The sequence below is a fragment of the Musa acuminata genome, chromosome BXJ2-8 (assembly GCF_036884655.1).
Source record: "Musa acuminata AAA Group cultivar baxijiao chromosome BXJ2-8, Cavendish_Baxijiao_AAA, whole genome shotgun sequence".
NCBI lineage: Eukaryota > Viridiplantae > Streptophyta > Magnoliopsida > Zingiberales > Musaceae > Musa > Musa acuminata.
In genome coordinates, this window is record NC_088345.1 from 33,692,608 (window position 1) to 33,836,786 (window position 144,179).

The 144,179-nt window shown below is 37.6% G+C and overlaps 5 protein-coding genes across 15 annotated transcripts; 3 read left to right on the forward strand and 2 right to left on the reverse strand.

The window, feature by feature from the left end:
• Nucleotides 1–19,905: 19,905 nt before the first annotated feature.
• LOC135584635 (probable small nuclear ribonucleoprotein G) lies at nt 19,906–43,429 on the reverse strand. Of its 3 annotated transcripts, none has more exons than XM_065121357.1 (5): nt 43,301–43,423; nt 43,149–43,171; nt 40,055–40,109; nt 20,196–20,317; nt 19,906–20,102 (listed from the first exon to the last, which is right to left on the reverse strand). In XM_065121357.1, the coding sequence occupies exons 3-5, from the start codon at nt 40,083–40,085 to the stop codon at nt 20,043–20,045; spliced, it is 213 nt and encodes a 70-aa protein (XP_064977429.1). In that variant the 5' UTR covers nt 40,086–40,109; nt 43,149–43,171; nt 43,301–43,423; the 3' UTR covers nt 19,906–20,042. The 3 variants fall into 3 exon arrangements, with proteins under 3 accessions (XP_064977429.1, XP_064977428.1, XP_064977427.1); XM_065121356.1 differs by having other exon boundaries at nt 40,055–40,125; XM_065121355.1 differs by lacking the exon at nt 40,055–40,109 and having other exon boundaries at nt 43,301–43,429.
• Nucleotides 43,430–66,878: 23,449 nt separating this feature from the next.
• On the forward strand, nt 66,879–68,346 carry LOC103972887 (uncharacterized). Its single transcript, XM_009387270.2, has 3 exons — nt 66,879–67,766; nt 67,863–68,142; nt 68,210–68,346. Exons 1-3 carry the CDS (start codon nt 66,879–66,881, stop codon nt 68,344–68,346), a joined length of 1,305 nt encoding a protein of 434 aa, XP_009385545.2.
• Nucleotides 68,347–68,988: 642 nt separating this feature from the next.
• LOC135582566 (E3 ubiquitin-protein ligase COP1-like) lies at nt 68,989–85,236 on the forward strand. Of its 9 annotated transcripts, XM_065121360.1 has the most exons (14): nt 68,997–69,468; nt 71,986–72,063; nt 74,564–74,719; nt 74,910–74,992; nt 75,107–75,275; nt 79,959–80,113; nt 80,267–80,332; nt 80,981–81,059; nt 81,151–81,306; nt 81,424–81,522; nt 83,259–83,363; nt 83,436–83,615; nt 84,585–84,695; nt 84,837–85,236. In XM_065121360.1, exons 1-14 carry the CDS (start codon nt 69,100–69,102, stop codon nt 85,005–85,007), a joined length of 1,977 nt encoding a protein of 658 aa, XP_064977432.1. In that variant the 5' UTR covers nt 68,997–69,099; the 3' UTR covers nt 85,008–85,236. The 9 variants fall into 9 exon arrangements, 8 of the variants coding, with proteins under 8 accessions (XP_064977433.1, XP_064977431.1, XP_064977432.1 ...); XR_010489385.1 differs by having other exon boundaries at nt 74,910–75,275; nt 84,601–84,695; nt 84,837–84,975; XM_065121363.1 differs by lacking the exon at nt 74,564–74,719.
• Nucleotides 85,237–112,328: 27,092 nt separating this feature from the next.
• Nucleotides 112,329–117,971, forward strand: LOC135582122 (uncharacterized). The gene is made up of 8 exons (XM_018821172.2): nt 112,329–112,439; nt 112,714–113,134; nt 114,695–114,766; nt 115,632–115,696; nt 115,816–115,966; nt 116,591–116,683; nt 116,764–116,853; nt 117,636–117,971. Exons 2-8 carry the CDS (start codon nt 112,721–112,723, stop codon nt 117,690–117,692), a joined length of 942 nt encoding a protein of 313 aa, XP_018676717.2. The 5' UTR covers nt 112,329–112,439; nt 112,714–112,720; the 3' UTR covers nt 117,693–117,971.
• Nucleotides 117,972–118,111: 140 nt separating this feature from the next.
• On the reverse strand, nt 118,112–121,261 carry LOC135619394 (large ribosomal subunit protein eL34-like). The gene is made up of 4 exons (XM_065121366.1): nt 121,104–121,261; nt 120,899–120,978; nt 118,613–118,722; nt 118,112–118,511 (listed from the first exon to the last, which is right to left on the reverse strand). Exons 1-4 carry the CDS (start codon nt 121,180–121,182, stop codon nt 118,418–118,420), a joined length of 363 nt encoding a protein of 120 aa, XP_064977438.1. The 5' UTR covers nt 121,183–121,261; the 3' UTR covers nt 118,112–118,417.
• Between the last annotated feature and the right edge of the window lie 22,918 nt (nt 121,262–144,179).

The window sequence follows — 144,179 nt, forward strand, 5'->3', positions numbered from 1 at the left end:
AACCAAAAGAACATGAAAGATTCATCATTATGGGAAATCGTCTTAAAGCGAAAGTGATATCAATGGGAACTTATCGTCTACGCTTAGAGACGGGTCACTTGATGGATCTTGTTGACACATGTTATGTCCCTACAATTTCTAGAAATTTGATTTCTCTTTCTAGAATTGATGAGTTAGGATATTGTATTTCTTTTGGTAGTGGCAAACTCAGCATATTTTACGATTCAATAAAAGTTGGTTCTGGAATTCTGTGTGATGGTTTGTACAGAATTAATTTGGATCTTGATTTTGCAAAGACACTAATGACCCTGCAATCAAGTGTTGGATTGAAACTTAGTTTCAATAATGAAAGATCTTCTATATTGTGGCATAGACGATTGGGGCATATCTCCAAGGAAAGAATTGAAAGATTAGTGAAGGATAATATTTTGGAACATTTAGACTTCACTGATTTTGATATTTGTATAGATTGCATTAAGGGAAAGCAAACTAAACAAATAAAGAAAAATGCCACAAGAAGTAAAGAACTCCTTGAGATTATTCATACTGATATCTGCGGACCACTCCATATTCCTTGTTTTAGTGGAGAAAAATATTTCATCACATTTATATATGATCTGTCCAGATATGGCAAAGTTTATCTAATACATGAAAAGTCTCAAGCCGTTGATACTCTTGAAGTATACATAAATGAGGTTGAGAGACAATTAGATAGAAAAGTTAAAATTGTCAGATCTGACAGAGGTGGTGAATTTTATGGCAGATATGATGGATCTAGTCAGAATTTTGGTCCTTTTGCTAGATTCCTAGAACAACGGGGTATTTGTGCTCAATATGCATTATCAGGTGTGCCATATCATAACGGTGTTGTTGAAAGGCGAAATCGTACTCTGATGGATATGGTTAGGAGCATGATGAGTTCCTAGTAAGTACATCTTAGGACAGATATTATTCCTCTGTACCTGAGTCGATGTGGGGTGAAGCTCTTAGGACAGCTATGTACATCTTGAACAGGGTTCCTAGTAAGTCAGTTTCATCGACTCCATTTGAGTTATGGACTGTTAGGAAGCCTAGTCTGAGATATTTACATATTTGGGGATGTCCTGCAGAGATAAGAGTATTCAATCCACATGAAAAGAAATTGGATCCAAGAACTATTTTAGGATATTTTATTGGTTATCCAGAAAAATCCAAGGGATACAGATTTTATTGTCGTAATCATAGTATGAGAATAGTAGAATCTAGTAATGCAAAATTCCTAGAAAATGGCGAAATCAGTGGGAGTGAAAAATCTCGAAGGGTTAATTTTGATATTGAGGAGATTCAGGTTAATTCTCCTCTATCATCTCCTGTCCGAGAGATTGTTGTTCCTCAAATCAATGAGAGTATTGATGAGGGTGAACAACAAAATAACATCCAAGAACTCTCACATGATGTTGATGTCGCCGCTGATGATCTTGTAGAACAATCACAATTGGCATATTTGAAAAGATCTCAAAGGAAAAGGAAACATGTCATTTCTAATGATTATGTTATATATCTACAAGAATCAGATTATGATATAGGAATAAAAAAAGACCCCTTATCGTTTTCACAAGCCATAGAAAGTAACGATTCTGAAAAATGGTATGATGCAATGAAAGAAGAGTTAAAATCAATGGTACAGAATGATGTCTGGGATCTCGTTGAATTGCCCAATGATTGTAAAAGAGTCGATTGTAAATGGGTCTTTAAGACAAAACGCGACTCAACGGGCAATATCGAACGATATAAAGCCAGACTTGTGGCCAAAGGTTTTTCTCAGAAGGAAGGCATCGACTATAATGAGACTTTTTCTCTTGTTTCTAAAAAGGACTCATTGAGAATCATTATAGCATTAGTAGCTCATTATGATCTTGAGTTGCATCAGATGGACGTGAAAACAGCATTTCTGAATGGGGATCTGGATGAGGAAATCTATATGGAACAACCCGAAGGATTCATAGAAAAGGGAAAAGAAAGTTGGGCTTGTAAACTTAAGAAATCCATTTATGGCCTTAAACAAGCTTCTAGACAATGGTATATAAAGTTTCATAATACCATTACTTCCTTCGGATTTAAGGAAAATACTGTTGATCAGTGTATATACCTGAAGGTAAGTGGGAGCAAGTTTATTATATTGGTCTTATATGTGGATGATATTTTACTTGCTAGTAGTGATCTTGGTTTATTACACGAAACTAAGATATTTCTCAACAAGAACTTTAATATGGTTGATATGAATGAGGCATCCTATGTTATAGGCATTGAGATATTCAGAGATAGATCTCAAGGATTATTAGGATTGTCTCAGAAAGGATATATTGATCGTATCTTGGAGAGATTTAATATACAGTTTTGCTCAACCAATGATGTACCTATTACTAAAGGTGAAAAATTCAGTCAAACCCAGTGCCCAAGAAATGACTTAGAAAAGAATCAAATGAAGAATATTCCTTATGGATGCGCAGTTGGAAGTCTATTATATGCTCAAACCTATACAAGACCTGATATCAGTTTTGCAGTTGCAATGCTGGGAAGATATCAAAGCAACCCAGGAATGGAACATTGGAAAGCTGCAAAAAAAGTAATGAGATATCTATAAGGGACAAAAGATTATATGCTCACATACAGGAAATCTGATCAGCTTGGAGTAATTGGATATTCAGATGATGATTTTGCAAATTTCCTCGATAGTAGGAAGTCCACTTCAGGATTTGTATTTATGTTAGCTGTGTTAGGATCAAGAGCACTAAGAGGGGGGGATGAATTAGTGCAGCGGAAAACTTTCTGCGATTAAAACGAAACCGCGTTCGAACGATAAAAATGATTTCTGTGTGAAAGCCGATTCTAAGCAAGATGATGTTAAAGTCAATCTATGAAGGCAGTTTGCAGCTATGATGAAAACCAGAATATAGGCGCAAACTGAAATACGACGTTCGTACGAAGAAACTGATTTATGTCTAAATATTGATTCATAAATCACTTGATTAGGCAAGATGTAGTTTAAGCAAGAGTATAAAGGCAGTTTGCAGTTATGGTAGAGCTAAAAACGCAAACGCAATCTGAAATATGATGATCGTACGAAAAAGCAGATTTATGTCTAAACGCTGATTTGGAAAGTGAAAGGCTTGAAACTCGATCGTATATGCGTAGAAAGCAGTAAGCTTCAGAGGAGGTTTGCAGTAAAGATAATATGCTCAAAGTAAATGCAAACCGAGATTTAGAGTGGTTCGGTCAATCTTGACCTACTCCACTTTTGGCTTCCTCCACCGACGAGGTCACCGATGTCAACTAGAGGCCTTCCTTCAATAGGCGAAGGCCAACCACCCTTTTACAGTTTCACTCCTTTTGACGGGCTTAGGAGACAACCCTTACAGAAATTTTCTCTCCTCTCTTTATACCTTAGAACTTAGAAGAACAGAGGGAGAAGATCTTTTGGACTTTACAACAATTTTGAGCTCTAAGAATCACAGAAAAGAATCAAGATTTCGGTGTTAAGTTGCTCTTTTAGTGCTGAATGGGTGGGGTATTTATAGGCCCCAACCCAGTTCAAATTTGGGGCTCAAAATTGTCAATTCCCGGAATTCCGAGATCAGGCGGTTGCACCTCCTGACTGGGGCGGTTGCATCGCTTCGCAGAGCTCGAAGATTGAGCCTCTGGGTGGTGCCACCTCTGTCAGGGGCGGTTGCACCTCTCTGCCAGAGCTCGAAGACTGAGCTCAGGCGGTTGCACCTCCTGACTGAGGCGGTTGCACCGCCTGCCAGAGCTCGAAGACTGAGCTCAAGCGGTGCTACCTCCTGTCAGGGGAGGTTGCACCGCCCAATCTCGCTCAGAGACTGAGCCCAAGCGGTGCTACCTCCTGGCTGGGGTGGTTGTACTGCCCAATCTCACTTGGAGACTTAGCCTAGGCGGTGCTACCTCCTGGCCTGGGCAGTTGCACCTCCCTGAGCAATCAGGGTCCGAATGGGTTGATCCATTCGGCCCAATTTGGGTTTTTTAGGGGCCCAATTGCCCCAAGTTTAAGTTAATGGGATCACCTCCCATTTCCAACTTAATCATTGTGCTAACTACGATATTTTCTAAGACGTTTACTGCAACTTGCTCCGGTGCGTCAATCGCTTCTTCCGGCGAACTTCCGTCGATCATCCGATGAACCCTCGGTGATGGTCCTGCGGACTTCCGGCAAACTCCTGGACTTGCGACGATCCACTTGGCAAGTTCCGACGAGCTTCTTTGGCAAGCTTATGGACTTCTCGGATTTGTTCCTGCAGAACCTCCGACGACTGTCCGAACTTCCGTCGAACTCTCGAACTCCCAACGTGATCATTGTCTTGAATCCGGCGTAACTCCTACTGCATGTCTTACTTTCATTGTAGTTAATCCTACACATGTAAACAAAACTTCGATCGAGACAATTAATCCTATGCAATTAACCAAGTTGTCCAGCATGTCATTGGTCCCTCAACGCTTCGTCCGATTCTTCGGCGCATCGTCCTCTCCTGCAGCCTATTGCCCAATCGGCCAATTGACTCCGCAACTCCGATATTCTTGGCACAATACCCGCTCTTCTTGGCCCGATGCCCGAGTCCATGGCCCGAAGCTTTCTGTCGATACGTCGACCGATCCACCGGTCCGACGTCCAATCTTCTGACATGTTCCTCTGGCACAACATGATTTTCCTGCTTTAATTGTCTCATCCTAATCGAAGCATCCTGCGTCACTCAAAATGCAGATTAAATCATAAATATATATCAAGTAGTTTCATCATCAAAATACGAGATTCAACAATCTCCCCCTTTTTGATGATGACAACCACTTGATAACGGAGTTAAACTTAACTCCCGGAGTTTAAACAAACTCCCCCTATCAATATGCCATATTGATAGAACCTTGAATTCAAACTGAATTCAAGTCATTGCAATATTCATCATGAATATTTGCAACACGTCATCATGAACTTATGCATAAACTTATGCATAACATGTCATGTCATCAACATACTTCTCCCCCTTTGTCATCATCAAAAAGGAGAAGTACCACAATCAAGTGTTTGTGATATTGGTTCAACTCATTGCATGAAAAACATAATATCAAGTTTTATCATCATGCAAGTTTGCTATTATCAAATATCAATATGTAAAATTGCGATGTAAGCTTTTGATATCATAACGCAAACATTTCAAGTGTTTATCAATTGTAGCATTTCATCACATGGTAAGATATCAATGCATAAAATTACGATACAAGTTCTTGATATCTTAACGCATGATGCAAACATGGCATAATGCAAGTTTGGCAATCATAGCATCAATTCATATATCTCTTGATGATGCAAGCATTACAAATATGACAATCATATCAATTCATATATCTCTTGATGATCCAAGCATAGCATCAGTGTTCATAACATCAATTCATATATTTCTCCCCCTTTGTTATCAACAAAACGGAGAACGATATAAGCAAATTTTAAGCATAAGTGCTTGTAATTATTTATGTCATAACTAGGTTCATGTCATTTTTCAACAGTGAGTGATAGGATATCAATTATACAAATATCTCAAGGAAAACATGACATGGAGATAGTTTTGAAAAACTTCTTCCTTTTTTTTTTTATCTGTTATTATCTTTTTGCATAAAGGAGGAAAACTATTTGTGATACATGCTATTTGTGAGTTTACTTCGAGTGAAGTTAGAATCGATGAGAGATTAAATCATGCTTCATTTTTACAAGGATCAAGATATGTATGTGAAACAAATCCTTGCAAGTAAAAACACTTTCATCCATATTCATCAAATCCATTTCTCAAAAAAATATTTTTCACATGATATGTGTATGAGAGATGTATTTGCTAGTTGATTACATATGTCAAAAATCAATGATATGAATTAAACTTGATATGACATATGCTTGTTAAGTTCGGAAGAGAGTAAACTTGATATGTTAGGATCATGAGAATCCGAAAATGAAATTTGACTCTTTCTTGCATTCGGACAAGGTTTTGCTATAGATATTCAATTACAATCATGAAGGTAAAGCATGCTTGTTATCATGGAAGTTTTGTATTCAAGCACATAATTTCCAACATGTAATTGTGTAAAATCATTATGCCAATCAAGTGATTTGATCATTCAATCAAAAAATAATTTTAACACGTTCAATCATTAGGACGTATTTTTGCCATAGTTTTTCAAATACAATCATGAAGATAAGGCATGCTCATCAACATGGTAGTATGATGGCAAGTTTACAATTTTAAGACACGCAAGCTAGTAATTTTGAGATGTTCAAGAAAGCAACTCTTGCTTCTTGAAATATAAGTTTTGCTACATGTGCAAGTTAACTTTTTGCTTCTGCAAGATATCATTCCTTGGTGATGTTCAATATAGCAAGTTCTACATCATGCAAGCTAGTGAATCTTATAACATTTTAGAACATGCATAATCACCAAAGCATCATAAATTTTAATGATGTGCAAAATTACAAATTTTGCATGTTTGCATTTGTGCATCTTGAGATTTGTAAGATAGCACTTCTTGGTGATGTTCAAGATAGCAATTCCTTTTCTTTTGAGAAGTGTAATTATTTTCTTTCTCCCTTTTTTTTGAATTATATGAGCTAGCAAATTAGCTTTCAAGCATATTTTGCTCCCCCTTTGTCATTGTCAAAAAGAAGGGAAGACCCTTTACGTTAATTTTTAAATTCTGACAAAGGTAAATAGCATTGATGAAAATTCAAGTCTTGAATGTCAAAACAATTATTTTATCATGAATATTTCATCATTGCATGCATCATTATCATCATATATATTTTTAAAACATATAAACTCATTATTATATGATTCCAAATCATCATTCCTATTATTTCAATCATTGTTTCAATCATCTTTATAGCTTATCATGCACAATATGTCAAACCATCTAACATGATACAAACATTTATTTTCAAAGTATTTATCACTTCATTTTGATCATGATACCAAACATTCATCATTTAGAGTATTCATGACATTAAATCAACATTTATTACTTCATTTTAGCAACAACTCATAGCATTTTAAATCATGATTCACATCATATGCAATACATCACATCATAATTAAAAAGCTCAAGTATTGCGTGCATCATTGTAAATCATAAATGTTTCATGATGGTATCAATTTTGTTAAATTGTATCCTACCATGCATGATCATAACTTTTCATTTGTATACATCAAAATAAATTAATGAATATTTCACGTATTCATATCATCACATAAGGAACATCAAGAAGAAAATAATTGGGTGATGAGATAAACCTTTCATGAATACAAAGAATTGCATAAAAATCATATCATGAATACAAGGAATACAGGTCACAATTATTCAAGAGAAAAATCATCATTTATTTTCAATTCATTCAATTTGACAAATCATGATCATGATTTTAATAAAACTCATTTCAAATTTAAATCATCAAAATCATTTTTATGGCTCACAAAATTTATAACATAAATAGATTCATGATTTCATTGATAATATATTTTTCCCCCTTTTTTAAGTGTTTCATCTTAAGTGATCGATTTCATGTTAGCATGCCTTTTCATTTATATCAAATCAAAACATGCATCAATTTTTAAAGCCACTGTTATTATCATGAAAATTGATAATCCACAATTATCAAGAATCATCATACATAATTTCAAAAATATTAATCATAACTTCAAATTAAACATGATTTAATATACTCAAAATCGAGAAATAACAATGGACATCAACATGATACACATTATTACTTCTTAATCATGATTTCATATTTTCAATCAAAATCATTTTGTTTGTTTATCATAAAATATGCAATATTATCATTTTCGAAATTACTAGAATGATCATAATATTTTTTTTTAAACATTAATTCTAAACTAAAAAAGAAAATACATCATGAAAGCATCAAGTAATTTCAAAATAAATTAGGGGGGTTTCGATTACCTCATCATTGAAAGTGGTTAAGGCGTAGTTTGCCACCTCGCCACCTCGCCTTTCTTGATTTTCTCCTCGTCTTCGGAGGAGCTCGATTCATCCCACTTTGTGTTCTTCTTCTTTGGCCTCTTCCTTCGTTCAAGTTTATTGTTTATTTTAGATTTTTGTTTAATAAACTTATTAAGATTTAGTGTTCGAAGTTCAAGTTCATCATTGTCCTCATCACTTGAGTCATCGCTCAAGTGGTATTTATTTGTCCGGAGTTCCAAATCCTTCCTGTTCTTTGGAAGGTAATTTTGTTCATCATGTTCATCATGTGCATGGTGTACCATTTCATATGTCATCAATGAACCAATTAGTTCTTCAAGTGGTAAGTTGTTTAGGTTTTTAGCTTCTTGTATTGCAGTTACTTTTGAATCCCACTTCTTAGAAAGAGAACGCAAAATCTTGTTTACGATTTCAAAATCCGAAAAACATTTTCCAAGAGCTCTTAAACTATTGACGACATCTGTGAAACGGGTGTACATGTCGCCTATAGTCTCGCTTGGTTGCATTCGAAAAAGCTCAAAATTGTGCAATAAAATGTTAACTTTTGAGTCTTTGACTCTACTAGTTCCCTCGTGCGTGATTTCAAGTGTTCGCCAAATGTCAAAAGCCGTTTCGCACGTAGAAATCCGATTGAACTCATTTTTGTCCAAAGCGCAAAATAAGGCATTCATAGCCTTTGCGTTTAAAGAAAAATACTTCTTCTCCAAATCCGACCATTTGTTCATCGGTTTAGAGGGAAGTTGAAAACCGTTTTCAATGATATTCCATAAATCCATATTCATAGAAATCAAGAAAACTCTCATTTGAGTTTTCCAATAAGTGTAGTCCAATCCGTTAAACAACTGTGAACGAATAACCGAAAAGCCCTCTTGAAGAACCATTTCTCTCGGGTGTAAATCCGAAATGAGAAATACCGGGCTCTGATACCAATTGTTAGCACTAAGAGGGGGGGGGGTGAATTAGTGCAACGGAAAACTTTCTGTGATTAAAACGAAACTGCGTTCGAATGATAAAAATGATTTCTGTGTGAAAGCCGATTCTAAGCAAGATGATGTTAAAGTCAATCTATGAAGGCAGTTAGCAGCTATGATGAAAACTAGAATATAGGCGCAAACTGAAATACGACGTTCGTAGGAATAAACTGATTTACGTCTAAATGCTGATTCATAAATCACTTGATTAGGCAAAATGTAGTTTAAGCAAGAGTATAAAGGCAGTTTGCAGTTATGGTAGAGCTAAAAACGCAAACGCAATCTGAAATATGATGATCGTACGAAAAAGCAGATTTACGTCTAAACGCTGATTTGGAAAGTGAAAGGCTTGAAACTCGATCGTATATGCGTAGAAAGCAGTAAGCTTCAGAGGAGGTTTGCAGTAAAGATAATATGCTCAAAGTAAATGCAAACCGAGATTTAGAGTGGTTCGGTCAATCTTGACCTACTCCACTTTTGGCTTCCTCCACCGACGAGGTCACCGACGTCAACTAGAGGCCTTCCTTCAATAGGTGAAGGCCAACCACCCTTTTACAGTTTCACTCCTTTTGACGGGCTTAGGAGACAACCCTTATAGAAATTTTCTCTCCTCTCTTTATAACTTAGAACTTGGAAGAACAGAGGGAGAAGAACTTTTGGCCTTTACAACAATTTTGAGCTCTAAGAATCACATAAAAGAATCAAGATTTCGGTGTTAAGTTGCTCTTTCAGTACTGAATGGGTGGGGTATTTATAGGCCCCAACCCAGTTCAAATTTGGGGCTCAAAACTGTCAATTCCCAGAATTTCGGGATCAGGCGGTTGCACCTCCTGACTGGGGCGGTTGCACCGCTTGGCAGAGCTCGAAGACTGAGCCTTTGGGCGATGCCACCTCTGTCAGGGGTGGTTGCACCTCTCTGCCAGAGCTCGAAGACTGAGCTCAGGTGGTTGCACCTCCTGACTGAGGCGGTTGCACCGCCTGCCAGAGCTCGAAGACTGAGCTCAGGCGGTGCTACCTCCTGTCAGGGGAGGTTGCACCGCCCAGTCTCGCTTGGAGACTGAGCCCAGGAAGTGCTACCTCTTGGCTGGGGCGGTTGCCCCACCCAGTCTTACTCGGAGACTTAGCCTAGGCGGTGCTACCTCCTGGCCTGGGCGGTTGCACCTCCCACAACAATCAGGGTCCGAATGGGTTGATCCATTCGGCCCAATTTGGGTTTTTTAGGGGCCCAATTGCCCCAAGATTAAGTTCATGGGATCACCTCCCATTTCCAACTTAATCATTGTGCTAACTACGATATTTTCTAAGACGTTTACTGCAACTTGCTCCGGTGCGTCAATCGCTTCTTCCGGCGAGCTTCCGGCGAACTTCCGTCGATCATCCGATGAACCCTCGGTGATGCTCCTACGGACTTCCGGCAAACTCCTGGACTTGCGACGATCCACTTGGCGAGTTCTGACGAGCTTCTTTGGCAAGCTTATGGACTTCTCGGATTTGTTCCAACAGAACCTCCGATGATTGTTCGAACTTCCGTAGAACTCTCGAACTCCCAACGTGATCATTGTCTTGACTCCAGCGCAACTCCTACTACATGTCTTACTTTCATCGTAGTTAATCCTGCACATGTAAACAAAACTTCGATCGAGACAATTAATCCTAAGCAATTAACCAAGTTGTCCAGCATGTCAATGGTCCCTCTGCTAGTCATAAGTGCCCAGCAAGCCAATCACGTGAGTGATGGCACGTGTGACTTGATACAGAATCTTTTTTCTTATTATATTTTGGCGTATATCACTTTATAACTATTGCATAAATGCATATATATTGTGATGTCCTTGGATTTGTGCAATGGGAATCGGATCGTGATGAGATCACGATAATGAGATCGATTCACCTTTAAACACATATCCTAAATAATCCCGGTCATAGGTTACTCGAGAGGGACATCGTGATAACCGGATAGACTGGTGTGCTGTATACCCGTCCATATGATGGATGCAGCTGGTCTCATAGCTGCTCGTGTAGGGACACTAGGGATACAGTACAGGTGCTCATTGGAGAATGAGTTCACTGATTGATCCGCTTACGGAATGCTGGATGGTTGATGATGCCTTATTGTCAGACAACGATTCCGTAGTCCTAGTGGTGTATCTGGTTCTTAGACTTGAGACACCAAGGATGTCCTGTATGAGTGCTCCACTCTTTGATACCAGACTTATAGGTTTGGCTGTTCCCAGATCTAGTACAGCTGGTCATTGGGAGTGGTAGTCGACCTTACGAGGGCTATTGAGTGTCGATAGAGGATCATCCACTCTCGGTATCATGAGAGGAATATCCCATGTGTTCTTGCTCAGACAAATCCCTGGCCAGGGTCATTCGGGTTGAGAGAGAAAGAGTTCTCCGGGAGAATCCGATTAGAGCGAGACTCGAGTAGAAACCGTATGGGTCTGACAGCACCATGCTCGATATACGGTCTCTGGGATATTAGATGGATGAGGGACTATAGGTACATGGTAACTGAGGACAAACAGGTCCAATGGATTGGATTCCCCTGTATCGTCTGGGGACTACGGCGTAGTGGCCTAGTACTTCCGTAGTCGATGAGTCGAGTGAATTATTACAGAGATAATAATTCACTGAGTTAGAAGGAGTTCTGACAGGTATGACTCACGGCCAGCTCGATATTGGGCCTAGAGGGTCACACACATATGGTAGGCATTGCGATGAGTAGAGGTTCGGATATGAGATATCCGACGGAGCCCTTGTCTTATTGGATGCAGATCCAATACCCACTAGGGAAAGGACCCATTAGGGTTTTGACACGGGATCTCTATAAATAGGAGGGATTCACAGCCTCATAGGCTAGAGTCTTTGCTTGCCCTTCCTATTCTCCTCTCCCTCTCCACCTCAGAGTAGGCCTGGAGTTTTGAGGAGCGTCGTCGCAACCCTGCTGTGTGGATCACCGCTAGAGAGGAGGACGCTTGACCTCCTTCACCCTCTCCTAAGGATCTGCAAGGAAACAGGGATATACGATCTCCCTAGGTAACACAATCTCTATACGCAGTTTTGTGTTTTTTGCGGATTTTGCGCACCAATCTTCGCACGACGATGAACATCTTTTTGGGAATCGGGGATTTTTGTTTTCTTGTTCTTCCGCTGCGCATATGATGTCGCCCCCCTATGATTTCCCAACACCCTCGACGCTTCGTCCGATTCTTCGGTGCATCGTCCTCTCCTGCAGCCTATTGCCCAATCGGCCAGTTGACTCCGCAACTTCGATATTCTTGGCACAACACCCGCTCTTCTTGGCTCGATGCCCGAGTCCACAGCCCGAAGCTTTCTGTCGATACGTCGACCGATCCACCGGCCCGACGTCCAATCTTCTGACATGTTCCTCCGGCACAACATGATTTTCCTGCTTTAATTGTCTCATCCTGATCGAAGCATCCTGCATCACTCAAAACGCAGATTAAATCATAAACATATATCAAGTTGTTTCATCATCAAAATACGAGATTCAACAAGCTGGTGGGGCAATTTCTTGGAAAAGTGCAAAGCAATCGCTTATTGCATCATCAACAATGGAAGCTGAATTTATGGCATGCTTTGAGGCCACAAATCAAGCTTTATGGCTGCGAAATTTTATCTCAGGACTTGATGTGGTCGACTCAATTGCCAAGCTGCTGAAGATATTTTGTGATAACACCGCAGCAGTTTTCTTCTCTAAGAATGGCAAGTACTCTAGTGGTTCCAAGCACATTGAGATAAAGTACTTGGTGGTTAGAGAAAGAGTCCATAAACAGCAAGTGTCAATTGAGAACTTGAGCACCACTATGATGATTGCTGATCCATTGACCATAGCCTTACAATGCAAAATATTCAAAGAACATGTTCTTAGAATGGGGCTTGTGAGCAAGTCATAAAGGATATGGTGATGCATGTTTATGTGGATGCTATTATTGACATTTTACTTAATTAAAGTTATCTGTTTCTGCTATCCTGTTTACATTTATATTTATGCATATTATAGTTGAATGTAATAACAGGATTGTCTTGATAAGACAAATTACAGGGGTTATTATGGACTATGTTAGGAAAGACTAACAATGTTGTGGTACATAGAAGGGAGTATAACATTGATGAAATACAACCGCTATGACTCGTATTGATAGTTGGACTTAATATAGTATTATTGTGTTTATTGGACTTATTAGCTTATTTTTAAAACATGGCCATGTATAAAATGCTTTTCAAAATTTTTGGAATCCAATTAGGTAAAATTGTTTTCAAACAAATTTTTTTTTTTTTGTTTTGATTTTGTATCTCTTTTATATCTTATCAATTAAAGGGCCAAGTGGGAGAATGTTAGTGTTAGGGTGTTAGAGCGTCATAACGTTGACACGTATAGACGCGCACCTCTCCATTGAGGGATTCAGTAATTCTCCTCGACTCTCTCCCCAAAACCCTCTCCCCAAATCCATCAATCTGTGTGGATCCTGTGAAAGGATAGGAAGAGAGGAGAAAGGGTCTACTCTCCGCACTCCCTGCAGATTTCGCAGCGCGATCGGATTAAAGACGAAGCCTGCAGCAATCTTGGATCACGGTGCTTAGCAGATCAAACAAGATCTCTGAACGGATGGCATCAAAAGGTATGCATCGTATAATTAGATCTATGCATTGATTTCAATCCTGGCATTTAGGTTATTTCCGCATTATTGACATAGCATAATTACAGATCTTTATGCTTACAATAATATCTTGGTTCATGCATAAGAAATCTCAAGTTATAAATTTTAAAAAATTAAGATAAAGCTCATTCAAATTCAAATCATCAAATCAAAATCATTTTTAAAATATTCATAAAAAAGGACATAGATTGATTCATTAATCTCTTTTTTAGATAAATGGTAAGAAAAAACATAAGAGTTCAAAAACAAGATCTTGATTCATAGAAAAATCTCATGTATCAAATATCAAGAAATCAAGATGATGATTCATATGAAAAAAATCACAAGTTATAATCAATTCATGAATATCGAAAGAACCTTCATGATTTATTTGGATAATTTTTCTCTTTAGTAAATGACAAAAAGAAGCCTAGGAGATATAAGATTTTGATTCATAAATCTCAAGAATATGTGAAAGATTTGGATATATCATCTCATTATTAAAACGAATCATACAAAAAGAAATCTAAAATCATCATTAAAATCACTTTTCGGACAACTAAATGAAAGCAACTTAAATAGGTTCCTATAAGATGAAAAGATATCTCATTTTCTTTTAGTTTCAAATTTTTGATTGATTTCATGCAAGTATGCCTTTGTATTTTTATGTCAAATAAAAATATACATCAACATTTAGGATCAAAAAATAAATTTCATCATAAAAACCATCCATCTTGTTTATAACCGAAAAAGCAACTTTCATTGCGACAAAGATCAATAAGCCATGAATCACAAAAATCATCATGCATAATTTTGAAATATAAACTTATTAAGCATGATCATTAGGCATCACTACTTTGGGCATGACATTAAAACATGGTTTCAAGTTTTCAAGGTATAGCATGCACAATTTCAAATTATAAACTCATTAAGCATGATATCATCAAACATGATTTCATAAAGCATTTTCAATTAAAGTTGGAAATCATCAAATTAGCTACACATTATTTTTTCTTAAAAATATACATAGGATTAATTATTAGATTTAAATCTAACATTTTGTTGTATTTTCATAAAACATGCAATTATCATTATCATTTTCAAAATTAACTAAAAAAAGAAAAGCATGATCCCATTTTATTTATTTATTTATATTTTACATTTTATATACTAATTTAAAAACAACATGTAAAATGCATCAAGTAATTTCAAAATAAACTAAGGGGATTTCGTTTGATTATTTTACCTCATTGTCGAGAGTCATCAAAGCGAAGTTTGTCATTTCGTCTTCATCAGTTTGCTCTTCTTCGAACGCACTCATTTTATCTCACTTTAAGTGCTCTTTTCTTCTTTAGTAACTTTTTTTAAGTTTATTTTTATTTTTTAATTCTTGTTTAGTGAACTTTTTTAAGTTTTATAGTGAGAAGTTCGAGTTCATCATCACTTGAGCATTCACTCGAGTGGTCTTCATTTGTTCTAAGTATCAAATCCTTCATGTTCTTTGGAAGATTGTTCTCAAGTTCTTCATAAGTCATACAACTCATTTCGTAGGTCATCAATGACCCAATCAGTTCTTCAATGGGAAAATGGTTCAAGTCCTTTGATTCTTGTATTACCATGATTTTAGGATCCCAACTTTTTATAAGGGATCATAATATCTTGTTAACAAGTTCAAAATTCAAAAAATATTTTTCAAGAGCTTTTAAACTATTAACGACATCCATAAAACGGGTGTACATGTCAACAATAGTTTTGCTTAGCTTCATATAAAACAACTCAAAATCATGCAATAAAAGATTAACTTTAGAATCTTTTACCCTGCTTATGCCTTCGTGTGTGATTTCGAGTGTATGTCAAATGTCAAAAGCTATTTCATAAATAGAAACTCGATTGAATTTAGTTTTATCTAAAGCGCAAAACAAGACATTCATAGCCTTGGCATTTAAAGAGAAAGTTTTCTTCTCCAACTCATTTCAATCATTCATTAGAAGAGACCTTTCAAATATGTTTTCAATAATATTTCATAAATCAAGATTCAAGGAAAGCGAGAAAACTCTCATCCAAGTTTTCTAATAAATGTAATTCGTCCCATTGAACATAGGAGAACGAATAATAAAAAAGCCCTATTGAAAGTAGAAAAGAGTTATTTTTCTTGAGTGTTAAACCAAATGAGAAAGACGTGGTAGGAATGAGTCGGTACTAAGAGGAGGGGGGGAGGGGGGGGGGGGGGGGGGGGGGGGGGTTGAATTAGTATAGCAGATAAAAACATCGATTTGAAATTTCTTCATACAATAAAAATCGATCTTCAATGAGAAAATGGTTCAAGTCCTTTGATTCTTGTATTGCCATGATTTTAGGATCTCAATTTTTTGGAAGGGATCTTAATATCTTGTTAATAACTTCAAAATTCGAAAAACATTTGCCAAGAGCTTTTTCACTTGGCTTCATACGAAACAACTTAAAATCATGTATTAAAAGATTTGTCTTAGAATCCTTTACTCTACTAGTGTCTTTGTGTGTGATTTCAAGAGTGTGCCAAATATCGAAAGTCGTTTCGTAAATAGAAACTCGATTGAATTCGGTTTTGTCGAAAAAGTTTTCTTCTCCAAATCATTTCATTCTTTCATTGGAGTAGAAGACTTTTTAAAACTGTTTTCAATAATATTCCATAAATTTAAATCCATAGAAAGCAAGAAAACTCTCATATAAGTTTTGCAATAAGTGTTGTCCGTCCCATTGAACATGGGAGGACGAACGAAAGAAAAACCCTCTTGAAATCCGAAAAGAGCCATTTCTCTTATGTGTTAAATCAAATAAGAAATTCTGATATCAACTGTTAGGAATGAGTCGACACTAGGAGGGGGGGGGTTGAATTAGTGTAGCGGATAAAATCACTGGTTTGAAATTTTTTCGTACGATAAAAATCGATTTCGACGAAAACCATTTCGTAAATATATTAACTTGAAAGAGTATAGAAGCATAGTGAAAGTAATAAGGATGTAAGATAGTTTGTAGTAAAGATAAATTGCAAGAATGGAAATGCAAACCGAGTTTTATAGTGGTTCAGTCGTCGTGACTTACATCCACTCTACCGATTCCTCTTCTGTCGAGGCCACCGGCATCCACTAACGATCTTACTTCAATGGGCGAAGATCAACTATCCATACAAATCGATTCTCCTTTTGACAGGTTCCGGAGAGAACCTTTACTACCCCTTTTTACAAAGCTTCCCTCACTTTCTCCCTTAGAATGGTCTCTAAATTTTAGGATGAGGGACTCTATATTTTACAAGGGTTTTGAACTCTAGAAACACAGAGTTTTTATTCACTTTTCTTACTAATCCATGTAGGAATAGCTGAGGTATTTATAGACCCCAAATGGCTTCAAACATTGAGTCAAAATTCAAATCCTTAAAATTACAGGGTACGGGCGGTAACACCGCCTGCACTGAGTGGTACCACCGCTTGCACTGAGTGGTACCACCGCTTGATAGTCTCGGAGACTGAGTCTGGGCGGTACCAATGCCTGACACAGTCTTGGAGACTGTGCCACGTCGGTTCCACCTATTAGGTTACTGTTTGGGCCTTTTCACTTGGCCCAACACAGCCCAAATGTGGCTCAATTAGCCCCTAATTAAGTTAACTCAATTCCAACCCAATTATGTTTTAACTACGAATTTTAAGACATTTACTAAGCTAAATAAGTCTGTAAGTCTAGGTTTCTTCCAGCGAGCTTCCGGCGATCTTCCGGCAAACTTCCGATGATCTCTCAATAATGTTCCAACGGACTCCCGGCAAGCTCTTGGACTTCACGACGATCTTCTTAGCGAGTTCCGACGAGCTTCTCTGGCAAGCTTTTGGACTTCTCAATCAATTCCGACAGAACTTTCGACGAACGTCCGGACTTTCGACGAACTCTCAAACTCCCAACGAAGTCTCATTCTCGACCCTAGGACTTCATTTTGCTTTATGCCTTGCTATCATAGTTAATCGTGCATACTTAAAACCTACTTTGATCTAGACAATCATTACAAAACTTGAATTATGTTGTCCGACATGTCATCGGTTCATCGACGCTTCATTCGATTCTTCGGCGCATCATCCTCTCTTGTAGTCTATTGCCCAATCGACCAATTGATCTCCGCAACTCCGATTTTCTTAGTGCAATTTTCGCTCTTCTTGGCCCGATGCCCGAACCTATAGCTCGAAGCCTTCTGTCGATATGTCAACCGATCCTTCGACTCAACGTCTAATCTTCTGACAAGTTTTTTTCCAACCTAGCATGATTCTTTCTGCTTTAATTGTATCTCCCTGATCGAAGCTTCCTACGTCACTCAAAAACGTAGATCAAATCATAAACACTATCAATTGGTTTCATCATCAAAATCCGAGAACAAACATGACACATATTAATTTTGAATTGATGTTTTATCACAAGATATACTTTTTGTCATGGTAAAGTAACATTTTTTCAAAGAAAATCATAATTTTATTTCATTTATATTTTAAAAAAAATTAAATTTCTTTGAAAAGATAATGTAGCGTTGAAATCATAAAAATTAATCATTTTAAAAATTAAAAAATAGAAAATGATCTTTTTTAAATTTTATTTATTAAAAAATAAAAGGTAAGTTACACTATTTTTTTAATGAGGTCGTTACACTATTCAAATGAGTTATAATCTTATTCAAAAATAGCAAAACTCAGATCTATAATTTTTATATAAAAATTTGAAAAACCTTCTCTAATAATATTAGAGTAATATTTTGGTCCAAAGTGATTGCAAATTAACAAAATGATAAATATTCATCTTTAAAGACCTCAAATTAGCAAAAATATACTCGTCCTAATGCTAAAATAGGGGGGAAGAAATGATCATTTATGTATAAATAAGTTATTTGCAAAGTTTCTTTAAAATTTGAGAATATTTGAAAAAAGTGAGATGTGAATAACCTCATTGAAAAATAGTATAACCCAAGTCTCCAAACTATTATTTTTTTATTTCATAAAAATATTCAATTTTTGACCCAAAATGGTTATAAATTCACCATAAATTGCATAAAATTAAAAAAATGATATAAATTCAAAATTTTAAAGACTAAAATTAATAAAAAAAAATATTAAAAATAAAAAATAAAATACGGTTGTTTAGATCTTTGTCAACCATTTGTATGGTTTCCAAAATTTTAATTATTTTTCAAAAAATCAATAATTTTTAACCTAAAATTATTATAAGTTAACCTTTTATTTTTGTTGTAAGTTCAACTTAAATTAGACATAATAAGAAAGACATAAATCCAACTTATAAGAACTAAAATAAGTGAAAAAAATACTTATTTCTATTCACATCCCAATTTTACTATTTGGAATCCTACTTCAAAAATTTTAATATTTTCAAAATACTCCTTTACAAATGAACCTAAACATTATCTTCTTCGTTCTCCTTTTCTAGTTCTTCTTATCCTTTCTCGTAAGGCCTACCCACAATAGAGAAAATACGGAATATACAAATAAAGAGATCAAAGAGATGGTTTGCCCATATCGCTCTCTTCTAGAGATCTCGTCCGACCTCATGACCTCATCATGTCTCTCTCCAAGCGTTGAGCGAAGCAAGAAGCGACTAACGTTAGAGATCGTAGAAACAAAATTAGTAAGATTGATAATTGAGAGATTGTAAATAACATAATTATATATATATATATTTGTCTTCAGAGATTCCCAATAGTTAAAAAAAGGATTCTAAATACTAAACTTCATTTTAAAAGCGTAAATAATCATTTAAAACTTTAGAAACCATTTTTATTTTAAATTAAAATATAAAAAAAAACATATTATTCTTAATAATTTATTCAATAATATGATTTTTATTTAGAATATACAAAAATAATGTTGTTGCCTTACATGCTACTTTAATTCAATATTTTACTACTATCATAATTTTATAGTTTTTATAGTAATTTATTTCAATATTAAATTTAGTTTATATATTTATCATTATAAATAAATGTATTAATATTATTTGAACTTATAAATTATTATTTATTTAGGATCCATCTGATGTTGATTTAAAATGATCCAACGAAATAGTTCACTTGAACTGGACTCGAAACGGAGTAAAACGAAGAAAGAAAACAAATGAAAACTAAAAAGGACAATTTTGTCTAAAAACACTTTAAAAAACAAATTTTTTCTGAGAAACTTGGTTTTTTTTATTGGTCTCGTCTCTTTCTTTTCAGTTGTCCATAGAATTAACTACGAAGGATGATGATGATAAGGGTCAAGGAAATACAACACATGAATACTAACAGATCATTGCCAATCTCATAGGCATTAATAAAAGCACACGAAGCACGAGTTGACTAACAGAAGAAAAGACAGTATTATGTTCTGGCAACCGGCTCGAGAGCTTCAATCATGACCACACTGTTTCCTCGAATAACCTACAAAAGAACATATTAAATATCTTTCGTAAAGAAATGAAAAATAAATAAATAAAAGGAACATCATACAGGATAAATGATGCAAGAACTCACCACCATGCCAATATCATTCTTCTCATTGCCGTTCACCTCCACGGTGTTGTCAACAACGAGGTTCATAAATTGATCAAACCCACGAAGAGTGCCAACCACAACTCGGTTTGCATTCAACTTTACTGTAAATAATGGATTTAACTCGAATTATATCAGCCTATGCTTCAAAGGCAAAGCAAAAGAGTGGGAATACAGGGAAATAATAATCATACATCACGAGAGTTCACGAGTTCCCTAAGCAGTTTCGGGAACAAATCATTATTTCATGTATGGGACCATGGACACGATGAGTTCAAAAAAGAAATCATTAATGAAGTGTATAAATTAGAGAACATGAGACTTCACCAGTTGGCAACTTTGGTCATGTTACACAATGACATAGGTAGACTTAGAATCTGAACCCGGCGATTGCAAAAACTACTGTATCCACTGTTCCCTAAGCAGTTTCGGGAACAAATCATTCTTTCATGTTTGGGACCATGGACACGATGAGTTCAAAAAAGAAATCATTAATGAAGTGTATAAATTAGAGAACATGAGACTTCACCAGTTGGCAACTTTGGTCATGTTACACAATGACATAGGTAGACTTAAATCTGGACCCGGCGATTGCAAAAACTACTGTATCCACTGTTCCCTAAGCAGTTTCGGGAACAAATCATTATTTCATGTTTGGGACCATGGACACGATGAGTTCAAAAAAGAAATCACTAATGAAGTGTATAAATTAGAGAACATGAGACTTCACCAGTTGGCAACTTTGGTCATGTTACACAATGACATAGGTAGACTTAGAATCTGAACCCGGCGATTGCAAAAACTACTGTATCCACTGTTCCCTAAGCAGTTTCGGGAACAAATCATTATTTCATGTTTGGGACCATGGACACGATGAGTTCAAAAAAGAAATCATTAATGAAGTGTATAAATTAGAGAACATGAGACTTCACCAGTTGGCAACTTTGGTCATGTTACACAATGACATAGGTAGACTTAGAATCTGAACCCGGCGATTGCAAAAACTACTGTATCCACTGTTCCCTAAGCAGTTTCGGGAACAAATCATTATTTCATGTTTGGGACCATGGACACGATGAGTTCAAAAAAGAAATCATTAATGAAGTGTATAAATTAGAGAACATGAGACTTCACCAGTTGGCAACTTTGGTCATGTTACACAATGACATAGGTAGACTTAGAATCTGGACCCGGCGATTGCAAAAACTACTGTATCCACTGTTCCCTAAGCAGTTTCGGGAACAAATCATTATTTCATGTTTGGGACCATGGACACGATGAGTTCAAAAAAGAAATCATTAATGAAGTGTATAAATTAGAGAACATGAGACTTCACCAGTTGGCAACTTTGGTCATGTTACACAATGACATAGGTAGACTTAGAATCTGAACCCGGCGATTGCAAAAACTACTGTATCCACTGTTCCCTAAGCAGTTTTGGGAACAAATCATTCTTTCATGTTTGGGACCATGGACACGATGAGTTCAAAAAAGAAATCATTAATGAGGTGTATAAATTAGAGAACATGAGACTTCACCAGTTGGCAACTTTGGTCATGTTACACAATGACATAGGTAGACTTAGAATCTGAACCCGGCGATTGCAAAAACTACTGTATCCACTGTTCCCTAAGCAGTTTCGGGAACAAATCATTCTTTCATGTTTGGGACCATGGACACGATGAGTTCAAAAAAGAAATCATTAATGAAGTGTATAAATTAGAGAACATGAGACTTCACCAGTTGGCAACTTTGGTCATGTTACACAAAGACATAGGTAGACTTAGAATCTGAACCCGGCGATTGCAAAAACTACTGTATCCACGGTTCCCTAAGCAGTTTCGGGAACAAATCATTCTTTCATGTTTGGGACCATAGACACGATGAGTTCAAAAAAGAAATCATTAATGAAGTGTATAAATTAGAGAACATGAGACTTCACCAGTCGGCAACTTTGGTCATGTTACACAATGACATAGGTAGACTTAGAATCTGAACCCGGCGATTGCAAAAACTACTGTATCCACTGTTCCCTAAGCAGTTTCGGGAACAAATCATTCTTTCATGTTTGGGACCATGGATACGATGAGTTCAAAAAAGAAATCATTAATGAAGTGTATAAATTAGAGAACATGAGACTTCACCAGTTGGCAACTTTGGTCATGTTACACAATGACATAGGTAGACTTAGAATCTGAACCCGGCGATTGCAAAAACTACTGTATCCACTGTTCCCTAAGCAGTTTCGGGAACAAATCATTATTTCATGTTTGGGACCATGGACACGATGAGTTCAAAAAAGAAATCATTAATGAAGTGTATAAATTAGAGAACATGAGACTTCACCAGTTGGCAACTTTGGTCATGTTACACAATGACATAGGTAGACTTAGAATCTGAACCCGGCGATTGCAAAAACTACTGTATCCACTGTTCCCTAAGCAGTTTTGGGAACAAATCATTCTTTCATGTTTGGGACCATGGACACGATGAGTTCAAAAAAAAATCATTAATGAGGTGTATAAATTAGAGAACATGAGACTTCACCAGTTGGCAACTTTGGTCATGTTACACAATGACATAGGTAGACTTAGAATCAGAACCCGGCGATTGCAAAAACTACTGTATCCACTGTTCCCTAAGCAGTTTCGGGAACAAATCATTCTTTCATGTTTGGGACCATGGACACGATGAGTTCAAAAAAGAAATCATTAATGAAGTGTATAAATTAGAGAACATGAGACTTCACCAGTTGGCAACTTTGGTCATGTTACACAATGACATAGGTAGACTTAGAATCTGAACCCGGCGATTGCAAAAACTACTGTATCCACTGTTCCCTAAGCAGTTTCGGGAACAAATCATTCTTTCATGTTTGGGACCATAGACACGATGAGTTCAAAAAAGAAATCATTAATGAAGTGTATAAATTAGAGAACATGAGACTTCACCAGTTGGCAACTTTGGTCATGTTACACAAAGACATAGGTAGACTTAGAATCTGAACCCGGCGATTGCAAAAACTACTGTATCCACTGTTCCCTAAGCAGTTTCGGGAACAAATCATTCTTTCATGTTTGGGACCATGGACACGATGAGTTCAAAAAAGAAATCATTAATGAAGTGTATAAATTAGAGAACATGAGACTTCACCAGTTGGCAACTTTGGTCATGTTACACAATGACATAGGTAGACTTAGAATCTGAACCCGGCGATTGCAAAAACTACTGTATCCACTGTTCCCTAAGCAGTTTCGGGAACAAATCATTCTTTCATGTTTGGGACCATGGACACGATGAGTTCAAAAAAGAAATCATTAATGAAGTGTATAAATTAGAGAACATGAGACTTCACCGGTTGGCAACTTTGGTCATGTTACACAATGACATAGGTAGACTTAGAATCTGAACCCGGCGATTGCAAAAACTACTGTATCCACTGTTCCCTAAGCAGTTTCGGGAACAAATCATTCTTTCATGTTTGGGACCATGGACACGATGAGTTCAAAAAAGAAATCATTAATGAAGTGTATAAATTAGAGAACATGAGACTTCACCGGTTGGCAACTTTGGTCATGTTACACAATGACATAGGTAGACTTAGAATCTGAACCCGGCGATTGCAAAAACTACTGTATCCACTGTTCCCTAAGCAGTTTCGGGAACAAATCATTCTTTCATGTTTGGGACCATAGACACGATGAGTTCAAAAAAGAAATCATTAATGAAGTGTATAAATTAGAGAACATGAGACTTCACCAGTTGGCAACTTTGGTCATGTTACACAATGACATAGGTAGACTTAGAATCTGAACCCGGCGATTGCAAAAACTACAGTATCCACTGTTCCCTAAGCAGTTTCGGGAACAAATCATTATTTCATGTTTGGGACCATGGACACGATGAGTTCAAAAAAGAAATCATTAATGAAGTGTATAAATTAGAGAACATGAGACTTCACCAGTTGGCAACTTTGGTCATGTTACACAATGACATAGGTAGACTTAGAATCTGAACCCGGCGATTGCAAAAACTACTGTATCCACTGTTCCCTAAGCAGTTTCGGGAACAAATCATTCTTTCATGTTTGGGACCATGGACACGATGAGTTCAAAAAAGAAATCATTAATGAAGTGTATAAATTAGAGAACATGAGACTTCACCGGTTGGCAACTTTGGTCATGTTACACAATGACATAGGTAGACTTAGAATCTGAACCCGGCGATTGCAAAAACTACTGTATCCACTGTTCCCTAAGCAGTTTCGGGAACAAATCATTCTTTCATGTTTGGGACCATGGACACGATGAGTTCAAAAAAGAAATCATTAACAAAGTGTATAAATTAGAGAACATGAGACTTCACCAGTTGGCAACTTTGGTCATGTTACACAATGACATAGGTAGACTTAGAATCTGAACCCGGCGATTGCAAAAACTACTGTATGTATCCACTGTTCCCTAAGCAGTTTCGGGAACAAATCATTCTTTCATGTTTGGGACCATGGACACGATGAGTTCAAAAAAGAAATCATTAATGAAGTGTATAAATTAGAGAACATGAGACTTCACCAGTTGGCAACTTTGGTCATGTTACACAATGACATAGGTAGACTTAGAATCTGAACCCGGCGATTGCAAAAACTACTGTATCCACTGTTCCCTAAGCAGTTTCGGGAACAAATCATTCTTTCATGTTTGGGACCATGGACACGATGAGTTCAAAAAAGAAATCATTAATGAAGTGTATAAATTAGAGAACATGAGACTTCACCGGTTGGCAACTTTGGTCATGTTACACAATGACATAGGTAGACTTAGAATCTGAACCCGGCGATTGCAAAAACTACTGTATCCACTGTTCCCTAAGCAGTTTCGGGAACAAATCATTCTTTCATGTTTGGGACCATGGACACGATGAGTTCAAAAAAGAAATCATTAATGAAGTGTATAAATTAGAGAACATGAGACTTCACCAGTTGGCAACTTTGGTCATGTTACACAATGACATAGGTAGACTTAGAATCTGAACCCGGCGATTGCAAAAACTACTGTATGTATCCACTGTTCCCTAAGCAGTTTCGGGAACAAATCATTCTTTCATGTTTGGGACCATGGACACGATGAGTTCAAAAAAGAAATCATTAATGAAGTGTATAAATTAGAGAACATGAGACTTCACCAGTTGGCAACTTTGGTCATGTTACACAATGACATAGGTAGACTTAGAATCTGAACCCGGCGATTGCAAAAACTACTGTATCCACTGTTCCCTAAGCAGTTTCGGGAACAAATCATTCTTTCATGTTTGGGACCATGGACACGATGAGTTCAAAAAAGAAATCATTAATGATGTGTATAAATTAGAGAACATGAGACTTCACCGGTTGGCAACTTTGGTCATGTTACACAATGACATAAGTAGACTTAGAATCTGAACCCGGCGATTGCAAAAACTACTGTATCCACTGTTCCCTAAGCAGTTTCGGGAACAAATCATTCTTTCATGTTTGGGACCATGGACACGATGAGTTCAAAAAAGAAATCATTAATGAAATGTATAAATTAGAGAACATGAGACTTCACCAGTTGGCAACTTTGGTCATGTTACACAATGACATAGGTAGACTTAGAATCTGAACCCGGCGATTGCAAAAACTACTGTATGTATCCACTGTTCCCTAAGCAGTTTCGGGATCAAATCATTCTTTCATGTTTGGGACCATGGACACGATGAGTTCAAAAAAGAAATCATTAATGAAGTGTATAAATTAGAGAACATGAGACTTCACCAGTTGGCAACTTTGGTCATGTTACACAATGACATAGGTAGACTTAGAATCTGAACCCGGCGATTGCAAAAACTACTGTATCCACTGTTCCCTAAGCAGTTTCGGGATCAAATCATTCTTTCATGTTTGGGACCATGGACACGATGAGTTCAAAAAAGAAATCATTAATGAAGTGTATAAATTAGAGAACATGAGACTTCACCAGTTGGCAACTTTGGTCATGTTACACAATGACATAGGTAGACTTAGAATATGAACCCGGCGATTGCAAAAACTACTGTATCCACTATTCCCTAAGCAGTTTCGGGAACAAATCATTATTTCAATGTTGGGACCATGGACACGATGAGTTCAAAAAAGAAATCATTAATGAAGTGTATAAATTAGAGAACATGAGACTTCACCAGTTGGCAACTTTGGTCATGTTACACAATGACATAGGTAGACTTAGAATCTGAACCCGGCGATTGCAAAAACTACTGTATCCACTGTTCCCTAAGCAGTTTCGGGAACAAATCATTCTTTCATGTTTGGGACCATGGACACGATGAGTTCAAAAAAGAAATCATTAATGAAGTGTATAAATTAGAGAACATGAGACTTCACCAGTTGGCAACTTTGGTCATGTTACACAATGACATAGGTAGACTTAGAATCTGAACCCGGCGATTGCAAAAACTACTGTATCCACTGTTCCCTAAGCAGTTTCGGAAACAAATCATTCTTTCATGTTTGGGACCATGGACACGATGAGTTCAAAAAAGAAATCATTAATGAAGTGTATAAATTAGAGAACATGAGACTTCACCAGTTGGCAACTTTGGTCATGTTACACAATGACATAGGTAGACTTAGAATCTGAACCCGACGATTGCGGAAACTACTGTATCCACTGGACCAACACTAAAAGTACATCATTAATTACTAATTTGCCTATGGAATTCAGTTATATTACTAAACAAATAATGATATGCTGTTCTCTGAACTCATCCAACGATAACGATATCTAATTAAAAGATTCATCTCCCTAGTAACTGTGTACAGGAATATTGGAAGAGGAGTCTAAACTGGTATTCTCTCTAACCCTTAAAAGATTGACCATCATCTACATTTAGATCCATCAAAAAAAGTTGTTTGGCACTTTCCATCATCTACATGATTATGTAAACCACTAACTTTGAATTCTTAAAATATTGCTATACGAGTCCATATGATTGTTAGAACCCTTGCAGATTCTAAACTTGGGGTTGATCTCTTTAGGGGATCGGTCTCCTTGGAACTCTATAGGGGTTCCTCCCTCCAAGTTGCTGCTCAAAGACTGCAGAAAAGATTTATCTATTGCTTATCAAAAGAGGAGAAATATATGGCTATTTATAGGGCTTCTAAACCCTAACTCCTAATATGACTCCTACTCAAGACTCCTACTTCTAACCAACTCCTAATATGACTCCTACTCAAGACTCCTATTCCTTTACAACTCCTAATTTTTCTCTAAGAAACAACCTCCTAACCCTAGTCGGCCTCTTCACCTCTTTAATAGGGGTCGGCTTAGGTAGGTTTTACATGAATGTCCCTCTCAATTAAGACTCTCCTAGCTAGAGTCCTAGCAGACCCGCCCTCTTCAAATCAACCTTGTCCTCGAGGCTGACGATTCATGAATTTTGGGAATTTGATCTTCAAGTCGTCATAGTTCTCCCAAGTGGCATCTTCTGTTGGTAGGTTCATCCACTGTATTAGCACTTTAGTAGTGGGTCGTCGTCGTCGAGTCACGATCCGTCGATCAATAATGACACTTGGCTGGGTCTGGAGTTCTCCTTGGATAGTCATATTTGGTGGGTGAATTTGGGCTGTCTCCAAGCACTTATTTACAACTTTTGTCTGGCCATTGATTTGTGGGTGATATGTCGTATTCTTTTTCAATTTAGTACCCTGCATATGGAATAACTTTGTCCAAAATCTGCTCGTAAAGATGCAAGTAGAATTTATCATAAGCACAATGAGTCCCTTATAGTGTAATTCTTTTGAGTCCCAATTGTAATGAGCCACGGAGCTTGGTGCTTCCTCCAATTTTTTTATAATCTTACTAGTTTCTAAATCTTCCTGCCATTCCATCTTAATATCCTCAAGGAAGTCGTTGGTCGGAAGTGAAATGGCCGAAACTTCAGCTTGCTCGGGTAGCTGCGAAAGCGCATCTGCTAGAACATTCTCTTTCCCCTTTTAGTAAGTTATTTCATAATCAAATCCAAGAAGTTTTGTTACCCATTTTTGCTGCTCAGGGGATGATATCTTTCGCTCTAAAAAGTACTTGAGGCTTTTATGGTCGGTTTTAATTTGAAATCGTCGACCAATCAAATAGCGTCTCCACCTTATTGCTGTGCGTACAATGGCGAGCATCTCCTTATCATATGTTGACTTATTTTGATGAGAGGGAGATAATGTCTTGCTAGTGTATGCGAGTGGTCGACCATTTTGCATGAGAACGTCTCTCATTCTGTCTCCAGATGCATCGGCCTCAATGATGAAGGGTCGGTTGAAATCTGGTAGCGCTAGCACCCGCATCGTCGTCATGGCTGCCTTAAGTTTGTCGAAGGCAGCGGAGGCTTTGTCCGACCATTGGAAGGTATCATTTTTCAGTAGAGAAGTGAGTGGTGCACTAATCTTTCCATAGTTTTTCACGAACTTACGGTAGTAGCCTATTAAACCCAGAAAGCCATGTAGTAATTTTATATTCCTCGGGGTAGGCCAGTTTTGCATTGCTCCAATTTTGAAGGGGTCCACCGTCACACCTTTCTCTGATATGATATGCCCAAGATATTCCACCTTTTGTTGAAGAAAGCAAAAATTCGTAGTGGCTGTTGTGTGTTCGAAAGGCAGTTTTCGATATGACTTCTTCGTACACTCGTATTTGATGATACCCGAATCAAAGGTCCAACTTTGTGAAGATTTGTGCTCCCTTTCATCTAGCAATTCATCTACTACTGGAATAGGGTATTTATCCTTGATGGTTATGCCATTGAGAGCCCGGTAATCAACGTATATTTGCCATGTTCCGTCCTTCTTGCGTACAAGTAGCACCGGTGAAGAGTAGATGTTGCAACTTAGCCAAATAACTCGTGTTTCAAGCATCTCTTTTATAATCCTTTCCATTTCATCCTTCTAGAGATGTAGATACTGATATGGCCAAGTATTTACTGGAGGTTTGCCTAAAAGAATCGTTATATAATGATCATACCGACGGGTAAGAGGTAGATTGTGCGGTTCGTCAAATATATCTGAAAATTCAGCAAGCAAAGGAAGTAGGTTTGGATCTTCAAATTCTATTGGCTCTCCCTTAGTTTGTTGCTCAAGTTGTGCCAAAAAGCCGCTGCATGCTTTATACAAAACCTTCTCCATTTGTTGTGTGCAAATCGTCGTTATGTCGCCCCCATGTTTCCCGTTCAGTATCACCTGTTTCTCCTTACTGTAAAATTTCATAATTAGTTGCATAAAATTCCAAGAAATATCAGCTAATGTCATCAACCATTTAATTTTGAGCATGGCCTCATTATCATCAAGAGGGAGAAGGAAGAAATATGTAATTATCTCTTGGTAAGGCCTCATGATCAGCAACAGTTTCACTTGCAGGTGCCTACGATCATACTTCAAAATCCATCCGTCGGCGACCTTAACGTCAAACCTGCTGCAATTCTCGATAGGTAAGGCCATCTGGACAGCAACCTTACTGTTTATAATGTTATTAGTATTGTCCGTGTCGATGAGAACAGTGATCGGTTGTTGTTTGAGAAGGCCTCCAGCTTTCATCGTTTGCGGGTTTGAGTAGCCGGCTAGTGCATGTACCGTAACTTCGGTCGGTTGTGGCTCTTCTTCTACATCTCCTTCTTCATGTTCAAGGCTCTCTTCTGGATGTCCAATGACCTCTTCTTCTATTGGTTCAATCATAAGAAGTCTACCTTTACTATAACGACGCTCACGGCTCCACGGCTCATCGCAATGCCAACATAACCCCTTCGCATATTGCTCCCGAAGCTCTTCTCTTGTTAACCACTTTGGTGTAGGGACTTGGTCGACAGTAGGGGGGGCTGACGGCTTCAATATTGCTGGTTGAGGAGCGACTCTAGTCCTCCGAGCTTCATGGTTCAATTGCTCCTCTTAATATCGTGCGAAAGAGATGGCTGCCATAAGCGTGTACGGTTATCGTGCTTTAACTTCTCCTCGGATTTCCGGCTTTAAGCCCTCAATGAAGGTCCTCAATAGCTGTTTTTGAGACCAATCACGAGTTTGATTAGATAACCTTTCAAACCTGGTTTGGTACTCCTGAATGGTAGAGGTTTGTCGGATCTTTGCTAGTTGTCCGTCAATATTCTCGTAATCGGTTGGTCTGAAGCGGATCAGCAGTCCTTCTTTGAATTGTCGCCATGAAAGGACTCCATAAGTATGTTCAAACCAGTCAAACCACTGTATAGCATCCCCTTCAAGATGTATCGCCACAATTTTCACCATAGATGCATCCGCGGTTTTATAGTACCGAAAATATCGCTCCGCGCGCGAGATCCAACCAATCGGGTCTCCTTCTTCCCATCTAGGGAAGTCCACTCTCATGCATGGATAGTTGGGGTTGGTCATAGAGATTCCCCTCTCTTGGAAGTCATATCTTCAGGCTTGGTGCGATTGGGCAAAGCTCTCTCATTGATGTGATTTCTTTGGGCTTAGTGGTCGACCCAATCTGAGTTCGGTAAAGAGCGTTCGAATCTTATCCTCCATTCGCGCCTCGAAGGCTTCGAATTTAGCATTGATTACCTCCTCAGATGTCATAGTATATGTCGCCAAATCTGTGATGTTAAGATCTCTCTTTTGTTGTCGGGTTAAAGGCATGTATTGGTTGAGAGAGGTGATGGTCGAAAGGGATGGTAGATTGGTGGATGTAGGCTACGGTTTAGGCTTATTTTGTGGCTATTTTGGGTGCAGTTTGAGGGTGTGGTTTGGTGGAGTTTTAGGACTGTGGATGAAAGTTTTGGATCTGTGGTAGATGGTAACAAAGGTTTGATAGAAATCAGTGGAAGTTGCAGCAAGTATGTGCTGCCTTGTAAGAGTAGAATTGTCGTCGAAGAAACAACGATTTCTCGACGTAATTTCCACCAAAAACTTGAAAGAATTGAGGAGGGAATTGATAGCAAAATCACAGTTTATATGACAGCAAGGATATCTAATTTAATCAAGAAAATTTCGATAGTATAACAAAAAGGAAATTGGTGCAAGTTGCGATTGCAGAATTCTTGTCGAAAAATTTCAGCGGGTTACGACGAAAATTTGCAGCAACACAAAATCGTTTTTAGAGATGAATTTCTTAATAGATCAATCTTAGATGGAAGCCAAGATGATCTATGAAGTGTATAAGAAATTTCATTCAAAAAAGATTGCAAATAGATGGGTTAAAGCAACAATATGCGGCTGAAATTTTCTATAGCACAGATTTTTAAGTATAGCAGATTGGACGTAAAAGATCAGTGATTTATATTGAGAATTTTTTGATGAAACCAAAGGGAAATCCACTGTTATGAAGTGTCAAAGCTATCATAAAAATTTCATAGAGATTTGGATAGAAACAACGTAGTATCAAGATGAAACAAACAGTGCTATGCGGCTGAAATTTTACGGTGCAGATTTTCAAGTATAGCAGATTAGACATAAAATATCAATAGTTTATATTGAGAATTTTTTGACAAAACCAAAGGAAATCTACTGTTAGGAAATGTCAAAGATGTCATAAAAATTTTGTAGAGATTTGGATAGAAAAGACACAGTAGCAAGATGAAACAGACGGTGCTATACGATTGGAATTCTGCAATGTATCTTTCGTCGTAGAGATGAAAACTTTATGACGAAAAGTTTATGCAACAATATAGGAATAATTTTTTTGGGATTTTCAAATAAGGATAACTAAATTGCAGCAGCAGTAAGGTAGAAACCCAGAACCTGTTGCAATTCACGGGGAGATCAAAGGATGATCCGTGGTGGTGGAGATGACGGAGGAATTTGGCGACGATCTTTTAAGCAATTGTGGGAATTGCTTTGGGCGGTTGTGGAGGGTTGAAGGATGGCTGTGAAAGGGCAGCGAGACGCCAAGAACGCTGCTCTGATACCAGGTGTTAGAACCCTTGCAGATTCTAAACTTGGGGTTGATCTCTTTAGAGGATCGGCCTCCTTGGAACTCTATAGGGGTTCCTCCCTCCAAGTTGCTGCTCAAAGGCTGCAGAAAAGATTCATCTATTGCTTATCAAAAAAGGAGAAATACATGGCTATTTATAGGGCTTCTAAACCCTAACTCCTAATAGGACTCCTACTCAAGACTCCTACTTCTAACAAACTCCTAATAGGACTCCTACTCAAGACTCCTATTCCTTTATAACTCCTAATTCTTCTCTAAGAAACAACCTCCTAACCCTAGCCAGCCTCTTCACCTCTTTAATAGGGATCGGCTTAGGTAGATTTTACATGAATATCCCTCTCAATTAGGACTCTCCTAACTAGAGTCCTAACAATGATTTACCTCAAAAGTGCCCAAAGTAATTCTGAAGCAAATTTTGCTTTTAGACATATCTAGCAACAAATTTTTTTGTGATTAAAGACCACAACATCCACTTCACTAACCATGTAGTTCGCATTTTCTTGTCAAGAGATACCCACTCTTGTATACTCCCTCTTACACATGTAATAAGATGGTGAAGGCAAGAGATCAAAATTTGATGTATTAAAAATTCTTTCAGAACTCCTATGTGCTCTTCTCTAAAAATGCCAAACTCAACCTAGTCTCAGAATTTGTACCATTTTGTATCCTGACACAATCAAGTCTTCTGTAAATGCATTTTTTTAATTAATGTAATTTTTAATTAATGAAGTTTCCTCAAATAAATTTATCATGCAATCTGCAAATAGTACAAGGACCTAGCAAAGATTTGGAAACTAAGATAACAAGCTGAAAAGATCTATAGGACAGTTTTCCTCCCTCTCCCTCTCTGTATCCCTTCCTTGATTCTCAGATAAATAAATACACCTTAATCGCACTTCATGAACTTGTCCTACACCACATTTGTTTAACAAGATCCATAAAAAGTGACACCCACATGAAAATCTTCTATGCAAAGACTGTAATCAGCATTTTCCTCAAAATGAATTTTTCCAATTTAAAAAAAGGAATTTTGAATTTACTTAGAATCGCCAATGCAGCCTGGTGACAGCAGTTGTCATGGTTATATAGTCCATAATGCACATAAATATTTAAAATTTGCTGAAAATTGATGTGTGATAAGCATCCATTAATTACGGCGAAAACAACAGGCAACTTCAATAAATGGATAAAATGCAGCTTCAGAGTTTTGAATGGAGCTAAAATGTATGTAGCATAAGACTAATAATGTATTATGGCAATTCAGTGAGAATCATGCATGAACATGCAAGTTGAAGCAGAAATTGAAGTTATAAAGTTCATGCAACAAAAGAATTTGAGTCACTCCTACTGAGATGAACTTGATAAGATTGGAACCTTTTGTTGCATAGGGGATCTTTCAACCCCAAAAAAATATGAAACCAAGTACTATCAATGAAAGGTTATTATTGATAAGAAAAGAAAAAAGAGATAGAGAGGAAAGCGAAAATTTGATGGAAGAGGTAAACAAAAACTTTTGTTCTTCTCGATCAATCTCTAGATTTTTTTTTTTGACTCACTCTATCTCTCTTTGATCATAAAATTTCTCATCTATTTATGAAAACATAGATGAGAGTTACAATACTCATACTTTATGACTGAATGCATTCATACACTTTTATCAATTGTAACCTATGAAATTTACTATTGACGCTTTAATTCAATTCTCACAGTGTGTTTTTAGAAAGCGCCCGAGTGCTAAGCAAGCACTCAGGTGAAGTGAGGTGAGGCCTAAGGGCCTTGCACAACCTCTGGGCAAGGCATTTAGATGAAGCACCACTCAAGCGCTCACTTGAGCCTATGAGTCGAGCACTTTAGTTGGTTTGATTGAACCAACTTGCTTGTGTAATCGAACTTGGCATGAACTTGACCAATTCTTCACTCTGGCGCTTGTTGGGACAAGATGTTGGCGTGCGCTCAATTCCTACATTTTCATTGTGTCACACGACGGACGATTCCATAGATAGTTTTATTTTTGTTATTCTTATACCGGATTCCACTATCTCCTTCCCCACCTTCCTCTATAGCCGTCAGTTACTCTTTTTCTCCTTCTCCTACTTTCCTCCATATATATTTTTTATTTTAATATTCCGGAGCGTCATGCTTTGCTAGAGCAAGCATCTAGCATCTCGAGCATTTTAAAAACATTGAATTCTCATAAACCATATAATCTCCTTCTTCATGATCATTTTTATCATGGTATATAACCTCTATTATCTCTTTAAATTTTAGAGGTTACAATTCTTTTACCAATGTGTTCATGAAAGCAAGATTTCTAATTTTCTCTCTTAATTAAATTTAATTTTTTCCTAACACAAAGACTTGTCAACGAGAAGAAAGAAATTTGTCCTAGCATCAAATTTTCACTACTCTATTTCTCTCTTTTCTTTTCATATGAAAGTGATGTTAAAGCTTAAGCTTAAATGATTAATAACATGTAACTCCAAGTTTCTTGCCTCACAAATGAGAACTATGAGAATTAAAGCATCCAAATAAAGGCCCTGTTTAGACATGGATCTGAAAACATATGGGAGGTGACCTTAAGATAATGATAGATACCTTGAAGGAGTTGAGGAAGGACAAAAGAGGAGTTCTTCTTTGTCTACCAAGGGCATGATGAAGGCAACTTTGAAAAGGTCACAGTCACCAACACCTCCATAGAAGCTAGGAAATTCTTGAAAATCGCCAGTAAAGGAATTAAAAGTTAAAAAAATTCAACTTCAATCACTTAAGAGCCAAATTTGAAACTTTGCATATAAATGAGCCAAAGGCTATTTCAGATTATTTTATGATGATTCTCACCATTGTGAAACAACTAAAAAGAAATTGTGAAAAAAAATTTAAAAGATGTTTTTGTGATTGAAAAATTACTTTGATTGTTTCATGAGAAGTTAGTGGTCTCCATCCAAGAATCAAAAGATTTAGATCATATAACCATATGATTATTGATAAGGTAATTTCTTTGCAAAAATATGAGCATTTAGTCATCAAGAAAAAAGTAAATGTCCAAGAGCAAGTGCTCCAAACAAAATTCATCTTAAAAGAAAGAAATAAAGGCTCAAGTGACCATGATCGTTGTCATGGTGAAGGACATATGCAACATGGCCAAGGTAGAAAAGGAAGAAAAGAGACTATAGTCCAAAACAAGAATAAGAAAAATGAGATACAAGATGTCAAAGGTGTAATCTTTCCAAAATTTAATGATATTAGTGCATAAAAATATGAAATTTATTCTTTTGAATAGTATTACAATTGAAACAACCAAGTTGAAGAAAAAACTATGTTAAAAGGAAAGCAAAAGATTTTCTCTTGTTGCTAATGCGTAAAGAAGATATCATGAAACAAAAGATACCTGGATACCCGAACTAGCAAGAAGTATATGTGTGAACATAAAAGTATGTTCATAGAATTGAATAAGAAGATGAAGGGATAAGTCAGATTTCTAAAAAGCAACATTTGTCGTGCTGTGATATACCGCTCAATATGGATGGTACATACCGGTCAAATAGGGGATTGGTACACCAACCACCATATACCGAGTAGTATATACTAAATGACCCTATATCGCATGATATTGGTTCTGTACCAGTCGGAACGATCGAAATCAAACCATTATCGATAGAAAGCTTAGATCTGAGCAATTCCAACGGTCAGATACATTTGAAAGGGTTTTTAAACCCTTCCCTCCCCATCTGTCTCCCCCTTTCACACTCTCAAACTCTCCTACTTTCTCAACCTCTTTCTCGTTCACTTTTTTCTTTTATTCTCACATTTGTACTATCTTAAAACTTAACAAAGCTATGATTTCTGATTTGCATTAAGCTTAGAAGGCTAATTAGAGAGGCTTAAGACCTAAGTTAGAGGAATAACTCTCTAATCAAAGGTATGTATTTTTTTTCTCGATTTTTGATGATTTATGAGATGATTAAGCCTATTATATGCTCTCAATATCTAATATGTTGTTTGAGGTCTTTATGATGGTAGACTTATGTTAACTAGGGAGTAATTATAACCTTTAATGTTGTGATTAGTGTGCTTAATGTTGATTTTTCGAAATTAGTCATTTATTGGGTCAAATCTTTGTATTATGCATATTAAGATGATTTACATGTTTGTGATGGTATAATAGGTTTAATTAGATTTTAATTAAGTTTTTAATGCTGTGATTAGTGATTTTAATGATAATCTAATCAAAATTTTACCCGGTCAATTTAATATCCTTAATGCTTATTAGAGTGTTTGACATGTTTATAATGATGAAAGATGAATAATTATGGATTAATTAACTATATTAATGGTGTGATTATTGTATTTAATGATGATTTTATTGATTAAAATCAAATTTACATATTTAATGCTTCTTAGACTGTTTGGCATATTTATAATGGTAAAATAAGACTAATTATGGTTTAATTAAGTTTTTTAATATTAGTGTATTTACTGATAAATTTATTGTTATTTGAGCATTTATTGGGTCAATTTTATGTATTTAATAATTATTAAAGTATTTTACACATTTATTATGGTAAAAGAGAGCTAATTAGGGAGTAATTAATGCTTTTAATATTGTAATTAGTGTATTTAATTATAAATTCATTATAATTTGACCTATATCGAGTCAATTCTATGTATTAAATGCCTAATCGATTAATTGATATATTTATAGTGGCAGCTTCCTCGTTTGACTCAAATTTAATAAGAATATGGCATCAAAGGATTGGTAGCATGAAATGGGGTGAAATCCATAGTTTTATCAAAGGACTGGGCAAGAGGTCAGCACCAGATATTATTGATATTGATCGACAAACCTATCCTTCACAAACAACGAAGCAGATACAGATTGACGATGCATATACAAAAGAAAAGAAGTGGGATATTAGAAAGACAATAGCTAAATGGTTCAACTTCCATAGGATTCCAGCAAACGCAACCCAATGTCCATATTATCATAACATGATCTCCTCTATCTAAAAGGTTGGCACAGGAATCCAACTTCCAATACCAAAGGAGATCCATGGCATATATTTAGATGAGAAGGTTGTATAACTAAAGGATTGGAAAATCTTTCAAGAGGTAATGAAACAAAGATGGGGTGACACTAATATATGACAGTCGATTAAGGCTAACAAAAATGAATATCATCAATTTTCTTATGTATTGCAATAGATGGGTGATTTTTCATAAGTTAATTAATGCTTTCGACAAGATTCAAATTTCAAATTATATTGAAAACCTAATAGATATCATAGCAAAGAAGACCGAAGCATAGCATATTGTCTAGATAATCATCGACAATGGAGCTAATTTCAAAAATACCAATTTATTTTGAACTCCATGTGTAGCTTATTGCATGGATCTAGTGCTGACGAATATTGACAAGCAACCATCAATCGACATGTGTATAGCTCGAGTACAATCGATCATAAAGTTTATATATAATCATCATTGGGTCCACTCTTTGATGCAAAAGTATACAAATGGTGAGATACTCCAATCCGGAATCACTCGGTTTGCTACAAAGCAATGGTCACCTCACAAGAATGGTTTGATTTCAAGTATTCGAGATCGAATGATTAAAAATAGATAGAAGAGACTATTCTTTATTCTAGATTTTAGGATACCATAAATGAAATTATAATAGGAGTGGAACCACTTTACATTATCCTTGTAAAGTCGATATTCCCTAAATGTCTTACCTTAGACACATGCTAATTTTAAGGCCAAGAAATACTTACGTATCATCGTATTGATTCACACGAAGGTCTACAACATACTATCGTATAGATGGTTGGAGAAATTAGCATATGTCCACTACAACATGCAGCTAAGGTTGTAATGTGCCGAGTCAGACAAAGAGCCAAAGAAACCAAAGATTGATCCTATCGTCCTCCAATACTACAATGAAAATTCACAGCCAACGTTAAAATGGGTCAAAGCAACAGAGAACTAAGAGGATCCTCTACTTGATAAGATGGGAGATCCTCCATGTCCTTCATGTTTTATCACCGAGGTAATAAAAGAAGCAAAACCATATACCTAGCAGAAGGGTGATCGCCCATGATTAGAACGTGGCGAAAGGAGTCGAATAACATCAAGTCAGACTATTCGAGGAACTAAGACATTCAACCGTCAGAGTCGTTCGCTTAGTGTGCAAAGGCAACGGGGAAGACAGTAACATCAATAGCACCATTGGAAAGAATCAAGTTGAATGATGGAACACCTTCTCAATTGCATTCAACAACCCACTCGGTGCGGAGACATAACAACAACGTAGACAGCAGTACCTCGACCGATGATGGCGACGACACCAAGGAGTCAATGGTCCCACCTACATAGTTTGAGAGTAGCACATAAATCAAGGAGCAATGTTTTACATATCTCACCCAAGATTCAAATCATGGAGCTCAATGAGGTACTGGTTAAGTTTATACACGGAAGGGAAAAGGAAAAGCAATGAATGATTTTGAGAAGATGTGACAGAGCCTGCATGATGTAGACACAGAGCAAAGCTCAACGTATTATAGAAAATCTTATGGCCAATAGCAGTACGATAATAGTTGGTCATTCTTCTCCGAGCAGTAATACAGTAATCGATCTTATGATATGGAGCAACAGATTAATGGTGAAAGTAAAAGTTCTGACATTCTCCAACCTCCGCACCAATACATGTCACAATCATACTTGCCTCAGAGTCGCCTCGAAACATGTGTTCACGATGATCAAACTATGACCATCACCATATTGATGCACCAATAGCATATGATGTATCAGTATAATATGTCATGGGATCAGTTTCTAGATTGAGTCCGACAAACATATCAAATTGGTATACATATACATAGGATCGAGGACCCCGATCCATAGCCCGTAGAGTCTCATCATTCTTTTTAGTGGTAGAACTAAGTATATACATCAATCAATTACTTGATTTATTTAAAACTTTAAATTATTTAACTCATAATCTAACAATTCAAATAATTTCTTTATAGATAATTCAATATCAACAAAATGATGGTTTAGAACGTACCACAAAGCTGCTCCTCAAAATTCAAAAAAGATATATGACACTATTATTTTCTAATTTAAATTATTTTTATTAAATTTATACTAAATTTATATTTATTTCTAACTTAAAACCCTTAATCTATTTTTTACTTTTAAGAACCCTTAGAGCTATTATTACCATTTTCTTGTGCTATCGGTACACCCCGCTATTCTAACACACGGTACATTGATACGAGACGATACATACAATATCATCGATCGGCCAGTACATTAGTTCGAGCTAGAAAGGCGAACCCTACTATTAGAAAACAATATTCTTTGTCTTGAAAAACTATTAGAAAAATATTATGAAATTCACATTAAAAAGAACTAACTCTTTCTAAGATGCAATACAAATCGCTTAATTGCTCAAATGAAGATGTCAAAAAACAGATTATTCATCGTAATCATTAACCATGACAAACTATTGAAAGACTTTGTTGTGGCACTAAAAAAGCATTTGAACTTCATGTATGGTCTATCGTGCATACAACAGACAAGTCAAATATGTGAAGGTGTATTTTTTTCCAAAACAACCAAGAAGCTTTCACATGAGGCAAATCTTAGAGCAAAGAAACCACTTCAACTTATTCATCATGTCATTTGTGAGCCTACTGCTCCAACATCTTTTGTTAAGCATCACTATTTTCTAACTTGTATTGACGATTATACACAAAAATTTTAGGTTTATTTTTAAATAAAAAAGAAAGCCTTTAATATATTCAAGAAGTTCAAAACTTTTATAGAGACTGAAAACGGCTACCACATTAAAACCATAGACTCCAATCAAGATGGTGAATTCACCTCCAATGCATTTAAGCATAGCATTCGACATCAACTAATGACACCATATTCTCCCCTGCAAAATGGTATGACTGAAACAAAGAATCGAACAATTCATAATAGGGTGAGAAGCATGCTCAAAGATCAAATACATGTCATATGAGTTTTGAACTAAGCGATGGCCTGTGTCATCTACAACCTAATCTAGTGCCCTACATCAAACTTGGAGAACAAAGACTCCATAAGAGGCATGGACAAAAAGAAAGCTAGGTGTCTCACACTTCAAGATATTTTAGGTGTGTTACTTATGCACATATTCTCAATCAAAGAACCAAATCATTTGATCATTTGATCCTAACAATTCAAAGCCCGTTATATGTAGGGATATGGAGTTCATTGAAAATGGTGCATGGAATTAGAACATCAATAAGTTGCATGAAGAACAAAAGCAAAAGAAGTTTAAAATTTCTTCACCATCATCATCATCGCCAACATCTTCTCCACAATTATAAGTCTCAAAAGACAAGTCTATAGTTCTATATGAAGTAACAGATGAATTGCATCTCATTTGTCGTTTGTCTTATAGTGAGCTACTTCTTGTTTGTCTCATAGTGAACCACTTCTCACTTGTCTCATAGTGAACCAGTTCTCATTTGTCTAAGTGAAGAGATCAACTCCATTGTGAGAAACAATACATGGAAGTTAGCATCACTATCCCAGAGACAAAATAATATTGGTGTGGAGTGAGTTTACAAAATAAAAAAATACACAAGGACAAGTTGAGAGGTGGCAAAGAGTTACAAACAAAAATATGATGAAAAGGTAGTGACCCTATTATCCAAATGGAAAATTTTAAATCAATTATACCCATTACCATACAAAATAATTGGTTAATTTATCAAATAGATATAAAATTTATATGTTTGAATGGTTTCTTATATTTATAAGAGTACCATTGACATTTAAAAAAGGTATGAAAAAAGTTCTTAAGTTAAAAAAAGCTTTGTATAGACTAAACAAGCACCTAAAGCATGAACTACTAGAATTGATATCTACTTTAAACAAAATGGATATATCCAATGTCCTTATGAAAGTGTCTAGTACTTTTCAAGAAGCAACCCACTTATTGTTTGGAGAATTCAAAGAAAACTTGGTTCAAGAATTTGAAATTATCGACATTGTCCTTATGTCTTATTTTTATGGTATTAAAGTGAAGAAAAATAAAGAAGACATCTTAATTTCACAAGAAAGGATATCTAACGGAGGTTTTCAAAAGTTTCAAGATGGGAGATTACAAACCGGTTGGCATGCCAGTTGAATGTGACATCAAACTTTCAAAACAAGATAATGGTGAAACAATCGATGAAACCTACATCAAAAGCTTAGTAACTTGAGATACCTAATTTGCATGAGACCAAATATTTTATATAAAATTGGATTAGTGAGTCGATTTATGGAAGAACCAAAACCGATACATGTAAACACCAAAAAAGTTCTTCGCTACATCAAAGGTATCATAACTCATGATCCATTATATCCATTTTCAAATGATTTTCTACTCATTGATTATTCCGATGATGATTAAGGTGGAGCTCTAAAAGACTAAAAAATACCAGTTTTATTTTCTACATGGGCAACACCACTTTTACTTGGTATTCAAAGAAACAATCTACTAAGACACTATCTCCATGTGAAGTGAAATATGTAATGGAACCACCATGTATGCCACACTATATGACTAACTTGAAAGAATTCAATTATGCACAACATCAATCTACAAAGATATATGTTGATACCAAGTCAGTGATATCATTGATCAATAAACTTATCTTACATTAACAAAGCAAACATCTCAATGTTTGGAACCATTTCATTCGAGAACAAATTAAAGAGAAGAAAGTTTCATTGGACCACATCAAATCTGATGATCAAATTGATATTTTCACCAAGCCCCTTAATATGGAGATATTTCTTAAAATGAAGACATCACTTGATTGTGTGAATAAAATGAATGAAGTTTAAGGGGTGTTGAGTGATAAAACCTGATTAAAAGAGAGAAATGAAATCTCTCTTTCATGAACACATGGACAAAACAATATAACCTTTAGAATTTGAAGAGACAGTAGAGGTTACACACCATGATAAAAATAACAATGTAGAAGGAGGTTACATGGGTTACGATAAGTAAAGAATCAATAGGACATTTCATAGGTTATAAATAATAAAAGTGTATGAATTTCGTCATAGAGCATGAGTATTGTAGCTCTTATGTAAGGTTATATATATAGATAAGAAATTTCATGTTTAAAGAGAGATAATAAAATGAATCAAGAAGAAAGTCTAGAGACTTGTCAAGAAGAAAAAAGTTATTGTTTGTCTCTAGCATCAAATTTTCACTACTCTTTTTCTCTATTCCTCTTTCTTTTCTTGCATCAAATTTCCATTACGCATGGTTATAGTCCATAATGCACATAAATATTTAAGATTTGCAAAAAATTGATGTGAGTTGATAATTATCCATGCAATCAACATGAAGGTACATCCACTAACAATAGAGAAACAAATAGGTAACCTCAATAAATGGTTTAAATGTGGCTTCGTAGTGTTTGAATGGAGCTAAAATGTATGTGCCATAAGACTAATGATGCATTACGGCACCTCACTGAGAATCAAGTATGAGCATGCAAGATAAGCAGGAATTGAAGATATAAAGTTTATGCAACAAAAGAATTTGAGAGTCACTCCTACTGAGATGGATGATGAACTTGATAAGATTGGAACCTCCGTAGCACAGGAGATATTTCAACCGCGAAAAAAATATTCAACCAAGTATTATCAGTGAAAGATGATTATGATTACAATCGCACAAATGGGCAGATACTGAAAGCCTAGCGGCCAGCCTCCGCGGAAAAGGTCTCAATCTCCGGAAGACTATATTGCAGCAGTAACATGGCCAAATCTAAATGTCTTTATCCTAACCTTTAATAAGACCAAATAAGACCGATTGCATAAAGCCAGCGGACGCGCAATAAAATCAAAACCAAGGGCACGAATTTTACAAGCAAAATGCAAAACTACAAGCAAAATCAAACCGTGATGGCATAAAGGCACTCACTTTGAAGCTTCTTGTCCATGTACCTGAAGAAACAAGGCATCGAGAGGAAACGAGAATCAAAAGGGGAACCGGAACGGTTCAATTAAACCAGAGAGAGAGAGAGAGAGAGAGAGAGAGAGAGAGAGAGAGAGACAGAGAGAGAGAAATCTCACTTCTTGAGATCTGGAGGCTGGCCCGATCGGCTCATGTCGTTAAGAAGCGAGAGGAGTTCGATGGGCCTCCAAGTCCCGGGAGTTTCTTCTCTCTGCACACCATAAACCCTCAACCCTCCGCAACGTCGGCCACCGTCGCAAAAGTCGTATAAATAAGCTGGGGGTGACGTCTGCCCATCGAAGGAATGAGAATTCCTATGCGGATCAATCCATAATCTTTTTATGGGGCGCTCGTCATTCACCAATCAAGACACGCAACTAGTCACCAAACCTGCTGAGACGACATAAGTACCTCTTACAGTTAATTATAATTAATATTTTAATTTTCCAAACCTACTGAGACGACACAAGTACCTCTTATAGGTAATTTATAATTAATATTTTAATTTTTATATTTTAAAAAATAATATTATATCTTTATATATGAAAGTGAAATATTTAATTCTAATTCTCGTCGTTAACTTTCTCGACCAAAAATATATATGTGTTGTCACATGCAATACATTTTTATTATTTTTAAATTATTAATTTTATATAAATTTTTCTTATCGATTTTCTCTTCCTCTCCTCGTTTCAACCTACTCATTCATTGCCTATCGCACCTGTTGATCCTACTCGCTTATCATACCTGCTCACTTATTGCTGGCCTACTAATCCTATTCACCCGTTGAATCTGCTCGCTCGTTACACCCGCTCAATCGCTATTCGCCCATCGCACCCGTTTGCCCATCACACCTGTTCATCTGTCACTCACCCACTGCATCTACTCGCTCACCACTCGTCGATCATACCCACCTTTTTTTTATTGAAATGATGAGAAATTATTTTCTTTTTTCTCTCATTTTCCTGTATGAAATGGAAGTGTTTGTGCTAGATATAAAATCTTATTTCATTTACTGTTTACGAAGGTAGCATGATAAAAAAAAAAAAACTATGGCATCATCAACACAATTCTGGAATTGATGTTGTGTTGTTTCCGATCATCTTTGAAACAAAAAAGTAGATCTATCATTTTGTCTCATTTGTCATGGAGCTCATCGAATACTTTTGTATATTTGCTTTCTCCTTGTAACTTTGTTTGCATGAGACTCAGCAAATCGAGATATGACAACAAGTTAAGCAGAGTTACTGCAAGCCAACAAAAATCACACTTAAGTTTGTTCAGTTGCTTACATGAGCTCATACCGATATGAAAGTGATAACGACGACAGAAACTTATATGCTTATTGGTTTATAAACTTTGTCATGTCTCATTGGAGTTTGACTCAAGTGGCAATTTCCTATCAATCTCTTAGTTCTAATGGAAGTTGTCTACCTTTAGAGATGACACCCTTTATTATAGTAAAAATTACAACTAAATACTCTTATGAAACATAATAATCACAGCTGGCAAGTTTTACGTAGTAAAAACTGCTAACAAGTTGGAACATGTACAACAGGCAAGTGAGAACGATGAGCAAGTGATGGGTGAGCAGATGAGGAAGGCGAGCGGCGGGTGACGAGTGCAGCGGGCGAGCAAGATCAACGGGTGCAGTGGGCGATGGGTGAGTGGGTTGGAATAAGGAGAGGAAGAGGAAATCAGTTAGGTAAGTTTATATAAAATTAATAATTTAAAAATAATAAAATTATATTTTTAGTTTTTCATACATGTGGTGTGGTGTCACGTGTAATTTTTTTTAATAAAAAAATTAACGATGTAAAAAAAATTAAAATTAAATATTTTACTTTCATAAGTGTAAAAGAAAGTTAATGATGTAAAAACAATTAAGGTTAAATATTCGAAGTTTCATCATCTTCATCTGCTCGAAACTCCATCACAATCTGCTAGTGCCAAAAGCTCCAGAGCCATCTCTTATTGAGAATGGAGTAGGAAGGAAAATAAAAACAGAATTATAATGGAAAGAGAATATTTTTAAATAAAAAATTAAAATAATATTAAATAATAGATAAAATGAAAAATACTTATAAAATATCTCAAGTATATACTTTTTTTGCTTTATGAACCATATGCTTTTTTTATAGAATATAAGAGTAATCATCTCATATCACTTATGATTAGATTAGGTATATGAACTATCTTCTATAATAATAACTTTTTTAATCATGAGTCACTTAATAGAATTATTTAAAACATAATTAAAACTATCTAAAATATAGTAACTACATAAGATAACTATTTATAAATTAATTTTTAATACTTGATGAAGATCTTCGGCTTTTTAAGTCTGCTTGACAAACTAAATAATGTTGCAACTGCATGCTCTACTTTCCAATTTGACAAAATAGTTAGTTGCTTACTTTTTTTTAACTCGATGATGTAGCTCACGATTATGATTGAAAATATTATCTAAAGTACATTTTCTATCATCCAAAGCTTATGTCCTATCATTATTAGTACAACCAAATAATTGATATTCAAAATTATGAGAACATTAAATATCATAATATATACTTCTTGTAATATAATATAAAATTCTTTTAACAACTTCAAGATGATATTTACTTAAATACTACATAAATAAAGAAAGTTATTAGGAATGAGTCGACACTAAGGGGGGAGAGGGGGGGGGGGTGAATTAGAACAATAGTAAAATCACGTCGGTTTCAAAAAATATTTCATACATTGAAAACTGATTTCCTATTTAATAACTTCAAGATGATATTTACTTAAATACTACATAAATAAAGAAAGTTATTAGGAATGACTAGGCACAAAGTTATTATGAATGAGTCGACACTAAGAGGGGGAGAGGGGGGGGGGGTGAATTAGTGCAGTAGTAAAATCACGTCGGTTTCAAAAAATATTTCATACATTGAAAACCGATTTCATAAACTTGAAAGCGTATGTGAGTGTAGGGGTAGTAAAAGCATAGTAAAGAGGAGAGGTAGTTTGTTATAAAAGTAAATTGCTCAATGGAAAGACAAACCAAATTTTTATAGTGGTTCGGTCGTCGTGACCTATATCCACTCCATCGAATCCTCTTCCGTCGATGCCACCGGCATCCACTATTGGTCTTCCTTCAATAGGAAAAGACCAACCACATTTTACAACTTAATTCTCCTTTTATCAGGTTTAAAAGATAACCCTTACACCCCTACTTACTCTTCTCTCAAACGATTCTAACACTTAAAAGAATGAGAGGAGTTTATACAAGATTGTAGTAGTGTTTCTTTCCTTTTTTACTCTAAGTCTTATGTATCTTAACCACGGATGAGAGGGTTATTTATAGGCTTCAAGTTGATTCAAACTTGGAGCCTAAAAACATCTCATCCTGGGTTTCTTGGGTACGGGCAGTAGCACCGCTTGGCACCTTGCCACTGGGTGGTACCACTACCCAGAATTCCCGGGGTGCTGTTCCCCAGGCGGTACCACCGTCGACCAGGCTTTCAACATCCTAGTTGGGCCTTGAATCCAGCCTAAATCAGCCCAACTTCGGGCCCAATTGGCCCCTAATATAGTTGATAGGATTACCTCCCAATCCTAACTTCAATTATGTTTTAACTACGATTCTTAAGACATATTCTAAATAAAATAAGTCTAGTTTCTTCGGGCGATCTTCGGACAAACTTTCGACGATCTCTCAACAATATTCCGGCGGACTCCCGGCAAGCTCGTGGACTTCATGACAATCTTTTTGGTGAGTTCCGACGAGCTTCTTTGGCAAACTCCAGGACTTCTCGGTCAATTCCGGCAGAACTTCCAATGAATGTCCGGACTTCTGACGAACTCTCGAACTCCCAACAAAATCATGTTCTTGACTCCGGGACTTTATTTTACTTTATGCCTTGCTATCATAGTTAATCCTGCACACATAAAAACACACTTCGATCTAGACAATTATTACTAAGCATGAATCATGTCGTCCGGCATGTCATTAGTCCATCGACGCATCGTCCTCTCTTGCAGCCTATCCGCAACTCCGATATCCTTGGCGCAATATTTGCCCTTATTGGCCCGATGCCCGAAACCATGGCCCGAAGCCTTCTATTGATAAGTCGATCGATCCTTCAGCGCGACGTCCAATCTTCTGATATGTTTCTCCGGTCCAACATGATTTTTCCTGCTTTAAATGTCTCTCCTTGATCGAAGCATCCTGTGTCACTTAAAACGCAGATCAAATCATAAATACCATCAATTAGTTTCATCATCAAAATCTAAGATTAAACAAAAGTAATATATGATCGAGTATGAGTTAAATAGATTAAACCTCTAATCAAACTTTTCTAATATCTTGCATTTGTCAAACCTATAACATCTTCATGTTTTAACTTCTCACATTCGTGGGTGTTATTGTAATTAATAATGTTCAAATTTTTTAGATGTACTGAATATTTTATCTATGAAATAAAATTTTATTTGATCCTTACTTCATCTCTAACCTAAGAAAATAGTACATGAGAGTTAAATAAACTCATATATGTAATACTATTAATATAAAGGTAAACCACAAGAAGATCATATTTATTTTCTTTCTTCAAATAAAGAATAGATTCTTTATTACTCATCTTAAATATATTTTATTAATTTTATTGTACCTTACCTTTGGAGGTTATTTAAGCCCATAAAAAATTGTCTTTACTCTATACACTTTTTTTTTTAATGTCTTTTGACTATCAAATCAATTAGGTTGAGGAATAAAAATCTCTTTTTATAAATCTTTACTTAAAAATATAAATTTTATATTAAATTAATAAATAGACTAACTAGAATAAATAATTAAAGATAAGAAAGTTTTCACGATTTCAAATCAAGCAATGAAAGAAAAAGTATTATTAAGATTAATACCTTATTACTGTGAATACTTTTTTACTACAAGTCATACCTTATACTTTTATATGCATTATATTTTGTCTTAAATAGTCATCTTAATCTAGTAGCTTTCTTTCTAGCCCTCTAAGTTTTATTCATCTCAATTTATTTGATTTTCTCCTTTATTCTCTTTCTTTCATTCATATTTTTTAACTAGTTTCTTAAAGCTAGTAGAATTCATTAGTTTCTATTAGTGACATGAATTTTCTTGAATGGATTTTATATGAAGAATTATCTAATGAATTTAAATTGCTACTAGTTGAGGCTGACTATAAACTTGTTGGAGCTAGATTTATCACTTGATTTTGTGAAGTATCTAATTTTACTGAAATCTGAATTATTTTCCATCTTCACTATTCTCCCAATTCCAACTTGTCCTTTTATTAAATATAATATTTTTTTAATAATAACTTTGTCCCTAATAGGATTATACAATCGAGGATTATTAAAAATAATCAATTAAGATATATTTTTAAACTTTTTTTATTAAAGCTTATCATAGTTTTATGAATTTACCAAAGCATAAATAATACAACTAAAAAATTTTAAATGGGTTACGCCTAGTTTCATATAATATCAAGTTTCAAAAGAAATTTGATTCATAATAATTTTTATAGGTGAAATATTCAACAAAGAAATCACTTTTACAACTGCTTCTACCCAAACTTATTTGGAAGATGTTTTTCTCTAAGCAAATTTTATCATTTCAACAATAGTTTGATTTTTACATTCATAAATATCATTTTACTGCAATATATGTGATGTTATTAATTTCCTATAAACATCATTTTCTTCACGAAAAGTATTAAACATATTAAGTAAAAATTTATCACCCATATTTATCCAAAGTGTCTTTATGTACCAATCATTTTGTCTTTTCACAAGTGTCTTAAATTTTAAAAAATTACCAAATATTTTAGATTTTAATTTTAGAAAATATACTTATCTTATACAATTATAATCATTAATAAATAATATAAAATATTAACTTTTACCAAATAATTTTATATTCATAGGTTCATATAAATCAAAATCTCTCTGCTTTTCTAATAGAAAATTGTTTCTTATTTTGATTTTCATAAATGTATCCCTCACATGCATCAAGTGTATTAATTTTAGGTAATCTAAAAATTATTATTTGTTTACTTAAAACCCTTAAACGTTTAACGAGATGTTCATATCTTAAATAACATAAAGTAGACTTATTCTTTTGAGTTATAATAAGAGCATTTTTTTTAATATTTGATAATTCAAGTGAAAACAACTTATTTTATGCTATACAAATATTTACTATAATCAAATCAAACTTTTTATCTTTAATAATGCATGAACTACCATCAAATATAATCGAATATCCATCGTTCCTCAATTATCCAATACTCAATAAGTTATGTGATAAACTAAGAAAAAAGAAAACATTATTCTAATTGTTTTACATTCTTTTGATTTATCGTGAACTCAATTGTTTCTTTTCTTTCCACTGTTGAATCTCGGATTTTGATGATGGAGTCAATTGATGGGTTAATTGATCTAATCCATATTATTGAATTAAGTGTGCAGGATTAACTATGATAGCATGAAGACACAAAGCAAGTTTACCGAAGCCAAGTTCGATAGGTGTTCAAGAGTCCACCGAAAGTCCGAAGAATCATCGGAAGTGCTATCGGAACCAACCGAGAAAGAATCGAGGACTTGCCGAAGTTTTCGAAAGTCCGCTGGAAAGATCGTCGGAGGTTCACGGAGATCACCAAGAAGGTTTGGATACTTGCTAAAGACTCGTTGAACTCGCCATAAGACCGGGAGCCTACTAGGAGTCCGTCGGAAGAAATCTGAAGGTGTATCGGAAGTCCGCCAGAGGTTTGCCAGAAAACTCGCCGGAAGGAAACTCAACGTTGCCGGTTAAAAATTTGCTTAGGGCTATATCTTAATTTCATAGTTTGCATATAATTTGGGTTAGGATTAAGGGTTAATCCTATAACTCGGTTAAGGGCCAATTGGGCCCGAGTTTGGATTGGTTTGGGCCAAGTTTAGAGACCAACTAGTGAGCTGGAACAGTCTAGACAGTGGCACGCCGGACTGGGCGGTAGCACCGCCAGTACAATGTCAGTGTCAAACACTGACAGGCGGTGGCACCGCCAGCACCGAGAAACCCAAAAGTAATTCAAATTTGGAGCTCAAATTTGAATCCTCTTGGGGCCTATAAATACCCCTCAATTCTTAGCAGAGATTATACATTTTTGACAAGTTAGAAAGTGAGAAAAAGCTCTAGCAAAGTCTTGTTTTCAATAGCTTAAGTATTCACCTCCCTCTTTCTCTTTGAAAAAAATCTGTAAGAATATGAACCACCTATAAAAAGGTTGTAAGAGGGGTATTTGGTCCTTCCCCTTCAAAGTGATTTGCTAGTGGAAGTTGGGAGCCTCATCGAAGAAGGCTTCAAAAGTAGATGTAGGTCATTTGATTGAACCACTATACATCGTGGTATTCCTTAAATGTGTGAGTATTTAATTTTCTGAACAATTTTCCTATTTAGTTGCAAATCGTTCGGTTTTCATCTCCCTACTCTTGACTACCTTTACTCAAGCTATGTTAGCTAAGTCATCCTTCATCGAATCGAAATCTCTACACATTTACGATTTCAAACTTACGAGTTTTAATCCGCTGCACTAATTCACCCCCCCCCCCTCTTAGTGCCACTCCGATCCTAACAATTGGTATCAGAGCAAAGCTCACTCTTATATTTGGTTTAATACCCAAGAGAGATAGCTTACTTCGGCATGCAAGAGGGTCACTCCATTACACGTCCGCCTATGTTTAATAGGTCGGATTACACATATTGGAAGACTCGTATGAGGATCTTCCTTATTTCTATGGATTTTGAGCTTTGGAATATTGTCAAAAATGGATTTCAAAAATCTTCTCTTTAGATGAGCGAATGGGATGAATCGGAGAAGAAGGTTTTTGCTTTAAACACAAAGGCTATGAATGCCTTGTTTTGTGCACTTGACAAAAATGAATTTAATCATGTTTCAATTTGCAATTCAGCTTTTGATATTTGGAGAACTCTTGAGGTCACTCATGAAGGTACTAGTCGAGTGAAAGAGTCCAAAATTAATATTCTTGTGCATTCTTACGAACTTTTTCAGATGAAACCAAGTGAGTCCATCGGAGACATGTACACCCGTTTCACGGTTGTCATCAATGGACTCAAAGCTATTGGTAAAGGTTTTTCTAACTTTGAACTAGTAACTAAAATTTTAAGATCTCATCCAAAGAGTTGGGATCCAAAAGTTACGACCATTCAAGAGGCCAAGGACCTTAAAATATTTCCTCTTGAAGAACTTATTGGGTCTCTAATGACCTAGGAAATAACGTGTCATGGTCATGAAGAACTCGAGAACCCCCTTCCAAAGAACAGAAAGGATATAGCACTTAAAACACAAGAAAAACACTTGAAAGGAACATCCAGTGATGAGAACAGTGACAATGACATTACACTTTTAACTTGAAATTTTAAAAAATTTATAAAAAAGAATAAATTTAAAAATGACACCAAAAATAAACTTAAACATAAAAAGGACCAAGTAATATGCTACGAATGCAAGAAGCCAGGACACTTCAAAAATGAATGACCCCAAGCCAAGAAGAAGCAATCAAAGAAGAAGAAAGCTTTAATAGTGACTTGGGATGACTCAAGTGATTCCGAGAATGAAGAAGCTAGCAATAAAGAGGAGACAAACTTCGCGCTAATGGCTTTAGGAGGAGAGGTATGTGATTTAATTAATGAAGATTTATCTTTCGATAAACTTTCTATCGCTTTTCACGAATTATTTGATGAATGTAGAACTATTAGTAAGAAGTTCAATCTATTAAAAAAAGAGCATGTCTTACTACAAAATAAGCTTGATAGTCTTCAAACTCCTCCATGAACACTTAGAAGTAATAAAAAATGAGAATTTGCTACTTAAGGAGACCTTAAACAAGTTTAAGGTCGATAGCAAAGGCTTGGATAGGATCCTTGCAAACAAGGGTCACGTCGCAAATAGAAGTGAAATTGATTTTATGAGAGGATCTCACCAAAATCCTACCACCTTTATTAAAAGACTCACATTACATGTTTCACCTCATTTGAAATGTAACTTTTGTTGTAAATCCGGACATGTTGTTTATAAATGTCCATTTAAAAAAATTAGTCCACATAAGTTGATGGGTTCCTAAAGGAACTACAAATAATTCAATGATGGATGATAAAATTAGTAGATCAGTTTTTGAGGCATCCAAAATCAAATGGGTACCTAAAAACGATCCTCTTTTATAGACAAACTCACAAGCTAGGATCAAGAGATGATATCTTGATAGTGGATGCTCAAGGCATATGACTGGAGATCCATCTCATTTCTCTATGCTCACTAGCAAAGAAGAAGGGTATGTCACCTTCAGAGACAACAACAAATGTAAAATCATTGGCAAGGGAACCATAGGTAACAAATTAAGTTTTTTAATTGATAATGTATTGCTAGTTGATGAATTAAAACATAATCTCTTAAGCATTAGTTAATTATGCGATAAAGGTTATATCGTTAGATGTGTGTATTATTGAAAAACCAAATAATAACATATCAATGATTACCTTAAAACAAAATAATGTCTGCACCATATGAACTTAGTAATGAAATATACTTTTTCGCTTTAAATGATGATGCTTGGCTTTGGCATAGGAGATTAGGCCATGCAAGTATAAAACTAATATCTAAGATTTCATCTAGAGAGTTAGTATGAGGGAATCCTAATATGAAGTTTATTAAGGACAAAGTGTGTGATGCTTGTCAACTAGGGAAATAAATAAAAACTAGTTTCAAACTAAAAAATCAAATTAACACCGCTAGACTATTGCAATTGATCCATTTGGACTTATTTGGACTAATTGACACAATGAGTCTAGGAGGAAGCAAATATGTTTTCGTAATTGTAGATGATTATAGTAGATACACTATGACATATTTCTTAGCCCATAAAAGTTATTCTTTCAAATGTTTCTCTAAATTTTGTAAACTTACTCAAAACGAAAAAAGCTTCATGATTTCATCAATTCAGAGTGATCACGGTGGTGAATTTCAAAACTATGACTTCCAAAGTTTTTGTGAATCCAGTGGATATAACCACAACTTCTCCACTATGAGAAATCCTCAACAGAATGGGGTAGTTGAAAGAAAAAATAAAAAATTTATAAGAAATGGCAAGAACCGTGTTAAATGAACATAGTCTACCTAAGTATTTTTGGGCCGAAACCGTTAATATAGCTTACTATGTCATAAATAGGGTTCTAATAAGACTATCTCTATCAAAAACTCCCTATGAATTATGGAATAACAAAAAACCAAATATTTCTTATTTTAAAGTTTTCAATTGTAAATGCTTTATTTTGAATAAAAATGATGCATTAGGAAAATTTGATGTTAAATCCGATGAAGACATCTTTCTTGGTTACTCTTCCGTTTCTAAGGCTTTTCATATTTTTAACAAAAGAACCTTAGTTATAGAAGAGTCTATTTATATAGTTTGTAATGAAATTTTCGAGTTAAAGAAAAATGATTTAGATGATGATCTTAGTTTTGATAATTTGAATTTAAATGAACCCCCTCCTCAAAATAGCAACTTGGATGCATCTTCTTCCGAAATTTCCTTACCCAAGGAATGAAAATATGTAGATGTTCATCGAAAGGAGCTAATTATAGGAGATACATCAAAAGGGGTTCAAACTCATTCTTCCTTTAAGAATTTTTGTGCTAACGCCGCATTTCTTTCTCAAATTGAACCTAAATGTATTGATGAAGCCTTGAAGGATGATTCATGGGTTATTATAATACAAGAGGAATTGAACCAATTTGAGAGGAATGAGGTATAGAAGTTTATTCCTAGACCTAGTGACCATTTAGTCATTGGTACTAAATTGATCTTTAGAAACAAGCAAGATAAATGCAGAATCATGGTTAGAAACAAGGCTAGACTAATGGCCAAAGGTTTCAATTAAGAAGAAGGTATTGACTATGAAGAGACCTTCGCTCCTGTGGCAAGATTAGAAATCATTAGGATGCTCCTTGCCTATGTTAGTAGTAATGATTTTAAACTATTTCAAATGGATGTCAAAAGTACTTTCTTGAATGATTTTATTTCTGAAGAAGTGTATGTTGAACAACTTCCTGGATTTGAAAATTCTCTTCTTCCTAATCATGTATTTAAATTGACTAAGGCTCTTTATCGCTTAAAACAAGCTCCTAGAGCTTAGTATGAAAGGCTTAGTTCCTTTCTTATTTTAAATAATTTTACAAAAGACAAGGTTGATACTATATTATTTATCAAATATTTTGAAAATAATTTTCTTATTGTTCAAATTTATGTTGACGATATTATTTTTAGTTCTTCAGATAAATCACTATGTAAATTATTTACCAAGTGTATGAGTCATGAATTTGAAATGAGCCTAATGGGAGAATTAACCTTCTTTTTAAGATTGTAAATTAAACAACTTAGTAATGGTATATTTCTTAATCAATCTAAATATATATTAGAATTGTTAAAACGATTTAACATGGATGGTTCAAAAGCTATAAACACTCCTATGAGTACTTCTACTAAGTTAGACATGGATGAAAGTGGTGAAAACTTTGATAAAAAATATATAGGGGAACGATTGGTAGTTTACTTTACCTCACTGTAACTAGATCGGATATCATGTTTAGTATAGGACTTTGTGCTAGGTTTCAAGCTAATCCTAAATTGTCTCATCATAAAAGTGTTAAAAAAATTCTTAGATATCTTAAAGGAACTTCTAGTTTAGGATTATGATATCCAAAATCCGATAATTTTGATTTAATAGCTTACGCAGATATCGATTTTGGCGGATGTAGGATAGATAGAAAAAGCACATCCGGAACATGTCAATTTTTAGGACATGCACTTGTTTTTTGGACTTCCAAGAAACAAAATTTGGTTGCACTATCTACGACGGAAGCCGAATACATAGCTGCAAGTGCATGCTGTGCACAAGTTGTTTGGATGAAAAATACGTTGGAAGACTATGAAATTTACTTAATGAACATTCCCATAAAATGTAATAATATAAGAAAGGAATTAGGTATGCTGAATTGTCCTTATGAATGAGCTTATTGTATATATTTTCCAAAAATTTTTACTCCTCTTTTTGGTTTTTGTGGATTTGACTTCTTTCTTTTCTATTTTGAATGATATCTTAAAGAGTGATATAAGACACTATCCTATCTTAAATCAAACACATTAAAACTTCTTAAAAAAAAAAAACTCATTTTTTAGCGTGTTAACGGTGACACCGCCAGAACCGACGGTAGCACCGCCTGGGTGCTCGGTCCCCAGGCGGTGGCATCGCTCGGTTGGCGATGGCACCGCTCGGTTGGCGATGGCACCGCTCGAGAACCCCCTTATAAAGAGGAGGGTTAGGGTTGGTGGTGGAATCGCCCCCAACCTGAGAGCACCCTCCCTAGCACTCTCACAAAGCCCTCTAAATCTCTCTCAACCTCATTCTAAGCCTCTAGAAGCCTAAGAGAGGGGTTCTTCTTGGATCAAGCTCTTTACCTCCCAAGAAAACTTATATAAGGTAAGATCTAAAATTTTTTTTCTTCCTCTCATTATTTGGCCTATTCTTTAAAGTTCTCTCATTAGATATGGCTCATAAGAGATCATCAAGAACCAAAGGGAAAAGGGTGGAAGGAGATTCTTATAACCAAATCCTCTTTAGATCTAATGAAGTAGCTCTTAGGTATCCTAATTTCGAAACAAGAACAATACATAAGGGCAAACATGTTGATCTAGATGAATTTGGAAACCTGGAACCATTAGATGATTTGCAAATTTAGATATCTTATCTATCCTATAAATCAATGAACCGATTTACCCTAGGTTGGTTAGGTTATTTTATGCCAACTTAAGTGTGGATAATGATAGCTTAACTACCTACCTCTTAGGAACACATATTCGAATCTTTGATAGCATTATATGTGAGTTAATTGGAATTGCCGAAAAGGATAGGGGTTGTTATTTTAGAAGTAAATGAGATATCAATGCAATCGGAGTAACTTACTCCGAAGCCTTAGAAACTGTTTTTGCAAATCCAAACCTAGGCATAATTCCCAAAAGTTGCGAACACTTGTTGCCTTTTAACTCTAAATTTCTTCATCACATCATGATAAGCATCCTACTTCCTAAACAATTTCATCATGATGAGATTAGTCAAATAGAGTTAAGTACTATGTATTGGATTATGACCGGCCAAAATAATTATTTTGGATACTTAATCCGGCAACATATGCAAGACATAATAGCCAAAGACTCAATGTTACCGTATAGAGGGTTAGTCACTCGATTAATGCTTGCCTATAATATTTGTGTCGCACCCGATGAAGAAATAATCTAGGTCGATCGATTTAACACTATTAACAGAAACCTATTCAAGAGACTTAGGTGTACTTTTGGCAATGGTATATGGATTAGGCAACCTAGAAGGATTGGTCTAGTTCTCCCACCAGTAGAATACACTGAAACACCCATTTTCAGGGGAAATGAATCTCCTCCTAGTCCCTTTGGTGCAACACCTTCAGAACTAGCTCCTAATTTATCTTATGAAGATATCATCATGGCAGAATTAAATCAAATCAAATTACAACAAGAGTAAATCCAATTACAGCAAGTTGAAATTTTGAGGGAATTACGACAGATGAACCAGAAGATAGATGTCATGTATAGGAACTTTGGAATTCCTCCCGAGGAATAATCGTTGTGTTAAACCTTTCTTATTATTGTAAATATCTATGCTACCTTAATATGCGTTTGACATTATTCTAGTATATGATGTTGGATGTTTCTTTCCAAAATTTTGTCAATATTTTGATGGCACCTTCATGTTATTTTGGATGATTTGATGTTTTTCTTGAATGATCGATCTTAATACCAAGTTGAAGCTTTATCAATTTTGACATTTCCTTTTCAAGATTTTTTTTCTTATGAGATGATTTTATGAATGACTTTAATGATCACGAGTTATATGCTTGAAAACTCATCTCCTTTTTATTGATGACAAAGGGGAAGACGAATATACAAAAGATTGATGACTTGTGCAAATATGAAATTAGCATAACTTATATCATATTGTAATAGCTTATATGTTGTATAATGCAATGAAAAATGTCCTATATGTGTTATATTCCTCAAAAGTATCGTAAAACTTTTTAAGCATATCACATATGAAAGTTTTTAGATTAGTTATCGTGTCATATTTATTATTTATATATATATATATATGATAAGCAATCATTTCATAATCATATGAAATCATGTCTTGTATTTATATCATGATATCCATATTGAAATTTCAAATTATTATTATTTCTTGTCGAAATGATAATTGTCTTTTATCATTTGGCTTGAAAATAATTTTCATACCTTGAAATTATGAGAAATACGAAGTTTCGTATTTGCTCATGCTTATTAAGAATAATGATAAGTTCGACAGATAGAACTTATTGGTTTAGGCTTGAATTCAAAGAGATTGAATTCAAGTGTTTTTATCTTCTCATGGCATATAGATAGGGGGAGTTATGATTAACTCCGTCATCAATTGATTGTCATCATAAAAAAGGGGGAGATTGTTGAATCTCGAATTTTGATGATGGAGTCAATTGATGGGTTAATTGATCTAATCTATATTATTGAGTTAAGTGTGTAGGATTAACTACGATAGCATAAAGACATAAAACAAGTTTACCGGAGCTAAGTTCAATGGGTGTTCGAGAGTCCGCTAAAAGTCTGAAGAATCGTCGGAAGTGCTATCGGAACCAACCGAGAAAGAATCGGGGACTTGCCGAAGTTTTCGAAAGTCCACCGAAAAGATCATTGGAGGTTCGCGGAGATCACCGAGAAGGTTCGGATACTTGTCAAAGACTCGTTGAACTCGCCACAAGACTGGGAGCCTGTTGGGAGTCCGTCGGAAGAAATCCGAGGGTGTATCGGAAGTCCGCTGGAAGTTCACCGGAAAGCTCGTCAGAAGGAAACTCAACGTTGCCGGTTAAAAATTTACTTAGGGCTATGTCTTAATTTCATAGTTTACATATAATTTGGGTTAGGATTAAGGGTTAATCCTATAACCCGATTAAGGGCTAATTGGGCCTGAGTTTGGACTAGTTTGGACCAAGTTTGGAGCCCAACCAGTGAGCTAGAATAGTCCAGGTGGTGGCACGCCGAACTGGGCGGTGGCACCACTGGACTGGGTGGTGGCACCGCCAGTACACTGTTAGTGTCAGACACTGACAGGCGGTGGCACCACCACTGACAAGCGATGGCACCACCAGCATCGGGAAACCCAAAAGTAATTCAAATTTGGAGTCCAAATTTGAATCCTCTTGGGGCCTATAAATACCCCTCAATTCTCAACAGAGAAGACACCTTTTTGATAAGTTAGAAAGTAAGAAAAAGCTCCTCCCTCTTTCTCTTTGAAAAATATGTAAGTGCGTGGACCACTTGTAAGAAGGTTGTAAGAGGGGTATTTGGTCCTTCCCCTTCAAAGTGATTTGCTAGTGAAAGTTGCGAGCCTCATCGAAGAAGGCTTCGAAAGTGGATGTAGGTCATTTGACCGAACCACTATTCGTCATGGTGTTCTTTGAATGTGTTAGTGTTTAATTTTCTGAACCATTTCTCTACTTAGCTGCAAATCACCTCCCTACTCTTGACTACCTTTACTCAAGTTATTTTAGCTAAGTTATCCTTGGTCAAATTGAAATCTCTATACATTTATGAAATCGATTTCAAACTTACGAGTTTTAATCCGCTATACTAATTTAACCCCCCCCCCCCTTTAGCGTCGCTCCGTTCCTAACATCCACTTAGATTTACTTGTTATCTCTGAATTTAAATTTTAACTTGTGAGTATCAATAAGATATTTAAGCATTGATCTTATAATTGATATATGATTAGAATATTCATTATCAAAAAATCAATTGAGATATCAACTTAGAATGAGTCATGAATAATTTACTACTTTCTTCATTTTCCTAAATATAATTTGCTTGCTTTTCCTTTTTCTAATAATCTGCCTTTCATATGGTTAAACTTTTTATAACATTGGCATTCAATTATACTCTTATAATTTTTCTGATTATAATTTGATAATTTTTTTATTACGAAATCCTACCTTGCAATATTCTCTTTCCATTAATTTTTCTATCTCCTCTTTTGAAGTAAAAGAATTCTCTGAAATATATATATATATTTTTTACTTTTGTTATATGACTTATTCAACTTTGCTTTATATGTTTGTAAGGAATCATTACTTAATCAAATAAAAAAAAAAAGATAAATCTTTTAACTCCTTAATTCTAATAATAACATGATTGAATTTTAGAGTTAAACTTCCTAAAACTTTTATAATAATAATATAATTATGAAGATATTTACTATAAGATTTTATTTGACTAACAATTTCAATCACTTAAGAAAAAAATTGATTTTTATAAATAAAATTTCAAACTCACGATAAAAGGTTTAAAGTTTTACTATAATCACCTTCAACAAGTCTTAAAATTTCTTTTTAAATATCAACCAAGCTTGTCTTAAGGTAGTAGTTGTTGTAATTCTTGAAAAAATTATTTTATGTATAGCTTGTTGAATAAAAAATAATATCTTTGAGTCATTTTTTTCTATTCTCCATCAACCTAGTTTTTTCATATGGATCTGCATATTCTTTCTTCATGGAGTCTCAAAGACCTTGAGTATTGAATAGAGTTTTCATTTTGATACTCCAAAATTTATAACATTTGTCCAAGAAGATGATAATAAGAGATTGAGACATGAAATTATTATTGGAAGTCAGAATACTTAGTTTAGATTTAACTTGGCTCTAATATCACAAATGTTAAGTACGAAGAAAGAAAAAAAATTAAAATTAGAATACCATGCAAATAAAAAATAATACTTTCAAATATGAAAATCAAAGTAATATTAAATAAGAGATAAAACCATGAAAACTTATAAAAAATTACTAAGTACATGTTATTTACTTCATCAACCATAATCCTATTTATAAAACCTAATGATAAAAATTACTCTAAGAATACTTAGAATTAATCTACTCAAAGTCAAATATAGCCGTCTATCACTTGTCCCTAAAAAGTTCACCTCCACCTCTTTGTCTTGGAAAAACATCTTAAACTCCTTGAAAGCTTTGCGCCTGGGATTCAGGGTTATTGTGGGTAGTGGTCGGACTATTGCTTTTTGAATGATCCACACACCCTTTGCTTTCTAGCCTACTTTTATTAATCTTGAGGACTCTAGAAATATCAAAACGATTGCTGATTTAAAATTTACTGACCAATGAAATGGTGATATCTTATTTCAAATCTTTCTTCCTAGCTTGGCTAAGAAGGTAGCAGCTATCTATGTTCCCTTGTCCCCTAATAATGATGTTTGGTGCTGGTTCCCTCGTCCGAAAGAAGTTATGACAGCTCAAAGCACTTAATAGATTTCTCACTAATGAGAAACCTTCAATACTAGGGTTAGTTGGAAAGCAATATGGTGTGGTTATTAAGATTATAATCTTTCCACGGAAGCTGGCTTAGGGAAGATTTTTTACTTCTAAATGGTTTTCATATTGTTCAATTCTCTTGTATTTTTATGACTTGTATGTTGTTAGGATCCTTTTTCTTTTCTAAAAGCTTTGAATCATGTGTTATTAAGTTTTTCTAGTTCAACAATAATTGTATAGAGACTTATTTGATATTTATTTATTTTATTAGGAGTCTAAGTCCTAATTGACTCAATGGTAGAACTTTATAAATATAGATATATCTGTTTCTTTTTATCATATATGAAATATTATTTCAGTCTTTCGTATACCCTAGGAGATTGATCCCCTCAAAGTGATCATTCTCTTTTTTTTCTCTTATTCTATGATAAAATCCTAGGGGTCTTATCATTTGGTATATAAATAGTGATACATGGTGTTCCTACTATAATTCCTTATCTCACCTTCCGTTGCAATAGCCCAAGCCTCATCCCATCTTCCGTCATAGCCATAACTTGTCACACCTTCTGTCATAGTCATGGTTGATGTGGAGAAGTGCTGGTCATAAATGCCTTGCAAGCCAATCAAGTGAGTGATGACACGTATGACATGACACACTCTTTTTGCTGATTATTATTTATTAATATTTTCTCACTTTATATTGCCTGTTATATATATTGTGATGTCAATAGATCTATGCAATGAGAATCAGATCATGATGAGATTATGATAATGAGATCGATTTACCTTTAAATATAGACCCTAAATAATCTCCGTCATAAGTTACTCGAGAGGGACATCGAGATAATCGGATAGACTAGTGCGTTGTATACCCATCCATATAATGGAGACGACTGGTTTCATAGCTGCTCATGTGGGGATACTGGGGATATCGTGCAAGTGCTCATTGGAAAATGAGTTTACTGATTAATCCATTGACGGAATGCTTGATGATACCTCATTGTCAAACAATGATTCTATCATCCTAGTGATGTATCTAGTCCTTAAACTTGAGGCACCAAAGATATCCTATATGAGTAGTCCACTCTTTTGATACCTAAATTACAGGTTTGGAAGTTCTAGATCTAGCACAACCGATCATCAAGAGTGATAACTAACCTTACGAGGGCTATTGAGTGTCGATAGAGGATCATACACTCTCGGTATCATTAGAGAAATATTTAATATATTTTTACTTAGACAAATCCTTAGCCAAGGTCATTCGGATTGAGAGAAAAAGAGTTCTTCGGGAGAATCCGATTAGAGCAAGACTCAAGGAGAAACTGTATGGGCCTGACAACACTATGCCCACTATATGGTCTTTGAAATATTAAATGGATAAGAGATTATAGGTACATAGTAATTGAGGACAGATAGATTCAAAAGATTGGATTCTCCTATATCGTTTGGGGACTATGATATAGTAGCCTAGTACGTCCGTAGTCGATGAGTCGAATGAATTATTATGAAAATAATAAATTACTGAGTCAAAAAGAGTTTTAACAGGTATGACTCATGGCCAGCTTGATATTGGGCCTAGAGGGTCACACACATATGATAGGTGTTACGACAAGTAAATGTTCGAATATGAGATATCTGTTGGAGCCCCTATCTTATTGAATATCTAATAAGCGCATAAATTATTGGATCTTGTGGATAATATCCAATTGCTAGTCATATGTGTCATGCAAGCCAATCACGTGAGTGATGACACGTGTGACTTGACACGTAGTCTTTTGTTTATTATTATATTTTGATATTTTATCACTTTATATTGTCTGTTGCTTGAATATATTATGATGTCCATGAATCTGTGCAATGAGAATCGGATCATGATGATATCACAATAATGAGACCGATTCGCCTTTAAACACAGATCCTAAATAATCATGGTTATAGGTTACTCGAGAGGGACATCGAGATAACCGGATAGATTGGTATGTTGTATACCCATCCATATGATAGATGTAACTGGCCTCATAGTTGCTTGTGTGGGGACACTAGAGATACAATACTAGTGTTCATTGAAGAATGAGTTCAATAATTGATCCGCTTACGGAATGCTGGATGGTTAATGATGTCTTATTGTTAGATAGCGATTCGATTGTCCTAGTGGTGTATCTGTTCCTTAGACTTGAGATACTAAGAATATCCTATATGAGTATTTCATTCTTTAATACCGGACTTATAATAGGTCTGGAGATTCCAAACCTATAAGACTGATTTGAAGGGGGAGTAATTATCAGGATCCCTTTTATTTTTCAAGCTTTGAATCATATTCTATTAAGTTTTTCTAACCTAGTAAGAGTTGGATAGAGGCTTATTTGAAACTATATAAATATAGATGTATTTATTTCTTTTCATTATATATGAAATATTATTCCAACCTTTAGCAACCCTAAGAGGTCGATCCTCTCAAGGTGATTAATTTTTTTTATTTTTTTATTATTTTATGATAAAACTCTAAATGTCTTGTACCTAGAATATAGTGATTTAACTAATCAATTCTTTTTTTGAGTGCTCCAGCCCTCGAGTTCTAGTTTATGAGAAACTGATTGCTACGAGCTGCTGTTATGAGAAACTCATGGAAGTACAGCAATTTTAGATGCTCTCATCTTTGCTTCTTGCCAGGGCCTCAAAAATATCTGGGTGCGATTAGATTGTCTTTAGATGGTAAAAATCCTAAACAACAACGAGCCTTAGTCATGACACTTGAGAAATATTTTGAGTAATTATATATATATATATATATATATATATATATATATATATATATATATATATATATATATATTATAAGGTCCCGGTTGTTAATTATGATATCCTATATAGAAAATAAACAAGAAGCTCATTCTTTAGCTGGTTGCACATAACTGAGTTCAAGGCACATACTTATCATTGTGCTATTTTACAAGGCTTCTCGATATGGTTGCACATAACTGAGTTCAAGGCACACACTTATCATTGTGTACCATTTTGTATTTGTATACATGCCTTCAAGGATCAAAATTTTGTTCTTGGGCTTTTATCATGTTAGTGGTTTTTCCATCATGTGTCTAAACACATGTCGTGGCTTTTATCTTAATGCCTATTGTTCGAGTTTAATGCGTATTAAACTGGCATAGACCTGCACAAATTAATAAACATCAGATTGTACCAGAACATACTGTCCTAGCGGATCTTGGAATAAAAATTTTACTGTAGTAAGTAAAACTCTGTTGCTTGGAAGCATAGGGCCTTCATACATCATTCTCCATAGTTGACAACTAAATATCATAAACAGAAGATCAAGTTATGTTAAGGATATATTATATATTATATATATATAGGAGAATTTGGTTCAGTATAGTCATTGATGATGTAGATGTTACCAATTCCGGAATCCTAATCTCTAGTTATGATTCAATTAAGCATATGAGAATGATGTTGCCTTAAGTCCTTCTAGGCTTCATGCGACAGTTGACTCCTGTTAACATTAGATATTCCACCAAGACAACTTTTCTGTTAAAAGTTAGCCCAAAGCATTAAAAAAAAGTGTTATAACCACTTTCAGCTGGAATTCTTGTATGGAAATTGGGAAGGAATCTATCTGGGCAAAATAATTGAATATTTACTTCACGATATATTTAGTTTGTCATCTAAGGCATCTATGTTTAGGTTCAGCATTCCAGTTCAGCTATTAAGATGAAAAGTTGGGGAACAGGAAGTGTAGAGTGGAGAAAAGAAGAAAACAGTTGAACCATTAAATGAACAAAGCTAGATAATATCACTGACCATGAGGAAACAATGGATAGAATTCTCTTTTGGATCCTTTTGTCTTTTTTATATCATAGGGAGTCGTGATGATTACTCAAGCCCATTTAAATGATGAAAAAAGGACTGGGAACACTCCATTAAAAATGTACTAGTTACAATAAGTTGAGGTAAAAAAAATGCAAATTCGTTTTTTTTTTTTTACTAAATGCAGTAGGGAAAAGAAAATCTTGGAGCTTTTTTTTTTTTTTGGAAACTTGTTATTTATGTAGATTCTTATTTGACATATGCTCTGACCAACTATCTTTTCTTGGTCTTCATGGTGTCCTTTTCATTTAAAAGGATGAGGGAAAGTAATTTGCGTTTCTTTGATCCTTGGCACTTGATATATCAATATTTTGATATGTGGCTAAGAAATTTTCTTTGGCACATTTCTTTTTGCTTCTTCAAGTTTTCCATTTAGCATGTCTGTAATGTGAATATCTGGAAAATGTAAATGCAGGTCGATCCGTATTTGTTACCTCAAGCTGCATTTCCATCGGGAGGGTTGTCTTTCAAGAACGAGAGTAGGGTCAGGTAGACCAAAGGAATGCATGTCATTGTTCACAATTCTAATGATGGTGGCTTCGGTAATGACAATACGTTGTTCGATACTTCTATATCCTAGTAATCAACTTTCTTAAATTTCTATTTACTTAACCATTTCAAGGTGCATAATTTCACGCAAGATAGTCAATTGAACTACGAAAACATTTGTGGCATAATTACTTGTACCCAAGACCATAAAACACATCTTAGAATCATAACCAACATTAAGAGCAGTAAACCTAAACCATCTATTTTTTGGTTTACCAGTTATTTTTAAATTATTATTATTTATCTATTAGATTTTGTAATCTTTATAATTGGATAAGATATATATAATATAACTAATTGCATTCTGATGAAATATATTGGTCAATACAAAAAAAGTCTCCTAATTACTTATCATAGACCTTATAAATAGATTATTACAGTATCTCTCTCAACTCTTTTTTCTAAACCAAAAATCTAGGTGGTTCTATGAAAAAATAGAAAGAGAGAAGAATGATCTAGTTCCTCTTTATAGATTGACAGCGATTTAGAATCTAAAGACGATGTTTTTGCAGGATCAAATAGAGATCTTTTGGGATGATACCAAAATGTACCCATCGTTAAATCATATCTAAGTATTTGATTTCAATCATGACATAAAAGATTATTTTCACATTTAATTCAGCATATTATAGTTTTTATGTTTATAGTTACAACACGATATTATCTTTACCAGTTATTTTTAAATTATTATTTACCTGAAAAAAATGAGACATCATATTTCACTCTATTTATGCCTTTATGTACAATGTCAACTAACTAGGGTGAAAAAAAAATCGGTTTTAGCTCTTATTTGATTAATTATTATGTGCAACCCAAATTGATACAATATCAAAAATATTATAATAGTTTATTTATATCAGAATTAGTTGAGCCATTACATTATTTTCATTTGGTTTATTTGTAGTATTTTTTAACAATATTTATAATATTTTTATTGAGATATAAAAATATCGTAAACATCATTGAAAAATACTATAAGTGACATTATATTATGTCTCTTTGATTATTATTATTATTATATGCAGATTATTATGATACTCTATTTTTTTGGCTTATAGTTGGTTTGGTTGAATCTATTTGGATCAAAATAGATTTTATAATAAAAATATTATAATAAGTTAATTTTTTATTTCTATTTAGATGATATTATTCTTAAACTATTATACATATGTATCTGAATCCAGTAAAATATATCAAATAGCTTCTAATATGTTTTGATACCATTTAACTCATTTACAATATTTTTGTTATGGTGATCAAAATAATATAATAAATCAAAACATTGTAATGGACTAGAAAAGTACTGTGCTTTTTTATGAACAGTTTGGTATTTTTTTGAATCAGAATACTATTTGAAAAAAATCAGAGCATTTCGAAAAAAAATTAAAATAATAATTTGTTTTTAGAAAAATCGTCCAAACTTAGATGTTTTATATATGAAATGAGTTGGCACTTGGGACAGAGATGCCACATACATAGTTTACGTGTGGAAGCCGCTGCGAGACGATCAACCAAATCTCTTCCCAAACTTGTTGGCGGCTGCAATTAAAACATTCCTCACGCAAACCGAGTACGTACCCTGGAAGAGCAACACCATATTAAGGCGTACCTGGTTATAGATAACAGGAGCCCGATTAGTGCGCCGAGCATTCCATCGATTCCTTATTCTTCGCCTGATTCGTTGGTGTAGGAGATTATGTAGGTGTTAAAAGTGCATAGATTGATGAGAACCAGGAGCAGGATTAAGAGGAAGAAGCAAAAGATCTGATCAAGCAATCAAGAGGAGGGAGCTCCATTAATGGCGGGAGAAGGCATCGTCGTAGAAGCGACTATCAGTAGCACCACCGAGTCGCTGCTATCTAGCAGGGTGTCGTATGCACGTTGCCTCTCTCGCGCTGACGATGAGCTTAAGAGCTTCCGGTTCTGCCTCAGGTGGATGTGCGTTGACCAGTCCAACGCTAAGCACGCAGTGGTCTCCTGGTCCATTTTCCTTCTTCTGAGCGTATTCGTCCCCATTGCCTCCCACTTCGTCTTTTCCTGTGCCCCCACCCGTCGTGCTTATGATGTGGTGGTTCAACTCTCTCTCATCTCCGCCTCTAGTCTCTCATATCTTTGTCTCTCCGCCTTCGTCCGTCGCTATGGCCTTCGTCGTTTCCTCTTTCTCGACAAGTTGGTCGGAGCTAGCGAGCGGGTACGGGAGGGCTACATGGATCAGCTCAATCGCTCGTTCCGCTTGCTCTCCGTATTTGTGATGCCGTGCTTTGTTGGAGAAGTGACTTATAAGATATGGTGGTATTCGTCGGGATCGGAACGGGTGCCGTTCAAGGTAGCGGGAAGCGTTGTGGTGGGCGACGTAGTGGCGTGCGCCTTAGAGCTAGCGAGCTGGATTTACAGGATATCACTGTTCCTCTTCGTGTGCGTTCTTTTCCGGCTGATGTGCCACCTGCAGATCCTGAGGCTGCAGGACTTCGCTTCGGTGTTCAGGGAAGGGGGGCCGGAGTCGGATGTGGCGTCGGTGCTCGGGGAACACCTGAGGATCCGGCGGCAGCTCAGGATCATCAGCCACCGGTACCGGTCGTTCATCTTGTCCTGCCTCCTGCTGGTCACCGCCAGCCAGCTCGCGACGCTGCTTCTCACCACCCGTCCCCGGGCGGTGGTCAACCTCAACAACGCCGGCGAGCTCGCTGTAAGTGCCAAGGCTTGTCCTCCTCATCATTGACCGTCGTCGCGTTACCGTCGCAGCTACAACCGCAGTATGTGCTCATAGCAATTCCTTCTGTAGTTGTGCTCCATCGGTCTTGTGACCGGACTACTGATATGCCTTCGTAGCGCTGCCAAGATCACACACAAGGCGCAGGCAATAACCAGCCAAGCTGCGACATGGCACGCTTGCGCCACCGTCGAGTCCTTTGACGCCGAGCCTGAGACGTCATTTCCGCCAAACTGCAGCTCCGGCGACGAGTCTGATGACGACGATGACAAGGATGGGGACGTCTTGGATGTCAGAAAGATGATGCCTTCCAACATTAACACCATCTCCTTTCAAAAAAGACAGGCATTGGGTAAGAATACTCATCTCGATCATATGTCTATATCTCATTCTGATGGTGTTCTTCTTGCTGGATTCAGTGACATACTTGGAGAACAACAGGGCAGGGATCTCGGTGTTCGGCTTCGTCGTCGACAGGGCGTGGCTTCATGCCTTGTTCATGATCGAATTCTCTCTAGTAATGTGGTTGCTGGGGAAAACAGTGGGGATCTCCTAGTTCTACTTGCTTAAGAGAGATGCTGCTGCCGTAACACACACACACATACATACAATATATATATATATATATATATATATATTCCCACTTCCTTGTGCATAAGGGACGATTCATTCAAACATGTTTCTACTACTAGTTTGGGAGAGCAGTGGAGCTCTGCGTCAGACATATGATGAATGTTCCTTCTTCCTCTAGCTATTTTTTTCCCTTTCTATTTAACTCTATAGTAAGCGGCATATTCCCTTAATGTATGTTATTAAATTTTGCAGATATTTACAGTGCTAGCGTTTTACGATCACAAGCTCTTTCTCAAATGGCGATGGATGGAAGGATCACTTGTTCTTTTTGTCTTCCTTGTAGATTAGAATTTGCGCTTATATTCGGCAGAATCTATTTCTTTTCCATGTGTTGATGAACTACTCCTTGTTTCAAGCCCAGGAGTAAATCTCATATTATTATGATTTTAATTTATCTTTGTTATTGTTGTGCTTGTATCTGTTGACCGGTTTGACGGAGACTAGAACAATTAAAAGAAGGCACGAGCTCTGTGGGACCCACCTGGGGTCTACCATCAAGCCATTTACGAGGCGGGTAGATATATGAGTGTAAAATACGCGTAGAAGAATTTCTTGAAATAATTTGGCAACGGTGTCCGGCGACCGGCCATATATGTTTTCCTAGCTTCCTTTGGTCCGTACACCACCGCTTTCCGATCATCGCCTCTACCCTTCCTGCTGCTCCCGTTCCCCTGCGATGGGCGGCTCGTCGGCGGGAGTGCTGGTGCCGTCGGTGTCGAAGGCGGACGAGATGGGGGCTTCGGTCACGCCGCTGGCGGTTTCGTCATCGGAGACCACGGACGTGGCCGGGGCTCCGGCCGCAGAGGGGGAGACGGTACCGGACGGATCTCGGGACGGCGCGGCGGTGGAGGCGGAAGCCGAGCGCGACAGGGACCTGCTCTGCCCCATCTGCATGGGGGTTATCAAGGATGCCTTCTTGACGGCCTGCGGCCACTGCTTCTGTTACATGTGCATCGTCACCCACCTCAATAATAAGAGCGATTGCCCCTGCTGCGGAAATTACCTCACCAAGAGTCACCTCTACCCCAATTTCCTCCTCAATAAGGTTACCGTCCCATCTTAATTATATTTAGTTGTCTAGAATCCCGCTTGAAGCTGCCATTTTGTTTCATTGATTGTCACAATTAGTTAATCTATCCCATTGTTTGAGGAACAATCAATTGTTTCCTAGATTTTTATTTGCTTTACCTTCAATCATTTCTATAATAGGGTCGAATTCGTGTCTAGATTTAGCTACAGGGGTCCCTCCACCTTCGGTTTCAATTTGTGTTATGGTTATATGAGCGTCAAATGAAAACCACATATATAAGGATCAATTGTTGGTTGTTTCAACGGTTCATAGACTTGCTCTACGTAGTTATGTTCTTATTAGGTCAGAGTGGGAAAATGAAACGACTCAACCATTCAGCAGCCTTCAGTGTGTAATTTTATAATTTCTTAAAAGTATCCGAAGATGAGCTTGAATGGCATGATAAAATTATATTTTCCACCATTCTGTAAGTAACTGTGGCAAGGAACCAAGCCAAGATCATCTGCACTTTTGATTGGTTGATTTGTAGTCCTACATATCATAACCCCATTTGTGAAGTTGGGTTTATAATTTTCATTACAACACGAAGCTAGTTCTTTGCAAAAGTAAGACAATATTTAATAAATAGGGGTATTTTCTTTTGAAGATAGTGGATGTCGAAAACTTTTTGCTGAAATGTTGGCTGTAATTTTGATAGTTGGAAAAATGTGAGAAGGCTTTACACAATTTCGAACTGTTCAACTGGTGAAATTTCTTGTTGAATTGGTGACAATTTTACAGAAAACTGACCAACACATCTGGTTTAACCAGGTATTCCATTATCCCATGTATCCTCTAATTAGAGTAACCATTTATCATGACGTTCTGTCTAAACATGCATCGGGTAGATAATTTAACAAGCATACACCCATCCGCTATTATACCATTTCTTTAGAACAGATTAATTAGGAAGAGGATGGAAGGCATAACACCTGTAATTCTAGGATTTATTCCTCTTTTTCTTTCATGGGAAAACAAACGAGCCTTAAAGGCATACTTTGTGTTTGGCTGCTTTTGGTTCATCAATGTACTAAACAGCTAGCTTGTTCGAGAGGTGTAAGGTTGGAGCTGCATAACTGCTACATGTTATTGTTAGTTAAAGCCATTGCATTTCCTACATAATGACCAAGTGACCACTTAGAACCTTATCCAATAATATAATATTTAGCCAAATCAAGATTCAGATGATCAATTACCATGCATGCAGATAATGTCATAACAATTTGCTCCATCTTTATCCATCTATATACACTGGGACTGATTCACAGAAGAAACCTACTATTTAAACAAAAGAACATGATGGATGAATGTATTTGGCTATGTTTCTCAATTATCTCTAAGGCACATGCTTAATTAGATAATTTAATCCTTTTTGAAATTTAATTGCTAGAAGAAGCATGTCATGCATATACCATTTTCTAAAAACTAGTCTATTCATCTGATTAGTAAAAACAAAAGGCTACACACTATGTAACCCACAATAAGGAGTATAGGCAATTTCACAATTATCTGGTTAAAATACTTGAGGTTCTGCTATCTCCAATTAAAAGACTACTTGTTCTTTAGATTCCTTTTCTGTAACTAAGAATGTTGATACCAAGACTACATTGTTTTTGGGATTTTTCACATCATGATCCTGATGGAGACATAAAAAGTATATGAATGTAGTGGTCAAATAACATAGAAGATCCTAGGCAAGGGATCCAACTGATGTAATGTTCTACCTAGGCTAGAAGCCTAGAACTTTGGCAATTTTGCTAACATGAAATGCCTTGACAATTTTGAGTGAGCTATAGATATAAATCTTGTCAAATTACATTATGCTCGGAAAGTTCTCATTACAAAATGCTTTGACTCTATGCAAGGAACATGAACATGGCGAAAATTTGGGAGATGTGCAATGACACAAATGATCATTATATCTGCTCTTAGCAATATATAACTTTATAAAATCACCCCAAAAAATTATTTACTGATTATAAATTGATAGTTTAGATTTCGACATGCATGAATTCATGCAATTGTATGTCAGTAAATTTGTTGACACGTGGTCATAACCTATGCTTCTGAAGCTCATTTATCAGCTATGCTGTTGCCCAGATTCTTTGGTAGTTGCCAATAACAACTGTGGCTGAAATGACTAAATGGCATCAAATGATCCTTTGTACTTACTTATTGGTTGGCTTAACCATTGGTAAGCTTGGAATGCTGTTATTATAGTATGTGTTTCACACTTAGTAGTTGCTCTGTCATGTTCCTTAGTTTATCATATGCCAGTGTAGACAGCGAGACATGTTCCTCAGTTTATCATATGATAAATTTCATCCGTATTTTTGAGCGACATACAAATCTAATGAATGCATAGAGCAATTTTATTTTAAAATAAATGTCTTGAGTATCTTCATCCAGTATTTATGCTTGCTTTATATCATGTCGTTCAGCTGCCAATATCATGGTAAAGCTTATTATTATATTTGTTCTTTAAACACGCAGCTCTTGAAAAAGCAATGTGTCCGTCAAATTGCAAAATCAGCATCACCTATTGAGCATCTTCGTGTGGCATTGAAACAGGTCAATTTTTTTCTCCACTAAATATTACATGTTATGTCAATGCCTACTAAATAGTAACCATCATGCAGATGTTTCCATGCATAATTTGGTTAGTTATTGAATAATTGCTGATTTATCTATTTGTATTATTTAATATTTGTTTATGTTCATCATCATATATGAGTATTTCTTTGTTTTGTTTTTCAGACCTAAAATTTTCTCAGTTATGCTGTATTATTAAGGTTTCAGCATGATATAATTCGCCAAATTTTCTTATAACCTTTTAGTAGAATGAGGTCACTTTACTCTATTTTGGTGATTATTTGTTTTTAGCTTTATAATAACCTTGTTGTTTAATTTCAGATAAACGATCACACATATGTATCAGTGCATGTCTAGGTATCACAGAAAATTATACGATCCAGCTCATATTTTTATATTATTGAAAGGTTTATTGTTCGGCAAAATTGATGGATTAAATGAGATTTGATAAATGTTTATTAGTCTGCAAAATTTTGAAACTATTTCTGATGGAGTTTTTGTATCTCATTCTCTCCTACAGCTGAAGTTGTCTATATGTAATAGGGCTGTCCAATATATTTCCTTCATTAGTCAAATAATTGATCTAATTCTCCACTACTTGAAAGTATCATCAATTTTTGAAGGCCCTATATATTATCACTCCTGTCTTTTTGTTGATCAACTCCATTTTTTGTTGGTTAAATGGTTTTGTATGGCTTTTGAGCAACTCAAGTATTAGTCCTTCTTCATTTGCTATCTTTTCATTGTCTTCTCAATGATGTGTATTGTGTGTGTGTTTGTGTTAACAGGGAGCATCAATTTGCTTCTTGTTCATTTTTCTTCTAAAATCCAAATTAATCTTCAAAATACCATTATAAATTTGAAAATATCTAACTAAAAATCGATGAAGATGTCTTCAACTTCCAGGACATAAAGATTACATCAATGGCTCCTAATAAAGTCTTTGTTAATTTACTAGGATTATGTACCAACTGGATGCAAATGTTTAAGACAAGGATGGCATAAAATGTAACAAAATTTTGTTGGAAATAATCACTTCTAGAAAACTTTTGCTTTTACTAAATTTCAATTCCTCCGTCTTGGCTTATTGTTCTGAAATAATGAGACCATTCCATTATTAGTTCATGTACCTTTACGTCTGCATTTTCACCACACTTGGAGTCTAAGCTGTTGGACACTTGCCTAGCACTCTGTCTTTTCACTTGGTATGTTTTTTTTGTAATTTTTGTCAAGGTAGATCTTGGATATTTACAGAAATGAGACATCATAGGTTTCTATATTTCATTTAGTTAAATTAAGATGTTGATTGATTTAAAAGTGTAAATTATAAGAGATAAGTAGTAGAAACAAGGGGTAATATTCGAAATCAAGTAGTAAAATTTCATGCATTAAAGGATGTTGTCTAGAAAGTCAGGTGGAACACTTGCTGGTCCTCACTTCCATCTGCCACATGTTTTGGTTGATGAGATCAGTAGTCTAGATTGGATACTTTGATCTTGCTTGACATGAATTGGGTCAAGGAATACTCTTTCTTCACTTCGTCAAGTGAAAATATGTTTGCATTTGGCTGATAGTTTTCCCTCTCTGATGAAAAGAAAGTAGAGAATACAGCAGAAGACAGGCAAGGTAAGAAGTCTGTGTTATTGGTGTGCACTATAACCTGCGCAGATAATTGATTTCTAATGCATAAATAACTTACAGGTTCTGTGCCACTGCTTATATTATGATAAAAGGCATTTAAGCACCTTAATGATCCTAGGCACTGCCCTGTGGAGCACTTCTCGAGACATTAATTCTTAGCTTTTATCATCCATAGAACATTCACAATGATACATTTCTTTTTCTTGGCAAGTAATTGCTTGATTATTAAGCTGTCGGAACATATTCCTAATTAACCATATAACAATTTAATATAAATGTCAACTTATTTGAATTGGAATCTTGAGCAGCTGTGAAAATGCAGTTGATCATCCCATCAGTTTAGTAGCATCAGAAACTGTGACTAAATTACCTTTTTACCTATCAAATCTTTCAACATTTTTTTTCCTTCTTTTTGTTAGGTTTGATAACTTTAGGACTTCATATTCTGGTAAGTGATTGCCGAACAAGGTGTGATTTTTTTTTTTTTCAGATTGACATTGTGCATTAAGCTTCCATGAGAGGCTTCTGAAACCATATTTACTAACATCACAATTTGGTTGGTACTGGTATGCATCACAACTCATTGTGTGAATTTTGAATAGACATCATATGTTATACATATGCTCATTTTCTGTAGACTCTTACTAATAAGCAACCTGTTTTTTCTTGGAGGATGTTTTGATCATTTTGCAATCCTGTGATGTAGAATTCATAGGTACATCTTGTTAGTTATTGCAATTGTCCTGTTAATATTACAGGAATTTTGCTGCTCATGAAAGTGATATAACATCCTCATAGGCTGTTGTCTTTCTACTTAGATGGTTCTTCTTCTAAACAGGGATGTGAAATGTCAGTTAAGGAGCTAGATGGTCTGTTGTCTCTTCTCAGTGAGAAAAAGCGGAGAATGGAGCAACAAGAGGCTGAGATGAATATGCAAATTTTGCTTGACTTTTTACACAGTCTTAGGAAAAAAAAGCTGGAAGAGCTGAATGAGGTGGATCATATTAACGTGTTTTGTTCTTGTTATGAAGACTTTTTGTACTTCCATTAGTATAGTTTTTTCTTATAAAAAACTAGCTCAAACAAATTTATTTTGATTGGATGAATTGTCTTTCATGTTTGTATAACAACTAAATTATCTCAATGTGAACAAATCCTTATAGAAGCATGTCGGCATATTTCAGGTTCAAACTGACATGCAATTCATCAAAGATGATATAAATGCAGTAGAGAAACACAGAACAGAACTGTACAGGGTGAGAGAGAGGTACTCTGTCAAATTGCGCATGCTTTTCGATGATCCAATTCCAACAAAATTGTGGTCTCCCACTGCTGACCAGCATAACAGCATACTTATCTCGAATTCTCGAAATTCTCGAAGCTCTCTTGTCAGGACAGGCTCTGATAATTTACAGATTAGGAGTAATGATGTGACAGCTCAACTAAACCATCAAGAGCACCAAAGAAAAGATGCTTTTAGTGGTTCTGAAACAAGTTCCCTTATTCAATCAGGAAGAGTCATAGCAAGAAAGAGAAAAATTCAAGCACAGGTTAGTGTGCTAAGTTGATAAATTTTATTGGAAATTGTCAACATCTTAGACCAGGTTGCTGGTTTTGAATCTCCTTTGAGGGTTCTCGATGATTCTTCTAGTTGGAACTCTCCTTGTGCACATGAATCGAGGGTTCTCGATAATTTCTCAGTAGTTAGAGACTACTACTTTTATATTTATATTGTATTTCATAACTATTTGATAAATGCACTTGTATTTTATGTAGCTTATTGTTGTACCAGTTTATCACTCACAATTATAATTTATTTGATAAGAAGTGAAAATGTGTCTTCATTTGGCATACTTGATCTTTCATTTTTTACCTCAAATTTTTGTTTTTCTTAATTGTTAATGTGTTCTGATTCTTTTTCACACTTACTAGTAGCAGTCCATAGACAGTCATAATCTTGATAAAAGCATTAGCATGACTCATCATTTGTGTTAATCACTGCCATAATAAGACATTCTATTGACAATGATCCTTTTCAATCCATCTACAAAGGTGCTAACCTTCAAGGATTGACTTACCGAATCGTACCGCCCGGTACGGGCGGTACGTACCGGTCCGATAGGTGACCGGTACGCGGACCGCCCGCTACCGGGCGGTACACCCAAAAACCCTAATATCGGGCGGTAACGGTCGAAATTTCGACCGTTACCGCCCGGTACCACTCGGTAACGGTCGATTTCGACCGGTACCACTCGGTAACGGTCGAAATCGATCGTTACCACACTGTAGCAGTGCTACAGTGCTCCAATGGTCAAATTGACCGTTGGAGCCCTTTCTCCTCCTATTTAAACCAATCTTCTCTCCCCTATTTCATTATACTCTCTTAAACTCTCTCTCAAACTTTTCTTTTCTCTCCTAAACTCTATAAAATAACGATTTGTGAATTCAATTTAGGCTAATTTGGAAAGATCAAGAGGAAGAACTTTCTAATCAAGAGGTATGTATTCGTTTTCTTTAATTAGAGAGTAATTAAGATATTTAAGATTATGGTTAGTGTTTTTCATGCATAGTAAATATTGAATAATATTTATCATAGTAAAATAAGTTTAATTAAATTTTAACTAGTATATGTCCATTATAACATGCGGCTAAAATTACGATGTGCTGAGTTGGATAAGGAGCTAGAGGAACCAGATATTGATCCCATTGACCTCCAATTCTACAACGAAGATTCAGAGCCAATGTTAGATTGGGTTGAAGCAGCAGAGAACCAAGAGGATCCTCTACTTGATGAGGTGGGAGATCCTCAGCGTCCTTCGCGTTTTATCACCGAGGCAATAGAAGAAGAAGAAGAAGCACAACCCCAACAGGTGGAAAATCCCCCTCGATTACAACATGGTATGAGTCAAACTGCTCGAGGAACTACCGATACCCAACGGTCACACTCGTCCGCCCAACGTGCAAAGGCAAAGGGGAAGGCAGTAGCATCAGTTGCATCGTTGGAAAGAATCGAGTCGCCCTCGTTGGAAAGAATCGAGTCGGGCGACGAGACACCTTCACAATCACATTCTCTTTCTCGCTCGGTCCAGAGACATGATAGCAACACGGACAGCAGTGCCTCAACAGATGATGGCGGTGATACCGGGCAGTCGTTGGTCTCGTCTGCACAACTTGAGGGTGGTGAATGGACCGAGGAGCAATATTTTACACATGCCACTCAAGATTCAGATCATGGAACTCGACAAGGTACTGGTCAAGTTTATGCGCGGAAAGGAAAGGAGAAGGGGAAGGCAGTGGATGAATATGAACAAATGCGACAGAGCATACATGATATAGACACAGAAAGAGACTCATCGTATTCACAGCAATCGTATTATGGAGAATCATATGGGCAACAACAGTATGGTGATAGTTGGTCATCCTTCTCTGAGCAACAGCATGATACAGAACAACATCAATATATGCCTCAAGAACTGCCTCGAACAAATATGATTCATGACGATCAATCTACGATCAGCATCACATTGATGCATCAATGGCATACGGTGTATCAATACACTATGTCATGGGATCAATTTCATGATTGGGTCCAACAAACGTATCATATTGATATGTATCGGATCGAGGACCCTGATCCACCACCCGTGGAGGCCCGTCGTTCGTTTTGGTGGTAGAATTAACAATCAGGTATATCTAGATATATGATTATTTAATTCATTTGAATTTTAGAGTTTATATTGTAACAAAATAGTCTAACAATTCAACTAATTTTTCTGTAGATATTTCAATCTATAACGAGCTGAAATACGAATCTCGAACAAGACTACCTCAAAGCCCGAAAAAGATATGTGATGCTATTCTTATCTAATTTACATTGATTTTGTCAAACTTATACTATTACTATATTTATTTGTAACTTGAAAACCTTATCCTAACTTTTTTTTTTATTTTCAGGTATTTTCGGAGGGTTAAATCGGCGAAATCGGGTGTACCGCTCGGTACACCTCGGTATACCGGTCGGTACACCCGTACCGTACCGTACCGAGCGTGGGTCGAAATGCCGGTACGGTACGGTACGGCGAACCTTGCTAACCTTCTCTTTTGTCTCCAAAAACATATAGAACCATTAAGTATCTTTTATGATGCCTTTTTATGACTAATCTTTTTAGCAAATATTATAACTATTACAATGAATGAGGATCCCAGCATCTCCAATCTATTTGATTTTGCATAGGTGAAATCAAGGTTTCTAATACCATCCGGTACAGTGTGGTATGGGTGGTGCAAACTGAATGGTTTGAGCAAGGTATAAGCTGTACCACACTGTATGGGCTTGAATCCGAAAACATAGTTATTCTTTTTAATCTTTCAGTTTTTCTAGGTTTTTTTGAAACTTGATATGTACTGACATACTTACACACGATACAATAGTATAGGTCTGGTTCCAAAATTAAAAAACAAAGGGTGAAACTATGGTTTTTCCCATGAGAATTTAATTCGATTAAGGCTGAAACCGAACAAGGATAATGCTTTAATATGAGCTGATCCCATGGATTGAGATTAGTTGTAAATATAAAAGAGCCAAGCATTTGTTCTGAAAAGTTGAGAAAATCATATAGATGACTAATTTGAAGGTGTTATCTAGCTTAACTGTTAAAGACTTTGACAATATATCGCAAGGTCCTAAGCTCAAATCCCGCCTTTGTCACTTACCCTCTGCAAAAAAAAAGAAAAGAAAAAAGTAATTACTAAGAAGAAATAGGACAATGAAGAATCAAGAGAAAGAAATTCTCCAACATACACATAAAGTTTATATCATTGAGATGAGAATGTTCAGGTGGTTGTGTAGAATTACTAGGAAGGATAGAAAAGCAATTTGAATAATTAAAATGAGGGAAAATTATTTAATATGATATCGACATGTGTTAAAGAGGCGGTCTTGTAGTTTGAAGGTATGAGATAATTTATATTATTGATATGAGGAGATGTAGAGGGAGACATAAGAAGATCTTACTATAAATTATAAATATTTATTTAAATATTCTTAATTTAACTAAGGAGGTTACTTTTTACAAAGCTCAATGATGGCAAGAGATACATACAGTCGACTCCTAATAGCCAATATATTACAAATTGTTATTGTTTTTATTGTTCCATAACATCATCTTTAAAAGTTCAATATATTTCTCAAACCTGTAACCAGTAAAACATGTGTAGCTAGAAACAACATCTACATCTTGCAAAATTTGATTCCTAAGGATTTAACAATGGTCCTAGTCCAACTTTTACCTAAACTAGGACACTTGGAGAACAATAGAACTGAGATTGGACTCTTATTTGTCCATTTAGAGTGGCCCCTAAAAATAAGGATAAGCTATGAAAGTCATCCCAACCTATACCCAAGTCTTTTCAAGCTTTTTGCAATCAAATTCCTCTTAAGACCCTACTTGAATCCATCATTTGTTACATATGCTCTTGCATCATTTGTCACTGTAATGAGCGCTTGCTTCAACAAACTGACTCTAAGAGCTTCATATGAAATAAATGATGCTCTACCATTCAGATAATGAAATTGTGAAGAGTGGATTTTGTTTATGGTCTAAATATAAAAAATTCTCTTTTGTGTCAGTGTTGATTGGGCAGAAATATTTTCCTAATACCGGATAAAAAATAATGCTTTTCCTTTAACATAACATTTGTTTTAGTTCCCTGGTTGCTAGGTTAGCATCAAGTATGAATCAAGTTAATCTGGCTCCTGGATTTATTAGCAAAAGGGATCCCTGAACTTAATTGTAATGAGTTCTCTTTTTTGTATGTTTTGGCCAAGGTTATAAATGCCAGTCGGACTGGGTAAGTACCCATTATTTTCTGGCCCAATCAAATACTGGTATAGGATCAGTAAGCTTGATACTGGTACAATGCTTATTTTCATTATTTTATTCAATGATACCAAGCAGTACAAGTTAGCACACTGCTCTGTCTATCTGTACTGTATTAGTCTGATAAATTTTTGAAACAGGAGTTGGATTGGCATTTAAAAGTTAAAACCTCAGTTTTATTTCCTCAACATGTTAGGTCCATAGTTATAACACCTGCATAATATCATTTGCTTTTTTAATGTCACAAAAAGTTTGAAAAGATTATAGTTATGTAAAACTATTTGTTTCATCTTTCCTATTTACTAAAATCTCTTTGTGAACATTATATCTAACGTTTTTTCTTTTAATCTGCAGTTTAAAGAGCTTCAAGAATGTTACTTACAAAAGCGGCGTCTTGGAGCTAGTCAATCACATCATCCAAAAGAAAAAGTAAATGCCAAAGTCAGAGAAGGCTATCATGTGGGTCTTGAGGACTTTCAGTCTATACTAACTACATTTACTAAATACAGGTTATAGAAACAATCCTTGGTAAATGATCAATGTTCTATAAGTTAGTACTCATCGCAATGATGAACTTGTTATCAAAATATAACTCTTTATGTTATTATTTTTCTTTTGTGGGTTTTGTTTCGTTTTTGATGCAAATGTTTGTGTTGACTCAGTCGGTTGCGTGTTATTGCGGAACTTAGACATGGAGATCTATTTCATTCAGCAAATATTGTGTCAAGGTATGTAAGGCATAAATGTTGATCTTATTATCTTTTGTTTATTCCTAACATGACTTGATCCATACCATATGATACATGGATGCTTGAACCCTTTGAATGTAGATTTTAATTTCCAAGAAAGAGCTGAACCTTGTTGTCATTGCCGTCTTTGTCATTGTTGTTGCTCTCCTTTTTTTTGTGCTTTCTGTCTGCCCATCTTCTAAAATTAAGTTAATGCAGATGATCTTTGGCAAGTTGGTGAAAATGCTAAAAAATGAATCTTACAACCTATTTATGTCAGAAGTTTTAATTTTACCATACAAATGTATATAGGAGATTGATGTCCTCTCTTTCTAAAGTGGATTACATGCCACCCTTCTTTAATTAAATCTGAAGCAGCAAATTTGATTGCACATATACATAATCCTTCTCTACTCTCATATTTAAGAGACAAAAGGTTGCTAGAACACCCATGAATTACTTAATATATGAAAATATAAAGATCTAGAACTGAATTAATGTCAACAAAAGTGACCAGTCAGCTCTGCTGAAGATGGACTTTCTCATTCTCCCCTTGTACTCGTATGAGGTTGTACTTCTTATACAGTTGTTTGATTCATTCTTGATATATGATCTGAAGCATCCCCTTACAAATTTTTTTTGATACAGCATCGAATTTGATTGTGATGATGAGTATTTTGCCACTGCTGGTGTTTCCAAGCGAATTAAAGTATTTGAATTTTCCACTGTAAGTTATATCAAGTACTTCTGCCTTTAAAATGCTTTGACCTTGTAAATGCTTAATTTTGATCAATTATAGTTCATTTTGTTATATGCAGGTTTTGAATCAGCCATCAGAGGTAAATTGCCCTGTTGTAGAATTGGCCACTCGGTCCAAACTTAGTTGCTTGAGTTGGAACAAGTATTCAAAAAACGTTATTGCAAGTAGTGATTACGAAGGGATAGTAACTGTTTGGGATGTAACCACTCGCCAGGTGCTATGTCGATTCACTATAGAAAATTTCTGAACTGTGATACAGTAATAGTAAATGATTTATACCTTGTGGTGGAGCTAGGAAAAAATCTTATGAGTTCTTTTTCTTTTTTCCCAGAGCATAATGGAATATGAAGAACATGAAAAAAGAGCATGGAGTGTTGATTTTTCACGGACAGAACCATCGATGTTAGTTTCTGGTAGTGATGATTGCAAGGTAACTTCTAACCCAGTAAAACTATTTTACCAACAGAATTGCTTCAAAAGAATTACTAATATAATATTTTTTAGCACTTAATGATTCTCTTTCATTTTCTTTGTTGGCACTCATTCTCAACTAAGTATAGCCTTTCATATGCTGTTTACCATTTCTTAAGATGATCCCTTTATCTGAACCTCTAGTTTAGAATTATTGTTTTCAGATATGAAGTTGTAATGAACATTCATTGGAAACTGTTTGTGATGTCGATAGATATGGAAAACCGATAATTTACTTCAAGTTTTTGCAATCTTTAAATTCATCATATTACATTGTTGTTCAGCTGTTCGAATTGTCTGTCAGACATTACATTGTCTGAATCAGTTGTCATTTGATATGCCTGAATCTACAGTTGAAACTGGAAAGAACGATTTATCTCCTGTTGATCAATGTTCACAGGACTGGGATTGATTCTAGAATTGGTCAGATTGTTCTGATGGATCAGATTCAGTGAAAATTTAATTTCAAAGTGAAACTAAAAGTTAAAATACCAAATTTGAAGTAAATAATGAGTTAATTGTTTTAATTTCTGTATATATCACAAAAATAAAAAAAAGGTCCTCACATGCAGTAACATGAGCCTGTGATCTCTCTCGCACACCCCTCCTCGCGCTGATCTCTCTCTCTCATAAGTGTAGGCAATGTAGTAGTGGGGATGGACAAGCGTACCCTCCTATCCTCTTTTCTCGTTCTTCCTCCTCACCGCTTCTCTCTTCCACCATCCTTCGATTGTTTCCAGCAAGTGTAGCAAGACACCAAAATCAACGAGCTTTCTCTGTTCTTTTTGTTCTTGTGTCTACCTTTTCCTGCTTTAGTAGTAATAACATATTTGCGAGTCACCAAAATAGTCTGAACTGGCAGATTTTGTTATGCATTGGTCAGCCTATTTTTTGCAGTAAGGCCAAAAAATTAGTCAACATTAGGTGACCTTGGCACATCTTGACACAGATCAGCCAGATTGGATTGTGATAAGATGATGGGGTCATTTATTGCATATGCATGAAATGAACTTCCACAGGAAATTTAGACTTTTGCTTTCAAGTTATTGCATTGGCTGGAAATTTTGATCTTCAGATGCTTGGAATGAGTTTTATGCCCTGTTATAACATTATATCAGATCATCCATGTGCCTGTTTTATATAATTGTATTTTGGTTAACCGAATTTGATGAGAAGAGGCATTAAATAGATGACAATGACAATGGTGATCATGATGATAATGATGGTCGTCGGTTTTCACTTGCATTGTGTCAATTGAGCTATAGAACTTTGCATGCTATCCTGCAATATGTGTTTGGATTTACTTAGTAAGCACATGCTAATTAGTTCAACCTGAGTTTATGAGAGAAAATGAATGGGATAGTGGGGTTGCATCATACACATTATCCTTGTCACAAGTGTGTTCTCTATTATGTTATGTTTGGTTGTTGTTACATTTTGATGTATTGGCACTATGCATCATATTAAAAGTTGTTTCCTGATTTTGATAAATTTATGTTGAGTTTATGGATGTTTTATCTTCATATGCACACCAGTTAATTTGAGCTCATCATGATGATTAATTAACAGAAAATTAATTGGACATCAGGGTAGTGACTTCATTAGGTACTTTATATCAAGATGGTGTTTTGGGTGTATTCACCATATTGTCTTGATGACATCCTTCATGTGTTCCATTTTTCTTGTGACAACTAGGTCAAGGTGTGGTCCACAAAGCAAGAAGCCAGTGTTATCAATATTGACATGAAAGCAAATATATGTTGTGTCAAATATAATCCTGGATCTAGCGTTCATGTTGCAGTATGTTTTCAATCACCCTTGTTTACCTTTTTCAGCTTGTTGTCATTTCATTTTATGAATACTCTTTTCCAGGTTGGTTCTGCTGATCATAAAATTCACTATTTTGATTTGAGAAACACTAGTTCTCCACTCTGTGTCTTCAAGGGGCATTGGAAAGCAGTATCATATGTGAAGTTCTTGTCCACAAATGAGCTTGCATCTGCATCAACAGACAGTACATTGCGATTATGGGATGTAAATGGCACATGTCCAGTATGTTGATATGTTCTACTGTCATTATCCTTTATCTCGTAGCTTATTTAAATTCATAATATTGTATCCAAGGATTTAAATCTTGATATGATACCTGTTTCAGTAATCTACCATACTTGTATAGTATGTCAGAACTCAGAAGGGTATGCTGACTTGTATTGTCTGGTATCACCCAAAAAGAAGAAAAAGAATACCAAGGAGTACCAGATCATATGGCTCGATGCCAGTCCTTTGTCGGACAAGTACATACGTACTGATATTTGAAACCAGACTATTAACTTTGATAGTATACTTCTTCAGTTTTTGGTTCATAATTTATTGTTATCTGATAATCATTGGAGTTGCGAGTAGTCTTTTTGATTCTTACATCTCCAAGCCATAAACATTTATAAGAATATTTCTTTTGTATTTATGAACTCCTAGGTTATACACTGTGATGTATGTTAGATAAGATGTTTCCATTACATCAGTCTTCTATCTTTGATGGACTTGTCCCTTTCAGAATTTCATTCAATAGGAATGACATTTCTAAAGACCAAGGACTGCAATTTTGACCGAAATGGTATAGTACAACCAATATTTACTGGTCTGGCTGCTACTCGGTTCACGGACCAGCTACAAACCAGTAGTACAAGGTGTACCACCCAGTACAGCCTTGGTATGGGTGGTAACAGTCGAAGTTGAAATTTGACTCTTATACTGTTCCTTATGATAACCTTGATCATTATGCATGCAATTTGTTGATAATTATCTTTCATATGTTCTATGATCCATCTCTCAAGTAACCGTCATGATTTTATAGGCCTCCTCTAATATGTGTGTATATATTCTTCCATATAAATCTATGAAGCTGCTTTTATGTTGTTTGCTTGGCTGAATGCTTCCTGGTTTCCTGAAATAATGATTTTGAGAGAACATGGATCAGTACCTGCCTAATGACTTTTGTCCTCTATTTAATGATTCATTCAGGTGCGCACTTTTGTAGGACACACAAATGAGAAAAATTTTGTGGGCTTGACAGTGAACCACGAGTACATTGCTTGTGGCAGTGAGACAAACGAGGTTTGTGTGTACCATAAGGTGAGCCAAACTGGCTATGCTGGTTTTGACTGTCCAAACATAGTCCCAATGTTCCCTACACAATCGTTAGTCTGGTCCTTTTCACTCTGCTGCATCTGTCCTTTGCCATCAGATCTAAAAAACCAACACTTATAATTGCAGGCTATCTTGACACCAGCCGCACGACACAAACTTGGATCCTTGGATTTTGATGATGCGGAAGATGATGCTGGTTTGTATTTTATTAGTGCTGTTTGTTGGAAGAGTGACAGTCCTACAATGTTGGCAGCCAATAGCCAGGGGACCATCAAAGTTCTTGTATTAGCAGCTTAGCCACAGATGATAAAAGATGCTGAAAGTTTCAACAATGCCTTTGGCAGATATCTGTGTATTCACTCCTAGGTTAGGTTCTCTCTTCCCAGTTTTCTCCAGTGATCCTACTTGGTCTTCAAAATGGTTTTACGACCGTTGGTACATGCCTCGGCTTAAGTTTTCTTTATACATTATTTGCAGATTTGTACATAAGTATAATAGGTGGAAATGCAGTAATCACAGTTGATTATTTTTCTTCTTCTTCTTCTTTTTTTTTTTTTCCAAAAAATGCTAAAAAATGCTGTGGGAACTTGTAAGGATGACCTTTCATAGATTGGGTCTTACAAATCTAAATCAATGAGTTAAAAGCATCGGTGCTGTGCTTTGCCTTGTGGAGATTAGATGTCTTTGCAATGGAAGGTTTGTTATGTTACATGTTTTATGAGCTTGGGGCTTTAAATTTGTAGGAGGTTTTTACATTTGTAAATTTGTAGGTAGACAGGGAGAATTGTAGTATGTTCACATATGTATTGCTTTAAATTTGTAAAAGAAAAAAAGAAAAAAAATCATTTAATTTATGTAGTCTTGGTGACACGAGGAAACAAATGCATTGTGGTGTCTTGGTGAGTAAGATGAATCAATTGGTCCCCTTGTTATAAGAAGACATCCATTCATATATCCATATCATGCATTGTAGTTCATTTGGCCTTTTTTATGTACCTCAGCTACATGTTGGTGACTACATGCCAAATTGCCATTGGATTAATCTTCTTCCACCACTACAATCACAACACGTGAAAGCATAGATCGAGCAAGTTCAACATATGCGAATTATATTGCCGTGATGTCCACGCATCTATTTTTTTACTTTCTCACGCGACGAACTACTCGAATAGATCTCCTATAACATGATACATTGAGAGAAACTTGTGCAACATCGCTCACAATCTTCTTGTGGACTTCCATGTGGAGTTTGTGACGTTGAGCTGCGAGATTGTAGTGTGCAGCGAGGGCAAAGTCCATGCATGATCCGGTGAACGGCGGTGCGCCGAAGCTTCCGAGACCTAAAGCGAGTTCACGCGCTCTTGGTCGTCCTGGCTAACTCCGACGCACCGGCCCTCGGCTTGCTCTTGCTCTTGCTCTCGGCCGCCTCCTCTTTCCATGGCCACGGCATCATGGAGTATGCCTGCAAGTCGTTCGCGCACACAGCGAAGCCTGACCTGTTCATGTGGAACACCATGATCCGCTGCGCCGCTCGCAGGCCGCGTCCCTCTTCCCGTTCAAGGCGTGCGCCAAGCTGTCGTCGGCGACCTGATCAACCTGCACGACCTGAACAACGCCGGGTGCGTGAAGCTCGGGTCCGAGTCGGATGCCTAGTTAAGGAAGGCTCTGATCAACCTGCACGCCCGCTGCGGGGATTTGGCAATCGCCATGGTTCTCTTTGAAGTGGAACCAACTTATCTCTTGTGATCAGTGTGATTTTTCTTCTAATTTAAAGCCCCTACATCATGTATTCTAAGTGGAACTATAGTCATGTTTGGGGGGTAAGTAAGAGGATAAGCTCACTCTAGTTTCCTCGTAGATTAATGATCTTGAAGCCAAGGAGGGTTGGTTGGGTGGGTGGGTGTCTTTGAGGCTGAGGAATCTCAACTCTCCTGTGCTCATAATCAATATTCAAGCTTTTGCTTATACGGACGAATTTTAGAAGTTGGGCTTTAGCTAATCAAATGGATCACTGACGATGATCGAAATACCAAGCATTATCAAAATCTGATTTTTATTAGAAGAATTAATTGTATCCCATGTCTTAAACTTAATAATAATGAATTAATGGTTGACCAATGTGAGATCACCGAGGCCTTTGTTGACCAATGTGAGATCACCAAGCTAGTGATTCCCTTGTCAAATTTTTTTTGAAGGCAAGAAGCTTGGGATGCTATTCCTTGGGATATGAAAAAACGTTCGTCCTAGTGCTTTCACAATTGAGTTTTACATGAGTGGCTGGAATACTATTACTGATTAGCTTACTGATTGAGCTAACACCAACTTTGTTGTTATTCCTAAATGATTTTTGTTATAAGATTTTCATTAAGATGATTGCTAATATGCTTAAACCTATCTTATCTTAAATGTGTAATTTGTTTTCATTTTTGATAGAGGCATCCGAGATAATATCCTTATTGTCCTCCCGGAGATTGTTCATTCTTTTTATATTATGATTCTAATGGAAAGAATCTTTGTCTTTTGTTAAAAATTAATTTATAATATTCTTATTGTCCTCTTGGAGATTGTTCGTTCTTTTTATGTTATGATTCTAATGAAAAGAATCTTTTTGTTCTGTTAAAAATTAATTTAAAATCGGTTTACGATATATTGTCATGGGAGACTATTATGAACATTTTAAAGATAGTAAAGTTTCTTCGATAAATTTATCTCTTGGATTATATCTTGTATTTTCTCCCCGATTTCTCTTGTATCATTAATGGGGGAACCTTCCTTAGTCCCCTATCTATATATTTTGGTCTCTTAATTGCTTATACTTAACTAGGTTGATGATTTTTAAAAACTTAAATCTTTTTCATTTTAAACATAGAGTTTGAATATCCCATTTGATATATGTTGATGCCATTTTACTATGTTTTAGAGTTATTAAAAGATCTTGCCAAGCTATCATTGATATTTTTAAAATTTATAATTTCTAATGAATCAAAGGATTAATTTCTTAAAAATAATAAAAAAATCTTCTTTCGGTGTCTTATTTATACTAATATTAAGCATGAGATTTGTAATATTCTTGAGGTGAGAGAACAATCATTCAATTTCAAGTAATTGGGCTCGTAAATCTCTCCTAAAGGACTTGCGGCCTCTGCTTTTGAACCTAAGTTGCAAAATCAGGTATCTCTTTCTTTAGTTCAAGGCTTTTGTTATATGTTATGGACTGTCGGGTCTCTCTTCTTTTTTTAGTTCAAGATGGTAGGTCTATTAATGTTATAAGTGTGACAATTAGGTGTTTAACATTCTTTTTCATTCAAACCTATTTCCTTCGATCCTGATTTACTAGACTTGGATGTTTCTATTAGTTGTTTCATTACAAACAACAAATTAGATTCTGATTTATTATTGTGCGGTTTTGGGGTTGAGGTTTATTTTGATGGTTTCTGATTTGAATTTGGTTTTGTTTCCCCGACAAGGATAGGTGGATTTGAAAATATGACCCAAAAGGACAATCAATCTCTAGGGTTGTCAATAAGTGTCTTATTACCTTACCCAACCCAACCCAACATGCCTGTGGTGATGTTTCTTGTATTGATTTGAGTTTGTTTTGGAAATCTCAGGCATGCCAAGTGGATCGTCGCAAGTCCAGGAGTTTGCCAGAAGTCCGTCGGGCATCACCGAGGGTTCATCGGATGTTCGCCGGAAGCGATTGATGCACCGGAGCAAGTTGCAGTAAATGTCTTAAGAAATATCATAGTTAGCATGTAGATTAAGCTAGGAATAGGAGGTGATCCCATTATCTTAATCTGGGAGCAATTGGGCTCTTGACAGACCCAAATTGGGCCAAATGGATCAGCCCATTCGGACCTAGATTTTTTGGCCGACGGTGGCACCGCTTGGATCGACGGTAGCATCACCCAAGAGCTTAGTCTCCCAGGAAAACTGGGCAGTGGAACCGCCCCAGTCAGGTGGTGGCACCGCCAGAGCTCGGTCTCCGAGCTCTGTCAGGCGGTCGTACCGCCCAGTCTAGAGGTAGTACCACCAGGACCCTGAAAATCCGGGAGATGATATTTTTGAGCTCCAAATTCAAACCAATTTGGGGCCTATATAAACCCCACCATTTCCTGCATAAAAGGGTACAGAAAATCCAATCTTATTATGTAATTTTTAGAGCTCAAAAGTGTTGTAAAGGCTAAAAGTTCTCCTCCCTTTTTTCTTGTAAGTTTTGATCTTTTAAGAGAGGAGAGAAAATTCTGTAAGGGTTGTCTCCTAAACCCGTCAAAAGGAGTGAAACTGTAAAAGAGTGGTTGGCCTTCGCCTATTGAAGGAAGGCCTCTAGTGGACGTCGGTGATCTCATCGGAGGAGGAAGCCAAAAGTGGATGTAGGTCAAGATTGACCGAACCACTCTAAATCTTGGTTTGCATTTACTTTCTGTTTTCTATCTTTACTGCAAACCTCCATATGCTTTACTTCCTTATTACTTTTGATGCACTCCTTTACGAACTTGCTTTCAAGTTAAGTTTCCGAAAACGGTTTTACGTCGGAAACGATTTCATTATACGAATGCAGTTTTAATCCTCGTAAGTTTTTCGCTGCACTAATTCACCCCCCTCTTAGTGGTCTTGATCCTAACATGTATATATATATATATATATATATATATATATATATATATATATGTATATATATATATATATATATATGTATATATATATATATGTATATATATATATATTTGTATATATATATGTATATATATATATATATATATATATATATATATATTTGTATATATATATATATATTTATTTATTTGTATATATATATATTTGTATATATATATATATATATATTTGTATACATATAAATATATGTATATATTTATATATGTATACATATATATTTATATATTTATATATGTATACATATATATGTATATATATTTATATATATATACATATATATATACATATACATATACATATATATATATATACATATACATATATATATGTATATGTATATATATATGTATATGTATATGTATATATATATGTATATGTATATATACATGTATATGTATACATACATATATATGGGCCCAACTGGCCCCTAATTGGGTTGACCCAAATCCATTCCTAATTACGTGCTAACTATGAAATCTAAGGCATACTTAAGCTAAACAAGTCCCTAGGTCTTGGTTTCTTCCGGCGAGCTTCCGGTGAACTTTTGTTTCAATGGACTTCTGGCAAACTCCTAGACTTCACGACGATCTTCTTGGCGAGTTCTGACGAGCTTCTTTCGGCAAGCTTATGGACTTCTCGGCTAGTTCCTACAGAACTTCCGACGAACTCTCGAACTCCCAATGAAATCGTGTCCTTGACTTCAAGACTTCATTTTGCTTCATGCCTTGCTATCGTAGTTAATCCTGCACATGTAAAAACATACTTCGATTTAGACAATTATTACTAAGCTTGAATCATGTTGTTCGGTATGTCATTGGTCCATCGACGCTTCGTCCGATTCTTCGGCACATCGTCCTCTCTTGCGGCCTATTGTCCAATCGGCCAGTTGATTTCGTAACTCCGATATCCTTGGCATAATATTCGTTCTTCTTGGCTTGATACCCGAATCCATGGCCCGATGCCTTCTGTGGATACGTCGACCGATCCTCCAGCTCGACGTCCAATCTTCTGACATATTCCACCGACCCAACATGATTCTTCGTGCTTTAATTGTCTCATCCTGATCGAAGCATCTTGCATCACTAAAAACGCAGATCAAATCATAAACACTTATCAATTGATTTCATCATTAAAATATGAGATTCAAGTTCATTTATCTAAAATATGAATGATATTATGAGAGACCAATTATATAATGATCTGAGGTGTATTCCTGTTTAGCAACAATTAATCCCTCCATAAAAGCGATAAGCTCGACCCTAAAGGCCTTTAATAAATCTGCCCCCTACAAGAATATAAGAGCCAATATGAATTCTAAGAATAAAACCAAGTTCCCCTACCTTTGTTTGCTTGGCGTATGAGCCATTTGCATTTAATTTTATTAGCCCTTTTTCAAGAAGCTCCATTTAACCAACACAACTATGAGATCTCCTCTAGTCTTATCATATTGAGGTAATAATAAACTAAAATGCACTAGAACATAAGTAAAAATCACTACTAGGGTGATTTTATTGCCACTAAAAATATGATCATTCTTGGCCTTCCATATTAACCAGAAAATCTACGTATAAGTGCTATTAGGGTTAGAGGACTATAATCAATCATTCTCTTCTTTGAGTCAAGCATCCATGAACTTAGAATGAAACCCCCAATTTTCTCTCAAAAAGTTGAGAAAACCCTTTGTACAAACTTACAATGAAAAAAAATATACATAATAAAGTCATTATCAGCACCACACAAACAACAAACAAAAGGACTATATATATATATATATATATGAATCAGACGTTGAGCCAGAGTGAAATATGTCAGAAGATTAGACGTTGGGCCAGCGGATCGATTGATATATCGGCAGAAGGCTTCATGTCATGAGTTCGGGCATCAGGCCGAAGGATCAAACATTACGCCAAGGGATCGAAAGTTGCGGGAGTCAACATGCCGATTAGATAATACGCCGAAGGATCGAATGAAGCATTGGATGAACCAATGACATGTTGGACAACATAGGATTCATGCTTGTAATTGTGTGTCTAGAACGAGTTAGTTTCGGACTAATTGAGTTGATTTTGGGATGAAACAATGTCAACTCAATTAGAGGCTAATTGGGCTTGAATTAAGGCTGAATTGGGCATGTTGTTTAGTCCATTTAGTGACCTATAACAAGGTTTGGCAATTGTATCGCCTAGACACACTCTCCCAGAGCATGTTAGGTGGTGGTATCGCCAGACTAGGTGATGGTACTACCTAGTGTTAGTATTGTAGGTGGTAATACTGCCCAGCACATGTGGTGGTACTACAAGGACATGAGAAACTTAAGATAAGATCTTTTTTGGCTTCATTTTTGAAGTCATTTGAGGTCTATAAATACCCTAGATATTTCTGCTTGGCTAAGAACAAAATTGAGTTCAAAGGGGGGAAAGAATACTTGAGAAAAATTGGAAACTCTCATAGGATTTAGAGTCTCTTCCTCTTAGAGTTAGAAGTTTTCTAATGGAGGAGTGAGGTCTAAAAGAGAGGTGTAAAGGTTCTCTCCTGAGCTTGTGAAAAGGAGAAAGAGTTGTAAGGGTAGTTGATCGTCGTCCATCGAAAGAAAATCGATCGTGGAAGCCGGTGGCCTTGAGTAAAGAGGAATCAGAAGTGGATGTAGGTCACGACGATGGAACCACTATAAATCTAGTTTACATTTTAAGCTTTTCATTTTCAGTGCAAACTAATTTCTTACTTTCACTATGCTAACGAATGTGTTTTCAAATTTACATCTTTCCAATATCAGTTTTCATCGAAAAAGAATTCCCAAACTAACGAATTTTGATGTAAGCACTAATTCACACCCACCCCCCCACCCCCCCTCTCTTAATGTCATTCATGATCTTAACAGTATGACCTTAATCTGAGATCAGTGAATAAAATTATTATGGTCAAAATATGAGGTACTCAAAATCCCTTATTTTATTTAGGAGTTTCGTTTTAGCTTAACTAACCCCCTTAGGATATGATTAGGCTTTAGCTATTTGATATGTTAAAAGATTCTATCAGGGTTCTATGAGATTTGGAATTGAGTAAATAACACCTCTATACACCAAGATATGAGATTTATAAGTTCAGATAGTTTTAACCTAGTTTTAGTAGAATATAATATGTATTAGTAGTTGAATTAGAAAGATAGTTTAGCCTCAAAATAATTTTATTTTAAGCTAAAATTTGGTGTGTATTTAGTTTTATATGTCTTCTAGTTTTGTACAAAATTTTATAATAATTCAAGATCATTTGGTCAGCTAGGAAAGTGAAATAATTTTTTTCTTAAAATTATGTGATGGTTTGATTAATGCTAGCTAGTTTATTTGATCATAGATTGAATTATTAGAAAATTTGATAGTGGAATGTAGTTAAATTTTTAGGTTAAGTATAGCTTATTTTTTGAGGGATTTTATTAAATTTTTTATATGGATTATTGCAATGAATTACTATAAATCGATAACTCAATGATGGGATATAAAGCGGAAATAACTTTTGTATATGAACAAATACTAGCAGGCCATGATATGCAGTGGAATTAAATGAAATCACAATTAAATAGAACACCAAAATATATATGGAAAACCCCTCAAATATGAAGGGTAAAAACCACGGGGTAAACAAGAGATAATCCACTATGAGAATAATGAATATACAAATCTCAATCTCTTGCCCTAAACCCTAGCAATAATCACAAGAGAACAACTGGGATATAAGGATCACGTAACTGTCCACAATATCTAAAACCTCCCCAAGTAATCACAGCAAGAGTCTACTGTAGATTTGATCTAACCTGAGATGAGAACACTGCTAGATGATTGAGAATAGTCTCTCTGCGTTGTCCTTGTTTTCTTCCCTTTCTTTCTCTTATTTTTCTGCCTTTTTCTTCTCCTATTTTCTGCTGCGAAGATCTCTGATCTTATTGCCCTATTTATGGAGTTTTTTTTTGGCAGCCACCACACCCCCCCTAATGTTAATTAAGGTTAGGTTAAGAGGGAATGAGATGTGGGCTGATAAAGCCCACATTGGACTGAATATGGGTTGTCAGCTCAACAATCTCCCCCTTCAGCCTATAAGGGAGGCTTTCCTATGACTCCTCAATGTGAAGTCATACCGACCAGCTGTCGGCATATCTCTTGTCTTTCTTTTGGTAAAGTCTTTGTCAACATGTCTGCTTCGTTGTCATCTGTGTGGATTTTCTGAAGCTGCAACTGCTTCTCTTCAAATATATTTTGAATCCAGTGGTATCTGACATCTATATGCTTTGACTTGGAATGAAACATTGGGTTCTTACACAAATGGATGACAATGCACCACATAATTTTTCTATTTCAGCCCTAATTCTTGTAAGAATTCTTTTATCCATAACATTTTTTTGCATACCTCTATAGCAGCAATATATTCTGCTTATATGGTGGAGAGAGCAATAAATACACCTTTGCAACCTGGATTGCCATGATCCAGCTCCCCTTGCAAAAGTAGGTATATAACCTGAAGTAGACTTCCTCGTATCTATATCTCTTGCCATATCTGCATCTGTGTAACATGTCAATACATGTGGTCCATTTCCAAAGCTTAAACAAACCTTAGAGCTCCCTCTGAGATATCTAAAAATCCACTTCACTGCTGGCCAGTGCTCTTTGCTTGGATTTGCAAGAAATCTGCTAGTAACACCAACTGCATATGTGATGTGTGGCCTCATACATACCATTGCATACATTAAACTTCCAATAGCTAAAGCATAAGGAACCTTTTGCATTTTCTCCTTCTCCTCATCACTTGATGGACTCTGTTCTGAGCACAACTTGAAGTGACCTGTAAGAGGAGAACCAACTGGTTTTACATTGCTTATACTGAATCTTTCCAATACCTTCTCGATGTATTTCTCCAGTGACAATAAAATCTTCTTATTTTTCCTATCACGGGAAATCTGCATACCGAGTATTTGCTTTATTGGCCCCATGTCCTTCATTCAAAAGACTCACTCAGTTCCTTCTTCAATTTGTTAATTTTAGACATATCTTTCCCAAGAATAAGCATGTCATCAATATAAAGTAAGAGAATAATAAAATCCTCACTAAACCATTTGATGAATACACAATGATCTGAAGCCATTCTTTTGTATTTATTTTCTGTCATAAATGAATCAAACTTTTTGTACCACTGTCTTGGAGCTTGCTTTAGCCCATACAAGCTCTTCTTCAATTTTTAGACAAAGTTCTCTTTACCTTTGACTTTGAAGCCTTCTGGTTGCTACATATAAATTTCCTCCTCCAAATCCCCATGAAGGAAAGCTATCTTCACATCTAACTGCTCAACCTCCAAGTCTTGGCTAGCGGCAATACCAAGAGCAACACGAATAGAAGACATTTTAACAATAGGAAAAAAAATCTCTTCAAAGCAATTCCTTTCTTTTGACCAAAGCCTTTCATAACCAATCTAGCTTTATACTTTGGTTGAGAACAATATTCTTGAGTCTTCAACCTGAAAACCCACTTTTTCTTCAAGGCCTTTATTCCATTTGGTAGTAGCACCAAATCATAAGTGTGGTTCTTCTGAAGAGCATCCATCTCTTCCTATATAGCAACTAACCACTTCTCTTTCTGCTCACTTTTAACTGCTTCATGGTAACTCTCTGGTTCACCTGTATCAATAAGCATCATATAGAAGGTTGATGTTGTCTAGAAGATCTTCTCAACTGAGGTTCTGCGGGAAGTTGCTCTCCAACTTCTTCTTGCTTAACATGTCCTGCAGGTATATCAACATCAGGCTCTACACTATTTTCCTGTACATCTCTCCCATCACCCTGATATACTGGAGGAGTAATTGGGTCACAATCTGCTAATCCTTCTGTAGAAGTATTAGCTGGTGCCTTCTTCAAATCTTCAAAAGTTTGATCCTTAAATAAGACTACATCTCTGCTTCTAAACACCTTCTGCTTTTCTAAATCCCAAAGCCTGTAACCAAAATGATCATGTGAGTAACCAAAAAAAAAAAATTCTTTAGTCTTACCATCCAACTTGGACCTCTCATTGTTTGGAATATGTACAAATGCATGATAACCAAACACTCTCAAATGCTTGTAGGAAACATCTTTCATTGACCATACATGCTCTACAACATCACAATCTAGGGCTGTACATGATGATAAGTTGATCACATCAACTGCAGTCCTCAAAGCCTCATCCCAAAACCTTTTAGGTAGCTTGGCCTGTGAAAGCATACATCTGATCTTTTCCATAATGGTACGATTCATCCTCTCTGTAATTGCATTATGCTGAGGTGTACCAGGAATTGTCATCTCATGTTGGATCCTATGTGACCTACAGTAATCATTAAATAATCCTGTATACTTACCACCATTATCTGATCTTATGTATTTCAATTGTCTTTTTATCTCCCTTTCAACCCTATCATGGAACTCTTTGAAGACATTAATAACCCGATCTTTGATCTTCAAAGCATAAGCCTAAACTTTTCTGGAAAAATTATCTATAAAAGTGATAAAATAAAGTGCACCACTTTACCAAGAACATCAATAGATCCACCAGGAGTTTTTGTCATCAAAGGACCATATATATTTGTATAAACACGGTCTAAGGCATACATTTTTCTAGATAAAGCAAGACTAGCAAATGAAACTCTATGTTGTTTACCAGCCAAACAATCAATACTAGGGTTCAGATGTATATCTCTGAGGTCTGGCAATACCTCTCTCTTGGAAAGAGCTTGCAGCCCCTTCTCGCTCTTGTGTCCTAGTCGCCTATGCCACAACTCTATGCTGAAGTCTTTTTCTGTAGCATTTAATTACTCACCATAAGCTTTAATCTGCAACATGTACAAAGTAAGACATTTCTTTCTATTAGCTATAACAAGAGAACCCTTATTGAGCTTCCATTGCCCTCTATGAAATCTGATATCATAGTCTTCATCATCTAGCCTTCCAACTAAAATTAAATTCAGCCTCAAGTCAACCACATACCTCACATCCTTAAGCACCAATTTGCAGCCAAGGTTGGTCTTTAAAAGGATATCACCCATGCCTATGATGTCTACTGTGCCATAGTTATCCATCTTGACAACACCAAAATTTTCAGACCTATATGTAACAAAAAACTCCCTCCGTGGTGTAGCATGATAAGAAGCACCTGTGTCAATCACCCACTCAAGATCCTGACACACAAAATAAAAAATATCATCAGAATGAGATAAAATCAAATAATCACCACCCTGCACTATAGTTGTGATATTATCTTTTGACTCTATAGACTCCACTTCTTTTCCCTTTTTCTTGCTTTTCTTAGCTTGTTTATATTGGTTCTTGTAATGTCCTTTCTCACCACAGTTATAGCAAATAATATCTTTTCTTGATATTGACTTGCTCCTACTCATACGTGAACTACTTCTAGACTTTGATCTTCCTCTGTTCTCTGAGATAAGTGCCTGTGAATCATTCTGAGATGTTGCTGAACTCTTTCTTCTCAACTCCTCATTTAACAAACTGCTTGTTACTTGACTCATAGTGACAATACCATCTGGCACAGAATTACTGAGGGAAACCACCAATGTCTCCCAACTTTCTAGTAATAAACTGAGAAGTAACAATGCCTGCAACTCATCATCAAGAGACATTTTCATAGAGGATAACTAGTTAGTAATACTTTGCATTTCATTCAAATGCTCAGTAATAGAAGCACCCTCTCTATATTTTAGATTCACAAGTTTTCTGATCAAAAAAGCTTTGTTGCTAGCTGTTTTTCTTTCATAGAGACTTTCCAACTTTTTCCAAAAAGAATATGTAGAAATTTCAGTAGAAGAATGGTGAAAGACACTATCATCAAGCCACTGTCGAATAAACTCAATTGTTTTTCGATCTAACCTCTTCCACTCATCATCTGTCATAGTTGTGGGTTTTGTACTATCCCTCTATAAAGGTCTATACAAATCTTTGCAATACAAGAGATCTTCCATTCTTTGTTTCCATATCATCCAATTATTTCCATTTATACTAATCATGCAAGAAATATTACTGGCCTCCATGTTCAAATACAAAAATTAAATCACCAAGACCCTTGCTCTGATATTAGTTGATGAGATATAAAGAGGAAATAGCTTTTGTATATGAACAAATACTAACAGACCATGATATGCAGTGGAATTAAATGAAATCAAAATCAAATAGAACACCAAGATATACGTAGAAAACTCTTCCAATATGAAGGGTAAAAATCACGGGGTAAACTAGAGATAATCCACTATGAAAATAATGAATATACAAATCTCAATCTCTTGCCCAAAACCCTAGCAACAATCACAAGAGAACAACTGGGATATAAGGATCACATCACTATCCATAATATCTAAAACCTCCCCAAGTAATCACAACAAGAGTCTACTGTAGATTTGATCTAACCTGAGATGAGAACACTGCTAGATGATTGAGAATAGTCTCTCTGCGTTGTCCTTGTTTTCTTCCCTTTCTTTCTCTTATTTTTGTGCCTTTTTCTTCTCCTCTTTTCTACTATGAAGATCTCTGATCTTACTGCCCTCGTTGCTACCTTATTTATGGAGTTTTTTTTTTTTCAACCACCACACCCCCCTAATGTTAATTAGGGTTAGGTTAAGAGGGGGTGAGATGTGGGCTGATAAAGCCCACATTGGGCTGTCAACCTAACACTCAAGAGGTATGGTTCTTAATTAACATATATCATGATCTTATGCTCACAATTTGATAGGTGTATCACTTCCTAGCATACTCAATCATTAAGGAACGTGATCTTTCCTTAGTATCTTCATTTTTTAGTTCAATCTAGTAAGTATAAGTTTAATTCATTGTAAAATAGTGATCCTATAAATTATCGTATGTATAATATATTTTAGAAAGTATGTTTCGATTGATATGATTATCATGAGATAAATATGAATGTATATATTTTGTAAGCATAAAAATATATGAATTACGATAAAAATATTTTGTATGTATGCATATATAATGACGTACAGTGTGGGAGTGCACGGATATATTACGACGTGCACTACATATATATATTATGATGTACAATGTGGGAATGCACATAGATATATTATGAAGTGCAGTGTGGAATTGCATATACATATTATAAAGTATGGTATGAGAGTGCACATATATATTATTATGTGTAGTATGAGAGTGCATGTATATATTACAATGACGTGAGATGTGTCAGTACATGTATATGTTATAATATAGGATAGAGAAGTCCATAAATTTACTATGTTTACATGTATTACTACGTTTCCTACATGTACATGTAATTATTTTAAATTATTTTGATAGAATTTTATGTCCTTATTATATATATACTATGTGCAAGGTTATGCTTGCTAAAGAAGTCATATCATGAGGTATTTATTGTTAGTTGTCCTATGACAATGATTTTAAAATATGATTTACATAACATGATGTATGCTCATCTTAATAAAGTTATAAATGTTTTATACTCACTGAGTGATTACTCACTATAAAACCTATTTTACAAGTAAGGATACTAATACCCCACTCAAGTGATTAAGTAGGAAAGTGAGCCCATGCAAACCTATGCTAGTGCAATTATAGACGATGATATATGAGCATTTTATGTGTATAACTTTTGGACATATTATTTGAATTTTCTTTTGGTTATATGTAATAATTATATACAAGTGTCAAAAACATTGTGTATAGGGTAAAACCCTATCAATTTTATTTAGTAAGTTAATATGTTTTAATTTTTAAGATTATCTACTTTTCATTAGATTCATATTAATAGTAGTAATGAAAATTAAAATTTAGCATCCTACTTAAGCTAACTAGTAGCCATCTCAGATCACACATAGCACCACTCCACCCAATTGGTAGCCACCTTAGATCATACGTGTTGTCACGGACTTAGCTGGTTTTGCTTAAGTTGTGCGGCACCCTTGCGTGTCCGTCCGCAAAGGTCAGCATTCCGGAAGCCTCCCATGGTCCCTTAGAACCCATAAAAGAGAGAACGAGATAGAGAAAACGCCTCACTCGGGATCCACAAGCAAACATCTCCGAAAACACTTCATAGACAATGTAAATTACAAACAAACTTTACAAGCTCTGAACAGTTGCACAACAAAGGGTCAAAATGGTCCATTACAGATCAAAAATCTCTCACAAGTGTCCACATGACACAACCTTTATTTATAAGCCTAAAGCGACCACCAAACCCAACTAAAATGGGACTATTAAGCCTTTGGCCGTCCCTCTACATGCTGTGCAAAGCATGAACATATTAAAAGACATGGACATACATAAGCATTACATCAAATATCTTGTTTTAAAGTTTGTCCGTGACATTCTTCCCCACTTATTCCTTTGATGTCCTCGTCGAAGCCTTTGTGAACACTATAACTTCTCACCTTTGCTGAGTCTTCAATCTTCTACTCCAGCTGCAATGCGCCTCCTGGCTCCCAACTGCTCTCTGCTGCTATTTTTGAGTAGTTAAACCTTTGATCCGCCATGCTGCTTCAACTCACCAATGACTTTGACTCTGGTGTGGGGTTGGCTGAGTTGTATTGATCCTTGTTGATTCCTATGGATCCTCTAGATGAAGGAAAAGACCATCCTTACTGTGCTAGTCTCTCAAATGCCTCATGCTGCTTGAACTGGGTGGATGCTTGTTGGAGCTTTTAACAAGCATCGTCTCGCAAACTTCTGAAGTTTTGGATCATTCCTCCACAAAATTTACCTATTGACTCTTCTTTCACTTAGTTATCACTTCCAAGTAGGTTCGCATCACTTTTGCTTTCGATTGACATTTCGTTGGGAAATGAAGCGGACAATCTACTCTCAGTAACACTGATCACCGTTGGTAAGGATTTGACAACTATTGTCTTCCATTATCTTTGCAGAGTCTTTGAACCTGTGCAGAGCTCCTCTGTTGGATAGATAAGAGAATTGGGGTACTCGGTTTCACCCATTCTCTTAAGGGTTGAGAAGGCAAAGGTTACTTGACTTCGCCCGCCTCCTCGTGGTTGTACTCCATGCATCGAGCTGGTTACTAGCATTCGCCTACTCTTTGCTCATACTTCTGAAGCACTTGAAGTGTTTGCACTCCTTGCATTGAGTTAGCTACTGTGATTCACCTTCTCAATGTCATCGAACTTCTAGAATGTAAAAAGTTTTCACCCCAACTTGGAGTAATTCTCTAATAGATTTGGTCGCCTTTGGGATTATACCATCTTCTCCATCAACCCTGTCACCTACTCCACTGAGTAGCAAAGGTACAGCACCGTGTACTGCCTGCTTCGTTCCTTGATTGTGCACTCTTGTATGACCCGAAGTCCTTCACTTTCGGCTATCTTGATGAGAAGCTCGTTGACACCGGTCTTACGAAGTTCCTTGGCCTCTGCCCTTCAACCTTGTCTCGGTACTCGGAGTTTGCCTCTGCATGCTCCACCTCCTCGGCCCCTTTCACGACTAAGCATTCTCCCTCCATGAGAGCAAGGGATCAGTGACTTTCACAGAAGTCCTGCCTCTGCGGTACCATGGCACTATCATGCCCATGACCCTACTATCCGTCGCCTCGCATCTGCATCCCCTTTCTTCATGATCAGTAGATATGTCTCTGTGGCACTCCTCCGAGTCCACCTCCATTCTAACTGAAGCTTGATTTTGGGTAGTTAAGTCCCTCTGGACTCGTCGTCGCTTCCTTGCCCCTTTTGACCCCCTGCTTCAACACTTCAATGTTCTCCAAGCAGCTTCCTTTGATCGATGGAAAGACAAACTGCAACTCCCATGCATGGCCTCTGCCATCACGTTGTAGGATTTGCACTGATTCTATTCTCCTTAGCTTCCTTGGTAGCAACGTTCACTTACTCGACCTTGTCCTCTGACTTGCCGGGCTCCCTTAAGCGAATATAGACTTTGGAGCAGTCCAACTCTCCAGCTACTTCGATCATACCTCTACATGATCAAGTCCCTCCCATGGGACTCACTGGTACTTGCATTAGAACTTTTCCTTTGGTGGAACACAGCCCCCATATGCTGATAACCAAGGCTTTCATCCGATGCAAAATTCGATGCACGCACGGAAGACCCGCCTCTGCAGTACCATGACCTTCACTCCTTGAATCCATAGCCCTTCTTGCCATCGTGTTGTTCATCGAAGTGGAGCTTCCAATAGCTCCCGATCATACCTCCGTATAATTTAGTCCCTCACGGGACTATATCGTGTGTATCACATTACCACGAACTATTCCACTACGATTCGCTGCACCGTGTCGCCTCCTGATGACATCTCTATTGCATTCTGATCCTTGTGGGATGAACTCAAATTGTGATCCCTCCATGTATGGCCTCTGCCAATACATCGCAGGGTCTCTTCCACATTCGATTTTGTTCACTCCTTTGGCAATCGACCTTCATCCACCCACTCTTGAGTCACACCTAGATGAAGCACCACTCTAGGATAGTTCGTCGCCTAGTAGCTCCCGAAGTCCCTCGACTTCGCTGGAATTAGTGCACCATTATCTGGACCCTGGGCCTCTACCCCTACCAACACAATCTCCGCTGCACACTGCTTCCTTCATGTTAACTTGAATGACAACATTGTGACATATTCTTTAAGAGTACCTACCTACGCATCCTCTTGCCCCATTCCAAGGCCTTCTGAATCCAATTTCGCCTCTACAAGTTGAGTCACCTTAGTTCTACAATCAAATGTTTCTCCGAGATAAGGTACATGTGCCTAGAAGCTCCCTTCGTCTTTGGCACCATGCAATATGAGTCCGCTCTATCAGAATGAAGGACCCATGGAACAACATGATCCTGCTCTTGCCTCTACAAGAGTTCATGTCCTTGACCTCTGTCCAAGGAAAGCACTGTGCCCCCGCTCCATGTTCCATCTTCTATGCTAGCTCCCTTCATGCGACTTGGGTACTTCGCCAAGTTACACCCAAGTTGCTCCGCTCCTCGTTTTTTGCATTGAGTTGATGGTGGCCCTCGCGCCCACCATTCCACGGGTCAGCCCTCCCTTGAGTCCGATCTCCATATCGACTCCAAGTGTGCCTTCATTTGTGTTGCTTTGCGTCACTCCCCCACTTGATCTCGCAATGCATCCACCAATGCATTCTCTCAAGCAAGATCATGCGATGACTCCTCATCGCTTGCTCAGTCCTTTGAGCTTCGTGGAGTTGTTGTTTGTTGAGGTACTCCTCCTCAACATGTAAGGTTCATCCCATATGATTCTCCCTCTAGAGAGCCGGGACTTATCCCTCCTAGATAACTGTCCCATTGGAGCAACATCTCTCTTCGTTTCAGACACCACCATCCCCTTGGACTACTCCGATTTGCTGAACAAACTATGCATTGTTCTATCTCCTGCAAACACACTTGCTAGATTGCGACATCACATCAATACAGCCCCCACTACACCCTTCAAGGCCTAGCAACATGCTGAATACGCTACACACTTCAGCCTCCTACGGACGCATCTTTCACATGCCGAAGAGAAAGTTTCAATGCTCCATGGCGCCGAGTTTCAGTCGCCTTGGGATGGCCACGAACATTCTATCGTCCGCATACAAGCCCATGCATGAGTACTGAATTTTTTGAGTTAGCAATTCCTCTCACCTCTATGAGTTTTGCATAACTCTTTCGATTGCTAAGCAACTCATTCTACCTTGCATGGTCTCATCCTTTACCAAGCACCTCGCTTGCCTTGAGCACCATTAAGTATAGTTGTCAACGTTGAGCCGTAGCTCAAACTTAGCCATCCCAACCTTTGTGCGCTCCGCATTCTTCCAAGCTTATCTATTCTCGTGGTGTCAATCTCAAATGCCCGCTCCTCTGAGCGACTCCTTTTTCCCTACATCTTCATGCCCGTTTTCTCACAAACGGTCGCGCGTGTGCTGACTGCCCTCAATGCAGCCCCGCTAGGTCCCCCACGTTTGCATGTTAAGTGTTTCTATGAGTGCTTGTCCCGCTTTGATACCATATATCATGGACTTAGCTGGTTTTGCCTAAGTCGTGCAGCACCCTTGCGTGTTCATCCGCAAAGGTCAGCCTCCCGGAAGTCTCCCATGGTCCCTTAGAACCCATAAAAGAGAGAACGGGATCCACAAGCAAACATCTCCGAAAACACTTCATAGACAATGCAAATTACAAACAGACTTTACAAGCTCTGAATAGTTGCACAATAAAGGGTCAAAATGGTCCATTACAAACCGAAAATATCTCACAAGTGTCCACATAACACAACCTTTATTTACAAGCCTAAAGCGGCTACCAAACCTAACTAAAATAGGACTATTAAGCCTTCGGTCATCCCTTTACATGTTGTGCAAAGCATGAATATACCAAAAGACACGGATATACATAAGTATTACATTAAACATCTTATTTCGAAGTTTGTCCGTGACAATGTGTTGAATCTCGTATTTTGATGATGAAATCAATTGATAATTATGTTTATATTTTAAACTACGTTTTGAGTGACGTAGGATGCTTCGATCAGGATGAGACAATTAAAATAAGAAAAATCATATTGGGCCGGAGGAATATGTCAGAAGATTAGACGTCGGGCCGGTGGATCGGTCGACATATCGACAGAAGGCTTTGCCGTAGATTCGGGCATCAGACCAAGAAGAGCGGGTATTGCGCCAAGGATATTAGAGCTGTGGAGTTAATTGGCCGATTGGGCAATAGGCCATAGGAGAGGACGATGCGCCGAAGAATCGGATGAAGCGTCGAGGGACCAATGAAATGCCGAACAACTTGATTAATGCTTAGTATTAATTATCTAGATCGAAGTTTGTTTTATATATGCAGGATTAACTACGATGAAAGTAAGACATACAGTAAGAGTTACGCCAGAGTCAAGACTATGATCACGTTGGGGGTTCGAGAGTTCGACGGAAGTCCGGACGTTCGTCGGAGGATCTACGGGAACAAATCCGAGAAGTCCAGGAGCTTGCCAAAGAAGCTCGTTGGAACTCACCAAGTGGATCGTCGCAAGTCTAGGAGTTTGCCGGAAGTCCGCAGGAGCATCGCCAAAGGTTCATTGGATGTTCGTCGAAAGTTCGCCAGAAGAAGCGATTGACGCACCGGAGCAAGTTGCAGTAAATGTCTTAAGAAATATCATAGTTAGCATGTAGATTAAGTTAGGAATGGGAGGTGATCCCATTAACTTAATTTGGGGGCAATTGGGCCCTTGACAGACCCAAATTGGGCCAGATAGATCAGCCCATTCGGACCTAGATTTCCTGGCCGGCGGTGGCACCACTTGGGTCGACGGTGGTACCGCCCAAGAGTTTAGTCTCCCAGGAAAGCTGGGCGGTGCAACCGCCCAGGTCAAGCGGTGGTAGCACTTGGGCTCAGTCTCCGAGCGAGACTGGGCGGTGGTGTCAGGCGGTGGTATCGTTTGAGCTCGGTCTCTGAACGAAGCTAGGCGGTGGTACCACCCCTGTCAGGTGGTGGTACTGCCTGAGCTCAATCTCCGAGTGGTAGTATCGCCCAGTTATGACGGTAGTACCGCCAGGACCCCGAAAATCTGATAGATGACATATTTGAGCTCCAAATTCAAACCAGTTGGGGCCTATATAAACCCCACCCTTTCCCGCATGAAAGGGCACCGAAAGCTTGATCTTACTCTGTGATTTTAGAGCTCAAAAGTGTTGTAAAGGCCAAAAGTTCTCCTCCCTCTTTTCTTCAAGTTTTGATCATTCAAGAGAGGAGTGAAAATTCTATAAGGGTTGTCTCCTAAGCTCGTTAAAAGGAGTGAAACTGTAAAAGGGTGGTTGGCCTTCACCTATTAAAGGAAGGCCTCTAGTAGATGCTGGTGACCTTGTCAGAGGAGGAAGCCGAAAGTGGATGTAGGTCACGTTTGACTGAACCACTCTAAAATCTAGTTTGCATTTCCTTTGTGCTATTTATCTTAACTGTAAACTGTCTTCCTTACTTTACTTCAAATACGTTTCCGTAAGCTTTCAAAGTTATTATCTACACAAAATGACTTTTATGTCGGAATCGGATTTCAATGTATGAACGTAGTTTTAATCGTCGAAAGTTTTTCGCTGCACCAATTCAACCCCCCCACCCCAAAGCCTCATTATTTCTCACCTGGATTAACACCCAAGAGAAATGGCTCTTTTCGGCAACCAAGAGGATCACTCTGTCATTCGTCCTCCCTTCTTCAATGGGACGGACTAGACTTATTGGAAAACTTGAATAAGAGTTTTCTTGCTTTCATTGAATCTTGATTTATGACATATAGTCGAAAATGGATTTGAAATGTCTTCTCTTCCAATGAACCATTGGAATGATTTGGAGAAGAAGAAGTTTTCTCTAAATGCAAAGGCTATGAATGCTTTGTTTTGTACCTTATATAAAAATGAATTCAATCAGGTTTCTTTGTACGAAATGACTTTCGATATATGGCACACTCTTGAAATCACACACGAAGGCACTTCTAGAGTTAAAGATTCGAAAATCAACTTCTTAATGCATGATTTCGAGCTTTTTCGAATGAAGCCGAGCGAAACCATTGTTGACATGTATACCCGTTTTACGGATGTCGTCAATGGTTTAAAAGCTGTTGGTAAATATTTCTCAAATTTTGAACTTGTTAGTAAAGATTTACAATCACTTTCTAAAGCTTGGGAATCAAATGTAACGGCAATACAAGAAACAAAAGATTTAAATATTTTTTCACTTGAAGAACTTATCGGTTCATTGATGACATATGAAATTGTGCACAATACACATGATGAACATGATAAACAAAATCACCTTCCAAAGAACAGGAAGGATTTGAGACATAGAACCTTTGAAGATCACTCGAGCATAAGCTCAAGTGACGGTGAACAAAAACTACTCACTAAGAAATTTAAAAAATTAATGAAACAAAAATTTAAGAACAAAAAGAACGGAACTACTTGCTTTGAACACAAGAAGAAGAACACAAAGTGGGATGAATCGAGCTCATCCGAAGACGAGGAGAAAATCAAGATAGGCGAGGTGGCAAACTATGCCTTAACCACCTACAATGATGAGGTAATCGAAATCCCCCTAATTTACTTCGAAATTACATGATGCTTTTCATGATCAATTTTTTTTGGTAATTTAGTTTTAAATTAATTTTCTTAAAAATTAAATGTTTAAAAAATAAAAATATAGAAATCATGATCATGCTCATAATTTTGAAAATAACAAATTACATGTTTTATATTAATATAATAAAATATTAGATATAAATCTAATGATTGTACACCTAGTAAGATTAATCTTATGTATGTGCTTGAGAAGAAAGAATGTGTTATTTGATGATTTCCATATTGCTTTTTAATGATAATGCATGGCTTTTATATGAAAGGCTTGATGATTTTTTTCTTAAACCTTGTCTTTGGTTTTGACATAAGAACAAAATTTGAGCATGCTAATATAAAGTAAATCATATAAATTAAAACTAAAGAAGTTTTAGATATCTATAAGAATCATTCAAAATTATGTTCAATGAAACCTTGCTTGATGTTGTAATGAAAATATTGAAGTTTTTGATACCATGATTTGACGATTTTATGCATGAGATTTTAAAGTTATACATGATGATTTTTGTGAGTTCTTGGTCTTGATGGTTCTTATGACAAAATTCTTTTTCTGATCTTAAACGTTGATGCATATTTTTGTTTGGCATAAATGAAATAAGTCACATGAATTGAAACAACTAAAAGGAGGAGAACATATTTCTTGAAAATTATTTTTCTCTATCTTATTGATTTTGATGAATCCATTTGTATTATTTTTATGAATATGATGGATTATGAAAATGATTTGAATTTAATGGGTTTTATCGAAATCATGATCTTGATTTCTCACAATTATAATTTGAATTTTCTATTGAATGAATCAAGATTGTTTTCTATGTTAAAGGAGATTTGTCGAAATATTTCATGGTCTTTTAGTATTCATGATCTTGATAATTATGTTTTTGAAACTTTATCAAGATTGTTAATCATGATTCTCTCGTTTTGTCAAAAAGAATATTTTTCAAAATGAATCGTTAGTTGTTTTCTCTTGATTTTTTGATACCCACAATTTGAGAAAATGACCCTTGATGCCTGGAACAATTTTATGATTTTCTTTATGATTTAATACTCCTTTGTAATTATGATTGGTTTATCGAATGATATGATTGAATCACTGTTATAAAAGAAAAAGAAAATTGCTAGCTTGCTAATTGCAAAAGAGAACGAAAAAATATGCTAGCTTGAATGATAAAACATGAGATTGTCTATAGTGCAAATTTATTGTTCTCATGATGTGTAGATTGGAATAATGATTGGAATATTGATGATGATTTGGTATTATGCATGAAACACTCATGATATTATTGGAATAATGATTTATTATGAATGTCTTAGAATCATGTACGATGTGCTTAAAATAATGATGAATATTTTAAAAATAAATATTTGTATCATGTTTGATAATTTTATATTTTAATAATATGCATGATGAGTTGCAGTGATGATTGATTTATTTTTAATATCATGCACGAAAAAAAGAAATGTAAGGTTTTGAAATTATGCATATTTTAATTTAAAAATATTATGATGCACAAATAAGAATGATACTTACCCTTCTCATGATATGAAGATTATAGTAAAGGGGAATGAATTATACTATTGTATTGTTATTCCCTTTTATTTGATAATGACATAGAGGGAGGAAACTTGCTAGCTTGAAATTTCAAGAAGAAGCAAAACATGCTAACGTGCACATCTAGCAAACTTGCATATTTCAAGAAGCAAGAATTGCTTTCTTGAACATCTCTAAATTGCTAGCTTGCATGTTCTAAAATGTTGTAACATTGCTAGCTTGCAAGATGTAGAGCTTGCTATCTTGAACATCTTAAGAAACAAAAATTACAAAAGTGCTATCTTGCCTCTCTCAAGAAGCAAAACATGCTAACTTGCGTATCTAGCAAAGTTGACAAAATTTACATATTTCAAGAAGCAAGAGTTGCCTTCTTGAACATCACTAATTTGCTAGCTTGCATGATGTAGAAGTTGCTATCTCAAAAGAAGCAAAAGTGCTATCTTGTATGTTGTAAAACTTGCATATCTAAAACTTGATAGCTTGAATGTTCTAAGCATGATGTAACACTTGTTAAATTTTCTAGCTTCAAAACTGCATGATGATAAAACTATATATTATGTTTTTCTGCATGAGTTGAACTTATATTCCAAACACAAGAATAGTTGGACTTCTCCTTTTTGTTGATGACAAAGGGGGAGAAGTATGATGTTATGCATAAGTTCATGATGACGTGTTGCAAGTATTCATGATGAATATTGCAATGACTTGAATTCAGTTTAAATTCAAGGTTCTATCAATATGGCATATTGATAGGGGGAGTTTGTTTAAACTTCGGGAGTTAAGTTTAACTCTATCATCAATTGGTTGTCATCATAAAAAAGGGGAAGATTATTGAATCTCGTATTTTGATGATGAAACCAATTGATAATTGTATTTATGTTTTAATATGCGTTTTGAGTGATGCAAGATGCTTCGATCATGATGAGACAATTAAAGTAGGAAAAATCATGTTGGGCCGGAGGAACATGTCAGAAGATTGAGCGTCGAACCGGTGGATCGGTTGACGTATCGACAGAAGGCTTCGGGCCGTGAATTTGGGCATCGGGCCAAGAAGAGCGGGTATTGCGCCAAGGATATCAGAGTTACAAAGTCAACTGGCCGATTGAGCAATAGGCCGTAGGAGACGACGATGTACCGAAGAATCGGACGAAGCGTCGAGGGACCAATGAGATGCCGAACAACTTGATTAATGCTTAGTATTAATTGTCTAGATCGAAGTTTTTTTTACATATGCAGGATTGACTACGATGAAAGTAAGACATGCAATAGGAGTTACGCCGGAGTCAAGACTATGATCACATTGGGGGTCCGAGAGTTCGATGTAACTCTGGACGGTCGTCGAAGGTTTTGCGGGAACAAATCCGAGAAGTCCAAGAGCTTGCCAAAGAAGCTTGTCGGAACTCGCCAAGTGGATCATTGCAAGTCCAGGAGTTTGCCGGAAGTCCGTAGGAGCATCACCGAAGGTTCGCCGGAAGAAGCGATTGACGCACCAGAGTAAGTTGTAGTAAATGTCTTAAGAAATATCATAGTCAGCATGTAGATTAAGGTAGGAATGGGAGGTGATCCCATTAACTTAATCTGGGGGCAATTGGGCCCTTGATAGACCCAAATTGGGCCGAATAGATCAACCCATTCGGACCCAGATTTCCTGGCCAATGGTGGCACCGCCCAGGTGCTCAGTCTCCCAGGAAAGCTAGGCGGTGCAACTGCCTAGGTCAAGCGATGGTACCGCTTGGGCTCAGTCTCCGAGCGAGACTGGGCAGTGGTACCGCCCCTGTTAGGTGGTGGTACCCGACAGGGGTGGTACTGCTTGAGCTCAGTCTTCGAGTGGTAGTACAGTCCAGTTATGGCGGTAGTACCGTCAGGACCCCGGAAATCTAGGAGATGACACATTTGAGCTCCAAATTCAAACCAGTTGGGGCCTATATAAACCCCACACTTTCCTGCATGAAAGGGCACCGAAAGCTTGATCTTACTATGTGATTTTAGAGCTTAAAAGTGTTGTAAAGGCTAAAAGTTCTCCTCCCTCTTTTCTTCCAAAGTTTTGATCATTCAAGAGAGGAGTGAAAATTCTATAAGGGTTGTCTCCTAAGCTCGTCAAAAGGAGTGAAACTATAAAAGTGTGGTTGACCTTCGCCTATTGAAAGAAGGCCTCTAATAGATGCCGGTGACCTCGTCGGAGGAGGAAGCCGAAAGTGGATGTAGGTTATGTTTGACCGAACCACTCTAAAATCTGGTTTACATTTCCTTTGTGCTATTTATCTTAACTGCAAACTGCCTTCCTTACTTTACTTCAAATATGTTTCCGTAAGCTTTCAAAGTTATTATTTGCATGAAACGACTTTTACGTTGGAATCGGATTTCAACGTACGAATGCAGTTTTAATCGTCGAAAGTTTTTCGCTGCACTAATTCACCCCCCCCCCTCTTAGTGCTCTTGATCCTAACAACATGGTGTCACTCTAGTTAAAATAGTGCACATATCTCAAAGCAGTGCGAAACAACACAAATAAACCTAGAAATAGTTGCGTCTTGAAGCGACATAGTCTGACTCAAAAGCGATGCCACACTACAAGTTCGAAGCAACATACTACAAATCCGCGTCATCCGAAATCAAGTGATGCTTGCTAGTGAGGATATAACCCCGCAAGGCACGAGCTCGAAAGGATGGCCCCAGAATGACAAACTGCTCGTTGAAAATATTGGCAAATGCCAACAAGCATAGGAGGAGTCAACTCCCTACGAAATGTATAAAACCCACCTTCGGGTAGATGCTAAGGGACATAATTCATGATCCACAAAATCTGATCTAAGCTTCAGAGGGGTCAAGCTGGAACTCCCCTCTCCAACATTGACCTATTGTGCAGGAATTCAAGACTAGAAGCCTCTTGCAGATTCGTTGGAGAATACCCTAGGAAACGACGATCACAACCCCTCATCCCTTCTCCATGAAGCTTTCCTCCTGAGTAACCCTATGGATAACCTTATATAATCGGGATCAAACCTAGTTGTGCCTATTCCCAAGCCACATAAGGAATCACAACCATAACCCTATTTAAATAAATATATATATATATATATATATATATATATATATATATATATAAGTTTTTTTATTTAAATTATTCTTATTTTTAAATCATAAAAATTATTTTAAATCTTATATTTGTAGATGAGCTAGTATCTACTAGATTTTGAGTTATTTATCTTAGTTATCGTATTTTTTAATAGACTTATATAGTATTTTGGTGTCTTCATCAAAATATGAATTATTAAAAAAATATTATAACCGAAATAAACAAACTTAAAATATAAGAGAAACCAATTAATATAAAAATTATTATTTAGAAATAAAAATAAATATATAAGGGGGCTTTCATGATAGTTATAATGTTCTTGAATAGACTTATTGTAAAACATATTCAAGAACACTATAATTTAAGAATTGAATCCGCTTCACTCTATATACTAATCCAAAATCGATCGATCAGCTTAGTTTAAGAATCAGTCCATCGAAAGGGAAGCTACAGTTATATTATATCACGAGTATTCAGAATATAATGAAAAGATAACGTTGTAAAAAGAGGTATCTTCCGAAAACACTAAAAATATGAGATTTTTCGATGGTTATTCCCAGTACAATCTTTTATCCAATACCCGACGAAAGCATCGTTGCTTCCGACGACTGGAACTTACCGCCGTCAACGCCGGCCCTCCTCCTCTGGTGTAGGTGGGTCAGAGCCGTTCCCCGGTCTACAAGGCATCATTAGGAATCTTGAGCACCACGTACTCACCGTTAAAAGTCCACCGTCACGTCCCTCTCATCAACAAATAAAAAGTCCCGCCCTATGTTGTTGGAGAATTGCTTATATATCCCTCTAAACTGTTAGTTTTCTATTTATCCTTTTAAATTTAACTTTAGCACATGCATAAATAATATCCATCTAGAATACTAAAATCCACAATAACTAGTTAATCTTTGTTAAATGATCTTCTTTTTTTTTAGCTGTCACTTGAAACTTTAATTCATACTAGTCATTTAAAAATTAATTGTGGAAATAACATTAAAAGAATATTATTAATGTATTATTTTAGATATCACAACTAGAGGTGTTCGAGATTTAATTTCCGAATGCAGATTAACGACATGGTTAGCGAAATTCTAATACTTAAAGGGTTATATGTGTCATAGCAAAATTTTAAAGGGCATAAAAAACTACTTTTATGACAAACCCCAGTCTGTATATATCCAAACACAAATAACTATCTATATATGTAAAACCCCCTTTCTATATATCGACATGACCAAACACGAATCACTCACTCGGTCGTCTCCATACAGCCGAGACCGAGGTCGAGGCGTTCTTCCTTCGTCTCCCTTCCACTCCCGCGGTATGGCCATCTATCCCTTCTTTTCTTTCGTTATTTTGTTGTTCTGTTTTGATTTCCTTCGTGGAAGTTCTGGATTCTGGCGAAAGAGCGGCGCAATTTGGTGTAGCTTTTGTGGGGTCTGAAATTTGTGTTTCTGGATTTGTATTCCTGAAGACTTGAACTTCTCTTTTTTCGCAATTTAATCGTTTCTTCTTTCTTTTTCTTCGCGTTAAGGAATTTATTTGATTTGATCAGTTTTTGGTATAAGGTTTCCATGTTTTTTTATGTTGATTAGGGTTTCTATGTCATACTGGCCTTCGGCCGATCAGAAGCCGTTGAAGGGGAGTGCAGATTTGAGGTGTTTACTATTGGTTTGCAGGAGGATTCAAGTAGGAAATCTTTTGTGGTTAAGACGAAGGAAGAAGATGGGGGATCATGTGGTGTTGCACGTCAACCGGTTGTTAACACCCCAAACCATTGGCACGACAACAGGGGTAGATGGTTCGATGTCCTTTGCGGAAGCTGCCTATTGTTTTGCACATACGCATCCGTCTACTTCGATTGCCAGCTCTTGCAACGACCAGAAAGGGAAGGAGGAAAGCACGGTTGGAGAGGAATATGATCCGTTAATTCAGATGGTAGATTGTCGCATATGCCAAGAGGAGGACCACATAAAAAACTTGGAGGCCCCTTGTGCTTGCAGCGGCAGCCTGAAGGTCTCTGCACATTTCGACAACTTTGCCTTGTTAGCATAAGTTCCTGGCTGTTCTGGAGACACGAGCTGGCATCTTAATGCTCAATCATACTGGTTCTTCAGAAACCAACTTTATGCATTTGAATTACGTGGGACTCTATGTTCTTCAAATTTTTTACATGTTTGTTAAGATGCCTGATATAATTGGATAAATCTTGGGTAATGAGTCAAAGATTTCACTACTCTGGGAATTTATGTCTTTGAACTCTATTTCAAAGTTCTGTTAGCTGACTTGCTTTGTGTTTATTCTAAGATGGCTGATGTAATTGGATAAATCATGGTAATGAGGCAAAGTTTTTCTGTTGTGGGAATTTGCTTCTTTAAAGTCTTCTCCATGTTCTGTTAGCTGACTTCCTTTGCGTTTATCCTAGATGTGTTATATGCTTTGGCATGATGACTAATTCTGATATGTTGCTTGAGGAGGGTGGAATTACTTCTAGTTTTGTAATTGTTTCATGTTGTGAATAGGTTATGAACTTCTCCTTTATTGAATATAGAAATGTGCAGGCAAATTTATTTAATTCACCTGTAATCAAGTCATTTAAGTCTAGTTGATACCTTATGGTAATTAGTTGGTTTATTTTGTATGTTAGTTTTTATGGCTATTGTTTTACTAGTTGCTTTCTACTTCATTCATAGTAAATATGATTGTTTATAATGTAGACTTGTTTGATTTGTTTGAGTAGAGTTTCTTTTCCTAACATGTTTTAGAAGTCCATTATTATAGTCCACAGTACACAGCGGTGATGTTGATCTTTCTCGACCTCTGTTTCGTACTAGTAGCCTTGCTGGTTCTTGTTCAGTTTAAAACACAAGGCTTGTTATGTCTGACGTTTTGTTCTGTTCTAAATCAGGGTTTTTTTTTTTTAGTGGAGGGCCTCTGAACAAAGTACTTTAACTAGCAGAACACAGATAATGATGATTGCCTGAGGATAGATATAGAATTGTTGTACTTAAGGAGAAAGATAAAAGTAAGGACAACTGTGGGATGACTTCTGGCCTTACTGCAGATGGCTTGCTTTTAATTCGTCCCAGTCTGCTGGAATCTCAGAGACTCTGTACAAGTGTCTTTCTTTTTTTCTTTTTCATGTTTGTGCATTGTTTTTCATCAAAGAAGCTTCGAGTTTGTATTGCTTCAGACTGAGTCAGGAAAGTCTGGCTATCCTAATTTGGTATGATAGATTAAAGAAACTCCATAATCTTTTTGGATATATGTTCTTTCCTATATTATAATTTTGACATCTCATTGTTAATATTGTGAGATAATTTGAGATTTAATAGTTGACTGCATCCTTGTTTTACATCATGGGAACTGTTTGATTTTTGGAAGAATCTGATGCAAATATCAAAGGATTGACTCAAGTAGCTATGGACAAATCTAGCTCTTTATTTAGATTACTTCTGTAGATAATATAGCTGATGATTATACTTGCTTTCTTGGAGTATTATTTTCTTTTCTTAAGTTTTTTGCTGTTTTGTTTATTTCTAAGTTTGTTCTCACTTGGAATTTTGCTATGTGCAGTATGCTCATAGGGCATGTGTTCAGCGTTGGTGCAGCGAGAAGGGTGATATAACCTGTGAGATCTGCCGTGAGGTATGTCACATTTCTGGTTGTAGTTTATGGATGTTATTTTGTGTCTCTTGGACCAAAAGTACAAAAGGTTTTTCTTTTCTTTCTTTAACATGCTTAGGTATTCATTAGAAAGGGGCCTTTGTATGTTTCATGTTTGTGATAGAATTTTACAAGCAACATAAGCTGTGTTTCTGCGGGCTTAATAATTTTATGAAACAAACTGATGAAAACTTGTATAAAGTCATCAAAGAGAACAACAGGATTTACAAAGTGATTGAGTTATTTACATGCTATTTCCAAACATTATAAAGACAACTTGCTCTGTCCTGTTCTTTTTTCCTGGCCTTCAGCTGGTATAGGCTGAGTTGAAATGGGATGTGTTCTAATATAAGGAAGGGCCAAAGCCGAAGGGAAAACTGAGAAAGGCTTAAGCTGAAAAGAAAGTCAAGTCACCTGGATTTGGATTGTGAAATGTGGTGAATCGGTTCACCTTTAGTTGTTTCCAGTACAAAGACCACTTAAAACTACATCCTGCCCCCAGACATTTTTTGTATTGTGAACTAGAGGTTGATTTGTATATAACATTTATTCAGGTCCTTATTTCATCTTGGGCATGCAGATATATCTCAAGTTTCTGATGTTAAGTGATGATCTGATTTGACTAGAATGATATACTCCCATATCTGGTGTCACATTAAGGTTCTTCTAGGTGATCTGAGATTTGACTCTTAAAATAACCTCTTCTTGCTTGTGAGGGTAAGGCCGTAAGGCTATGTACATTGACCACCCCTAGACGCGTACTGATGAGATCCTTGTATGCTTTCATTCTTTTGTCTTTTGTATACCTGATATGTATGTTGATGCTTGGTCCTTCCTGTGATTGCAGCAATATAAGCCTGGGTACATTGCTCCACCACAAGTCCATTCGGATGAGACCATGATCAATGTCAAGTATGTCATGCTTGTAATTTGATCCATTGGCCAAGACCTAAATTCTGGCAAGGAATTGTTTATTATGTCCAAATTCCTTATTCGGATTGTTATTTTCCTTTTTGTTTGAACTGCGGCAGCAGTTGGGTCATTACAGGTTCGCAATTGAATTTGCATGACCCTCGAGTACTGGCAACGACAACATCACGGGGCCACTTAGTTGAAGCTGAATATGCTGAGTTGGCTACAGATTCTAGCGGTGCTGCTTGTTTCCGCTCTGCTGCTCTTATAGTATGCCCTTATCATGTATAGCATATTAAGCATCTGTTGCTTTACTTGTTTAATGACTACATTGTAAAATTTAGGCTTTCAATTGAAAATACATTTATGGCTATCTTATATAACCTTTTTGTCAATTATTCTGTAAATGTAAACTATATTTGTTCCATAGGTAACTTTCACAAAATTATATATGTTCTGCCAAAAATATATAGTGTAGGATGGGACCTGTTTTGATTAATTTCTAATAATGATCTGTTATTATAGTCCATTAAATTTTCAAGTTTTTAATCTCAATAGCCACTTAATGAGTTGGTCACTAGCATTGAAATTTCATTCTCTAGAGAGGACTTGAATCTTCATTGTTGATCAGAAATTAACTTTTGGTCAAACCATGCTTTTGTCGTATTGATCTTTGCATCAGTTTTTTTAAATTTCATTTTACATTATTGTTTACTTCTTTTGAGATTACTTCCATCAGTCATCTGATGCCTGTGCAGATCTTTTATGAGCTCATACTAACATCTAATCTCTCAGTTGGCTTGAATTACAAATTATTGGTGTTCAAAACTATCCATAAGCGTGAGTGTTCTGCTTGTCTGCTTGTGAACCTAATGTTCTTCTGAAATTTTGTAGTTGATGACTATTTTGTTGTTGAGGCATGCATTAATCATTACTAATTCTGATGGAGATGATGATTATGATGATGATGCTTCGACATACTTTTCAGTAAGTGAAAAATAAAAAGCAGTACCTTTTTTAAGCTCTAGCATGTTCCAAGACTCAAATGTTTAATTGGTTATTTTCAGCTTTTTTTGCTACGGGTAGTTGGAATTCTTTTGCCATGTTACGTCATGGTATGGATCATAAGTATCTTGCAACAATGGAGGCAAAGACAGGTAAGCATCCTTTAAGAATTTTAAAATGCAGTCGCATTTATAAACATATATGGTATATGATTTGATTTTCTTCTCAGTTGCCACTATTAGAGTTATAGAATTTAAAAGACCAGAAAAAGTGAATTCTGGAGTCCTTTTCATTTTCTATGATTATTCTTTTGTAAGCAATAAGAAATATGGTGGTCACTGTGACCCTGAAGTTCCTGCTTATCATTTCATTGCCACACTAGATGAAGCTGCACTTGCTAATCGAACCAAATTGGTGAGATACACATGGACAAGATTTGAATCAAGACAATCTAGATCAACCGGATCCCTGATGGTTTAAGACTTGGATCTGTTAGCAGTAACTGAATTTGTATCCATAAATTTGGTTTTGCTCCAAAATAAGTTGATAATGGACTTTACATGTGACCCAGAGGAATCTGTCAGGGTTTCTCAAAGAAGTCAATCTTAATGGTCTTAGAATCAGGTGGTCAAGCAACACAGAATCAACTCCCTGAAACCAAACTACACTTGGAAGACTGCATTGATATACTGCTTATTTCTTTGGGTGCTACATGCTTGTTTCATTGTGCTGTGCTGTTAACTGTGACAAGGATTTGTTATTGATTTAAATCAACAATTGATACACATATAGGAAGTTTGTAAATTGTCTATAGTATATTTTCCTCGGTAAAACTAGTGAAATATGGGATTATGTGTTATATGTCATCTGTTATCATTCTTTTGTTATTATCTATATATGCATCTGACGTGTTATTTTCTATTCATATTCTCAGGAGGCAGCTGCCTTAGCAGCAACTCAAGTATCATTCAATCTGCAGTCTGGCCAATAAAGGAGCTTGCACTTGACATTAGCACCAGATTCACCTGCTTCTCCCCCACAAGAGCCACAACAGTAGCATTTAATTTGGTTAATGTAGGCTTTAAGCTTGTTCCGAGATTTATTTTTGTTAGAACCAAGTAATGAAGTCATAGGTTACGGCATCAGCAGCAGAATATTGCTGCGCCAACGCACGGAAATGAATGCTAGCTTTTTCTTGTACCTTCGCATCGACTTCTTCAGTTGTATGTAATTTCACCTTTTATTAGAGGACTTACCTTATAAGACGTAATATTAGTGCCACTACATCGATGGATATTATATGCCCATACGCTAACCAACACATCGGCTTCGATATCATGTAGTTGTCACTTTCAAGTGCTGCCTCCCAACCAAAGATAAAATTTAGTCGTTACAAGGAGCTTTAAGAAATCTTTGAAATCTGCTTTAAAGATTGCCATAATTTTGCAGTAGTAACAATCCTACAAAAGCACAATAGTTACTTCACAAAGATATTGCCAGCTGACAATACATGCATGAAAAAGATGGTTCGAGCATAACAAACAATGAACGACTTGAAGGGGGATTCGTGACTGGGAATTTGTGTTAAATAAATCCAGAGCCTGCCTCTAAGATTCAACTGTTATATTGAAGCTCTCAGCATTAATCTTCATCGTGTGTAGATTTCCTCCTCGGTAATAGAAACTCGAAGCATTAATTGGCTCATTTATTCAGTGTCTAGCTCTTTGAGGCTTGTTTTTCTTTAGCCTTCTGGATCTTCAGAACTTTCTTGACAATCTTCTGCTCTTCAACCAGAAAAGCTCGGATAATCCTACAAAACCAGAAGAAGTAATGTCAAGATAAGAGCAATTTTGACAAAAATGGGGAGATAAAAACCAGGAATCATGATATTCAAAAGCATTTATTGCTAACCTTTCTCTTACAGCACTTCCAGATAAGACTCCACCATAAGCACGGTTCACTGTCCTCCTGTTTCTGGACAACCTAGACCTCTTGTACTGAGCAGGTCTTAGATGTGGTATCTGAGAGCACGAAACAAACGTCAAATAAAGAAAAGCAACATTATGTAAGTTACTAGCTTTTTCCTTTTTGCCACAGATTCACACTAACTCAACAGATCGCAATCAAGCAAAGTCACAACATTTGTTCACATTATAGTCAAAACAAAGTTCATTGAGATTGCAGGAAAGCACAGATTACAACAAAATAAAAGTGGTCACAAGGGAATCAGAAACAAAACTAAAAATTTAATGTCACTTAATTACAATAAACAGGCTTAAGCCGCTGTTTGCTAACTGTTGCAACTACATACGCTAAAAAGACCTTTGTCAATGATGGGCTAAAATAACTGATTAATTGTGCAGCTAACATATACCATGGTACGGAAATACCTTATTTATTTGAAACAAATATCCTATTGATTTTACAAAATTTAACTCGATAAATGAGTAAATGATAAGAACTCTGCTGCTAATTAGTGATGCATCTTCACAGCTTCCAATTAGTTAAATATTAGCAGCATACATGAGGTAACATATCAGTCGAAAGCCAGAGCACCCGGCATTTCACATTTTCCGCTCCACAAAAAATCCTACTCACCTTGTGTCATCCTACTACAAGGGCATTATTGATACTTTGCACATTCCAAGTGTTGATTTGTCTAAAAGATTCTGATTGACTCTTTTAATATTTTAAATAGACATGTTAAGTTTAGATTGACTTTTTGTCCCATTTTCCTATTTTCAGAGCAATATTCTGTAATATTAAATAGGTATATGAATTCATCAAGCCTGGCCTGTTTTAGCTTGGTCTGAAGTCATTACTAATCTGAGTTGTAAACAGTTCTATTTCTGTAGAAGTCCAAGCTCAGTCACCTTTTACTTGAGATTAAACAGGTCTAGGTGTCCTTTTTGGTCGGGGTTTAAACTTAGGTCACATCTGTTTGAGATCCAGGTTTAATATAAATCTCCAGCTGATTAAAGTTTGTCATAGCGCAATGGACATCCATCAAGAGTCCTACAAAGGGTGGCCTGGCACATAATTTTCCCACCAGTGCACATGCACCATACAGACTGTAAATTCAAGTCAATTAATAGCCCGACATATACAACAAATAATGTTGATACAGATTTTGAGACCAGGTATGAAGGGAAAGAACAGAATGGAAGATACTTGCAGGATAACAAAAAGAAACTGGAAGTCTGAAAGCTAGAAGTTTATCAAAATCATCAAAAACAGGCTACAATTCAAATCAAATAGCTAGTAAAAGATAATAATAGTATATTTGTACTGTTTGTTCTTACTTCTTTTCTCTAAAGTGAAAGGGCTCAAAACCTATAAATAAAAATTTTATCTAGGGCTTTCAGTCATTTTTTTGGATGATTAAATGAAAACTTGCGGCATACATGACTTGGTTATCCCTTTTCATTCCTGGTCAAAAGAAATATAAAGGAGGAGAGTTGCATTAGATAGCTTTGTCAAATCTTTACGAACATGGATCACTACCATTATCACTAAATCATAGGAAAAGACCAATGTAGCCAACCCCAAATAGTTGGGTCGCGTGGCCTTGTTGCTGTTAGGATCAGCGTCTACAATAAGCAGTCAACCCTCTCAAATGAATTGATATCAAAGATAAATGGCTTCAATAGCAGGGATAGCTTTGGGGTATGCTAAAACAACTTGAAAGCTTTCATGATGTCATAATTATAGAAAAAAGCTTGACAAAATTTGGACCAAAAGACAAGATAGATTAGCAATGAAGTGAAACATGTCTCTTTTAATCGTAAAAGAATTTTGCAACAAAAGGAAACAAGAATACTATAAGCAAGCACAAACAGTAACATTCTTTTCAAGGTATTGGGAAAAAGATATGGCTAACTTCTGAATTGTAAGCCACATCTAAGAACATCAACAACATCATGTGTAAAGAAGATACCAAATTCTAATGAACATTGGCATTTCCATTTAAACAGGAGTCCAGAACATCTTCCTGTTGTAAATTAGAATGCCTACAAGTGGTACTGTACTGAATACAAAACAAACAAAATGAATTGCATTCGTCCATTTAACTCGTTTGAACAGCGAGAAATCATCCAATGCTACAACAAGTAACAATTGCGAAACAGAAGTAAAAGGACAAATATGCCACTCCTGAGAGATAAATTTCGTCAGAGTTCAAAGCAAGGAAAAACATACTCCCTGGATCCTCTTGCCAGTCACAGGACATTTCGGCCCACTCGCCCTCTTGTTCGTGTACTGATACACAAGCTTCCCGCCTGCGCTTCCAGATCAACACCATTAGCAAGATCAGACAAAACGAATGGAACGGCAGAGAATCGGAAGCCGGAAAAGATCAGGCAAGCCATAAAGCAGACGAGGGAGGCGAAGATGAGATATTTACCTGGGGTTTTGACAACCCTAGTCTGGTTCGATTTGGTGGCGTAGCTATGCCTCTTCCGATACGTTAATCGCTGCACCATCTCGCCTTGTCCACTTCTCCCTCCCTCTCCCCCTCCACCCTCTTCCAAACCACTAAAAATCGATGGAGGTGGCTATTTAAGGAGCCGTCCGCCGCCGAATATAGCAGAAAGATGACCTACATCCAACGCACTTAGTTTATTTGATCCGACGGTCATCCTTTCTTTCTTCGTTACAAGCTAACGAAGAGTGAGGCTGAGTTGACTTTGACCGATTTGCCTTCTACTTGTTTAGAATAGATTATTAGAAGTAATTATAATTTGCTACGAATAGCAAGATTTGATTCTCATTTTGTTTTGACAGATTGAAACCGAGATCTTCATCCATTTATAAGACGAACTCATGGAAATAGCTATCTTTTTATCTTTTTTCTAGGAAAAGGATTCTTTTTTTATCTAAGATTTAGATTGCCCTTAATTTGATAACCAATCATATATCCATTTTCCATTTATAACCAATTGATTTAGTTACAATATTTTTACATTACATTATTATATTTTTCAGTAATACTATAAAAATATAATACAGAAGAAAAATATTTTTTATCACATTACAGTATTTTTAGTAATGCAAGAAAAATATTATAACGCAATAAAAAAATACTATGTTATGATCTTTATATATTTTATTGTTTTTCAGTGTTTTTACTACATTCTAATATTTTTCAAGTATTGCTGAAAATAAAAATATTATAACTAGACTGATCACCTTACAAATCGATCCACAGAAAAATAAATAAATAAATAAATAATGAGAGATATTCTAGATATTTGATAATAAAAAAATATATTATTCTGAAATTCTATAAATGATCCGGAGAAAAGCCTAAAAAGGTAGGTTTTTCTTGAAAATTGGCCCAACAAGTGAGGAGTTGATTAATTAATTTCTAAAATGACAAATGGAATTCAAGATTCAACTATTAACTATTAAAGAATAATTAACCCATTTTTTCCTCTAATAAAATTTTGAATTCTAGCGTCATCTGGGACACACGCAATTCACAAAGGGCCAACATGCGGAGGCCGTCGACCTTGGTGTGATGGAGCTCCTCTTAGGCCATGGCGGTGGTAGCTTTATCGTGAGCGAAGGACAGTTGGAGCCGAAGCAGGAGGAGTCCTCTTCCTTCTTCTCGGGGATCTGATGAGTCCTATTCTTTGTTCCATGTTTGGGTCAAACTACTAATATCAGCTTTAAGAACTTTTTGAGTTATGAACTCATCTAGAAAACAAAGAAATACTAATGCACCGACTATTGTAAGGATGAGGTGTTTGGAGTTGTGGCGAGACACCCAACACGGACTTCGATGCACGTGTTGGAACTTATGGAGGTCGTAGACATCAATGACTACATATGCAAATGAGAGATGAAGAAACACTCGATACTATGAGACACTCTTTAAGTTCAAGTTGGTTTGAAGGAGAAGGAAGCAAGGACTAGCTAGTAGAGAGAAATAAAGATTTAGAAGCTTGTAATAGACCCACCAGAGAGAGAGAGAGGGTTACGACGAGGATGGCATTGGAAGATGAGAAAATAACTTGAAGAAACAAATATAAATTTTTATTTTTATTTTTTTCCTTTTTCTTTGGGTCCTTCTCCTTTCCCTATGGGGTCAACGATTTGACTGAAACTCTATATTTATTATTCTTTTATCATATAATCCATAGAGATAATAGTGTCCGTAGGTAGATTTCCTCCCCCAATCAAAACCATAAGGATACTTTCTCTCCTAAAAAAATTAATTCCTTACCTTCTCTCGTCGTATCCTTTCTTGATCCTTATAAAAAAAGAAGAAGAAAGGATTATGTACGAAGAACAACTCTAAGAGCTCCACTAACCTTAAGATCTTAAACCATAAATGAATAAAAAACTACGATAAAAAAAATTATGGAATTTTTTAAAATACTTATAAGATCTAAAATTCTGACTTGACTCTAAGAGTAAATTACTCTCAATTTGGGACTATACCTCCTCTATTTATAGCCGTAAGATGTTTATTTAAACTATGATAAAGTTATTTTATCTTGTAATGTTTAGATCTATCTATTATTATTTAAACAATAGTATCTTACACAACCAAAAGCCGACAACTCTATCTTATCTACTTGGTACAAGATATTTGGGGGATGGGTTTTTCATGTCCTAACATAAAGGGTTGACATTACTTAGCCCTTTCGCATCTATGATTCTTGTTCAGTTCAACAAAAATTCCTCCTCTCTTCACAGAATTGAATCCATGAGGCTCTTGCCCAAACCTTGATCATGAGAACATGGTTTTGTTTTCCTCTACTCCTTTTGAGCCAAGTCTTCCACTCTGACGTTTAGGAGATACGGTTTAGACACAAAGCTTCAACGTTTCTAGAGAGGGGGGTGAGGTACATTCGATGATTAATGCATCTGCTCATGTCCATGGTTGCATCTTTCTTGAGCCACATTGGAGGAGACAACTACAGGTTGTAGAGAGCAATGCTTGGCCCTTAAACAAGAAATGGACATCAATAATGCTACCAATCTAGTGTTGGTGCATGAATAAGACCTACACGTATATGCCAGCATCACATATTATTCATATGGTAAAGCGATTGGTTGTGGTGGTAGGAAAAAAATAATCGAACTTGCCCGATGAAACATAAACTTGTAGACCCTAATGGTGCTCTCTTTTAAGTTGATAAATCTCAAAATTAAAAAAAAACAAAAAACAAAAGAAGTGTCATTTTTATTGGAATGGAGAGAAGACTTTGAAATCAATAGAAAAATTATTAAAATTAGTACATAAATAATATAAAAAGAAGTTTATAAAATACTTTTCGACATTCTTGACTATAATCTATGAAGAAATCAAAAATTTTATTATATAAAAAATCAAATACAATGAGTACCTTGTAAGTATAAAATCATAATATGGTATATGTTATGCGAAAATCTTTAATATCAAAATTGAAATCAAATAACAATAAATCATGATGCATATCTTTTGATGTCATTTAGAAAGAACTTAATCAGATCTGTAGGGGCATTATCTTCGAATCTGAAAAATCGTAGTGATGTCGATTTGCAAGGAGAACTAGACTCCCCTTCTCTCTTCCTATCATTTTAAAAAAAAGTCATGATCGAGTCGGCACTAAGAGGGGGGGCGATGAATTAGTGTAGTGGATAAAAGTGTCAGTTTAAAAAAACTTCATACATTAAAAATCAATTTTGATGAAAATCGTTTCGGAGAGATGTTAACTTGAAAGCGTTTTCATAAGGTAGTGAAAGTAGTAGGTAAGTTAAGTAGTTTGCAACAAAGATAAATTGCTCAAATATAAATGCAAACCGTTTTATAGTGGTTCGGTAGTCGTGACTCATATCGACTCCATTGATTCCTCATCCGTCGAGGCTACCGACATCTACTAATGATCTTCTTTCAATGAGTGAAGATCAACTACATTTTTACAACTCGATTCTCCTTTTGACAGGTTCAGGAGAGAACCTTTACAACCCCTACTTACTCATCTCTTAAACTACACTAACACTTGGAGTTTTTAGAGGAGATCTCATAAGATTACTATGACATTTTTCTTCTTTTTTGCTCTCAAATCTTGTATATATTAACCAGTGACGAGAGAGGTATTTATAGACCTTAAGTGGATTTAAACTTGGAGCATAAAAATGTCTCATCCCTGATTTTCGCGGTACTGGCGGTACTACCGCCTGCAACACTAACACTGGGCGGTACCACTGCCTAGTCTAGTAGTACCACCACCTGACACCCTACCATTGGGTGGTACCACCACCCAGTCTAGCGATACCATCGCCTGACAGTCTCTCGGAGACTATTTTTGGGTGATACCACCACCTGACATAGTCTCGGAGACTATGTAATAACGTTTTTACTTGTTGGGTCACCGTTTGGGCCTTTTCTCTTGGGCCAACACAGCCCAAACATGGGTCTAATTGGTCCCTAATTGGATTGACTTAATTCCAACATAATTATGTGCTAACTATGAATTTTAAGGCATACACTAAGCTAAATAAGTCCGGTAAGTCTAGGTTTCTTTCGGCGATCTTTCGGTGAACTTCCGATGATCTCTCGGCAATGTTCTAATGGACTCTCGATAAGCTCCTAAACTTCACAACAATCTTCTTGGTGAGTTTCGACGAGCTTTTTTGGCAAGCTCCTAGACTTCTCGATCAATTCTGGTAGAACTTCCGATGAATATCCAGACTTCCAATGAACTCTTGAACTCCCAACGAAATCTCGTTTTTGACTCTTGGACTTCATTTTGCTTTATTCCTTGATCACTATCATAGTTAATCCTGCACAATTAAAACCTACTTCGATCTAGACAATTATTATAAAGCTAATCAAATATTGTCTATCATGTCATTGGTTCATCGACGCTTTATCCGAATCTTCGGCGCATCATCCTCTCTAGCGGCTTATTGCCCAATCAGCCAGTTGACCTCTGCAACTCTGATATCCTTAAGGTAATTTCCGCTCTTCTTGACCTGCTGCCCAAATTCACGGACCGAAGCCTTCTGCCGACACGTCGACCGATCCTTCGGCTCGACATCCAATCTTCTAACATGTTTCTGTTTGGCCTAATATGATTCTTCTTGCTTTAATTGTCTCTTCCTAATCGAAGCTTCCTATATCACTCAAAATGTAGATCAAATCATAAACACTATCAATTGGTTTCATCATCAAAATTTGAGATTCAACAATCTCCCCCTTTTTGATGATGACAACCAATTGATGATGGAGTTAACCTTAACTCCCCCTATCAATATATCATATTGATAGAACTATTGGATTCAAAAATCCAAGCAACATGTTATGATAAAATTATGCATAACGTCATCATACAATTAAAGTAAGAAGAATTATGTTGGGTCGGAGAGAAACATGTCAGAAGATTAGACGTTGAGTTGAAGGATTGGTCGACGTGTGGGCAGAAGGCTTCGGTCTGAATCTGTTGAATCTTAGATTTTGATGATCAAACCAATTGATAGTATTTATGATTTGATCTATGTTTTAAGTGACATAGGATGCTTCGATCATGGAGAGACATTTAAAGCATGAAGAATCATGTTAGGCCGGAGAAACATATTGGAAGATTGGATGTCGCGCCGAAGGATTGGTCGACGTATCGACAGAAGACTTCGGGCCATGGTTTCGGGCATCGGACCAATAAGAGCGGATATTGCGCTAACGATATCGGAGTTGCAGAGGTCAATTGGCAGATTGGACAATAGGTCGCAAGAGAGGATGATGCGCTGAAGAATCGGACAAAGCATCGATGGACCAATGACATGTCGGACGACATGATTCATGCTTAGTAATAATTATCTAGATCAAAGTATGTTTTTGATATTTGCAGGATTAACTATGATAGCAAAGCATAAAGCAAAATGAAGTTTCGGAGTCAAGAACGCGATTTCATTGGGAGTTCGAGAGTTTGACGGAAGTTCGGACGTTCGTCAAAAGTTCTGCCGGAATTGACCGAGAAATCCTAGAGCTTACCAAAGAAGCTCGTCGAAACTCGCCAAGAAGATCGTCGTGAAGTCCAGGAGCTTGCCGAGAGTTCGCCGGAACATTGCCGAGAGATCGTCGGAAGTTCGTCGGAATATCATCGGAAGAAACCAGACTTATTTTGCTTAGAATATGTCTTAGAAATCGTAGTTCGCACATAATTGGAGTTGAGATTGGGAGGTAATCCCATCAACTCTGTTAGGGGCCAACTGGGCCCGAAGTTGGGCTGGTTTGAGCCAAAATCAAGGCCCAACCAGGATGCTAAAAGCCTGACCGATGGTGGCACCGCCAGGGCCGACGGTGACACTATAATATCCTTCATTTGTGAAATTTATGTAAGGACCTATTTGTAAATCATAGGACCTATCTATCAATATAGAAATTTCAAAGACTAAACTATTAAGTTACAGAAAAAAAAGAGAAAAAAAAGGAAAGGGTGCCAGTTTTATCCAACCGCCTCCCACGCTCGAAACAGAGAGAAGTTGTGGGGCGTAGAAAGAGGAAAAGTAGAGAAGAAGGGAAGAAGAAGAGAAGAAGGGAGAAGACAAGAGAAGAAGAAGAGGGAGAAGAAAGGGAAGAAGAAGAAAAGAGGAGAGAGGCTACGGCAAGTGCTGTAGTTGGGAGGTGTGGGGTGTCGAGAAGGAGAAGGGAAGAAGAGAAGAAGAAGAAGAGGAAGAAGAGAAGAAAAGAATAAGAAGAAGGAGAAGAGAGGGAAGAGGGTGAGGGGAGAGAGGTGGCAGCAGCTAGGGCTGCAACACCTCTGTTTCCCGTAGGAGGAAACAGAGGAGAGGATGTGTGTGGCGTCAGGGAGGAGAAGGGAAGAAGAGGAGAAGAAGAGAAGAAGAAGAGGAGGGAAGAGGTGGCTGTGGCACCTCTGTTTCCCGTAGGAGGAAACAGAGGAGAGGAGGCAATGTGCATCGGGGAGGATAGGGGAAGAAGAGAAGTGTTAGGATCAAGAGCACAAAGAGGGGGGGGGGGGGGGGGGGGGGGGGGGGGGGTGAATTAGTGCAGCGGAAATTTTTCAGCGATTAAAACGAAAGCTACGTTCGTTCGATAAAAACGATTTCGATGTGAAAGCCGATTCTAAGATTACTTTAACTTGAGATTAAGCGAGAATACGTTAAAGTAGATCTACGAAGGCAGTTTGCAGTTTATGATGGAAAGCAGAGTACAAGCGCAAACTGAAAAGCGACGTTCGTACGATAAAAGCCGATTTATGTCTAAACGCAGATTTGGAAAGTTCTGAACTTAGAAACTTGTTCGTAAGATCGCAGAAGGTAGTAAACAGTTATGATTGAAATCAAAACATAAACGTAAACTGAAATATAATGATCGTACAGAAAAATGATTTACGTCTAAACGCAGATTCGGAAAGTTCTGAACTTAGAAACTCGTTCGTAAAATCGCAGAAGGCAGTAAGCTATTGAGAAGTTTACAGTGAAGGTAAAATGCTCAAAGGAAATGCAGACCAAGATTTAGAGTGGTTCGGTCAATCTTGACCTACTCCACTTTTGGCTTCCTCCACCGACGAGGTCACCGACGTCAACTAGAGGCCTTCCTTCAATAGGCGAAGGCCAACCACCCTTTTACAGATTCACTCCTTTTGACGGGCTTAGGAGACAACCCTTACAGAAATTTTCTCTCCTCTCTTTACAACTTAAACTTTGAAGAACAAAAGGAGGAGAACTTTTGGCCTTTACAATAATTTTGAGCTCTAAGAATCACAGAGAAAGATCAAGATTTCGAGTGTATGTCTATGTACTATCTGTGCTGAATGGGTGGGGTATTTATAGACCCCAACCCAGTTCAAATTTGGAGCTCAAAACTATCAATTCCCGGAATTCCGGGATTAGGCGGTTGCACCTCCTGACTGGAGCGGTTGCACCGCCTAGCAGAGCTCGAAGACTGAGCCTTTGGGCGGTGCCACCTCTTGTCAGGGGCGGTTGCACCGCCTGCCAGAGCTCGAAGACTGAGCTCAAGCGGTGCTACCTCCTGACTGAGGTGGTTGCACCGCTCAGCCAGAGCTCGGAGACCGAGCCCAAGCGGTGCAACCTCTGTCAGGGGCGGTTGCACCGCCCAGTCTCGCTCGGAGACTGAGCCCAGGCGGTGCTACCTCCTAGCTGGGGCGGTTGCACTGCCCAGTCTCGCTTGGAGACTGCCTCCTGGGCGGTGCTACCTCCTATCCTGGCGGTGCTACCTCTTAGCACTATTTCAGGTCCGAATGGGTTGATCCATTCGGCCTAATTTGGGTCTTTCAGGGGCCCGATTGCTCCAAGATTAAGTTAATGGGATCACCTCCCATTTCTAACTTAATCATTGTGCTAACTATGATTATTTCCTAAGACATTTACTGCAACTTGCTCCGGTACGTCAATCGCTTCTTTCGACGAGCTTCCGGCGAACTTCCGTCGATCATCCGATGTACCCTCGGTGATGCTCCTACGGACTTCCGGCAAACTCCTGGACTTGTGATGATCCACTTGGCGAGTTTCGACGAGCTTCTTTGGCAAGCTCCTGGACTTCTCAGATTTGTTCCCGTAGAACCTCCGACGACCGTCTGAACTTCCGTAGAACTCTCGAACTCCCAACGTGATCATTGTCTTGACTCCAGCGCAACTCCTACTGTATGTCTTTCTTTCATCGTAGTTAATCATGCACACTCAAAACAAAAACTTCGATCGAGACAATTAATCCTAAGCAATTAACCAAGTTGTCCGGCATGTCATTGGTCCCTCGACGCTTCGTCCGATTCTTCGGCGCATCGTCCTTTCCTGCAGCCTATTGCCCAATCGACTTGTTGACTCCGCAACTCCAATATCCTTGGCACAATACCCGCTCTTCTTGGCCCGATGCCTGAGTCCACGACCCGAAGCCTTCTGTCGATACGTCGACCGATCTACCGACCCGACGTCCAATCTTCTGACATGTTCCTCCGGCACAACATGATTTTCCTGCTTTAATTATCTCATTCAGATCGAAGCATCCTGCGTCACTCAAAACGTAGATTAAATCATAAACATATATCAAGTAGTTTCATCATCAAAATACGAGATTCAACAATCTCCCCCTTTTTGATGATGACAACCACTTGATGACGGAGTTAAACTTAACTCCCGGAGTTTAAACAAACTCCCCCTATCAATATGCCATATTGATAGAAACTCTTAGATTCAAAAATCTAAGCAACATGTCATCATAAACAGAGTTAACCTTAACTCCCAGAGTTTAAACAAACTCCCCCTATCAATATGCCATATTGATAGAAACTCTTGGATTCAAAAATCCAAGCAACATGTCATCATAAACTTATGCATAACATGTCATGTCATCAACATACTTCTCCCCCTTTGTCATCAACAAAAAGGAGAAGTGCCACAATCAAGTGTTTGTGATGTAAGTTTAACTCATTGCATGAAAAACATAATATCTATTGTTACCATCATGCAAGTTTGCTATTATCAAATGGTAAGATATCAATATGTAAAATTACGATTCAAGTTCTTGATATCTTAACATGATATGACATTTATAGCACCTATTCATATGAATGTTGTTTTTGATATCTCATCATAATATGGCATTCATGACATCTATTCATATTCTTCAAATATGGCACTCATAGTATCAATTTATATATTTCTCCCCCTTTGTCATCAACAACAAGGAGAACGATATAAGCAAATTTTAAATATAAGTGCGATGCCATAAGTTGGTTCATGTCATTTTCCAACAGTGAGTGATAGGATACCAATTATGCAAACATCTCGAGGAAAACATGACATGGAGATAGCTTTTATTGCTTCTTCCTTTTTATTTGTTATCTTTTTACATGAAGGAGGAAAGCCATATGTGAAGTTCAAATCGATAAGATATTAAAGCACACTTCATTTTTGCAAGGATTAAGATATGTAAGTGAGTCAAATCCTTATATGTAAACATATCTTCCTTTTATAAGAGGGAATCATCAAATATGTTTCTCGAGAAATATTTTGCACATGATAAGTGCATTTGCTAGATGATTCCATATGTCAAAAATCAATGATGTGAATTAAACTTGATATGACATATGCTTGTTAAGTTTGGAAGAGGATAATGTATCAAGAAAATCCAATTGTTAGGATCAAGAAAATCCAAAAATGAAATTTGACACTTTCATACATTCGGACAGGGTTTTACTAGAGATATTCAATTACAATCATGAAGGTAAAACATGCTTATTATCATGGAAATTTTTGTATTCAAGCACATAATTTCTAACATGTAATCATGGCAAGTAATTGTGTAAAATCATTATGGCAATCAAGTGATTTGATCATTCAATCAAAAAAGTCCGAAAAATAATTTTAACACGTTTAATCATTCGGACATATTTTTGCCATAGTTTTTCAAATATAATCATGAAGATAAGACATGCTCATCATCATGGTAGTATGATAGCAAGTTTACCATATACAACCTAGCAAAAAATTTCTACATTTTAAGGCCCGCAAGCTAGCAATTTTGAGATGTTCAAGAAAGCAACTCTTGCTTCTTGAAATATAAGTTTTGCTAGATGTGCAAGTTAACTTTTTGCTTCTTGAGATAGGCAATATAGCATTCCTTGGTGATGTTCAATATAGCTAAGTTCTACATCATACAAGCTAGTGAATTTTATAACATTTTAGAACATGCATAATCACCAAAGCATCATAAATTTTAATGATGTGCAAAATTACAAATTTTGTATGATTGCATTTGTGTGTCTTGAGATTTGCAAGATAGCACTTCTTGGTGATGTTCAAGATAGCAATTTCTTCTCTTTTGAGAAATGCAAATTTTGCTTTCTTCTTGAATTGTACAAGCTAGCTATCTCTCCTTTTGTCATTGTCAAAAAGAAGGGAAAAACCCTTTACATCAATTTTTAAATCATGACAAAGGTTAGTATCAATATCATTTGTGCATCATTATATTTTCAAATTAAAACATGCACATTTTCAAAACATATAAACTCATTATTATATGCATGATTCCAAATCATCATTCATATTATTTCAATCATTGTTTCACTCATCACTATAGCTTATCATGCATAATATGTAAAACCATCTAACATGATATAAACATTTATTTATTTAATTTTTTTTAAGAATTCATGATACACATCATACATTATCATAATAAAAAGCATATGCATCATTCCAAATCATAAATATTTCAAATCATCATGGTATTAATTTGTCACATTGCATCCTACCATGCATGATCGAAACTTCTCATTTGCATACATAAAAATAAATTCATGAATATCTCATGCATTCATATCATCACTTGAGGAATATTGAAAAGAAATAATTGGGTGATGAGATAAATATTTCATGAATACAAAGAATTGCATAAAAATCATATGATGAATACACAGAATATAAGTCACAATCATTCAAGAGAAAAATCATCATTCGTTTTCAATTCATTCAATTTGATAAATCAAGATCATGATTTTGATAAAACTCATTTCAAATTTAAATCATCAAAATCATTTTTATGGCTCACAAAATTTATAACATAAATAGATTCATGATTTCATTGATAATATATTTTCCCCCTTTTTAAGTGTTTCATTTTAAGTGGTCAATTTCATGTTAGCATGCCTTTTCATTTATGAAAACATGCATCAATTTTTTTTTAAAAGCCACTGTTATTATCATGAAAATCGATAATCCATAAATATCAAGAATCATCATACATAATTTTAAAAATATATACTCATTAATCATAACTTCAAATTAAACATGATTTCATATACTCAAAATCGAGAAATAACAATGGAAATCAACATGATACACATTATTACTTCTCAACCACATATAGCATGATTTCATAAGGTATTTTTAATCAAAATCATTTTGTTTATCATAAACACGTAATTTTCATGATTATTTTCAAAATTACTAGAATGATAAGCATGATTCCTAATTGTTTGTATTTTCATTATAAAATTATTAAACATGTAATTTTCAAGAAAATTAAATAAAAAAGAAAAATGCTTTATGAAGAGCATCATGTAATTTCAAAGTAAATTAAAGGCATTTTGATTACCTCAGCGTCGAAAGGTGTAAAGGCGTAGTTTGCCACCTCGCCTTTGTTGATTTTCTCCTCGTCTTCGGAGGAGCTCGATTCATCCCAATTTTTGTTCTTCTTCTTGTGTTCAAGGCAAGTAGTTCCGTTCTTTTTACTTTTTAATTTTTGTTTCATTTGTAGTTTAAGTTCACCATCACTTGAGCTTATGCTCGAGTGGTCTTCAAATGTTCTATGTCCCAAATCCTTCCTGTTCTTTGAAAGGTGGTTCTCAAGTTCTTCACGTGCATTGCACGTCATTTCATATGTGATCAATGAACCAATTAGTTCTTCAAGTGGAAAAATATTTAAATCTTTTGTTTCTTGTAAAGCCGTTACTTTTGAATCCCACTTCTTAGAAAGAGAACGCAAAATCTTGTTCACAAGTTCATAATTCAAAAAATATTTGCCAAGAGCTCTTAAACCATTGACGACATCCGTAAAACGGGTGTACATGTCACCAATAGTTTCGCTTGGCTTCATTTGAAAAAGCTCGAAATCATACAGTAAAATATTAACTTTCGAGTCTTTGACTCTACTAGTTCCCTCGTGCGTGATTTCAAGAGTGTGCCAAATATCGAAAGCCGTTTCGCACAAAGAAACCCGATTGAACTCATTTTTGTCCAAAGCGCAAAATAAGGCATTCATAGCCTTTGCGTTTAAAGAAAAATGCTTCTTCTCTAAATCCGACCATTCGTTCATCGGTTTAGAGTGAAGATGAAAGCCGTTTTCAACGATATTCCATAAATCCAAATTCATAGAAATCAAGAAAACTCTCATTCGAGTTTTCCAATCCGTTAAACAACGGTGGATGAAAAATCGAAAAGCCCTCTTGAAAGCCATGAAGAGCCATTTCTCTCGGGTGTAAATCCGAAATGAGAAAAACCGGGCTCTGATACCAATTGTTAGGATCAAGAGCACTAAGAGGGGGGGGTGAATTAGTGCAGCGAAAATTTTTCAGCGATTAAAACGAAAGCTGCGTTCGTTCGATAAAAACGATTTCGATGTGAAAGCCGATTCTAAGATTACTTTAACTTGAGATTAAGCGAGAAGACGTTAAAGTAGATCTACGAAGGCAGTTTGCAGTTTATGATGGAAAGCAGAATACAAGCGTAAACTGAAAAGCGACGTTCGTACGATAAAAGCTGATTTACGTCTAAACGCAGATTTGGAAAGTTCTGAACTTAGAAACTTGTTCGTAAGATCGCAGAAGGCAGTAAACAATTATGATTGAAATCAAAACGTAAACGTAAACTGAAATATGATGATCGTACAGAAAAATGATTTACGTCCAAACGCAGATTCAGAAAGTTCTGAACGTAGAAACTCATTCGTAAAATCGCATAAGGCAGTAAGCTATTGAGAAGTTTGCAGTGAAGGTAAAATGCTCAAAGGAAACGTAAACCGAGATTTAGAGTGGTTCGGTCAATCTTAACCTACAACACTTTTGGCTTCCTCCACCGACGTCAACTAGAGGCCTTCCTTCAATAGGCGAATGCCAACCACCCTTTTATAGATTCACTCCTTTTGACGGGCTTAGGAGACAACCCTTACAGAAATTTTCTCTCCTCTATTTACAACTCAAACTTTGAAGAACAGAAGGAGGAGAACTTTTGGCCTTTACAATAATTTTGAGCTCTAAGAATCATAGAGAAAGATCAAGATTTCGAGTGTATGTCTGTGTACTATCTGTGCTGAATGGGTGGGGTATATATAGGCCCCAATCCAGTTCAAATTTGGAGCTCAAAACTGTCAATTCCCGGAATTTCGGGATTAGGCGGTTGCACCTCCTGACTGGAGCGGTTGCACCGCCTGGCAGAGCTCGAAGACTGAGCCTCTGGGCGGTGCCACCTCTTGTCAGGGGCGGTTGCACCGCCTACCAGAGCTCGAAGACTGAGCTCAGGCGGTGCTACCTCCTGACTGAGGCGGTTGCACCGCTCAGCCAGAGCTCGGAGACCGAGCCCAGGCGGTGCAACCTCTGTCAGGGGCGGTTGCACCGCCCAGTCTCGCTCGGAGACTGAGCCCAGGCGGTGCTACCTCCTGGCTGGGGCGGTTGCACCGCCTAGTCTCGCTTGGAGACTGCCTCCTGGGCGGTGCTACCTCCTATCCTGGCGGTGCTACCTCCTAGCACTATTTCAGGTCCGAATGGGTTGATCCATTCGGCCTAATTTGGGTCTTTCAGGGGCCCGATTGCCCCAAGATTAAGTTAATGGGATCACCTCCCATTTCTAACTTAATCATTGTGCTAACTATGATTATTTCCTAAGACATTTACTGCAACTTGCTCCGGTACGTCAATCACTTCTTTCGGCGCACTTCCGTCGATCATCCGATGAACCCTCGCTGATGCTCCTGCGGACTTCCGGCAAACTCCTGGACTTGCGACGATCCACTTGGCGAGTTTTGATGAGCTTCTTTGGCAAGCTCCTGGACTTCTCGGATTTGTTCCCGCAGAACCTCCGACGACCGTCCGAACTTCCGTTGAACTCTCGAACTCCCAACGTGATCATTGTCTTGACTCCGGCGTAACTCCTGCTGCATGTCTTTCTTCCATCATAGTTAATCCTGCACACTCAAAACAAAAACTTCGATCGAGACAATGAATCCTAAGCAATTAACCAAGTTGTCCGGCATGTCATTGGTCCCTCGACGCTTCGTCCGATTCTTTGGCGCATCGTCCTTTCCTGTAGCCTATTGCACAATCGGCATGTTGACTCCGCAACTCCGATATCCTTGGCACAATACCCGCTCTTCTTGGCCCGATGCCCTAGTCCACGACCCGAAGCCTTCTGTCGATACGTCGACCGATCCACCGGCCCGACGTCCAATCTTCTGATTTGTTCCTCCAGCACAACATGATTTTCCTGCTTTAATTGTCTCATCCAGATCGAAGCATCCTGCGTCACTCAAAACACAGATTAAATCATAAACGTATACCAAGTAGTTTCATCAGCAAAATACGAGATTCAACAAGAAGAAGAGAAGGGAAAGAAGAAGAGGCTGCGGCTATGATGGTGGCAGCTGCAGCTGGAAGAGAAGAAGGAGAGGAAGAAAAGAAGGTGAGGTAGAAGAGACGAAGGAGAGCTACGGTTGCAGCTATGGCAACTGCAGCTGTGGCAGGGAAAGAGGATAAGGCATATTTTGGGTCCTAGACACGTCACAGTCGATGTCACACGTCAGGTCAGAATCCGTACCAAGGCGTTGCTCAGCACGTCTCATCCCGGGAATCCCAGGACAACGCCGCCCCCAAGACACGACAAGTCAGAATCCGTACTAAGGCACTGTTTGGCACGTCCACCATGCCAACCCGTGTACGACCAACCCTTGGACAGTGGTATAAAGACCTTTGATTAGCGTCTGGCCTAGAGAGAGAAAAATAATTCCACCCACAACTGACTTGCTTGTCGGAGGGGCCAAAGTTGGGAATCACTCGACGAAGGCCTTTTTTGCAGGGAAGCGATCACCCTCGAGCCACGAGCGCCTCAATCTGACCATCCAGTGAACGAGGGTGAGCTATCACCTATCTTGGGAACGGAGAGACGCAGCTTAACGTAGATGGTGCTTGGACCAAGAAACGCTAACCAACACGCCATCTCGAAGGCCCGACCTACCTTGGCATCTAGCTCAACCAACATAGAACTCCCGACATCGACCCGTGGACCTAGCCGTGTTGACTCACCAACCATGGCACATTTGTTCACTAACAAATTAGCGCTAGAAGGAGGTCATGTCACAGGAGCATCTCGTAGGAGCTCTCCCCGAAGGAGAACCGTCGATCGGTCACCCCTCCGCTGGGGCCGGAGATCAATCCCTCCCCGTCCCCAAAGACGGGGGGATCTCAGCCTCGACGCCAGATTGCTACTAGCGCCTGTTCAACGACCAGGGGTTATCGCCCCCTGGACTTACCATAGGACCCTCGGTTGTATCGCCCGAGGCATTCCTCGGCCTAACCAAGCAAGTGTAGGCAATGGCAGGGATGATGCAGACACTCGTTCCACTCATTCCCCAAATCGTGTGGCTAGCAGCTTGGTCCCCTGACCCGACCTGACAAAGACTGAGCAGGGAGCAGGTTGGGACGGGAGAAGCCCGAGATCAAACGATGGACCCAAGAGGTCTGCCCGAGCATAGCATACCAGCACCCTTCCGAATCACACCACCCCACTCTGAGCCTGACACCATATCGTCTAACTCGGTGGACTACTCATTCAGGATCCAGTTATCTTGGGTCAACTAATGCCTGGACGAGTTCCAGCACAAGTTCCGGAAGTCGCGGAGCGAGTGGAACGAAGGCAGCTCGGGCGATTCCCCTTTTACTTAGGAAATATAGGATAAGCCTTACCCCTCAACTTCAGCCTGCCGGCATTGGGGACGTACGATGACAGCTCTAACCCAATGGAGCATGTCGTGGCATTTAGGGCTCAGATGGCCCTTTACGGCACCTCTGACGCCCTGATGTGTCGAGCGTTCCCAACCACCTTCAGAGGACCGGCACGAACGTGGTTCAGTCCGCTACACCTGCTCTCAGTCTCATCCTTCGACCAGCTCACAAGGGAGTTCGAGCAAAACTTCTTCACTAGTGTGCGACCCAAACCTTCCATCGCCACCCTGCTGGCGTTATCTCAACACGAGGGCGAATCACTCTCCCAATTCGTGGCGCGCTTTGCCACAGAAATCCGAGGATTCCTGGATGCTCACCCTTTTGTAACCATGCAGGCATTCCTAAGGGGCTTGAGACCCTCGAGACTCTTTTGGTCACTCATCGAGAAGCCACCCGCGACCATCCCCGAGATGCTCCAGTGCGCCAATCAGTACATCGCCGCTGAAGCCCTAATGGTAGGGAGGCGTGAGGATAACAAGAGGCTGAGGATGGAGCAAGTCCATGGTAAGCTCGCAAGGGGCCCGATCGGCCCAAGTCAGAACCTACATCGCTCCAGTCAGCATGCCACATGGCGCGATGGCACCGCTCGTGACAAAGGGTCTCTCGCCGGCCCAACTCTTGCCCGGGTCGCTCTAGATCACTCCCGACTTACGACCTACCGGCCCCAAAACCTGAGCCCGAGCATAGTCACTCGGCCAACAGGTTCAGCTCTTGCCTGAGCCGCTCCAGATCGGTTCCTGACTTGCAGCTTGCCGGCCCAGCTCTTGCCCGAGCCGCTCCAGATCGTTCCCAACTTGCAGCTCACCAGCCCAACTCCTGCCTGGGTCACTCCAGATCGCTCTTGACTTACGATCTGCTGGCCCCAAAACCTGAGCCCAAGCATAGCCACTCGACCAACAAGTTCAGCTATTGCCTAAACCGCTCCAGATCGGTTCCCGACTTATGGCTCGTCGGCCCAACTCCTGCCCGGGTCGCTCCAGATTGCTCCCGACTTGTGACCCGTCGGGCCCAAAACCTGAGCCCGAGCATAGTCACTGGGCCAACAGGTTCAGCTCTTGCCCGACCCACTCCAGATCAGTTCCCGACTTGCGGCTCATCGGCCCAGCTCTTGCCCGAGCCGCTCTAGATCGATTCCCGACTTGCAGCTCGTCGGCTCAACTCCTGCCCGGGTCACTCCAGATCGCTCCCGACTTGTGACCCGTCAGCCCCAAAACCTGAGCCCAAGCATAGTCACTCGGCCAACAGGTTCAACTCTTGCCCGAGCCGCTCCATATCGATTCTCGACTTCCGGCTCGTCGGCCTAGCCCTTGCCCGAGCCACTCCAGATCGGTTCCCGACTTGCGGCTCACCGGCCCAACTCTTGCCTAGGTCACTCCAAATCACTCCCGACTTGTGACCCGTCGGTCCCAAAACCTGAGCCTGAGCATAGTCACTCGACCAACAAGTTCAGCTCTTGCCCGAGCCACTCTAGATCGATTCCCGACTTGCGGCTTGTCGGCCCAGCTCTTGCCCGAGCCACTCTAGAATGGTTCCCGACTTGCGGCTCGCCGGCCCAACTCCTGCCCGGGTCGCTCTAGATCGCTCCCGACTTGTGACCCACCGACCCTAAAACCTGAGCCCGAGCATAGTCACTCGGCCAACAGGTTCAGCTCTTGCCTAAGCCACCCTAGATCGGTTCCCGACTTGTGGCTTGCTGGCCTAGCTCTTGCCCGAGCCGCTCCAGATCAGTTCCTGACTTGCGGCTCGTCGGCCCAACTCTTGCCCGGGTCGCTCTAGATTGCTCCCGACTTGTGACCCGCCGGCCCCAAAACCTGATCCCGAGCATAGTCACTCAGCCAACAGGTTTAGCTCCTGCCCAGGTTGCTCCAGATCGCTCCCGACTTACGACCCGTCAGCCCCAAAACCTAAGCCCGAGTATAGTCACTTGGCCCGCAGGTCCAGTTCATGCCCGGGCCGTTCCAGATCACTCCCGACTTGTGACCCACCGGCATCGAAACCTTAGCCTAGACTCAGCCACTCGGCCCGCAGGCCCAACCTTCAGACCGAGCCATGCCTCGCAGCTAATCTAATGCTCGAGTCGCATCTCGACCGATCCAATGTTCGAGCCACACCTCGCCGGCCTAGTCCATTGTCCGAGTCGCTCCATGCCGATCCCTGACTTGCGACTCGCTCCATCGCAATCCATGACTTGCGACTCATCGATCCCCGACTTGCGACTTGTGACTCACTCCATCGCGATCCACGACTTGCGAGTCGCTCCATCGTGATCCATGACTTGCGACTCGTCGACTGAAACTTTGAGCTGCGCCAAACCAGTTATCCGACCTACGACACATTGGTCTCGCCTCGTCTGGCCCCGGCTTCCCGATCAGCAGAGCCAATCCTTCTTGAGGCCCGGGGCGTTGCCCCTCTAAACCGCCCCTCAACGAGTTACCCAGATCCCATTCATAAGCAACCGACGTGGTCACACCACTCCGACCCCAGCACGCCTCTCGGCCCTTCTAGGACCCCACGGTGCGCCATGTCGAGGGGAGGGGGGGAGGGGGGAGTGATAAGGCATATTTTGGATCCAAGACACGTCATAGTTGATGTCACACGTTAGGTCAGAATCCGTGCCAAGGTGCTGCTCAGCACGTCTTGTCCCGGGAATCGGTGCCAAGGTGCCGCCCCCAAGACACGACAGGTCAGAATCCGTACCAAGGCACTATTTGGCACGTCCACCATGCCAACCCGTGTACGATGGACCCTCGGACAGTAGTATAAAGACCTCTGGCCGACGTCCGACCTAGAGAGAGAAAAACAATTCCACCCGAGCCGCTTTAGATCGGTTCCCGACTTGTGGCTCACCGGCCTAGCTCTTGCCCAAGCCGCTCTAGATCGGTTCCCGACTTGTGGATCACTGACCCCACTCCTGCCCGGGTCACTCCAAATCGCTCTCAACTTGCGACCTACCAGCCCCAAAACCTGAGCCCGAGTATAGTCACTCGGCCAACAGGTTTAGCTCTTGCCCGAGCCGCTTTAAATCGGTTCCTGACTTGCGGCTTGCCAGCCTAGCCCATGCCCATGCCCGAGCCACTCCAGATCGGTTCTCGACTTGTGGCTCGCCGGCCCAACTCTTGCTCGGGTCGCTCCAAATCGCTCCCGACTTGCCAACCCGTTGGCCCCAAAACTTGAGCCCGAGCATAATCACTCGACCAACAAATTCAGCTCTTGCCCGAGCCGCTCCAGATCGGTTCCTGACTTATGGCTCACTAGCCCAGCTCTTGCCCGAGCTGCTTTAGATTGGTTCCCGACTTGCGGCTCGCCGGCCCAACTCCTGCCCATGTCGCTCCAGATCGCTCCCGTCTTGTGACCCGCCGGCCCCAAAACCTGAGCTCGAGCATAGTCACTCGACCAACAAGTTCAACTCTTGCCCGAGCTACCCTAGATCGATTCTTGACTTGCGGCTCGTCGGCCCAGCTCTTGCCCGAGTCGCTCCAGATTGGTTCCCTACTTGCGGCTCGCCGGCCCAACTCTTGCCCGGGTCGCTCCAGATCGCTCCCGACTTGTGACCCACTGGCCCCAAAACCTGATCCCGAGCATACTCACTCGGCCAACAAGTTCAGCTCCTGCCCGGGTCACTCCAGATCGTTCCCGACTTGCGACTCGTTAGCCCCAAAACCAAAGCCCGAGTACAGTCACTCGGCCCGTAGGTCTAGCTCCTGCCCGGGTTGCTCCAGATCGGTCCCAACTTGTGACTCACTAGCATCGAAACCTAAGCCCAGACTCAGCCACTCAGCTCGCAAGCCCAACCTTCAGACCGAGCCGTGCCTTGTGGCCAATCCAATGCTCGAGTCACATTTCGGCCTATCCAACGTTTGAGCCACACCTCGCCGACCTAGTCCGTTGTCCAAGTCGCTCCATGCCGATCCCCGACTTGTGACTCGCTCCATCATGATTCACGACTTGCGACTCGCTAATCCCCGACTTGCGACTTGCGACTCACTCCATCGTGATCCACGACTTGCGACTCGCTCCATCGTGATCCATGACTTGCGACTCGCTCCATCGTGATCCACGACTTGCGACTCGCTGGCCGTAACTCCGAACCGCGCCAAACCAGTTATCCGACCTACGACATGTTGTCTCGCCTTGTCTGGCCCCGATTGCCCGATCACCAGAGCCAATCCTTCTCGAGGCCTAGGGTACCGCCCCTCAATGAGCTGACCCATATCCCATTCACAAGCAACCGACGCAATCACACCACTCCGACCCCGGCACGCCTCTCGGCCCTTCCAGGACCCCATGACATGCCATATCAGGAGGGGGGGGGGGGGGGGGGGGGGGAGAAGTGATAAGGCATATTTTGGGTCCAAGACACGTCACAGCCGATGTTATATGTCAGGTCAGAATCCATACCAAGGCGTTGCTCGGCACGTCTCATCCTGGGAATCCCAAGATGACGCCGTTTTCAAGACACGATAAGTCAGAATCCATACCAAGGCACTGTTTGGCACATCCACCACGTCAACCCGTGTACGACCGACCCTCGAATAGTAGTATAAAGACCTCTGGCCAGCGTTCGATCTAGAGAGAGAAAAATAATTCCACCCACAACTGACTTGCTCGTCCGAGGGGCCAAAGTCGGGAATCACCCGACGAAGGCCTTTTTTGCAGGGAAGCGATCACCCTCGAGCCACGAGCGCCTCGACCTGAAAATCGCCATCCAGTGAACGAGGGTGAGCTATCACCTATCCCAAGAATAGAGAGACGTAGCTCGACGCAGACTGCGCTTGGTCCAAGAAATGTTGACCAACACCTCGTCGCGAAGGCTCGACCTACCTTGGCATCCAGCTCAGTTGACAAAAAACTCCCAACATCGACCTATGGACCTAGCCATACTGACTCACTAGCCACGACACATTTGTTCACCAACAGAAGGGAAGGAGAGGAAGAAGAGAAGGGGAAGAAGGGGTTGTGGCTGCGGCGATGGCAACTGCAGTTGGAAGAGAAGAAGGAGAGGAAGAAGAGTAGGGGAGGAAGAAGAGGTGATTGTGGTTTGGTTGCGACCGTGGCTGTGGCTGCGACTACAACAGTTGCAGTTGGGAAAGAAGAGAAGGAAAGGAAGAAGTATTAGGATCGGAGCGGCACTAAGAGGGGGGGGGGGGGCGGGGGGTGAATTAGTGCAGCGGATTAAAACTTATAAGTTTAAAAACGAATTTGTAAATACAAGGAGATTTCGTTTTGATAGTAACTTGAGTAGATGAAAACCGAAAGCTTGCAGTAGTGTAAAGAACAATTTCAGGAAAGTAAGAACTCACACATTCAAGGAACACACCAATTTAAAGTGGTTTGGTCAAAATGACCTACATCCACTTGCGAAGCCTTCTTTGAAGAGGCTCCCAACTTCCACTAGCAAATCACTTTGAAGGGGAAGGACAAATACCCCTCTTACAACCTTTTATAAGTGGTTCACACTCTTACAAGTTTTCAACGAGAAAGAAGGAGGTGAACACCCAAGCAATTGAAAACAAGACTTGCTAAAGACTTTGTTAAGGCTTTATCTCAATCTCTTACTCATCAAAAGGTTATATTCTCTGCTGAGAATTGAGGGGTATTTATAGGCCCCAAGAGGATTCAAATTTGGGCTCCAAATTTTGAATTCTCTTAGGTTTCCGAGGCTGGTGGTGCTACCACCTATGAATTTCAACATTGATAGAGTTCTGGCGATGCCACCGCCGCAACACTTGGGTTCTGGGTGGTGCCACCGCTCGACCTCTTGGGTACTGGGCGGTGCCACTGCCCAGTCCGACGGTACCATCGCCTGATACTTCAGGCTCTAGGCAGTGCCATCATCTAGTTTGGCGGTGCCACTGCCTACACTATTTTAGCTCACTGGTTGGGCTCCAAACTTGACTCAAACCAGTCCGAACTCGGGCCCAATTGGCCCATAATCAGGTTATAGGATTAACCCTTAATCGTAACCCTAATTATATGCAAACTACGAGCTTAAGAGATAGTCCTAAGTAAGTTTTTAATCGACAACATCGAGTTTCCTTCCGGCGAGCTTTTCGGTGAACTTCCGGCGGACTTCCAATACACCCTCGGATTTCTTCCAGCGGACACCTAGTTGTTGAATCTCAGATTTTGATGATGAAATCAATTGATGGGTTAATTGATCTAATCCATATTATTGAGTTAAGTGTGCAGGATTAACCACGATAACTAGAAAACACAAAGCAAGAATACAGGAGTCAAGATCGATAGACGTTTAAGAGTCCGAAGAATCGTCGGAGATGCTGCCGGAACCAACCGAGAAGAAATCGGGAACCTATCGGAATTTTGGGAAGTTCGCCGAAGTGATCGTCGGAGGTTCACAGAGATCACCAAGAAGGCTCGGCTACTCGTTAAAGTCATCACAAGATCAGGAGCTTGATGGGAGTCCGTCGGAAAGCTCGCCGAAACAAGACTCGACGTTCGCGGTTGAAAGCTTGCTTAGGATGTGTTTTTGTTATGTAGTTCACTTGTAATTAGGATTAGGATTAAGAGATAATCCTATATCCTGGTTAGGGGCCAACTGGGCCCAAAGTCAGATATGGTTTGAGCTAAAATTAAGCCAAACCAGTGAAATCGGAGAGCCAGGCGGTGGCACCGCCTAGCTGGGCGGTAGCACCACCCAGCACCCGAGAGCTGGGCGGTGACACCTCCTGGGCTGGGCGGTTGCACCTCCCAGCACCCGAATGCTAGACGGTGGTACCGCTTGGCTGGGCGGTGGCACCGCCAGCATCGGGAACCCAAAGAGAATTCAAATTTTGGAGCCCAAAATTTGAATCCTCTTGAGGCCTATAAATACCCCTCAAATCTTAGCTGAGATTACAACTTTTGAGAAGCATTTGATTGAGAGAAAAGTCTTAGAAAGTCTTAGCAAGTCTTGTTTTCAATTTGCTAGAGAGTTCTCCTCTTTCTTTCTTATTGAAAACTTGTAAGAGGTTGAACTGCTTGTAAAAGGTTGTAAGAGGGGTACTTACCCTTCCATT

Bases quoted from the DNA above. Each gene is read 5' to 3' on its own strand.
- LOC103972887 (XM_009387270.2), top strand. From the start codon at position 66,879: ATGGCGGGAGAAGGCATCGTCGTAGAAGCGACTATCAGTAGCACCACC. The intron at 67,767-67,862 runs GTAAGTGCCAAG...TTCCTTCTGTAG, and splicing joins ACAACGCCGGCGAGCTCGCT to TTGTGCTCCATCGGTCTTGT. The intron at 68,143-68,209 runs GTAAGAATACTC...TGCTGGATTCAG, and splicing joins TCAAAAAAGACAGGCATTGG to TGACATACTTGGAGAACAAC.
- LOC135582122 (XM_018821172.2), top strand. From the start codon at position 112,721: ATGTCATACTGGCCTTCGGCCGATCAGAAGCCGTTGAAGGGGAGTGCA. The intron at 116,684-116,763 runs GTAAGTGAAAAA...GGTTATTTTCAG, and splicing joins ATGCTTCGACATACTTTTCA to CTTTTTTTGCTACGGGTAGT. The intron at 116,854-117,635 runs GTAAGCATCCTT...TCATATTCTCAG, and splicing joins AACAATGGAGGCAAAGACAG to GAGGCAGCTGCCTTAGCAGC.
- LOC135582566 (XM_065121358.1), top strand. From the start codon at position 69,100: ATGGGCGGCTCGTCGGCGGGAGTGCTGGTGCCGTCGGTGTCGAAGGCG. The intron at 74,720-74,909 runs GTGGATCATATT...GGCATATTTCAG, and splicing joins AGCTGGAAGAGCTGAATGAG to GTTCAAACTGACATGCAATT. The intron at 80,114-80,266 runs GTTATAGAAACA...GTGTTGACTCAG, and splicing joins ACTACATTTACTAAATACAG to TCGGTTGCGTGTTATTGCGG.
- LOC135584635 (XM_065121355.1), bottom strand. From the start codon at position 43,335: ATGAGCCGATCGGGCCAGCCTCCAGATCTCAAGAA. The intron at 20,318-43,148 runs GTGAGTGCCTTT...CATTATTTACAG, and splicing joins CATGGACAAGAAGCTTCAAA to TAAAGTTGAATGCAAACCGA. The intron at 20,103-20,195 runs GTGAGTTCTTGC...GTTCTTTTGTAG, and splicing joins AGAATGATATTGGCATGGTG to GTTATTCGAGGAAACAGTGT.
- LOC135619394 (XM_065121366.1), bottom strand. From the start codon at position 121,182: ATGGTGCAGCGATTAACGTATCGGAAGAGGCATAGCTACGCCACCAAA. The intron at 120,979-121,103 runs GTAAATATCTCA...CTGGAAGCGCAG, and splicing joins TAGGGTTGTCAAAACCCCAG to GCGGGAAGCTTGTGTATCAG. The intron at 118,512-118,612 runs GTTAGCAATAAA...CTGGTTTTGTAG, and splicing joins GGAAGTGCTGTAAGAGAAAG to GATTATCCGAGCTTTTCTGG.